The sequence below is a fragment of the Rhinolophus sinicus genome, chromosome 5, assembly GCF_057876585.1.
Source record: "Rhinolophus sinicus isolate RSI-liver-muscle chromosome 5, RSI-T2T, whole genome shotgun sequence".
NCBI classification, from domain to species: domain Eukaryota; kingdom Metazoa; phylum Chordata; class Mammalia; order Chiroptera; family Rhinolophidae; genus Rhinolophus; species Rhinolophus sinicus.
Genome location: NC_142505.1, coordinates 8,568,547 through 8,711,018, shown reverse-complemented (window position 1 = coordinate 8,711,018; position 142,472 = coordinate 8,568,547). Strand labels below are relative to the sequence as shown.

General features: G+C 45.7%; 5 protein-coding genes across 10 annotated transcripts; 3 read left to right on the top strand and 2 right to left on the bottom strand.

Moving 5' to 3' along the window:
* The first annotated feature begins 935 nt into the window (after nt 1-935).
* LOC109443400 (C-C chemokine receptor type 5) lies at nt 936-5,725 on the top strand. Of its 2 annotated transcripts, none has more exons than XM_074312499.2 (2): nt 936-1,073; nt 2,668-5,725. In XM_074312499.2, exon 2 carries the CDS (start codon nt 2,679-2,681, stop codon nt 3,735-3,737), a length of 1,059 nt encoding a protein of 352 aa, XP_074168600.1. In that variant the 5' UTR covers nt 936-1,073; nt 2,668-2,678; the 3' UTR covers nt 3,738-5,725. The 2 variants fall into 2 exon arrangements, with proteins under 2 accessions (XP_074168600.1, XP_074168599.1); XM_074312498.2 differs by having other exon boundaries at nt 1,008-2,102; nt 2,668-3,999.
* Nucleotides 5,726-27,873: 22,148 nt separating this feature from the next.
* CCRL2 (C-C motif chemokine receptor like 2) lies at nt 27,874-29,906 on the top strand. Of its 2 annotated transcripts, none has more exons than XM_019723712.3 (2): nt 27,874-28,219; nt 28,781-29,906. In XM_019723712.3, the coding sequence occupies exon 2, from the start codon at nt 28,793-28,795 to the stop codon at nt 29,849-29,851; it is 1,059 nt and encodes a 352-aa protein (XP_019579271.3). In that variant the 5' UTR covers nt 27,874-28,219; nt 28,781-28,792; the 3' UTR covers nt 29,852-29,906. The 2 variants fall into 2 exon arrangements, with proteins under 2 accessions (XP_019579271.3, XP_019579272.3); XM_019723713.3 differs by lacking the exon at nt 27,874-28,219 and adding an exon at nt 28,234-28,354.
* Nucleotides 29,907-44,170: 14,264 nt separating this feature from the next.
* On the bottom strand, nt 44,171-71,658 carry LTF (lactotransferrin). Its single transcript, XM_019724041.3, has 17 exons — nt 71,507-71,658; nt 68,334-68,497; nt 65,833-65,941; nt 65,333-65,515; nt 64,828-64,975; nt 63,795-63,850; nt 60,545-60,723; nt 59,916-60,090; nt 58,869-59,023; nt 57,536-57,626; nt 56,648-56,695; nt 55,531-55,686; nt 53,809-53,950; nt 49,078-49,145; nt 47,020-47,204; nt 45,788-45,977; nt 44,171-44,385 (listed from the first exon to the last, which is right to left on the bottom strand). The coding sequence occupies exons 1-17, from the start codon at nt 71,547-71,549 to the stop codon at nt 44,351-44,353; spliced, it is 2,127 nt and encodes a 708-aa protein (XP_019579600.3). The 5' UTR covers nt 71,550-71,658; the 3' UTR covers nt 44,171-44,350.
* A 32,238-nt stretch (nt 71,659-103,896) lies between these two features.
* RTP3 (receptor transporter protein 3) lies at nt 103,897-110,680 on the top strand. 3 transcript variants are annotated; one of them, XM_088798203.1, is made up of 3 exons: nt 103,897-104,784; nt 105,741-106,464; nt 108,982-110,680. In XM_088798203.1, exons 2-3 carry the CDS (start codon nt 106,310-106,312, stop codon nt 109,949-109,951), a joined length of 1,125 nt encoding a protein of 374 aa, XP_088654329.1. In that variant the 5' UTR covers nt 103,897-104,784; nt 105,741-106,309; the 3' UTR covers nt 109,952-110,680. The 3 variants fall into 3 exon arrangements, with proteins under 3 accessions (XP_088654329.1, XP_088654328.1, XP_074168597.2); XM_074312496.2 differs by lacking the exon at nt 103,897-104,784 and adding an exon at nt 108,194-108,276 and having other exon boundaries at nt 106,344-106,464; XM_088798202.1 differs by lacking the exon at nt 103,897-104,784 and having other exon boundaries at nt 105,363-106,464.
* Nucleotides 110,681-113,201: 2,521 nt separating this feature from the next.
* LRRC2 (leucine rich repeat containing 2) lies at nt 113,202-141,460 on the bottom strand. 2 transcript variants are annotated; one of them, XM_019724034.3, is made up of 9 exons: nt 141,305-141,460; nt 131,055-131,198; nt 128,655-128,862; nt 126,521-126,677; nt 124,862-124,998; nt 123,234-123,379; nt 121,678-121,833; nt 117,410-117,546; nt 113,202-115,086 (listed from the first exon to the last, which is right to left on the bottom strand). In XM_019724034.3, exons 2-9 carry the CDS (start codon nt 131,177-131,179, stop codon nt 115,037-115,039), a joined length of 1,116 nt encoding a protein of 371 aa, XP_019579593.3. In that variant the 5' UTR covers nt 131,180-131,198; nt 141,305-141,460; the 3' UTR covers nt 113,202-115,036. The 2 variants fall into 2 exon arrangements, with proteins under 2 accessions (XP_019579593.3, XP_019579594.3); XM_019724035.3 differs by having other exon boundaries at nt 141,301-141,414.
* Nucleotides 141,461-142,472: the final 1,012 nt, after the last annotated feature.

Below are 142,472 nucleotides of genomic sequence, written 5' to 3'. Positions count from 1 at the left end.
AGAGGGCACTCTTGTGGCTCAGGAGTGACTCCCTGCTCTGTTGTCAGCTCTGTTGTCAACACTTGAGGTTTTTAGATAAATAACCAACCACCAAGAAAGCTCGATTTGACTGTCTGTAGTATTGTCATATAATCCTGAACTTGACCCTATTTTTCTGGCATCTGTTGCTCATTCCATATTGAAAATTTCTCAAAGCTCCAAATAGGCTGTTTCCTTGGGGTGAGGAACTCTGCCCAGATATATATATATCTGGTACAATACAAGCACCCATCAATGGCTCCAGAATTGCATATACAGGATGAACTTGAACGTTTGCCTGCTGGTTTGGAGGGCTGCAAAATAGTGAATAAGTGAAAATTCGTAATGACATGCCCCATTAGGGACCCAATCCAGAGAAATTTAGGCAACGTGTTTAGCTCACAGGTGAACCTATAGTCGAAATGCTTTAGAGAACCACTTGTTTTAGTTTACAGAAAAAATCCATACTGGGTGGTGAATGAATGTGTGGAGTTGTGGTAAGCAAGGAGGGGTGGGCAGAAGGTGGGGGGAAGGCAGCACGGAGCTAACATGAAGTACCTGCCTGTCAGCTTCAAGTTGGTCTGAGTTGGCTTTCACTGAGGACAAACAGCAAGAGAACCAGACTCTCTCGCCCTTTTAGCCTCACCACTGATAAGCTCTGTACAAATCATGTTTCTTGGCCAGCAGTTTCTTTCAGTAAAATGAGGGCTTTGACTAGATGCATGTGGATGTTCTTCTCATTCTAATATCCTTCAATTCTTTCTGTTCCTAACAGACTCTGCGTAGTTGGATGAGCAGAGAACCCAAAGAAAACAGGGTAACCAGGGAAGCCCACACACTTTCAGGCCAGAGGTCTATTTTAAGCTTAATTTAAATATTAAAAAAAAAAGAAGAAAAAGAACTGTTCTCTAATTTTTTGTTCTTCATTAAAACTCCGCCCCCACTGTGCATTTCTGTGCGTTTCCTACTTTTATGCTGTCTCTATGCTTGATTTGCACAGCTCAGCTGACCAGAGGAGCTGAGACATCCGTCACCCTGCAAGCGACTCATCCCCGGTAAGTCACTTTTCAACCACTTTGGCTGTTAATTAGCTCAACTTCTGTAATGAGTACAAGCCTTTACAGGAAATCCATAGGAGACATTAGGCAAACACCAGGTTCTCATAAAACTATCTTAAAATACAATCTTTAAGATAAGGAAAAAGTTAGAATTTAGAATGAGTTTCTGACTGTGATAACATCAAAGATACAAAACATGATTGTGAATGAAAGATTTTAAAGGGGACAATATTATTTAAAAAAAAAAAAAAAAACCCTCACTTTTCAAAAGAAAGATTTTCAGAGAGATAGTTCTTGGCCAAAATCTTGGTAGATTACCTTCTGGTGAGGAGAGCTAAAACCTCCCAGCAACATGCCCTCTGGACTGGTGCCCAACCAGAAGTTGTGTCTACGTCTGGTTCTTTTGGATTTTTTCCCCAGCATAGAGGAATCCTAAAAATTGTCCAAGTGGATATCAAATTATAAATATTAAATGAAGTCTCCCTTTAATATATTAGTTCCTCAGCATATTTAGTATGATTCTTTTTCTGGATCAGAATTTAAAGGGGAAATTTTCTGGGTGTTTCTCCCAGCTGCCTAATCTTAGTTATGGGGAGCTTGAGACTCACAAGAGTTCATTAGAGAGACTGCTCAGTCCAGAGTAGGACTGAAACAGACCAGGCAAGCTGCTGGGTTGTGAAGGGACTGAGCTAACCCAGAAAGAATGGTGGTAGATGGCACGTTGTCCACTTGGCCATTTCTTGGGTATGTGGGGATCTCTTATTTAGAGCAACCCAGGAACTATAAACACAAACTTCAGAGGAAATGTGAGAATGGCAGTTTGGATTTTACAATTGGCTGTTGGCTCCTATGACTTTCTCGGGGGACCTGGACATCAGCCCACTTCATTCTGACTCCATCAAGAAACCAGGTTGATGGTCCTTCTTTAGTTCTGTCGCCAAGGAGTGAGAGACAAGGTGGCATGGTGGATGAGAGTGCAGGCTGCCTGTGTTCAAAACCAGTTACTTCCCAGCTGTGTGCCTTTGGGTAAGTTGGTCATCCTCTCTGGGCTTTGAGGTCCTTAGCTGCAAAATGGGGACAGCAGCATGACCTGCCTCATTGGGTCACTTGGAGGATTAGTTGAATAAACGGACATGAAGCTTAGAACAGCAGTCAGCATGCAGCGTGCCACTGGGAACTGTCGAGTATCATAGCACAGTCGTGGTGAGGCTCGTGTAAGCTCACTGCAGGAATGGACCGCTGCAGCCCAGATTGTAAGACAACGTTGGGTGGGCGGTGCCTGACTCAGTTTCTTGAAATCATTATCAAAGCTTCATTCACTCCTCATGCCTAGGAAACACCAGACTTTATTTGGTGAGATGGGGCTTTCGTGAATTTCCCCAACAGAGCAAGGGAGCAGGGAAGCTAGCAGCAAACCTTCCCTTTATTATAAAAGTTTATTGTTTAGCCAGAAAACTGGAGTTCAGTTAAATGTAGAAATCTATGTGTCGATTTTAAGAAGCTATTCACTTATAAGACAGTTTGCATTCATAGCGGATTAATAAGGACATTCTAAGACTTTATAAAAAGAGCACTGTTTCTTTATTCACAGGGTTGAACAAGATGGATTATTCAATGTCAACTCCGACCTATGACATCGATTACGATACATCAGAGCCCTGCCAAAAAACCAACGTGAAGCAAATCGCAGCCAGGCTCCTGCCCCCGCTCTACTCGCTGGTGTTCATCTTCGGTTTCGTGGGCAACCTGCTGGTCGTCCTCATCCTGATAAACTGCAAGAAGCTGAAGAGCATGACTGACATCTACCTGCTCAATCTGGCCATCTCCGACCTGCTTTTCCTCATCACCATCCCATTCTGGGCTTACTATGCGGCAAACGAGTGGCTCTTAGGAAATGCGATGTGTAAGTTATTCACAGGGATGTATCACATCGGTTATTTTGGCGGCATCTTCTTCATCATCCTCTTGACGATCGATAGGTACCTGGCTATCGTCCATGCCGTGTTTGCTTTAAAGGCCAGGACAGTCACCTTTGGGGGGGTGACAAGTGGGGTCACCTGGGTGGTGGCTGTGTTCGCCTCTCTTCCGGGAATCATCTTCACCAAATCCCAAAAAGAGGGTCTTCATTATACATGCAGCCCTCATTATCCATCTACTCAGTATCATTTCTGGAAGAATTTCCAGACCTTAAAGATGGTCATCTTGGGCCTGGTCCTGCCACTACTTGTCATGGTCATCTGCTACTCAGGAATCCTGAAGACCTTGCTTCGCTGTCGGAATGAGAAAAAGAGGCACAGGGCCGTGAGGCTCATCTTCACCATCATGATCATTTACTTTCTTTTCTGGGCTCCCTACAACATCGTCCTTCTCCTGAGTACCTTCCAGGAATTCTTTGGCCTGAATAACTGCAAAAGCTCTAACAGGATGGACCAAGCCATGCAGGTGACAGAGACCCTTGGGATGACGCACTGCTGTATCAACCCCATCATCTACGCCTTCGTTGGGGAGAAGTTCAGAGACTACCTGGCAGGGTTCTTCCGGAAGCATATCGCCAAACGCCTCTGCAAACACTGTGCGATCTTCCAGCGAGAGGCTCCTGAGCGCGTCAGCTCTGTTTATACTCGGTCCACTGGGGATCAGGAAATCTCTGTCGGCTTGTGACCTGGACTCTGTTTTTATATACAGACTGAGCAGGGGAGCAGTTCTTTTGAAAAGGAAGTTACTGTCATTGAGGGTCTAAGACCCATCCATCTATGTGGCATCTGCTCCAAGTATAGGAGATAGTTCAAGGCCATCAATTCTAGAACGCTAAATCGAAACATTGTGGGTGAAATACCAACCTTGTCATCTCCCCTCCACATACACCAACTTCTTGGCAAACTCTCCCTTCACTGCAAAATCTCATTATTAAAAAAAAAAAAAATCCCCAGAGAACTGCTGGTTCTTGAGTTTGGTTACCTGACCAGGAATAACAAAGTCAATTGAGAAACATTGTATAGTTGCTTACTACACAAGGCAACATACAGGTTGTAAATGTGTTTAAAACAGGTGATTGTCTTGCCACGGGGAAGAGATGTGAAGTGATCTGTTAAAGAAGGACATCTTCCTTGTGTGATGTTCCTCTAAGGTGGGTTAATAAGTTCCACAGATGTTTAGGACCAGGTGAGAGCCGTTGGCCGGGAGAGAGCGGGGAAAGCTTCTCTAGGGGGAAGGGATCCGAAGGAGTGGGCTGTGGGAGGAGAGGGAAGCTGAGCTTCAGGCTGCAGGTGCTGCGTGGGCAAAGACATGCAGCTGGGTGGGGGAGGCCCTGGGAGGGAGGATGAGGCTGGATTATGAGGCCCCTGGACAGCACAGCTCGCCCAAGTCTGACAGCAGAACAAGGGACCCCAGCCAGTGTTGCAGGAGGCTCATTCTGTACCCAAAGGATGACCTGGAAAGGTGAGCGTTTAGGGCAAGGAGACCAGCAACAGAAAGGTCAGGACAAGGAGGCCTCCGCATAGGTTGAGGCGCAGGGGATGGGAAGGAGGGGGTGCAGATTCACAGCATTTAGAATGGGAGGCAGCAGAACTGGGAGAGGTCTTAGACGGGAGGTGAGCAGTACAGAGGAGTCAGAAACCCTAGGCTTCAAGTGTGCAGATTGGCGATGCATGGAAGGAGGAAGAGGTTTAGGTGAGAAACAGGAGGGGTAGGTGGCAGAGGAGGGGTTGGTTTTGTGAGCTTACACACATCCTGGGCTGTTTCTCATTCGCGCACATCCTCCCCATCCCAGCTCAACCGTGAGGCATCAGGTTTGTGAATGCATGAGCCTGAGGTCCAGGGACTCTTCTAGGTTAGATATGAGATCGAGTGAACACTGATGACAGAGTTAATAAAAATCCAGAGCTTTATAAACACTGAGGCAAGATGTGAGGGAAGCCCAAGTGACTGAGTTTCTGTCTGTCTGGGGCACAACACTGTTTGAGTGTCGTCTTCCGGATTTAACTATCAGTAGTCAAAAGGGAGAAGGAACATATTCATTTGGAAACAGGCTGCCCCCAACTTTATAACCCATAAAAAGTACAATTTACCAACCTCCCTGTCTCAGGCCAAGTGTGAGAATGTGGGGGCCTTTAGATACTCCTTCCAGAAGCCTTTTCCAGACAAATGGAACCAAAACACTAAGGGACTTATTCATTCCAAAGGGAGGGCTATGATTCTTTTTTTTTTTTTTTTTTCTTTTTTTTTTTCTTTTTTTTTGCAGTTGCTACTTTTATTGTTTTGTACATGTCTGAGGATGTTTTGAATTTAGGGGTAGCTGAGACCATGGTGGCAAAGATTAGGTGGGGAAACACAAAGGAGTGAGAATCACGCAGGAGATTAAGGTGTCAGGATAACAAGAGGTGCTACTGATTTCTCTCAAACTCTGAAACCTGAAAGTTGAGGGTTGGGGCTGTCCCCAATGTGAAGTGACTGGAGTGCCTGTTCTTTCGCTCTTAAGGCTGTTGAAAATGTGTAAGTAGCATATGACCCTAGCCTCTGGATCAATTCAAAGACATTCTGATATCTTTGTGTGTATATGCATATATATGATGTTCTTATGATATAGAAAGTTGTAAATTGATTCAAAGAAAATATGCATCTAATAAAAGCCACTCTGAAATAATTGATCATATTTTTGTTCTTTCAGTCAAGTGCACATTTAGAGATTAGCACACACACACAATTGTGAGATTAGCACACACATTTTGTAAGTAGCTATTTGGGAAAATTTCACACACACACATATTGAGAATTATATTTCTTTTTAAATATTTTTAAAAGTTGACCCTCTATCTGGGTCAAATTGCCAGAATAATTTGTATTTCAAGATGCTACCTCCAAGGGTGGAGTTTCTGAGCAACTGACCCTGAAACATTTACATTTCAAATTTATCTCTACTACTCAAGCAAAAGAATTGAGACATTTATAAAACAGAAAAGAAAATCCATTAAGCATACACCAGCTGTGTATGTTTGCAAATGAAGACCACGTGTAGTGTCATGGCTTGGTCATTTATCTGCAGTCTTGAGTTGCAGGTGTATGATGCGGAAGGATGAGGTTGGTTGCTATAAAGGTTGCTTTTCTTTTCTTTACAATCCCTCCCTAAAACATGGCTATCATTGCAGTGATGACAAGAGTGCCCCTGTAGATTTCTGTGCACATGTCTCTTATCGTCAGAGGACAGGTGCTCCAGGTAGAGGTGACCTGTCTGGGCACATTCAGCCTGCTGGGCTCTCACCTTCCAGCAGGTCATCAGCAGGATGGCCAGCCACCGTTCTACTTGGATGTCTGTGAAATGAGCAGAAGACGAGGACAGCTGGAGCTGGCCCTTAGGACAACTTTTCCAAAACGAAACTTGAAAGACTGCCTTCCATCTCCTAGGCCAAAAGGACGCAGGAGCCAAGGAAGGGGGAGAGGGGACCTAACAGAAGAGGGGAAGTCTGTCCCATACCAAGAGAGATCTGTCCCATACCACATGGGCAGCTATACCATGGGGCAGTTGGAAGGTATCAATTTTTATGGCCAATATACATGCATTTCTTATCCTCTTTCCATCTTAATAAATGGCTCCAGTATTAACATGCACAAATGGCTACTTGAGGTACCTGCAGCCTTTCCAGGACACATCCCTGTCAGCTCCCACATGCCTCCTTCTTCACTCCTTGTTTTCCTGGACCCTCCACTACCCTTTCTTCTCTGGAGCTCTGACTCCATTCACCACCCCATGGGAGAAGGGATGCGGCTGCTCCACCCAGAAGCCCCATCAAGGAGGGCGTTATGTACGTGCCATGGTAAAGTCAAAGCAACGGTAAACATCCTTAGCAGGGAGCAATAATATACACATACGTAAGTTAGCACTCTGCTTACACTTGCATTCCAAGGGCTCTTAAGCTTAAACAGCTCTAAGTTAAAATACATTGGCATTTCCACTGTTATGATTACATTTACAAATTGTTTATTTTCTGACTGTGGGAAGGACAGACTCCCAAACATGCACATCAACTTTCAAGTGTTAACCCTTCTGATGAAGGCATCAGACTGTTACTCTACGCTAGAGGGTAGACGTGGAGATGGGAGTGGGAGCACAAGTCATGAACTTTCTAACTGCCCTCCCGCATCATTTGTTAACGCATCTGCTTGGTCATTGTGTGTGGGGAGCTTACCTAACACCCAGGACAGTGATGGACAGAAGAGGCAAAAACAGAGAAGCAGTTCCATAGCTCCTTTGCTTTTGAATAAAATTCATCCAAGAAGTCTTGCTTATATTTTTCCAAAACATAGTCAAACTTTAATATTTTGGATTATATAATGTCATACTTGTGTCAACTTTTCCTTTATAATTGTCTATAAGCATTTTTACTAGTTTTATTTATATTTGGCTCCATATTGTTACTGCTTTAATTTGATTATAAGTTCTGTGTCATTGTGATTCTGTCATGTTTTGAGAATTTATTTTTCTTTCTTTTTCTTAAGGTGGTAGCTCACTTTTTAAACTATACGTGTATTCTTTTTGTAAACGAGATTCATTGGGAAGGCCTTCAACGCCATTGAAAACCTTGGGTTATACTGCCCCCCTGTGGCCACATTTGCAAAACAACAAGGGTGTCCCTGAGCCGTCTTCACCACACACAACGTAGAGGGGCATTTTCACATTCAGCTCTTTATAGCTGAGTCTTGATTGCTATTGGCACATCAGTGAGTGGGATGGGCTGTGCGGTTTGGCCACATCCACAGCTTACAGGCTGCTCTCTGGGGGGTTTACCCCACTGAATGGGATCTGCCCCAGGAGGCTTTGGAGCCTGTTGAGACCATCCTTTGGGTCTGCCATTTGTGGGGCTAAGTGGGCGGTGTTCTGCTGTGGTCTGAAACCAACCTCCAAGTATGTTAGTTCTGTGGCCTCTTGGGTGGGGCTCTCGTGCAGGCCCAGGTTACCCACTGCCTGTGACCAGCCGGGGACTATCTGGTAGGAGCTATAAAGTGATTCATAGTTGCTCACTGACTGTGCTAAACCTGGAGGCACGTGGGGATGCCGTGCTGGGAACTGGGGACATAAGCCACCAGTACTGGGCCTGGGGTAGTTCTGCAAAAAGCCAGGACACCCTGAGGCCTGCTGCCACCTGCCGGCTCCTTTAAGGTTCAGCTACTGATAAAGCTTCATGCCGTGTGCAAGTTGGGTGAGGCAGGGTCTCAGGGAGTCACTAGAGTGGGAAGAGTTGTGGCAATGCAGGGACCCAGCTCCCACTCCCCGCACCAGAAGGCAGGACATGAGGAGGCCAAAAAGGAACACCAATGGAGCCATGGATAGGGGGTTCACACCACTACATTCTCAATGGCGGCTGGGCCGGAGACACGATCAGTCTGCTTCTCTGCCAACCAACCAACCCCCCAGCATAGCCATGGCAGCCACACAAGTGGGTAATGGCCAACTGGTTATAGCTGACGACCAACCAGTCACAGCTGATGGCCATCCACTACCGGAGCCAGCATCTTTCCACGTGAGGTTGAGAGCCTAGAAACTGCTCTCTGGGCTCTGTCCCCATAGTTGTGCTCACCAGGTTAATGTAGATTCTTTCTTGTTTGGTGCCAGTGCTGAGCCTGGAGCTACTCAGCAAAAGTCTCAGAGCACACTAAGGCCAGTCTCTACCCGCATGGGGCCCATGGACTCAGATGGTTTTCCAAGAAAGAGTGCAAAGCAGGTGGCGCTGGCTACTCGCTGAGAAATTTCCTCTAGGCGTTGGGGGAGTTGAGAGAGGCAGAGTCCCAGCAGAGCTCACCAGCCAATCAGATTCAGATTTGGCTGTGTCGAGGTGGGCTCGACACAGTAAAGATGGCACCTGTCTGTCTGCCAGCTGCATGGATGAAGGCCCCCTAGTCTGGAAGCCACATACTCTAGTCTGCCCCACCGTATGCCTTTGACGCCCTCTGAGTCACTGTCCCTCTTCTGGAGCCCAAGGTGAGTGCCTGCAAGTAAGTGAGTCTGTGTGTGGCCCCTTAAGAGGACACCTGGGTTTCCCCCAGCCTTCCATCCCACCCAGATGGTCAGAATCTCCACTGTTTTATACAGCCAGATGTTATGGGGGCTTCTCTTCCTAGCACCAGTACTCCAGGCTGGGAAACCTGGTGTGGGGTTGGGGTTCCTCATTTCTCTGGGGGGAAACCTCCACAGCCGAGATATCCCTCCTAATTCTCCACCGCCACACGGAAGTTTGGGGCCAGCTGGTTTCACATCTTCACCTCTCCTACCAGTCTTGACCTGGCTTCTTTTTATATCCTTAGTTCTAAAACTTCTGTTTAGCTAGACTTTAGATAATTCTCTAGGTTGATTGTTCTTTAATTTAGTTGTAATTTTAATGTGTTCGTGGAAGGCAGTAGGCAGCGTTTATCTACGCTGCCATCTTGGATCTTTTCTGTCACCACCTTGTTTTGATCACTCGTGTAGTATTCTATCATTTTAAACCAGAAAGGTTGTCAAGGATCAGTCAGTCCAACCGCCTGACTTTACAGAGCAAGAGCAGAGCCCACTCCCAACCCAGGAGATTCTGATGCAATAGATCTGGAGAGAGCCAGAGTGCCTGCCATATTTTCAATCACACATGGTGTTTCCCCATCACACATGGTCAGCCAGTGAGGAGCCACTAAGTAAGGCAGGTGGGAGCAGCAGAGGTGGGCCTGGCATTCATGGAGGCCATGCCTAATCTTGGCTGCACATTGCAGTCACCTGGGGAGTTTTACAAATAGTGACACCTTCATCCCACCCCCAGTAATTAGTCTGCAGTGTGACTGTAGTTTTGACTTTTGGAATCTCCTAATGATTCTAAGTGTAGCCAAGTTTGCAAACCACTGCTTCAAGCCTGTCCTACTGAGCATGCTGGAGCCAGAGTTGCTGTCTGGGGAAGATGCTGCATGGCTGGAAGTGGGTGGCACACAGGGAGTGTCTGGATTTGGCTCCTCCGTTTACATAACAGAACATTAGCACAGTCTCCCCCAAGCTATTTTTTAAAACACATGAATCTAGACTTAATTGGCGATGTAAAATATCTGTGTTTGACATTCTCAGTATTTATTTCACTTTCAATTCTGGTTTCAGATTATGCTTTGAGCTGTCCATTCCTAGTGAAAAGTAAATAAAAGTGGGCTGTCTGGCACCCATGCTGAGCTCGCGGCTTCAGATTCCAGAGACAGCATGTCTCTCATGTAGAAAGGGGCCTGTTTGAGACGTTTTATAAGTGAATACAGATTTCACTTATTTTGGCAGAATTCTCCCCCCACCACTTCCTCTTCCCTCCAGTGAACCACCCCTTTAACTCTGTCCAGTAAAGCATTATCCCTTAAGAACTAGAAAAGTCTGAAAGTCTGTGTCAACCCAGGATCAGGCAATGATAAGCCTGGAGCAAAAGCAACAAAGTTAGTTTTAAAATAGGAATAGTCCATATTTACTCTAAAATTCCTCTACTTAGGTATATTTCCACTAATATTCTTCAAAAACCCCTCTGAAGAAAATGACAATATTTTCCTAACATATAATCAGATCAGGACTCTCTGTTGATTGGTTAACTCACTCCTTCCTACAGCATTGGAAGGAGATCTTGGTAGAAGAAAGAATGGGAATTTCAAAATCAGACTGACTTGGGTTCCTGCCTTGAGGCGGTGGGAACTTTGGGATACTATTAATATCTACCTGGCGGAGTTATGTTGGGACTTACAGTGTCTAGACCAGCACTGTATGGTAGAATTTTCTGAAATGATGGAAATGCTCAGTACCTGCACTGTCCAATACAGTAGTCACAACACTTGTGCGAAATGGGGCTGACGTGACTGTAGAACTACATTTTTTATCTTATTTTTTAAATTAATTTAATTTGAATATGGCCAATGGTTACTGTATTGGATAGTGTGGGTCTGGTCTATGACAGATATTCAGTAAATATCACTATGACTTGGACTATGGGCATCATATTCCTAGGCTTAAATTTCTATGCAAGTTACTTAATGTTTCTAAGCCTCAGTCTCCTCATCTGTAATGTGGGGTGAATAAACCCCGCCTCATAGGTTTGTTCAGAGGATTAAATGAGAAATTGCATGTTAAGGACTTAGTGCAGTGCCCCGCACATAGAAGGCTTGTAACTGGTAGCCCCTTTCCTGATAACGGCTGCTTCCTCTTTAGATTAGGACTGCATCCCCCAAAGGATGCTCTTTGCATGGTGGGGAGTCCAGCTCACTCACTGCGGTGGAATCGAAGCCTGCAGACCTGAGAGGGCTCTTTGGGTGAGAACTCAAACACCACAGATTTAAATTGATGGAAAGGGCATCCCAGCTCCATGGTACTATGTTCAATCTGTTTGACCTTCTGTGACTCTTTTGGAAAGCCTTTGGTAGGGGCAAGGTACACAATGAACCTGATAATGTAATTATGGTCCGACGTAGACCTTACAGCTCAAAGCAAACTGGGAGATCGGGGGTGGTAGGCCAACTTCCCACCCAAACAGGAGTTTACACACAAGGAGAAACCAAGTTGAAATGAATTTATTTAGAATGAGGTAAGTACTGAGTATCCAATGAGAAGCTCTGGCCCATGGGCAGACATGCTCAAGTGCAGGAAGAAATGGGGTTTCTTACCACCCCCTCAGTCCAGATCTGGGACCTTGTGGAAAGGAGAGCAATCAATAGATCCCAAGCCCACCTTCCTTCCATGAGGCTGGGGTGCTCAGGGGTGGGAGAGAGATAGGAAGTGTCCCTGTCAGCCCTCCACGGACGGTCTGCCCTCCTTAGAGCTGAAGCAGAAACTTGGGGCTAGGGGAAACGAGGGGCCTCCCTAGTACAGTTCAGTTGTGCAATAACCATTTGCAGCTTAACATTCAACAATCGATCACTCAACAAACATTTATGGAGGACCTACTATGTGCAAGACACTAACCATGTCATGAAACGGTCCCTGTCCTGATCAGATTGACTATTTTAGATTTAAAGGCAGGCAAATAAAGTTACACCGGTGTTTAAAACGCACCATGAATGAGGGATAGAGAGGAGGCCCTGAGACTGGAGGAGAGTGAGCTGTCCCAACGCAAGCGTGGGGTGTGGAGCGGGGGTGAGGTAACGTAGCCTGGAGGAGGCACTGTGCAGTTGAGTAGGGGATGTTTAGCAGCTCCTTAGGTAGAACATAGGAGAAGGAACAACTGTGCAAGTTTGCAGAAGTGAAATTGAACGAGGCACAGTCCAAGTGTCTAAAGTGGCTCAGCAAAGATGAGTTAGATAGATGATAGGTGGGTAGATAGGTAGATAGGTAGCTAAGTAGATAGATAGATAGATAGATAGATAGATAGATAGATAGATAGATAGATAGATAGATAGAGACTGTGTGAGTGTGGATGAGTGAGGGCATTACTCACGAGGGAGGTTAGGATGGTGGCCAGTACGGAAGGAGGACAGGACTAGGAAGTGTCCCCTGGGTGAACACTCTGCCCTCCCTTTGAGCGGAAGCAAAGCACAGGGTGACAGGAGCAGGGAATCTCCTCAGCACTGTACTCAAATGCATTAACTACTTATGATTCCACACTCCTCATTTACTCACTGATTCAACATTTATTCACTGCCTACTGTGTGCAACGTCTATGTGCAGCTATCAAGTGCAGATTTTATCCTGCAGGCCACAAGAAACCCGACAGTTAGACACCATCAACTTTGCTTTTTCAAAAAGGTGTTCTATCAATGCAAATCAAAACCACAATGAGATATCACCTCACCCCAGTCAGAATGGCTATCATCAACAAGACAAATAGTAACAAGTGTTGGAGAGGCTGTGGAGAAAAAGGAGCCCTCATACACTGTTTGTGGGAATGCAGACTGGTGCAGCCGTTATGGAAGGCAGTGTGGAGGTTCCTCAAAAAATTACAAATAGATTTACCATATAACCCAGCAATCCCTCTCCTGGGTATCTACCAAAAAAATCTGAAAACATTTAGAGATAAAGACACATGTGCTCCAATGTTCATTGCAGCTTTGTTTACGGTGGCCAAGACATGGAAACAACCAAAATGTCCTTCGATAGATGAATGGATAAAGAAGTTGTGGTATATATACACAATGGAATACTATTTGGCTGTAAGAAGAGATGATATAGGAACATTTGTGACAACATGGATGGATCTTGAGAGTGTAATGCTAAGCGAAATAAGTCAGACAGAAAAAGCAGAGAACCATTTCACTGATTTCACTGATATGTGGTATATAAACCAAAAACAACAAAAGAACAAGACAAACAAATGAGAAACAGAAACTCATAGACACAGACAATAGTTTAGTGGTTACCAGAGGGTAAGGGGGGTGGGGGTTGGGGGGTGGGGGGTGGGAGATGAAAGTAAGGGGGATCAAATATATGGTGATGGAAGGAGAACTGACTCTGGGTGGTGAACACACAATGGGATTTATAGATGATGTAATACAGAATTGTACACCTGAAATCTATGTAACTTTACTAACAATTGTCACCCCGATAAATTTAAAAAAATAAATTGAAAAAGAAAAAAAGGTCTTCTATCCACAGGACAGAAGGAGAGGCTCAGAGGAGTGGGCGTCATAAGCTCCCTCCAGCCACTCAATCCCAGGCCTGTAGGGGTGGAGGCAGGGGGTGGAGAGAAGGCAGATCACATAAGCCCCACGGACTGGGGTTTCCAGACAAGCAGAGGTATTTGCAGACACCTGAAGTTCACGGCTTTTAGTGCCAGTGTTATATCATGACCATTTTGCAAAGAAAGCCTGTCCAAAACCCACTGGTAGGATCTATGCCTCATTAAATAGGTTACATTGAACAGAATGTATTTATTCCTTATTGTCCCAGTGTCACTGCCCTGAGCCAGGGTCACGGAGGGTGGGGAGAAGCTTGCAGACAAGGCACCAGGCTCTTTGAATTCTTGGGGCTGGTTTTGTAATTTCCCTGTGTCCCCTCTGGCTTCTGGTTTGCAGGTAACAAAGGAAGTAAGTGAAAAACTCTCCTTCCCACCCCTGTCTCCAGCGAGTATCCTGGAGGAAGTTAAGTTACCAGTTTCTTAACATTCAGGAGATATTTCCTGCATTTATAAGCAAATTCACATCTATACCCTATACTCTTATCCCCTATTTTTACACAAATGCCAGCTTAAATGTCACACCTTGATTCTTTTCACTTTATGATCTCAGGCAAATTACTTAAGCTGTCTGTGCCTCACTTTTTCCATCTGCGAAATGTGGATAGTAATACCAGCCTCATAGACTGTTCCAAGGAGTAAATGAATTCATACATTAACTAGCATATGGAAATATGTAACATGTATTAACTGTCACATGACAAGCACTCAGTGAATTTAGCTATTATTATTGCTGTTGTTTGCCACGCAGAGAGATTTTATTTTTATGCAAATGAACTTATCAACTTTTTCTTTGGTCTCTGCGTTTTCTGGTATATTTAAAAAACATGCTGAGATTGGAAAATCTCCCATTGTTTTTCCCAAAAGCTTTTATGATTTCATGTTCCTAATTAGTATTGCTCTTTCTGGAATTTATCTTGGAGTATGGAGTGAGATGGGAATCCAAGTTTTCCTTTCCCCAGTGGGCACACAATCGTCCCAAGAGCATTATTAAATAATTTTCCTACTAACTTAAAATGCCACCTTTATAATATTTTTATATTGTTTATTATTATTTTTATTAGTTTCAGGTGTACAAAACAACATAATGATTAGACATTTACACCCCTCACAAAGTGATAACCCCAACAAATCTACTATCCATCTGGCACCATATATAGTTATTACAATACCATTGACTATATTCCCTATGCTGTGCTTTACATCCCATGACTGTATTTTTTCATTATAGTAAACCTTCAACATTATTTTATATTAGCTTCAAGTGTACAGCTCAGAAGCTCAGTGGTTAGGCATTTACATAATTTATGAAGTGATCCCCCCATAAGTCTAGTACCCATCTGACACCATAGTTTTTACAATGTTATTGACTATATTCTCCATACTATATTTCACACTCCCGTGACTACTTTGTGACTACCAATATCTACATCCCACTCCCTTCACCTTTTTCACCCATCCCCCCAACCCACCTCCCATCTAGCAACCATCAGTTTGTTCTCTGTATCTATGAGTTTGTTTCTATTGTTTGTTCTTTAGATTCCACATGTAAGTGAGATCAGGTATTTGTGTTTCTCAGTCTGAGTTATTTTACTTAGCATAGTATCCTCTAGATCCATCCGTGTTGTTGCAAATGGTAAGATTTCATTCTTTTTTATGGCAGAGTAATACTTCATTGTATAAATGTACCACAATTTCTCTATCCAATCATCTATTGGTGGGCATTTCGGTGGTTTCCATATTTTGGCTATTGTGAATAGTACTGCAGTAAACATACGGATGCATATATTTCTTCGAATTAGTGTTTTGGATTTCTTTTGACAAATACCCAGGAGTGGAATTGCTGGGTCATAAGATAGTTCTATTTTTAATTTTCTGAGGACCCTCCATACTGTTTTCCATAGTGGCTGCACCAATTTACAATCCCCCCAACAGTGAACAAGGTTCTCTTTTTTCCACATCCTCACCAACGCTTGTTGTTTATTGGTTTATTGATGATGGCCATTCTGACAGTTGTGAGATGGTATCTCATTGTGGTCTTTATTTGCATTTCTCTAATGATTAGTAATGGTGAGCATCTTTCCATATTTATTTACCATCTGTATGTTCTCTTTGGAGAAATGTCTGTTCAGATCCTCTGCCCACTTTTTAATTGAATTGTTTGGGGGTTTCTTTTGTTTTTTGTTGTTGAGTTATATGAATTCTTTATAAATTTTGGATTTTAACCCCTTATCAAATGTGTCATTGGCAAATATATTCTCCCATTCAGTAGGATGTTTTTGTTTTGTTTTGTTGATGGTTTCCTTTGCTGTGCAAAAACTTTTTAGTTTGATGTAATTCCATTTGTTTATTTTTTTCTTTTGTTTCCCTTGTCTAAGGAGATATATCAGTAAAAAAATATTACTAAGAGTAATGTCTGAGAGTTTGCTTCCTATATTTTCTTCTAGAAGTTTATTGTTTTGGATCTTATATTTAAGTCTTTAATTCATTTTGAGTTTATTCTTGTATATGGAGTAAGAAGGGGGTCCAGTTTCATTTTTTTTGGCATGTATCTCCTGTTTTCCCAGCACCCTTTATTGAATAGACTGTCTTTATTCCAATGTAAATTCTTGCTCCTTTTTTCATAGATTAAAAGACCATATAGGCATGGATTTATGTCTGGGCTCTCTACTCTGTTCCATTGATCTGTGTCTATTTTTAAGCCAATACTATGCTGTTTTGATTGCTATGGCATCTTTATAATATTTGAAATCCCCCCAAAATGTCTGGATCTATTTCTGTACTTTTGGTTAAAGGACTGCACCCCCTGGATGTCATTTAACATAGTCCTCTGTGCCCTGTATTCTTTGGACTTATAATTAATCACTTGCAGTTGTGATTCCTGGGCGAGACCCCTCCATAGGTGGGGTGAGACCTTTCATTGCTCCCTGTGGGGGGACCCTGTCACCATTAGAGTGGTGGGAACCTTGGTCAGTGGGGGTTCAGGGGCTGTCAGATCAGTTATAGTGTCCCCCTTTGATGATCTTTCAAGGGTCATTGCAGTGGGCACAAATCAGGCCACTTGCCTACCGCAAAACTGAGGCGAGCCAGTTAGATTCTTACTCCCAGAAATGATGTCCGTGAGGAGACCCCATCGTGCCAGCAGAGAAGACTCATGCCCACCTCGGGGAGATGTCCCAACACAGAACTACCCAGGCTCATGTCTTTCCAAGTCCAGATGCTCCTGTGCTCAACCCCAGGAATCTTCCAGCACTCCCCTTCATTGCTGGGTGAGCCTAAGTCCATCTCCACTGCTTATACCTGGAGCACCTTTACTAGTGAAGGTGTAAAGTCCCCACTTCTCCCACCCACTCAGCAAAAAGTGTGTCTCCACACGACACTTTTTAACTGTCCCTTTCTTTTACCAGTTGAATGGATGGGTTTTCATACACAGATATGTAGATATCTGTTCACCAGCTGTTATGGACTGAATGTTTGTGACCCCTAAAATTCATATATTAAAATCCTAACCCCCAAGGTGATGGTATTAGGAGGTGGGGCCTTTGAGAGGTGATGAGGTTGTGAGGGTGGAGCCCTCTCGAATAGGATTAGTGCCCTTACAAGAGAGACACTAGAGTTTGTTCTCTCTCCGCTCTTCCCATGTGAAGTTACACCAAGAAGAAGGCCATCCTTAACCCAGGAAGTGGGCTCTCAGCAGACACCAGATCTGCTGGCACCTTGATCTTGGACTCCTAGGCTCCAGAACTGTAAGAAATAAATGTCTGTTGTTTAAGCCAGTCTATTCTATCGTAATTAGTTATAGCAGACCAAAATGATGAAGACACCAGGCGTTTCTACTACAAGGTGTTTGTCTATCCTTTTGGAAATTGCCTTATATTAATCACAAAAAAATTACTGCTTTTGCCTCTCACCCCCTCATCTTCCTCCTCTCTCATCCTTCCCCCAGAGTAAATAACAGATTACAGTGGAAAGTGTTATTAAGTCAGGGGATTTGCACTTTAAATTAATCATTTATTCACTCAGTACTTCTTGAGGAGCTAGTGTGCTAGTGCTAAATTCCTGTACTCAAGGAATGATATGAGTCTAGAGACAGAAGCCAAAGAGATAAACAGATAATCACGACGCAGAGTGAGGCATGCTCCTAGCACCAAGGAAGGCTTCCAGTGCTTGGCTGTCAGACTGGCTTCCTGGCAGTGGTGATGGCTCAGCTAAAGCCTGAGACCCAAGGGGGAGCCTTCTGCTATCTCACAGTTGTATCAGGTCCCAACTCAGATGCACGAATGAAACTATGTTATAACCGATCCTGTTTTTCCTCATCCTGAGCTGCCTTTGTTTTAAAACCCAGTTCCATTTCATTCTTCCCAGCATATTCAATCCACCCCTGTGATTTGTCAGTCAAGTTCAAGTGCATGGGATTCATTTTCTGTTTGGAGTGTCCTTGCGAAAGCATTTTCCCTTCCCTCCCACTCCCACGGTTGATTCTTCTGGTATAGTGCATCTCGACCAGAGGACGATTTTCCCCCAGGGGCTCTGTAGCCGTGTTGCAGACGTTTTGGTTTCCACGACTTGGGGGAGTGGCCAGGGATGCTGCTCAACATTCCACCACATACAGCACAATCCCTCACAACAGACACGTGGCTGGTCCCAAATGTCAGCAGTGCCGTGGTGGAGAAACCCTACTCCAGCCTCATCCAGGAGGACCCTGAGGCCAGTGGCGGGCTGGTTCAGGCCTGTCACCGACTCCTACAGCGTCCTCCAAACTCATGGAACATTCCGGATTCTTTGCATGACCACAGGAGCCTCTGGCTGTCCCCAGGCCCTCTCTCCTCATCCACCTCTTATACCAGTCGACCACTTCCATGGCCTCTCACACTTGTTGATGCACGACATGCTCATAGCGAGTCCCTCGGGAGCTAGAATGTTCTCAGACTCCCCCCACAGTGGGAGTGGACCTGGCAAGTGTGTGTCCCATGTCCCCCACCTTGCAAGCTGCCCTTAGAACATAGCGGTGCTAGGTATCTTTCTCAGTGATCCAGTTTGTGTGTATATGGGGGTGGGGGGGTCTCTTACACAAGGAGAATTACAAGGAAGAGTGTATATATGTGGGACAGACGGAAGAATTTCAGTGAAAATAGTGTAGGAGCAGCATGCAGGCCTGGGGAGGAGGCCACTTCAGGGAATGGTGAGTGGTTGGGTGAAAGTAGAAAGTGAGAAGGGACTGGAAAGAAATGGGACTGGAAGGTGGTGAGTAAAAGACAAATGAGGACGGGCCTTGAATGCCACTGAGGAGTGTGGGCCGGGGGTGGGGTTGGAGAGGGCTTTGCAGCCCAGGAGTGAATGCCTACTTTGGACGTGCCCTGGCATGGTAGGCAAGAGTGGAAGGGGCACAGGACCCGGGTGGAGGTTTGAGCAGTGCCCTCCTTGGGGCACCATGGAGGCCTCTGCCAAGGAAAACAGCTCGAGTGGCGAGAGGTTAATGAACTTGAAAGCTATGAAGGAGAATGACCCATGAGGACTTGGATTTATGGAAGGAGGGCTCAAGGCTTGGGCCCTGGCGCAGAGGGATGGGCAGCCTGGTTCAGGATATATGCGTATGATAATGGGCTTAGTTTTTAGGACAGGTTGAGTTGGAAATTGTGGGGGACATCCAGGGGGCAGTCTCAGGAGAAGCTGGATGTGCTGGCCTTGAACCCAGCAGAGCACATGGGTGGAGATCCACATCTGGGGTCCTGGGCAGTGGATGCCATAGGAGTGGACACGTGGCTCAAGACAGAACCCCGAGGAACACAGATAGCAAAGGTGCCCCCAAAGGAGAAGGAGAAAGGGTGCCAGGACAGGCAGAGCCCACTGCAGAGAAGAGAACTCTGGGAGGAAGAGGAAGTGTCAGCGATGTCAAACACAGGGCCACCGAGCCAGATAAGAGCGGAACAAACATCCACTGGCTCTGTGATGCAATTGAAAAAACAATATAATTTAAGAACTCCTGCCTGTTTCTTCCTGTGCCCACTCGTGGCAAAGGGGCACAGAATCGTATTTCCTCCTTCCCCCTTGAAAAGCACAACTTTGTCCTCAAGTTCTAGGCTCTCCGGAGGGGACAGGAGCAGCCTTCGTGGTTTAAAAGTCCTCGTTCTCTGGGAGAGTAAGGGGTCCTTGCCAATGACCCTTTCCGGAGGGTGTGGCTGAATCCTTTGAAATGAGAAAGAGACGGGTACAGTGGACTCTGGTGCAGAGACAGGAGCCGGCTCAGATCAAGTCCGTGGAGGCTATCAGGCCTGGAAGGCAATGGCTGAAGAGCCTCTAAGGAGCTTCAAGGACCCTCCCTGGGGCAGCGCTGGGCAGGGAGGAAGCAGTATTCAGTCACCTAAGGGGCTCAGAGCAACCACCCAGCCTGAGGAGCAGGGCCCAACTCTGTCTTCCACAATTAAAATCTGTTGTGGTTTAATTTTGTTAAAGGGAGTATTGTTTTTATTCCCCTTTAAATTGAAGTTAATTGGGGCGACAATTGTTCATAAAGTTACATAGATTTCAGGTGTACAATTCTATAATACATTACCTATATCTTACATTGTGTGTTCACCACCCAGAGTCAGTTCTCTTTCCATCACCATATATTAGACCCCGTTTACCCTCCCTCCTCCCCTTTACCCTCTGGTAACCCCTAAACTATTACCTATGAGTTTTTGTTCTTTCAGTTGTTTGTCTTGTTCGTTTGTTTGTTTTCGGTTTATATACCACATATCAGTAAAATCATATAGTTCTCTGCTTTTTCTGTCTGACTTATTTCGCTCAGCATTACACTCTCAAGATCCATCCATGTTGTCATAAATGATCCTATTTCATCTTTTCTTACCCCCGAATAGTATTCCATTGTGTATATATACCACAACTTCTTTATCCATTCATCTATCGAAGGACATTTTGGTTGTTTCCATGTCTTGGCCACCGTAAACAAAGCTGCAATGAACATTGGAGCACACTTGTCTTTATGGATAAATGTTTTCAGATTTTTTGGGGCAGATACCCAGGAGAGGGATTGCTGGGTCATATGGTAATTCTATTTGTAATTTTTTGAGGAACCTCCACACTGCCTTCCATAGAGGCTGCACCAGTCTGCATTCCCACAAACAGTGTATGAGGGCTCCTTTTTCTCCACAGCCTCTCCAACACTTGTTACTATTTGTCTTGTTGATGATAGCCATTCTGACTGGGGTGAGGTGATATCTCATTGTGGTTTTTATTTTCATTTCTCTGATGATTAGTAACATTGAGCATTTTTTCATATGTCTATTTGCCATTTGTATGTCCTCTTTGCAGAAATGTATCTTCAGGTCCCCTGCCCATTTTTCAATTGGGTTGTTTGTTTTTTTGGTGTTGAGTTGTATGAGTTCCTTGTATATTTGGGATATTAGCCCCTTATCGGAGGCGCTCTTTGCAAAAATCTTCTCCCATTCAGTTGGTGGCCTCTTTATCTTGTCGATGGTTTCTTTTGCTGTGCAGAAGCTTTTAAGTTTGATATAGTCCCATTCATTTATTTTAGCTTTTACTTCCCTTGCCTTTGGAATCAAATTCATAAAATGCTCTTTGGACCCAAGGACCATAAGTTTAGTACCTATGTTTTCTTCCATGCAGTTTATTGTTTCAGTCTTAAGTCTTTGATCCATTTTGAATTAATTTGGGTACATGGTGACAGATAGCAGTCCAGTTTCATTCTTTTACATGTGACTCTCCAATTCTGCCAGCACCATTTATTAAAGAGGCTGTCTTTTCTCCATTGTATGTTTTTTGCTTCTTTGTCAAAAAGAAATTGAAGAAGACACAAAGAAATGGAAAGATATTCCGTGCTCATGGATTGGAAAAATCAACATAGTTAAAATAGCCGTATTACCCAAAGCAATATACAGATTTAATGCAATCCCCATCAAAATCCCAATGGCATTTTTTAAAGAAATTGAACAAAAAAATCATCAGATTTGTATGGAACCACAAAAGACCCCGAATAGCCAAAGCAATCTTAAGAAAAAAGAACAATGCTGGAGGTATCACACTCCCTGACTTTAACTTGTACTACGGGCTACAATAATCAAAACGGCATGGTATTGGCAGGAAAACAGACCAGTGGAATAGAATTGAGAACCCGGAAATAAACCCACATAAATATGGAAAGGAAACATTCTGAAAGCGAGGATGCTACTTAGTGTACTACCGTTCACCTCTGTTCATAAGAAAAGAGTTGTTATCTATTTAACATAACTATGGTTAGTGTTGGACCAGTTACTGTCCAATCTGCCAACCCTACAAAAGCTGGAGTGTGGCCAATTAGATGGGGAAGGAGAAAGAGAAAGAGAAAATGGGAGGATGGAGCTGGAGGGAGCTTCTAACTTCCCTTGGACTTTTCTCTTCACACCCTGATGACCACGAGTGAGTAGCCAAGGGACCGGTCAAGTGGAGTGAGTGCCATGTGCACATGACTCATACAGTGTATACAACCTCACGCGTGGGTTTCATGGTGTTACAACATGGTGGTTTTTGAAATTTCAGTTTCCATTTCTGGTCATGAGGGCAAATGGAATTTTCAGGAAACCCAGACCTCTCAGCCTATTCAGTGGGTGTTGGGGGCTCTGCCCAAGTGTCCTCTTCAGGGTCAGTGACACCCACCCTCTCTACTGTTGCGGATGAGGCTGCTGGGAGCCACCCTGAGCCACCAGGACCTGCCTCCTAGGCTGTGCTCCGTCCCAGGGGATGGCAGGGCCTGGCCCCCTTCCCTCAGGGGGGACAGTGCTGAAGGACCAGGCCAGCTCCAGAGCTGTTCACAGGGGCAGCTGAAGCCTCAGCTGTAACCACATGTGATCGGCTTCTCCCTCTGCCCAGCCCTGCCTTGCTCACTCCCTTCCGAGTGTGTCTCCTGGGAACCTTTCCAACAAGACTTCTGCATTCCCAGGAATGCAATCTAAAATAATCTGGTTCTTGGTTTCAACTTTCCCGTCCACCAACACTCAGGGACAGATGCCAATAAGTAATAAAATGTCTCTACCTTCAGTTGTGTTACTTTCCCTTCCTTTGCCCCATCTCTGAGACACAAGTAGATGGTCCCTTGAGGACCTTGAAAAAAAAGAGACTAGGAGGAAAGGGGAGGGGAGGAGAAGAGGCCTCTGCACCCCTCACGTGGCTAACTCCCACTCAGGCTTTCAGCTTAGACGGCACCTACTCCGGGGAACCTGCCCTGGACCCTGGGGACTGGGCCAGGTGCCCTTGCTGACTGCCCTATAGCCCCCACATGCTCCCCCCAGTATAGCATATGACTCCCTGAATGATAAGTCATTATGTGCTTGACCATCTCCCTCTAGAATGTTAGTGCCATGAGAGTAGAAAACGGGTCACTTTAATCATCGTTTTGTCCCTGGGCCTCGCAAAGTTCCCAGCACTTGGGAGATGTGTCCTGCAGGGTCCTGTCAGAAAACATGTGCCACAGTCAAGTAGGACAGCTGAGGACATTTTGGCAAGAGGGTGCTTTACAAAGATTTAGACAGTGTCCAGGGAAAGCTCAGCACATTGTAAAGTGCTTAATGCTAGAGAGAGCAGGCCGCCAATGCCGCAGCTAAGGGCAAGGGGAGGGTGTGTCTGACAAGAGCTGCCCATAGGTCAAGGGACAAAGCAGCCCCACCAAGAAGGAGACCCCTGAGACCCCACCAGGAAGGAGCCAGGAAGCTAAATCCCTTGACCTCATTCTCCAATCTCCTGCCCCAGACTCCCCATTGGCCAACCCCAGCTAAAAATCAGAAGGGGGTTAGGGGGGTGGGGGACGTCTGTGATTAATAAGGTAAGCCTCCCTGGATCTAAAGTAGGGTAGAGGAGAGTGGAGAGTAGATACAGAAGGGCAAAAGAAAGATTTACAAGACAGCAGGCACTAAATACCTGTGAAATGAATAAAGGAATGACTTTCCAACAAATATTCATTGGAACACAACTCAGTGAGTATTTACCATCTTGATCACTGTCTGATGTAGACACATCAAAGGCCACACACTAAGTGTAACTCAAATGACAGCAAAGCCTTGGGCTATGAGAGATGGGGAGCTGGAACTGACAAGTGCTGACATAAAGATAGTACTTGGGAAAATGTGGATTAGAAGAAATTCACCCATAGGCAGGAGAAAGCTTATCAGTTTTTGCCCAGGTTCTAAGTGGTAGAGGAAATCATCTCTGAGAATTCAAAACCTGTGCCTCATGTAAAGATGAGGTTCAGTTTTATAATACCCTCAAAATGGGAGACCCCCAAAAACAGACCAGGAAAACTCATCTCAGGCCATTGATGCCCCCAGGGCCCCGGCTGAAATAAATACAAAACTTCTCCAGAAAATAGGGCTCCCCCTTTAGTCCACACAAAGCTGCTGCAGAAAAAAAAATAATCACCAATAAATATGAGCTCACATCGAGATTACAAAACACAAGGAAATGGATCACCATGAGTAACACCGGACAGGCTTTATAAACTAGAGGATTAAACCCCTGAACGATCTGATGAAACCATGATTTGATTAAAAGTATTTTATAAGGAATCAAAATACTAAAAGGGAGCAAAAGGTTATTACCAGAACCCCCTCAGTGTAGACATGGGTATATTCCACTCCCGTGGGATTTGTCTTCTTGCCCTGATTCAGCACATCATCTTACAATATGAAAAGTCCTACAAACACTTCTGGAATATGGGCGTTTTAACTCAGTAGGTGTTTTCCTTTGTTTTGCTAGGGAGACATACATTCTGAGTCCACTTGTCTCCTATTTGGAGAGCATTAGGATAATTCTCATCATTTATTGGTTGTCCTTCTTTCTTCAGTATTGTATCTGTCATAGGATTAGGTTTACACACAGTTCTAATGCACCACATTTCAAAGTTTTGAAATAAGAGTGTACCCTGTCTCTTATTCTGTTGCTACTAGCAAATTTTCAGATTTTTGTTGAAACTATTTTGGGGTCATTTTATAAGGTACTGGAAGGGGGAGAGTCTGTGATCCCGCTTCAGTTTGCCATCTTTACTAGAAAGTCCTAGACTCCTGTTTTTTTAATTCTGTAGGGGTTTCAAAACTATTAAGGACTTCTTCAGCTTGGGTAGCCCTGGAGGTAGTTGTGTTTGTGTACTGTTAACTTTGGGTTTTTGTTATTTTTTGTTGTATTGGGGACAGGGAGATATTGGACACTTCCTTCTCATGGCATGTGATGCGTTAGTTGCCCCAACTTTGCAGAACAATTGAATTCATTTCACCACAGGATGTGGCTGGTGACCCTTGGGAAACCAATCTCAGTGGAACGGTGAGGACAGCAGCCAGGTGGGGGTGGGGGAGAGTAGGGAATGAACAATGATGAACTAGGAACAGTGAGTTTACACAACTAATGAAGGCTACCTGAGAAGAGGGAGACTAAGTAGTGAGCAGAGTGTGGGGTTAAGGGTGGGTCTATAGTCATTATTTAAGGGAGAGACAGTTTAAAAATGAGCATTTTAAAATTCTGAAGAACCCAATAGAGAAAGAGAGGTTGGTGCTAAAACAAAACGTGGAAACAACTGATAGAAGTCAGGCAGAATGACATCCAGAGTGCAGGAGAAATCAGCCTTCGATACAAGAGGATCAACTCCACAAAAAGAGGAAAGAACGCAGGTGGCCACGATTATATTTGAAGCTGCGGACCAGGAAGTTGAGAGAGTTCTGAGAAAAGATGGAGATGAGGTCACCTCCTACTTGAGTCTTGAGTCTTTTGCTTACTGGAGAATATGTTTAGCAGCATCTCAATCCCTCTCTTATCTTTGAGGATCAATGGAACATAAAGAATATTTCTGCATCATCTATAAAATTATCGCTGAATCCATTACCCAGTGTGTTTTCCAAGCTCCCTGACACAAATAAGAACTTGGTACCAAGAAAGGAGGGGGACAGGAGCATTATGTGTTGGTCCTAATTGTCAGATGCTTCAGGGCTCCTCTTGTCAGCTCAGCACTCTCTGACCATCCTATGTACAGAACGTGAGCACCTGAGCCAACTGGCCTCCCTCTTCTCCTTCCTGCTTTGTTTTTCTCCACAGGACTTCTCTCCTACTACCCTACAATGTACTTACTTATTTTGTTTTTGTCTGTAGAATGTAAACTCTATGAAGGTCTGGATGTTTGCCTATATGTCTTGTACCTAGAACGATGCTAGGCACTCTATAAATACTTATTAAATAAATGCATAAATGAGATCTACGTGTACCAGGGAAGGAGAGTTATAATGTGATAGCTTCTTAAACTGAAATTGAAATTGAACTATGGTCATAAGGAGGAACTCAGACCCTAAAGGGTAAGGTTTGTGAGCCACGTGCCAAAGCCACAGAACGTGGTGAAGTTTCAGAGATGACCCTCGATGGTTCCAGATGTCGGAATGGTACATAAGACCTTCCGCTTGCCTTATCTTCAGACCTCCCAAACATTCCTTCCTACCGCTTGAGAAGTTTCAAGAGTCCCATGGCCTTGGAGATCGAATACACAGTACAGTGTTTATGGAGCACAAAACAGGATTATAAACATGAAACTTGCTAAGAGAATAGGTGTTAACTCTTCCCACCACTAGAACAAGTGATAATTATGTGAGGCAACAGAGGTGTTAGCTAATGCTACGATGGCAATCATATTACTACATAGATGTATCAAATCAGTACATTGCACACCTTAAACTTACACCATGTTCTACATCAATTATATCTCAATTTTTTTTAAACGGAGTCCCAGTGGCCTACATACGGATAAACAGAATGCTGGGAATGAAGCCAAAATGAAATAATACTGAAAGCGAAGGCCATGTTAATATGGGAAGTTAGAGTGATCTTAAATTTACAAAACGGTGTTTTTTTCCCTGTGGGAAACTTCAAATTTCACATGATTCTGTGACACATAGGAGGCGCCTGCCTGCTGCTATTTCACTCCACTTAACCACATCACATGCATATATTCATGTGACTTCTCATGTCTCAAAGTTGGATTTGACTCTCATCCTCTTGCCTGAGACTGACCAGTGAGCATCAGGCAATAAAGCGTGAAAAGACACCATCACCTACTCACTCCAGGTCCTCGGGAGGCCTGGTGTCGCTCCAAACAGTCCTGCTGCAGGAGGGAGGGCCCCAGGAAGGACAACCGCTGGTCCCCAAACCTCGGCCACGACCAATGGGCAGAGCTTCCCAGGGCACGGTGACCCTCAGTCACTGGCAGGAGCCCATACTGTGGGGGGAGGAGAGGAGGAATCTGTCACAGCCCCTGTTCCCACCAGCACCAACCCCTCCATAAGAAGGAATGTGTGCATTTCCCTTTGAGTTGTATTTAATGTTCCATCACATATCCGTCTGGGCCCTTCTTACCTTCATTTTTCCTTTCTCTTAACAGTTGCCTCATTTCTAGTTCTCTTTTAACAGGCCCATGTTCTATATGGAATGCTTCCTCAGATACCTCTTTGGCATTAACAGGATGTCATTTAACTGGCGACAGGAGCACTAAAACAATCTGTAGAACTGGTCCCCACCTGAGGTCACTCACAGGTACAGTTGATCTGGCAGAAGTTCCTACAGACTCTTCAGCTGTTTCCAGTCCCTCTTCCCAGTCTGTCCTTCTTCCAATCCACCCGCGTCCTCCTCCCTCCTCCCCACTACCTCCTTCCCCCACTTCACATCTCGGCTCTTCTGTTTCCTCTCTCCAGCCTCCAAGCTCACCCCACCCCCAGCCTTGTCTTGGGTTGAACTTATTCCCCGATTTAATGATGCCTCCATGTCCTTATCATGGAATTCTCCTGTGCTGGGTTCTCCTACTCGGAGTAGGGTCAGCTCCTCACAGCTTGCCTACCTCCTCCATTTCCCCGTCAGTGCTCACAGCAGCTCACGCTCACTGGCACTCTCAAAGATGGCAATAAACACGTAAGCACACGTGGCTCACTGGGGATCTCACTCTAAGTTCTCAAAGCCTGTGTTGATTCAGGGAGTGGGCTTCTGCTAATGCTGACGGCAGGCCCACCTGCAAGTATTAGCATTACCGGGTGACACTTTTCTCCTCCGCTGTTCCCTGTTCAGTGTGTTGCATGTCAGAAGCGCCTTCCTGCCCCTCCTACTCTCCCTCCCTATCACCAAGGAGCAGCTGTAACTGAGTTCCTTTATCTGGGGAAGCCAGGAGGACGGCTGTCTACAGCCATGGGGAAATCAAAGGCGGGGTACAGGGGGAGGCAGAGGAGAAAACAACTTCCCCATTTCTCTCAGAGGCTTAAGAAACACTCTGGGGGTCTGGGGGAGCTTTCCAGTGGCTTTATTTCCATCGATCCCCAAGACCTGTGACTGGTGGGCAGAGCTACCAGAAACAAACAGTGGTTTCTCTTGCCCCTGAAGGTCAGGACCTTCTGTTCAAAAGGAAGCCGGTCTTTCCACTGTCCCAGGCCATTCCCACAGCAACTCAGATGGTAGGTCGGGAGGCCCCAGCCTTCCCCCCAGGAACTCAGTCAAGTGGTAAGTCATCTATGTTTTTAACCAGCTATGTCCATGTTGATGCTTAGGATGGTTTCGCTTTTACAAACATTTGTTCATATCCTTCGAGAGAAGAACTCAGACCTCTCTGCCTGTCACAGGAAGCTGTTTCAAGGGGTGAGAAAACTTTTTAAACCTGTAGAAATTATGACTGACAGCAATTTTGTGAAACTAAACCACAGTTCTTGGTTCTCTTTAATTGTGTGTTTTCTTATACATTGTTTTCAAGTGGGCAGGTCTTGCTTCTACCCAGAGAATGAAGTTCTTTGAAGAAGCGTCCTGCTGGTTTGTATTTGCCCGTAGCATTAGCACGCTACTCAGCGCCTAAGTGCTTCGTGAATAGACGGGGCTTAGCAGCTGCCCTGGGGAAGTAGGGACATGTTACAGAAATGTTTCTTTTCAATCTTCTGAGATGGAGACCTCCTCTGGCTAAAATTACTCCCCAGAGGAGGGAAAACATAGCTGCGTGGACAGTAGTACTGCTTGTCTCCTCCAGGACTATACAGCTGTGTGAAGGGAAAACCATTTCTCATTTCTCTGCAGGGCAGCCCGAAGATGGCTAATGACACATCAGCAGCAGACGGTGATTATTACGACGTCCTCATAGTGGGCGAGCTGAATCACAGTGAAACAGAGCAGTGCCCCCAGTATGACGCCAAGACCCTGTCCGCCCAGCTGCTGCCTCCACTCTACGCTACGGTCTTCCTGCTTGGTCTCCTGGACAATTGCTTGGTTGTGCTTATCCTGGTCAAATATAAAAGACTCAGACACGTGGAAAATGTCTATTTCCTCAACTTGGCCATTTCTAATTTGTGTTTCCTGCTTACCCTGCCGTTCTGGGCTCACAGCGCCTCCCATGGGGGGCTTCTGGACGATTCCATGTGTAAAATTCTCGCCGCGCTCTCCTCCATGGGCCTGCACAGTGAGGCATTTTTCAATGTCCTTCTGACAGGGAAGAACTACCTGGTGTTTTTCCACGTGAGAAACTTCTCAGCCACCAGCAAGATGGCCTGTGGCATCATCACAAGTGTCCTGGCATGGATAATAGCCATCCTGGTCACTTTGCCTGAATTCCTGCCTTACAAATCCCAGATGGGATTACAAAGCCAGGAATACAAGTGCTTCTTTAGCAGACCGCATTTCCTACCAGGTGATGAGACATTCTGGAAGCATTTTCTCACCTTAAAGGTGAATATCGTGGGACTTCTCGTGCCATCGCTAGTTTTCATATTTTGCTACATGCAAATGAGAATAACACTGAGGTCCAGGGACAGGAAGTATGACCTTTTCAAGCTTGTTTTCGCCATCATGGTTGTTTTCCTGCTGATGTGGGGACCCTACGGTATGGCGCTTCTCCTGTCTACTTTCAAGGAACGCTTCTCTCTGCAGGACTGCAGGAGCAGCTACAACCTGGACAGAAGCGTTCACATAACGAGAATCATTGCAGCCACCCACTGCTGCGTCAACCCGCTCCTCTACGGACTCCTCGACAAGGCATTTAGGAAATACCTCTGCCACCTTTTCTATCCGTGTGATAACACTCCCCCACCACCCACCGAGGACTCTGCACAAGATACGTCATGGGGAGAACACGACCACTCCACTGAGGTGTAAACTAGTTTGCATCAAAATCCGGATAAATAAACATTGGTTTTTGTTTTTTGTTTCATTACATTGTTTTGTATAATTTTTTTTTTTTTACTCATCTGTATATGAAATAGATACAGGAAGAAAAGGGGGAGGTGAACAAATATTTACTGAGCTTCGAATGTATCTCAGCACTGTGCTAGGCTCTTTGTAAAAAGTGAGCTCTTTTCTTGTCCATGGTGCATTCAGGGGGAATTAGTCTCATTTCTCTGAGGAGGAAACTGAGGCTCTGAAATTTGTCTAAGATCACACAGCTAGAGAGTGGCAGGGCTGAGACATAAACCCCAGTGCCATCCAGTCCAGAGCCTATGCTGTGTCCAGCATGCCAGACCTCCAAAAACTGGACAAGAAAACACATGAAATAAATACATAATTTTAAAACCAATTGGACCACATTCCAAATTAAAAGTGACCTGTTCATATAGAAGTAATATTTTAGGCATATTTTCTTAGAGGTGATTGAAAGAACTGGCCAGCTGCAGGTTCTGATTAAAGAGAGGTAAAGTGACAAGCTCTGTGGGAGTTCTCTAAGCTTTCTTTGCTACTCTTTATACCCTTGAGACCCCCAAACTGGGAGCCTCCCAAAGTTTCTAGTACTTCCTCCTACTATTTAGCAAAAATAAGTGTAAGGTTAGGTTTAGAAATGTTTAACACAATATATATTTGGTCCCTTTCAGTATAACATATACCTCCAGCCTCAGCAGCCTGTGACTACAAAACATCACAATAAGTATTTGCCTGGGGAGATCTAGTGCCCGTGTTTCTGTCCCATGTCCCATGTAGAGTTGACAGAGGAAATATAGAATGCCCATGGACCACAGCCTCCTACCTCCATCGCTGAGTAGGGAGGAGGAGGTGGTGGTACCTGGGGAGACTCCAGAGGAGCACAGTCTGTAGCAAGTACTGTCTCTTCCATGTCCTCAGTGGGGGCTATGGATGAACTGTACGCCCTCCAAATTCATAAGTTGAAGCCCTCACCCCCAATGTGATGGTATTTGGAGATGGGGACTTTGGGAGGCCACTAGGTTTAGATGAGGTCATGAGGGTGGGGCCGTCGTGATGGGATTAGTGCCCTTATAAGAAGAGATACCAGAGAGCTTTCTCAATCTCTCCCCACCATGTGAGGACATAGACAGAAGGCGGCCATCTGCAAGCCAGGAAGAGTGCCTGACCAGAACCCGGCCATGCTGGTACCCTGTTCTCAGACTTCCAGCCTCCAGAACCAGGAGAAAATAAATTTCTATTCTCAAAGCCACCCAGTCTATGGTATCATGTTATGGCAGCCCAAGGTGACTAAGACAAAACTCATCCAGAATGATATTAAATAGCAAATAAAGGCACCATGACATGTCAAGAGTGAGACCTTGGAAGAAAGCATCCTAGCAGATATGAAAAGAGGGTTAAGAAGTTCAAGAAGAGGAGAAGGAAAAGGGACAGAGACATTCTCCTCACAAATTATACCAGTTGATCTGGACTCTCCATCCACTTCTCCTACCACATGTGGGACATAAATCTCAGAAAATGACATCATTTTCAGATGTTTACAGATGCAGTGGTGAACTCAAAGGACAAATCCTGTCAGAATTTTCAGAATGAAAGCATAGACTGACTAGAGAAAAAGGATCTGCAAACTCTTACAGTGACTGAGAGTGAAATGGTTATCGAAAATCAAAAGTTCGCGATGGATAATCTAGTTACAACAGCCCACACACATGAGCAGTATATTTGGAACGTTAATAATCCAGCAAGGTCTCCTCCAGAGTTAGAACAAGAAGACTATTATCCCAAAGGTAAAAATAACACATGCTTCTCCACTTTTCCACAAACCACTGCATTAGGAAACTAACAACCAGTGAAAACCCAAAAAGAAGGTGGCTAGTGTATTCAAGAAAAACTGACAGTGTGTCTGTTTTAACTAAATTATTTTCTAATGTAAAAAAAAAAAAAAAAAAAAAAAATTCTATCAGGTCAGAGTAACTCTGATTTGGGAAATTTGAAAGAAAGATTGAAATCTCATGAGCAATCTTCTGTTCATCTCAATTCTATTTATTTGTGGGCACAAATTGAACAAATTTGAAAATGGGAAACACGATTGGTATAGTAAATAAAAAAGCAATAACATTTAAAGTTGAAAAAAATGCAGGCTACCCAGTTAAATTTGAATTTCAGTTAAGCAACAAGTAACCTTGTCTTTTCCTGTTTTCAAATGTGCCGCGGCCACCTGAGCCGGCGTTGTCCTCCCTCCTAAGCTGCTCACACTTTCCTGGTCTAGGGCTCCTGTGCCACGTCTGAATTTCAACGGGACTTTACGCTCTGCCATGTGCCTTCCCAGATATCTTACCTGTGCCACATACCAGTCTTTCAAAGAAAATTGAGTCTCACCTGCCTCATTTTATAAAAGTGGGGACTGAGGCTGAATTCACATGGCTGTCGTGACAGAATCGCGGGCTTGTCATTTTCTGATATCAGTGTCCTTTCCTGTCCTGCCCGTTGCCTCCACCCAGTGCTCAGTGCTTCCCAAATATCTGTAGGGCTTCGTGCGCAGAGTGAGTGCCTGTGTATGATTACACTGGATTTTTGACAACAGTCCAGAGGATTGGGGGAAGACCGGTCCGATGATTGCTGCTCCTCTCAGCTGCCCATTTCTAGACACTGAAAAAAACTTCTCCAAAGAACCATCTCTGGCACTTCTAACAGAAGAAAATCTTTGATCCAAATTTCAGACTCTAAACCCCTTGATGTCTTTTCCCCTGAGGTTTGGCCTTTAGCCACAGCTGGGGTTTGAGTCACTTCCCTGGAGGCCCCCTCTTGGGAGGGCCTTGAAAGGGGTGTCTGTCCCTTCCTGTGTGACCTAACCCCGCCATTGACCTCCCTGAGCCTCAGACAACTGGGGATAAGGCCTTCCCCTTGCAGGGCTGCTGGCAGCTATGAGGGCTGGGAAAGCACCACAGGGATGGGCTCAGGGAACGCTGTGTGCAGCGTGCTTTCCCTGGATGTTGCCTGAACCCTGATGGTGCTTGAATTTCAGCTCTCACAGGCCTCCTCCTTCCTACCTCGGCCTCCTGCAGCTGTTCCAGGTAAATGCCTAATACGTTTGCCCAAAGGCACAGGGAACATGTGGCTCAGCTCCTGCCTCTTTGAGGGCCTGGTGGGCAGGATGACACCATCACCTACAGTGAGCATGTTTTCCTCTGCCCTCTGACCAGCTCTGCGGGTTTAGTTTACTCTGTGAATCTGTGAGCAGCCCTCCCCACCAGAGACCCTGCCCACTCGCTGTTTCAGGCATCTGCCTTTGCAGTGCACCTGCTTCACACTTCATTGGGCTGCACACAGCTTGCTCACCGAGGCTCAGGACCTTCCCAGCTAACCCGTGCACACAGGCCCTCCGTCATCTGCAGAATACACAACCTATGTCCCTAAGCTTGCAACAACTCCATCCGATGACGATTCACGTATATACTCATTGTGTCTCCACCTCATGTCTGAAGAACGCCAGGGCAGAGTTTGTCTGATCACCTCTGAATGGACTAGAGGAGATGGGATGTGATGATGGATGAGAAGGTGGCCAAGAGAAAGACTCAGCCAACTCAGCAGGAGTTATCTTTCCCCCAGAGACAGGTGATACTCAAGCCTGTGAGGGAAGTCAGGAGGAAGGGGTTGACCGACAGGTAACAGGAGCACTTCCTGAAAAGGGTTACAGTTTTCATCAGGGTATCATAGAGAAAATAAATTGAACATTTGTATATTAGAAGGAAAATTCTAGATGATTTTAACATTGTTAGTGTTAAATTGAAAGAATCCATATCTCATGGCTTCAGAAAGACATAACTCTCCCTCCACCTCTCACTCAAGGTCCCAGAGATGCCAGCTGCTTTAATAGTGAGGATGGAATTGTGGGGCTGGAGGGTAGTAAAACACCAAAACAATAATTATCTCCCATATGGCAACATCGGAGTATTAAAATCACAGTTAACGTGTCACCCTAACATGCCACCATCCTATCCCAGCTGTTTTCATTTTTGCACACGACCTTCCATTTGCAGGCATGTTTTTTCATAACTGCACTTCAATACAATAGGATTTTGCACTCTGCTTTAGTCACCTGTAATCCATAAATATCTCTTCTGTCTCTAGATAGTGTCTAAAATGTCTATTTTTATAGATTATGTAAGAAGTAATCATGTTCACATACTTAAACTCATTAATTTCTATACTCTAACATTGGATATTTTTATGATTTCAACTTTTTCTGTGATGGGTAACATCATTCTTAAGAACTGTTTACTCACGATAAATTGTTTTCTTCAGATAAGCTCCTGGTAGAGTGTGGTGGCTTTGTAATGTGTCAGCTTGGCTAGGCTGAACTACATTTCCCAGAGTTCTCTGACCTGCATGTTTCCAGGGATGAGACCCAGGAGAGATTTTTGAGAGAGGTTTGGAGGGTGGAAGTGAAGCAGCAGCCATTTTGTAGCTCACACACTTTGACACTTATCTCCCCTCACTGTTGTGTGTCAGGCCTGCTCCAAGATCCTCCTTCAGCCTCTCCAACTCCAAGTCCAAGTGCAAGGGTTTAACTTTGTGATAAATAGCCATGACTTTTGCAGGTCACCCTGTCATGCGGGGCAGCCTGCGGGGTCTCTGCTCCCACTCCCCACATAAGAACGCAGGATATGGTGAGGCCAAAAAGGAACACCCACGGAGCCATAAGTAGGGGAGTCATATCACTATATTCTCTCTGGCGGCATCTGCCTCTCTGCAATCCGCTCTTGTTAGCTCAGTCACCATCTTCTTGCTAGCCCCCATTTTTCTGCTAGTGTAGCCACTGCAGTTATATTAGTGGCCAATGGCTCACTGGTTACAGCTGACGGTCAACTAGCCACAGCTGATGGCCATCCAATCACAATTGATGTTCATTTACTACCTGAGCCAGCAGCTTTCTATGTGAGGCCGAGAGTCTGGAAACTGCTTTTTGGGGTTCTGTCCCCACACTCCACCCCTACAGGCTCTCGCCTCACAATCTACGAGACAAGCATCTTCCGCGAGGGGCCCTGTACGAGGAGCCTGGAGATGAATGCAATATCCTGGACACAGCTAGGCTCTCTGGGCACAGCCAGGGTTTCTCAGGGCACCACCAGTACTTCTGAGCACAGCCAGACTTCCTGGGCTTCTTAGGGTACCACCAGTCTCCCCAGACACAGGCAGGGTTTCTCAGGGCACCACCAGTACTTCTGGGCACAGCCAGACTTCCTGGGCTTCTTAGGGTACCACCAATCTCTCCAGGCACAGCCAGGGTTTCTCAGGGCACCACCAGTACTTCTGGGCACAGCCAGACTTACTAGGCTTCTTAGGGTACCACCACTCTCCCCGGGCACAGCCAGGGCCTCTCAGGGCACTGCCACTCTTTCTGGGCTCAGCCAGACTTCCCGGACTCAGCCAGGGCTGTCAGGGCACTGCCACTCTCTCTGAGCTCAGCCAGACTTCCCGAACTCAGCCAGGGCTGTCAGGGCACCGCCACTCTCTCTGAGCTCAGCCAGACTTCCTGGACTCAGCCAGGGCTGTCAGGGCACTGCCACTCTCTCTGGGCACAGCCAGACTTCCCGAACTCAGCCAGGGCTCTCAGGGCACTGCCACTCTCTCTGGGCACAGTCAGACTTCCTGGGCTCAGCCAGGGCTCTCAGGGCACTGCCACTCTCTCTGGGCCGCTCAGGGTACCGTGCTGGAACAACAGCGACTCACAGTCAAGGTACTTACATATTCTCGATGGCGGCCAGTCAAGGCGCAAAAGCAAACATCAGCCAGTTCCACTACATGGTGGTATGTTCCCAAATAGTCAAGCGGTCCATTAAATTAGGGATGGAAGGCAATTCCCCATAGTCCATAGTCATTCGCCATGGCTCTCCTGGGGGTGAGGGACGACCTTGACCTCACCGGCATCTCCCATGGAGGACTCAGCAAGCGTTTCCTCCTGGGACTACAGGTCCTGCATCCAGGCTGCCTCAGCAAGCACTTCCCAGACCACAGGGCCGCAATGTCCTTTGCTTTCTCCGGCCTATGCTGGTTGGGGAACCGTCCACGTCTTCCCACCCCTCCACGGGGGTCCAGCTCTCCGGCATCTGCTCCTCCTGGTTTTCCTGAGACTAAGTGTTCATATGCACAAACTGCTCCACCGCCTTTCGGGGAGGTTTGGCCGGCACAGCACCGTACCCTGCTCGCTGCGCCATTTATCACGCAGGGAGGCCTGCGGGGTCTCTGCTCCCACTCCCCACATAAGAACGCAGGACACGGTGAGGCCAAAAAGGAACACCCACGGAGCCATAAGTATGGGAGTCATATCACTATATTCTCTCTGGCGGCATCTGCCTCTCTGCAATCCGCGCTTGCCAGCTCAGCCACCATCTTCTTGCTAGCTCCCATTTTTCTGCTAGCGTAGCCACAGCAGTTATATTAGTGGCCAATGGCTCACTGGTTACAGCTGACGGCCAACTAGCCACAGCTGATGGCCATCCAATCATAGTTGATGGCCATTTACTACCTGAGCCAGCAGCTGTCTATGTGAGGCCGAGAGCCTGGAAACTGCTTTTTGGGGTTCTGTCCCCACACACCCTTATCAGCAAGGTCAGGGCAACAAGAGCTGACATGGTTTCAGTCTGTCCTCATGGGCTCCCGCTCATGCTTGTGAGTCCCTACGCATCCTTGCTCTCTTCCTGTTTATATCCATCCATCTCCCCTTCCCAGCTGTACCTCATGAACTTCCTGTCCCAGCACTGGGCGTGATGACAACAGCCTTATAGAGAGACACCTTGGTCAGGTAGGTCCCACAATTATGTCAGATCAAAGCCTGGTGACAAATCCTTAATGGAAGTATGTCTCCTAGCAGTCCTGCTTCTCTGACTGATGGAACATTTGCTATTGAGTGTCATCCAGAGGAACAGAATCTTAAGGATAAGTTTTCTGAACTGGTTCTGGGTTCTCTGGAATTGGTTCCCTCGTCTGATTAGATTTAAAAACACCAATGACCTGTTTCCAACAGTAAAAGAGGCCCTGGTAGTCCGTGGCATACAATTGCAAATTAGTTACTCCAATGATCACCTTTAGATACCTGTAATCAAAGCCTACGGGAAGCAAGGATCTGGGTGACCTAGTGTTTGTTGCCATAGGTCAAGAAGGTCAAAATAAGGATTATAATAAGGTAGGTTGGTTGCTTTCAACTGTGCCGGAGATCTTGGAGGGGAAAAATGATAAGCTCAGAGCTTTAAATTCCCAGCTTGAAGTTTGCATGAGGAAACTGAAAGCTTCCATGACTGCCTTAAAAGAAACTCATCTCTTGTAGCATGGCTGTGATTTCTGAAAACCAAACCCAAAGTCTAATCCTGAAAGTGACTGAATTACAACACAAACTGAATTCTCGACCTTACAAGATTTCTTTTGCTAAAGTTATGATATTGATTAGGAAAGAATGGGATCCTGAATATTGGGATGGAGACATATAGTCAGGTTCTGATGAAGATGGACACCCTCAAACCCCTGAATTTCACTGAAATTTCTTCACCAGTAGAAGTGAGGAGGTTAACACCTTTGCCTAAAGAACCTGTGACGGGCTCCCCTGAGGTAAGTACTTTGTCCTTCTCAGCACCTATTCCCACATCCCCTTGCTTCTAGACCTACAACTTGACTTGCGTCCCAGCCGGCCCCAAAGGATGAGATAAGAAGCATGACCAGAGAGAAGGGCACGATTTTTTTCATTTTTTAATTAGCAAGAACATGTGGAACATGTGTAGGAATAGACCTTAAGTTTGTGGGATAATGGTAGAAGGAACATAAACAGATTTACTAAACTAATCAGGAGATCTCTGCAAAAAAAAAAAAAATCAAAATAGAATAAGCATTATTTTTTAATTGCTTGAATAGGAAAAGGAGGGCCATTTCATCAGAAGGTGCTGGGTTAATTAAATATCCATATGGGGGAAAAATGAAACTTGACCCCCACTTCATGTCATCAACATAGGAGCATCTTTCCCAATATGATATGGACAGAGAAGAAAGCCAGACAAAAAGAATCTGTAATATATGATTCTACTTCTGAAAGTTCAAAAGAAGGCAAACTAGTCAAAAGTCAAGATAATGCTTAATTGTGGGGAGGAGAAGGTGTTAGTTTTTGGAAGGAACATGATTTGGGATGGCTGGTAATTTAAGTTTCTTGATTTAGTTCTGGGAAAAAAAAGCTTAAGACATCTTAGAGACAATTGGGAAAGTGTGAATATGAACAAGGTGTCGGATGGTATAGATTTATCATTTTCAAGAGTAACAATGAAATTATGATTCTACAGGAGAATGAATGTCCTTTCTCTTAGGGGAGGCATGAGAAAGAATTTGGGAGCAAAATGTAATGGTGGCTACACCTTACATTCAAATACTTTAGACACACAACACACACACACACACACACGCACACACACACCGTGTGCCTATCTAGGAAGTGAGGAAGAAGATATGTCAAAATGTTAACAATTGTCAAATCTACGTGAAAAATATATGGATGTTCATTGAATCCTGTTTGACCTGCACTGAATAAATTGAAATTTTCATAAGACAAAGTTGAAGGGGAAAACTGACTTTGATATTGTCTGGATAAAAACAAAGAAAAAAGATTGACGGCAAGTACAAATTTTAAAAGTCTCCTCCTTTCCAATCCCTCACAATTGGGGTGAGACTCCATCTGTAGGAGAGCTGTAGAGAGAACAAGCCCAAATTCCTCAGCTTCACCAAAAACAAAACTGAGTCCACAGAAGGTCAGAAACTTATCCAAAGTCACACAGCCACACAGCAGCAGAGCTGAAACGAGGCTCTAAGTGTCCTGCTGCACAGGCCACTTATTCCCACTCAGGACTGGCCTGTAATTATTTCTGAAAACAATGGCCAGCTAAATGATTCTGAATGTCCTTTATGAGTAAAAGCTAACTGAGAAAACAGTATTCAGGCTGCCAGTCAATTTCCTAACGCATTTAGCAGTGCATGCCCATCATGTCAAAAGAAGAAAAGAATAGAAAAGGGAGCTTTGAACGTCACACTATTAAGATGCTGTGGAGGGTGGATTATTTTACTATTAAACTAGGTGGCAAAGCATGGCGACCTCAAAGCATGTGATGTTCCTCCTGATGTGATGTGGCAGGAAGCTCGCAGCACCGCAGAGTGGTGGGTTCTCCCGCAGGTGCACCTTCTAGCCCCAGCTCCGGTGACACTACACAGACACAGGTAGATGCTTGCAGTCGGCCGCTGACGCAGTGCTCCCAGCACCGGCCCCAGCGCTGAGGCCCCCTGGGGGGACTGGAAGATGCTTCTAGAGCACCTTCAGGAACTCGTCCTGCACACCAGGCAGAGCCAGACGCCCCCGTCCAAGAGTGGATGGAAGGAAACTGAGATGCTCCTACCACAGGACAGATAGCGACATACTGGAAAAAGGGTCATCAAACTACAGCCCTTGGGCCACATCCAACCTGCCACCTGTTTTTGTATTGCCCATGAGCAATGAATGACTTCTATATTTTTAAATAGTTGGGGGGCAAAAAATCAAAAGAACAATGTTTTATGACACATAAAATTACACAAAAATCTAATTTCAGTATCCATCAATTAAGTTTTGTTGGAACACGGCCGCATTCCTTTATATGTGTGTTGCAGATGGCTGCTTTTGCACCCCAGTGGCTGAGTTGAGTAGTTGTGACAGAGATGGTGGGTGGCACTGGCATCACATCCTCCTGCTGTCTGGTGCATTCAAATCACAGGGAGGCAAATATCATTCAACAGCATTTCAAGAGCCATGCTGTGATGTCATGATAGAATAAGAAATATGTATATGGTCTTCCTCCTGAGTGACAGGAAAGAGAGCAGTGTCTTGTGATTGGCACCTGAAGGAGGAGGGCAGTCTTGAGGGACGGAGCCCTTAGCCTATGGGCTGTGTTATAATAGCCTGTGGGCTGTGTTATGTCTGGGTGGTTAGTGTCATAATTGAATTGACCTGTAGGACACCTAATTGGTTTCCACACAACACATCTGCTAAGATGTGTTACAATTGATGGTGGTGAAAATATGTGCTGAACAAAACAAAGGGGGGCTTAATTGGACAATTTACAACAATTGTCAACATGGACAGTGTTTATTGATTGGTTGTACTTTGTGGAAAATGTTTATATTTATGCTGTGTGTTACACCAGTAGTGTCAGCAATGAGCTTCAGTGTTCTGTAGACTCCACCATCATCAGTTCTGTGGATTTTTCTCAGAAATGAAAATTTAATATCCCAATTCGCCCGGCCACACAGCAGTTTGCTGGCTTAGCAGTGGTAACGTTTCATTGTGATATTTTGAGTTCAGGACCAAGACTGAAATTTTTCTGAACAAGGACTGTCTTTATCTTCCTGACAGAACATTGAATGGCTCTGGAAATTATATTTTTCTGGAGAATTGATTCTGTTTCTTAATAAACTCAACCTAGAATTACAAGACCAAATAGCACTTACATATGAAACATATATCATAGCCAAGTCACTCGACAACTATGCTTTGAATCACAAGAAAGGTCAAGCCACTTTATACACTTCCCATACTATTAAAAGGTAAGACATGAGATCTCCAGTCTCCTACAAATTTGTATCAGATATATTTTCTGAGCTTAAACTACTCATCCAAAGGAGTTTTTCAGACCTCAATGCAAGGAAAAAAGAGGTTTCCATATTTCAAAATCAAATGATGCAACTGAAGAGCTTCCATCTAATCTTCAATTGGAAGTGGTGTACAATTTAACGACACGCCATGCTAAAAGGTAAACATCAAGAGAAGAATCTAATACAAGTTAATAAATGTCTTCCAAGTGATAAGTATGCACAGTTAGTAGCACTATATCACACTCACAAAGAAAATTGTACCCAAATTATGAGTCTGCACTAACACTTCCCATTCCAGCTCAACCCACAGATTCTGCCTTGCTTTCCCCATTACATATTTCTATCTTTCTTCTTTCACAGTAACTCTCGGTCCCAAAAACATCAACACATTTTCTCATTTTCTCAATCTACACACACATAAAAGATTTCAGAATTGCTACACCCATACCACTTAGAGTCCCCAGTAGATATAAAAATGATAAGGACATGTACCCAAACCAGTCCTAAAAATGTGACCTGGAATAGGAGGAATGAAGTCATTACTGGGCCAGGGAGCGTGATTGATGTTACAAAAAGATAAAGCAGTAACCTGAAGGGAGGGTATCTGAGATCAAATGTGAATGATTCCCCCACAGGGAACCCCATCTTGGAAGCTGCTGTGTAGTTCTCTGAATGGGGACATATTATCAATGCAAGAAAAATTGTGAAATATCCCAGAAGGCATTGGGAGAGGGGAGGAAGGGGTCGGGGCTCTCTTGTCCCTGGTCAGTCTTCTGTTTCTGTGGTGGCCTGTGCAGCTGTGCAGGTACAGCCTGCCTATGGCATCCTGAAAGGGGGGCTGAAATGCAGCCCACACTGCTCACCAGGCCGCCATCCCCAGGAGGGGGCTATACATACACCGGGAAAGGGGCACCTCCCTCGCACTTTGCATAGAAGCCCTATATGGGCTGGCAAGGCCACTCTCTGATTGATCTCTGACCAGGCACCATGAAATGCTCGCTTCTTCTAACATAGTATTTCCCCTGCACCATCGCACTTCCCCCTTACCCGCACCCCGAACTGTGTGTGGCCACCCTGTGCTCAGGTCTTTTCTTGTAAAGCTGCCCTTAGGATTCCCAGTGGTTCGATTTGTCTGAAGACTCTTGACGTATGTAGAAGGTTAATTCCACTTGGGGGAAGATGAGGGAAGTGTGACTTCCTCTAACAAGGTCGGGCTCAGAAAAGGGGAGATGCCCGCTATACCATTTTTGTCTTTCTTCTTACATCTCTGTAAAGCAGTGGCAAACCACCATTCTGGAGGCTGAAGAGGAGGAGAAGGGCAGTGTCGGGAAAGGCTCGGGCTGCCCTGCGTCTGTCTGGCCCAGGGCTGTGGAATGTGCTGGCTTCTCCTTGTTCACATCCGCTTGGAGCAAGTCTGGAGAGGAAAGGCAGCTGGGACGAGAGCACTGTCACCCTGAAGCTCATATTCTCTTTGCCTTCCTCTCCCCCTTTCTCTCGTATCCTAAGTTTAATGATTCGAAACACTGGGCTATGACCAGGAAATGACACCCTCAGGCTCTCTCCCAACTCTAGGAGGAAGAGAAAGTTAAGGAGGTTGGGGTAGGGGGTGTTGTTTGCTTTTGTACGTTGCAGTGAAATAGCACAACCGAGCTCCAGAAAATTCGACAATTTTAGACCAGGGGCCTAGAGCAGAACAGTAGGCCGAGAAAACATTTCATTTCGGGTTCCTGAGGGCAAAGGTCTGGCACCAAGAAGGTCAGATTACATTCCTGAATCTGTTGGATGTCATTCTCCACCAGGACAAAGGGAACAAGGTGGCCTCTTCCCCAGGGACCACGCTCAGGGGCAGAGGGAATTTCAGGGAGGAAGGCAACTGAACACAGGCCTGAAGGCCCTGCCAGGGGCTCGAGAAGTAGAGAAAAGCTGTTCAGAATGCAAGGTCGTGAGCTGTCCTTGAAGACTGTAGGGAACTTGGAGTCTGAGGAAGTGAAAACAGAGACACCAAGGGGAGCCCACACTCAATTCAGTGTGAGGGGGGAAACGGGGTGGGACCATTGGTCTGGTGGTGGTTCAGAGGTTTGACCAGCATGGCCTGGACACCGAGAGGGCAGAGAAAGAAGCATCTGTGCAGCTATGTAATGTGACACACACGTTTCCAACTTCGGGAGGAATCCATGAGCATGGTTGTCTGGGGGAGTTCACTGTGGACACAGCTTTTGGTTTTGTTTCCCTCCAAGACTATCAGACACACAGGGCTTGGCAGCCTTTCACAGGGACGCTTCTCTTGCTAAGACAAGTCCACACTCTGGGTCTTTCCAATGACCGAAAAGCTTTGACTGTTGTCCCAGCGAAGCTGAAGCTGAGGAAATGTTGTGCTTTTTCTTCTTTTTCTCTATCTATTCTTGCCTCACCCAAGTGTCTCCATAGCCTTTAATTTTCTGGGGTGAAACGCTCATTTAAATTCCAAATAATATACCTCTGGTGTCTACCTCCCACACTAGAGGCTCAGGGTCTTTCTCAGAATTCCCACAGATTCAGGGGCCTCGCTTTCTTCTGGACACCTTTTGCCCCGATATGCCAGCTGCGCCTCACTTACTGGTCTTCACTGCCCTTTCCTTCCTGGGGGCTGCTAGCCTCTCTCCGTACGCCTCCCCTGAACACAGACGCTGCCTGGGCATTCATCTGAGGGTTACTGACCTGGTTATGAACCTGAGGGAGCAGGTACCTGGGCCCCGTTTGCTCACTCCCCCAATGAGGGGAGTCTGTGCGTTTGTAACTGAAACCATTTGGTTCTCCCTTAATTCCCTTTCCTGGCACCAAGACAGTGGGTCAGAAACAAAACTTTGGCGCAGAAAACCATGGGAGACTCCCTTAAAGGACAAAGCTTGGACCCTCAAGAAAGCAGAGAAAGACCAGAACGGAGGAGGAGTGACGTGGACAGTGAGGAAACAGTGTGGTCAGCAGGATCAGAAACAGCGAAAGGCTCCTAAGCTTGGCGGTTTGGGAGGGCAGGGGTGTCCTTTTCCAGAATCACGTCAGGAGAGCGAACAGGTTAGAATCAAAGTACAGTGGGGTGAAGAGAGAACAAGTGACCTCACCCCACTTGCTGAAGAAAGTGAAGGCAACCTGCCTAGACCATGTTCGAAGACCTTGGCTGAGAAACGTGGGGGGAAAACTAGTGACTAGAGGTTGACGAGAGGATGAGGGCCAATAAGGCCAAGGGACAGACATCTATCCCGTTTTCCTATCATGCTTGTATTTGTACATTTTCTATACCTGCTGCTATTGACTTAAAGTACCAAATACTCACCAATCTTCTTGATTCGCAGTTTCTCTCATTGATCCCTTGATTCCTAGTCTCTATTCCCTCCCCTGCCCTAGAAACACGCACACGCACACGCACACGCACACACACTGAGACAACTATATGAATGACTAGTCACATGCCCTTGGAGAGAATAGTTGCGTGGCCTGTCCTTAGATTCCAGACCATCCTACAGCAAACTGTAGGAAAGAGGAGTTGGACCTGGAAAACTTGGAAGGACAGGTCCAACTATGTGGGTATTTGGTCAGACCCATGATTTCAGTACACAGTTCTAGGCAAGATGAATGACGCCTCACCAGCAATGAAAATCAACAGCATTTCTGATTTTATTTCTTGCTAAGATAACAGCAGGGAATCGTGAAAGCATATGTGACTAGAAAAGTGCACCTCAGGAAGGGAGAAGAAGGCCCCAGTGGGCTTGGGGCCGGGAGCAGTAAAGGGCTGGGGCTCCCTGAGGGGAGCATGGGCCATCTTCTTGGGTTTTATCTCCTCAGGAAGGCGCAGGCTTCCAGAAGTGCTGTGGGACACAACAAAGCAGGAGATTCAGAAACTGGCTTCTTTTGTTGTTGTTGTTGTTGTTGTTTAAATCAGCAAAGCAATCAAAGAGTCTACTAAAACAGACTTTCTTCTGCTCTTCTCCCACCACCTTAAGTGAATGCTGCCCTACTCACATTCCCCCACAGCCTCTCCTCCTAACAGCTGCAGAGCCCAAGGGAGTACTCGCAGCTCTGGCTCTCACCAACCTGGGTGACACCTGCTCTGGCCCAAGTGATACACCCCATCCACCCAACTTGTCTTGAATTGAATCAGCTGCCACACTCTCAGGTGCACGAGACATGGATGGTCCTCTAACTTCTGGAACATGAGCAATTAACAAGGTCACCTTCATGAAAATCTGTTTGCAGCAGTGTTCACCTGCTCATTCACAAATGAGTCACTGTGCTAAGTGCCGAGGGTTCAGCTTGGACAGACACAGGTGTGCAGTCTACACCATCGTGAGTTGGCTGCTTTCAAGAATAGCCCTACAGCTGTGTTTCTCTGACTATAGTCCTAGAACCACCTTCAGCACAATTCCCCAGGAGCAGGGCTTCTCCACCTTGGCACTACTGGCATTTGGGGTTGGGGGATTCTTTGCTGTGAGGACTGTTCTGTGTTTTCTTTAGTAGCATCCCTGGCTTTTTCCCACAGATACCAGCAGCGTCCCCTGAGTTATGAGGATCAAAAATATCTCCAGCCATTGCCAAGTGTCCCCTCTGGGGCAAAATCACCCCTGGTTGAGAAGCACTGAGATTCTTGGCCCTACCCCCATCCCTGGACCAACCCCCCCACACACCAACACCACCAATTCCAATGCCTCCAACTGGGTGAGGGGCCAGGTAGGACTCTGGATGACTAGTGGGGCACAGGGGAGGCCACGCCCACTGGAAACTGTGAATCACCTGACGCCTCATAACACTCTGTGACATCTTCTAAATGTGCTTTAAAAATTGAATTATTGTCAGTACTTCCCAGCTAAAATGTTTCTTGAGCATTTGTATTCTCTATAGTTGGTATTTATGGTAACTGTCTAGAAACCAGAATTTGTCATTTCTCAATACAATATGTGTATATATATATGTACATGTGTATATGTGTACACACATATACACATACATTTCATTTAGTGAATAAAATAAATTATCAGTTTCTAAAAACTCCGTGACAGTCACTATCAGCGTTATAAAAAGTTAGTATATTATCTACTGCTTTATGTTCTAATTCTTACACCTCATCAATGAGATTGTAATTTCCCGAGGCATAGAGATATTACATTGCCTTAACATTGTTATAGCCGTCTTCCTTCTTAGAATGATGTTTGACCACCCATCCTGACTTTCACCCATGGCGGCTTCTCATGCAGCTGCCTACGGTCCACTTACGGGAGGTGGAGCATTGTCTCAGATTACCAACCGCCGTGACATACTCTTGTCCCAAATATGTTTCATATGTCGTTTTGCCATGGAGTTTGGCCAGGCATTCAGTGTTGTCGTTGAACAGAAGGTTTTTGGTTTCAGACTGGAACAAACAAAACTTGCTCGGGCAGTCTTGTCCATTTCTTCCAAACTTCACCTGTGTCAAAAGGGCACACAGCAAGTGAGTAGCAGAGGAAAACAGGAGAGTTTGTGGATTCAGGAGGCCAAGAACACTTCTTGCATCCGGGAATCAGCCCTGGGAAAACTGTGGGGTGAAGGGAGCTGAGTTCTGGTGTCATTTCACTGCCTTGGCAGAGTCTCCTCTGTCCTATGTCCTCTTGCTTCCCATGCCCCAGGTGGCAGACCCACCCTGAACAGCACCCAGGCCCCTCATCACTTGTGATCTCCCCTCCCACCATCTTTCCTTTCTTAATCGGTGGTCTCTATCCTTAGAACTTCTATGGGTGACTAGGTGACAGCTGAAGATTTTTTGAGAACTGCCCCCAAAATTGATCACCAGCCAAATTCTAATAGGCCAGCTCCCCCAGAGAGGCGGTCTGCATTGGAAATCATCTCTGCCACGGACCGAGTGACTGCCACTTGTTGTGCCTGTCATTACCATTCCAGGGCCCCTGTCTTTAAAGCACACCTAGAAAGACGATGTTTCCATACGAAACTAGAAGCTCTAATAGAGAATCACAGACATAAAGGCAATCACAGGATTTCCTTCACACCACTTCTCATAGATAGACTGAAATCTACAGAAGTTCTGGGTTTGTTGTTTGTAGAGATGACAAATGCAAGGGCCGTGTCTAGAACATTGCTCGCTCAGCCAGATTCAGTAAGCATCACCAGAGTAGGCCACTTTCTACCTAGTTGTGGGAGGAAGCTTCGGTCACCACTCTCTTTGCTCAAAGAACAAAAGGAGGGACAAGGACGGTCACTGTCTCTGAACCAGGCTGTGAACATGAGTCCAGGGACATGAGACTTAGGGCAGAACTTAAGTCAGTCCCAGAATGCCCGGGCTCATTGAGACTGGGCAGACCCACAAGACGAAGCAAATACTGTCACCCCCAGCATCAAGCAGAGGGACTAGAAAGAAAGGCTTGAGATGGGCTGACTCACCCAGCTCCGTGATGACCCCACCAAACACAAGCCCAGGTCGTTCAGGAAGGGCAGCAGGCTCTGGTGGTCCATACCTGTTGGTCGAGCAGCACCTGTTCCAGGTGTTCTACCTTCTCTTTCTGAGCTACCACTCCATGATTTGGGGCCTTGGCCAGGTGGCAGCTGTCAGCCTGAGTCACAGGCTTCCGTGTGCCATCAAGGCACAGCAGCTCAAAGTCCTCCAGCTTCAAGTCCTTAGCCCACGCTTCAGTGCTACGTCCTGAAGAGAGAAAGAAGGTGGCATCAGCCACAGCTGCCCAGCTTCGTGAAACGGTTCTTCTAGGTGGGTGTGCCCATCCGCTGGCCTCTTGAAACGCACACACTGGGGATGCAGTGATGTGAAGGGGAGGGAAAGGAGCTTTGACCTACACAAGCTATACAAACTTCAACCATAGCAAATATTAATGCTGGATCCATACAATGAGACAGAATTCATCCATAAAAAGGAGTAAAGGACTGATACATGCTGCATACGGATGAACCTTGAAAACACGATGCAAAGTGAAAGAAGCCAGACACAAAAGGCCACACATTGTAGGATTTTTGTGAAATGTCCAGAATAGGCAAGTCCAGGGAGACAGAAAGTGGATTGATGGCTGTCAGCTCTGGTAGAGTGGAGAAGCGACTGTTACGTACAAGGTTTCTTTACGGGATTATGTGGGCATTCTAGAACGGGACTGTGTTGGTGGTTGCACAGCTCTGAGGTTGGTGGTGCACAACTCTGACCACTGAGTTGTACACTCTGGAGGGGTGAATTTTATAGTATATGAATTGTATCTCAATGACGCTGTTAATTATTTTTTAATTTTTAAAAAGGAAACCCTCTACCTGTGCCATATTGTCCAGTGAGTTCCAGAAAAAGAATAGCTGGTTTATGTTCAAGAAGAAATTGTTTCTCTCCTTCCTTTCCTATTCAAATGCTCTGAGTTTGACCAGAGAAAGAGAAGAACTTCTATGGGTTTATCAAATATATTTAGTCAATTCCAATACAATACAATTGTAAAATCCCACAGAAGCTTAAAATGAAATTAGACATCAACCTGATCCCTGGAGACCAGTTAGATTAATGGTTCATAAATGTGAGATGGAATTGTATGTGGGTCATGTGTGTCCAAGTGTGTGTACATGCAAGGTCATTGTTCAGACCCCTGCCTCTATCCTTCTGCCCTCTCCCCTCAAGAAAGCACTCCAACCATTCTTTTTGCTTTGCCTATTTGTATTGAGGTCATTCCAAATTTATACGTCTGACCTCAGTGCCTCTCCCAAGAGACGTGAAGAGGCAGGAGTGGCTGTGGCTGTTGATGTCTTTAAAGGAGGGAGGCAGAAAGTTGGGGCAGTTCTTTCTTAGGGGGCAAAATGGCAAGTCATCTGCTGAGGAGGATGGGTAAGGAGGCTGTGTGGTGATGGCTGAGGAGAGGCGTGCCGTTTGGAAGGTAGCAGATGGCTAGGAGCCTTGAATTTCGTCATTATGATTTTCATCTAGAAGTCAGAAGAGAGTGATGATGATTCAACACCGGCTGGTAGATTATCATCCGCCATCTACATCTGCCTGTGGTGCTGTTCCCTTCACTCCCAAGGAGATTCAGGATGGGGGGCTCACGTGGGGCTGAATGAAGGCCTCTACTTTCTTTTTTGAAAAGGGAAATTTTATTTGCATATGTTCAGTTTTTTGGTTTGTTTGTTTGTTTATTTTTGTTGGGGTTTTTTTTAGTATCATCCACATACAGTTTCCCATAGGCTGGGTCAGGCAGATGGTGTGCTTCTGTGGTTGTCTAGACAATGCCAGGAAACATTTACTACTGAGTATTGCTGGTGTGTGTGTGTGTGTGTGTGTGTGAGAGAGAGAGAGAGAGAGAGAGAGAGAGAGAGAGAGAGAGAGAGAGAGAGAGAGAGAGAGAGCTGTTTCAAAATCAATATGACATCTATAGACGCTACCATGTTGCATATTGAGGTAAAAAATTTCAGAACTAACTTAATCAAAAGTCTGCGAAAGCGTATACTATACGATCTTCCCAGTTGCAAATCTCAGTACTGGATGTGTTGTGATGCCCAGAACTCTGCTGTGAAGGGGAAGGGGAAACATCTTCACTTACCATCAGTGTTCTCCAAGACAGTGGCATCTTTCACAAAAGCAACATCTCCAGCATTCTCAGCCAGGCACCTAAAATGTTCCAGAAAAATCAACACATTGTCAGAGAAGAGAAACTATTAGATTTTTCATAAATATTTGCTATATACATTCCAACATCTGCAACATGGAAGTAAACATGGAAAAGATAAAGACAAATATTTCCAGGAACTTACAGTTTAAAACAGAAGATTGAACACATATGTATATTTTCCCTCCTTCTAAATTCCCAATAAAATGACATTTATGAGATTTTTTAAAGCTATAGACCCATGAGAAAGAGGAGAGCAAGGAGGGAAAAAGAGAAGATAATAATGACAACTTTTGGAAATTAGAGAGCAAATGGATGAGGAGTAATGGACCCAGCAGAGCAAAGGAAGCTGTAACATAAGTTAGAAGTGGGGAAGCCCAGAAAAAAGCTGAAGTGCACTGCAGAACTCCAGAAAGTCTCAACAATTAGAAGTTCTAGACACGACTCCAAGTGGCTGAGACAGGAGGACTGCATAGAGCCTACAGACGCAGTTTAGGTATCCTCCTATGCTGTGCAGCTGGAGCTGGTTCCCCCTCACTGAAGGGGTTCACAGGGAAAGTGAACTTGGACCAGAGAACCAAACAGAATTGAGGACAGAGGCCCAACACAGAAATCAAAGAATAGTGCAGTGAAAAATCTATATCCTGGAAGGTTAAGTCATAGCTCTTTACCCCTCTGAGACTCCCAAGAAGCAGACAGGAGGATTCCATGTCTGGAAAATCTGATCCACTCAAGGAAAATATTTATTTACAGGTTCTGATATTTGGATGCTCCACAGTGAAACGACACAAATCAAAATTGCCCTAGAGTGAGGCTGATACTCATCAAGACAAGGCAACTGATGCAGAGCTAACAGTCAGTTCTGGTACTTCACTCTTACATATGAACAAACAGCCAGAGACCACTGGATATTTGAAGAAATGTCAGAAAAGATGGAAACTAGAGCAATTATATTCAGAGGATACAGAGACAATGTAGGAAAGAGAATAAAACTTTTAAATTTTAATTTAAGCTATCATTAAAGAGATGAAAGCAGTGCAGCATTCATGAAACAAGAACAGGAAGATCTAAAACAGGAACAGTCAGACTACAGAAAGAGTTTTTAGGAAGTAAAAAGGAATAATCATAAAAATTCTTTAAAATGATATAATGATTACAAGATTAAACTGAGTAAATATCACAGAAACTAAAAGGTAAAGAAGAGCAAATAGTAATAAAAATAGTTAGAAAATGATATGATAATCCAGGAGAGTCTATAATTTAAGAATTAAAGTTTAAAGAGAAGTCAGAAAAAACAGGATAAAAATTATCAAAGAAATAATGAAGTAAAATTTTCCAGAACCAAACAACTTGAGTTTCTAGACAAAAGGGTCCACCAAGTGTCCAATCCAATGAATTAAACAGAAGACTCACATACAGAAAAATCATTGTTAGTTTCAGAACACTGGAGAATTTTTTAAAATAGTTTTTACACTATTTCTAAACCTCATTTTTCCTAAAGAATATTTTTCATTCATTGTTAAATATCTGAAAATTTAGAGAGAAATATAAATTATATGTGTCTGATTTAATTACTCTTCACAAAATATTCTTTGTACAGACCTATTTGTCTAAAACACCTCATAAGTCTTCAAAAGCTTATTCTCTCAGAATTAGGAAGCCAAAAATAAATTGTTGAAAACTCAAAAAAAAAAAGTTTTCAGGAAGAAAGAAAGTCATGTACAAAGAACTGAGAATCAAAAATAGTGTCAGATTTCTCAACAGAAACTCTAGAAATCACAAGACAGTGGATTAATGCTTAAAATTTGCTATATGTTCTGTCTTTCTATGTTATATTCTGGATAATTTTTTTCACCTATCTCCCACTTTACTCTTTTTAGTTATGTCTAACCAGTTGATCTGGTCAATTACATAGCTAATTTCAATTGCTGTATTTTTTTCCTTTATAGAAGTTCTATTCCTTTTAAAAATGCTAACTTGCTTTTACTGCTGGATTTTGCTCCTGGTGACTTTTTCTCCTGTGTGTTTGGTTAATATTTACTGTATACAGCTCATTATTATTGAAAGAGTATTTTTGAGCAGTCTTTGCGGCCTAATCTGAATATGCTGTCTTTCAGACAGGTTGCTAGAGAAACTAGTAGTCTGGGACCACTTTTAAAAAAACTGTATGAGTTGAGAATTTCTGGATCATCCTAGGAGACACAGGTTTGAGCTACAAATCCTTGCAAGAACTAGCTCATGGTTTCAATTTCTCAGGGATATTGTGTATTCTCCTCCCTGTTAGCAGGAGTAAGCATGAAAGTTACTTCTGGTTCACTCTTACTTTAAAGTAAGTTTGTCAGAAAAGGTAAATGTCCTCAGGGCAAAGTGGGCCCACTTAGCTCTCTGAATTCCTATTCTCCCTCAGACTTTAATTTAATAATTCCTTATTACTCTGTCAGCTATTCATTGCTTTTAAGAGAGAAAGAGAGAGAGATCACTTAATCCAGCATTTTTGCTTGTTTTCAGTGGGAGAGTTGGGCAAAATAGCCTAGTGCTGCCGTACCCCAGATATGGAAATCCTGTCAAAATTCCTAGGAAAAATGTTTTTCAACCTACACTTAGTTATTCAGCCAAACTATATATCATTTTAGGTAAAATGAAGATGTTTTCAGACATGTGAATACTCAAAAATTAGCAAGTCCTATTCACCCTTTCTCAAAAAGATGTGTTCTGTTACAACAAAACCGAAAGAGCTAATGATGTGGGAGCCAGGAAATAGGCACTTTAACATGAAGAAAGACAAAGGGAAGTCCCAGAACAATGGTCAAGGGGAATCCCAGGACCACAAGGAGCCTAGAGGGCACCAGTACAGACTGGGCAGGAGGATGGAGGTCTTCAGGAGTAACATTCCCAAGTAAATGATAAACCTGGGACAGCACCCACTCTGTGTACGTCTTGTTAGGAGAGTTAGACTACTGGTAGAGGGCTCGGAGATGAATTAGTGATTTTTTTTTTAAAGCACAGAAAACAAAATAAGTGAATAAATCAGACATCTGTTAACATTGTACAGAGCGTACAAAAACTTGGTATAATAAAGGAAATGCAATCTTATGATCCCACATATTTAACATGAAGATAATATTTCTATACCCTGTTTCCCCAAAAATAAGACCTAGCCGGACCATCACCTCGAATGCATCTTTTGGAGCAAAAATTAATATAAGACCTGGTCTTATAAGACCAGGTCTTTAATATAACATAATATAATATAATATAATATAATATAATATAATATAATATAATACAATATAGTATAATACCGGGTCTACTATAATATAATATAAGACCGGGTCTTATATTAATTTTTGCTCCAAAAGACGCATTCAAGCTGATGGTCCAGCCAGGTCTTATTTTCGGGGAAACATGGTATTCACAATAACATAAGCACTGAATACGACGCATGCAATCTTGCTGGGAGCTAAAGGGAAGTTTGTGAAGTTTGTGGTTGTGGGCGGATGAGACACAAGAGCAGTACAAGAGGCTAGATCTTCTTTTTCCATAATAGAAAGTCATCAGAAAACAGCTGACAGTTAAAAATTAAGAACCAGCAATACAGGGATATTAGTTAGAAATAGAGAGGAAACTAGGACTTCCCGTTCCAGCTTTCAACTTGAACAAAAGACCAAGCATTTTGTTGTAGTATCAATACTGCAGCGTAGGTGTTTCCGGTGAAATAATACCTTACCATGAGTTTGGGGGGGAAAAAATTAACTGCATGATTTCCTTAGGGTTTTATCAGATAGGTGTGTCTATTCAATATTTCCGAATGGAATCATCACAAGTTTTCCATTTGCAGATCCTTAATCCCTTAAAGATATCTGTGTATTTTCACACGATATCGTCTTAGGAGTCAGTCAGAGTAGAGTAAAAGCTACTTTATATCATCTCATCACTGGAGAGAAAGAAGGCTACTGAATTTATATTAAGAAATTCAAAGATCAGTTTGATCCCTGTCATTCTCAGATATGTGATGCCATCTGGTGGTAAAATATATTCTTGGAGAATGGAGAAAAGCGGGTGGGGAAGGACTCTGCCCTTCACACCCCTAATATAGTAAGTGCCCTTGAGAAACATCCAAATGAATGATGGGGTTCTAAAATGTGGGCTGTGGATAGTTACTGCAAATCACTAAGTGCTTATAATTCTGAAGCCCTATTTGTTCTTTTTTCACTTCACTAGTGGAGAATAACACCGCAATACTGCTTTGTCTCTTTGCCATTTCTAAGGCCAAAATCAAAGAGGAAAGTGAAATGTAAAACATGATGACCTAGATTGGAGGGTGAGGGTAGTGGCCATAAAAAAGAAAACTCTTCTCCATAAACGTGAATTGCAGCAAGGACTTAAGATACCACATACTCTACCCATTTGATTTTGAGGATGAAGACATGGAGGCCCACTGAGGTGGACTTTGGCTCCAGGCCACAGGGGGGAGCCCAACAAAGCTGAGGTCAGATAGCCAGGTGCCAGCCCCCACTTTCTGGGGTGGTGAGGATGGTGGGAGGAGCCCTCACTGGTGCGGCCCATTAGCAGGCCCCCAAGGTGGTCCCTTAGAAATGCAGTGCCAGGCTGTTGGAGGATGAGGCATAAGGCCCTATCCTGGTGGAGCTCGATCACAGCACTCACCTGAAAGCCCCGACGTAGCTGTAGTATCTCTCATTGCTGTTGGGCGCGCATTTGTTCTCGCCTGCCTCGTTGCCAATACACAGTGCACAGAGACTCGAGCTCGGGTCTGCCCCAGGGGCACAGCTTTGGCTAAAGAATTCATCTGTAGGGAAGGAACATAGGAAGTCAGTGTTTCCTACCTGAGTTCACATAAGTGGCCTTTACCCAGCAGGGGACGCAGCTTGGTTTAGATTCATGATATTGCACAGGACAGATAGAACAGTCACTGTCACAAGCAGTGATGTTACCACCGATCCACAGCCCACTAGAAATCAGAAAAGGCTTCATTGACAGGAAACCTGACTGGGGCAGGGGACGAGAGTTTGTGACTACACAGGGGGTCCTATCATCACAGCCTTGAGCTGGGGACTCAACTGATGAGCGTGGCCACCTGTAGCCCAACCTGCTGGTTGCCTACTCCAGGATCTGATTTCCCCTTTTCCTCCATAAGAGAAACCCTGCTTCTTACTTGGACACCTGGTCCCCTAGAATAAAGGCTTGATCTCATGCCCTGTGGCCGATACAGCGATGTGGCAGGTACTGGCCAGTGAAATATGAGTGGGAGTGCTGAGTGCCAGCGTCTTGAAAGCATCATGGCACGTGCTTTCAGCCCCTTCTCTTCTTTCATTCGGCATATGGAATGCAGAAGCAGGGACTGGATCGCCCATGGTGACAGGGGCCATTGAGGTGTCTTTGAGCATGAAAGCCACACATGTCAGAGCAGCCAGATGTTTGAAACCCAGGTCCCTGACACCATGCTGTCATCATACTAGCTCTGGACGATCAACCTCTGGACTTCACTCACATGAGACAGAAACAAACCTGTGTCTTGCGTAAGCCACTACTATTTGGTGTTCTCTGTCCTTTTAGCTGAATGTAATCTGAACTAACGCATCCAGTGACTTAACCCAGGTTAGGGAGTTAACATGGATTAATATGGGTTGAGGAGAGAGGAAATCGAGGTGAGACGAAAGTCCTGCCTTGAGGAGCAAGTAGCAGCCGTTATCGGACTGCAGTCCCTGGAAGAGCCACACCACGTGCCAGCCTCAGACAGGGGCCGGGGAGCAGCCAGCTCGGAGGCAGCTAGGGAGTTGTGGAGAGACAATGGCATGCAGTGCTGTTGAGGAGTACAGCCCGCTGAAAGCCTGCCCGAGGAGACGCCTGCTCAGGAAGTGAAACGCAGCAAGAACATGTCGGACACCCCCACATCACCGGGCCTGCAGCAGGTAAGGGCATGGCTTATGCATGCAGTGTGAACATGAAATATGGCAGGAAGAGAAGGCCCCAGAAGCAGGTGGAGTTTTGCAATGTGGAGCAAGAAGTCAGTTCTGTTTTAGTAACAGAAGTTACCTGCCATGAGGCAGGCAGGTGCCTTTTCCCAAATTAGGGAGCCAGCACCTGGAAGGAATTTAGATCTGGAGCTCCAAGAAATCAAAACTAACTTGTGTACTTCTCAGAGCCTGCATCCATTCTTAGGGTGCAGAGGAACAGAGTGATATTCCAGTGTTTGACCTTGGACTGGGGCGGATGAGGCATGGGACACCACTCAGTGTCCTTGAGCTTGCTTACACCAAAAGGGGCTGTGGGCCCGCAAATCCCCTTGCCCCCTCCCGTCCCTGAGGTTCCACAGCTCCATGTGCCCACTGCCCAGGTGGCTCACCCACCTCCCTCAGGACTCCTTACCAAAATTGCAGGAGCCTGTCTGGTTGAAGAGCAGGCCCATGGGGATATTCCAGCCTGCGGTCCTGTCCACAGCGGTGTGGCAGGACTTCTTGCCTCTCAGAGAATTCCAGGTGAGATCAGCATCTGATTTCCTGACAACCGCCACAGCACGATACCCTTGGAGGACAGAAGAGCCAGCCTTACCTTCCTGGGGACTGGGATGTGGGCCCTAGTGCAGCTGTCTGCAACCCAGGCCAAAGTAGGTCAGGAAGCATCACCAGCAATGACTCCCCCAGGTAACGGGCATTGTTAGGTACCCCAAAAGGGCTCACACTGCTGTCCCATGTTACAGTGAGATCAATCTGGGCTATGAAATGAGATCATAAGAAAAGCTGATCCTTTAAGTGGTTGCTAGGGACTGTCTTTGACCAGCCACACACTGTCCCTGAGTTGTAAACCAGCAATTCACCTTTAGATGTGAGCTACTAAAGCAACAACCACTGAACAATAAGCGTGACCCCAGTAGTGCATAAATCACCAACTGCAATATTCATCGGGCCAGAGGAATGACAGCCACCAGGCTAAGTGCCATCTGGATGCAGGGGTGTGTGTGTCTCCAAGGACCGTCCTGTGCTGAGTCCGAATGAGCCCTGCACTGTGAAAGGGTCAGTGTGGTGGCAATCCTCCTGCTGACCAGATGCACCTGACAGACTCTCCCTGCGGAGCCCTTCTGAAGATGAGCAAGCACCAGCTCTGACAGGAAGGTGTGGCTGGTGCACACAGCACGGGACTAGCCCAAGAGGCCAGCAGCTGCCACAGTGTTGCCTACGACTGCGAGATCCGGGGCACTTCGGGAGGCTATCTGGACCACTGCGTCTCATCCTTATGAGATGCGGGTGTGACACGGCTCCTTCCACATGGCCAGGGCACACTGAGGGACTCTGAAAGCTCTCTACCAAGTGTGAAAGTCACTTTAAACATTAACTATAATTATTCATCTATGAATGGTTTGCATCTTCAAAAGTACGTATGACTTCGAAGGCTGTGTCTGTTGTGTGCATTTTGTAAATTCCTGCCACCTCTTTCTCTAGCAACAAGAACTTATCCTTGACTCTGAAAGCAACCGATTCCCACTCACCTTCCACGGGTCTATTCACACAGTCTGTGTCACTGCTTTTTTCGGATTCTGAAAAAATGAAAACAAACAAAATGTCATGAAACTCTCGGGTTTGTTGAAAAGTCACAAACTTTTGCATCTCAACCATGCAGAATCAAATTCAAAGAGACTGTCCCCGTTGCTCCAGGCAGCAGAAATGCATATATTTGCTCACCAAAAGACACGGACACAGATGTTCATAGCAGCATTATTTACAACAGCTGCCAACTGGGAGTTACCCAGAGGCCTGTCTACAGTAGAATGGGTAAACGATAGCAGTAGAGTCACACAGTAGAATCCTAAACAATGAGACTGAATATTCTGTAACTGCACACGTCTATGGATGAATAGCACACATACAACAATGAGCAAGATACTTTAAAAAGCACATGATGTACAACTCCTTTTACATAAAGTTCAAAAATAGGCAGAACTGATCTGTGCCCTTGGAAGCCAGGAGTCATTACCCTTGCTGCAGTAAGGGGGCTGGTGACAGGAGGACACAAAGGGACTTGTGAAACTTGCTGTGTCTTGATCTGGGCACTAGTGCCTGGGCATGCACCAGTTTGTGAAATGTCATTCAGCTGTACACTTATGTGCACTTTTCTGTATGTACATTATACATTACCAAAAAATATTTTCAAAAATGAAAATGAGGAAACCAATGTGTGCTTTGTCAGTTCTCAATAGAAGAGACACTGTAGGTAACACAGCCCCTTTTGTTTCTTCTTTCCCGATTCTCCTGTTTGAATGTGTCCATCCATCTTAATGTCTCCATCTGGACCCACCGAGTAGGGGTACTAATGCCGAACTCCACCCCATAACCCAGGGGGAATAAACCAGAGAGGACACCCCCACACACATACTTACTTTGGCTCTCTGCCAGGACAGGCACCAAACCGCATTTGCCTGCAATGTAGATAAATCCTCCATCCAAACTTAAAGCATCAGCTTCTCCTTTCTGCAAAGACAAAACAAATCATCTGCACCACGGTCAGGCTGTTTCCTGTCCCACCTGCCTATATAGCTCTCTGCGAGAATGGTTTTATGGCAGGTGTCCCAACAGAGTAGCAGAAAGAGGCAGGGGTGTTTGAACTGAGCACCCAAAGGACACCACATGCATCTTAATTCCCTGCCAGCCCCACATGCCTTTCACGCTGTCATTTCCATTGGAAAAACCAGGCACAGGCTGCACTAACCCTCTGTCCTCTGGACAAAACCCTACCTGTACTCCAAGCCCTCTTGGGACGCCCTCCTGGACCAGCCTCGCTCCCTGAGACAGATGGGACCAGCTGGCCTTGTCTCATCTCCACTCATTAGCCCCACACTCAGTGCTACACAGAAGTGGGTCAACAAACGAGCAGAAAGAATTAAATGGGCTCGTCATCAGAACGACTGAGTCCACACTCCAACATGGGAACACAGATTTATCAAGAGCCCCAAACTCCCTCTTTGGCCCCATCCTAATTTTGTTTTTACAACAATATTAAAAATAACAGGAGATGTGGATAAAGACTTCTATTCAAGGAAGCTCATCATAGGGTTATTGATAAGAACAAAGTAAGGGGACAAAGAGGAATAGCATCATGACTAAACTGAGCCACATGTTACTCATCTATGAATGGCTTGCATCTTCAAAAGAACTTATGACTTCGAGGTGTTTTCAAAGAATATTCATGTGGGGAAATGGTGGCGATATACTAGTAAGTGTAAAAGGCTCAAAAACTACCTAACTGGTATGATCCAGCATTGTTGTCAGCCTGAGTCGCTGTACCCAGAAATCCTGGAGTGGGAAATTACCGACACTTTCACAGTGGTGTCCCTCTGTGTGAGGTCCCACGTGGTATGTACATATGTACGTATGTATTATTCATTTATTTATTTATTTTACATCGTTCCTTTCTGTATTTTCCAAAGTACCTGCCATAATCCTGCGTTGTTCTTATTATATAATGCGAGGAGAGGCAAGCCCACAGTAAACAGCTTTTGAACTGAAAGCTGTGCCTGTTTGCACACTGTGTGCTGTCCCCAAGCAGACCCTACCCAGGCCATCCTTCCTAACCGTCCCCCACCCCTGGCAGTGCCTCTTGACGCCCCATCAATTCTAAGCAGATGCCCATGACCTGGGGTCTTCTAAGGAGCCCACTGCCCCTACCCACCCACCCGAACGCAACACAGGCTCCCACGGAGGGAGGCCCCCTACCAGGACGAGGGCGATGCAATCCTCGGTGTTGGTGGCTGTGGCACAGGTCACTCTCCCCGAGCTTTGGTTGCTCCACTGCTGGCACTTGCGCAGCTCCTCGGGGCCCACCGCGCACCACACGACTTGCTCACGCCGCTTCTCCACCTCCGCAGATGCTGCCCAGAGGGACACAGTGGTCAACAGGAGCCCTGAGTCTTGCGAGGGACACTCCCACGCTGCAGACCTCGATGGGGCCACAGCTCTGCTGGCTCAGAGCGCCTTTTCTGCTTGACCCTCCGGCAGACGCGGACCGGACCTACTTCTTGGGCAGAAGAGTCTTCGGCAGGCACCTGCCCTTCTCCCCCTCCTGTCTCAGCTCCCAGCCCCTCCTTCAGGGGTGCTTGCCCACCTTGTTTTTCATTCCTGTTCTTCCCCTGCCTTCTAATCCACCCTTCAATCCTTAGTATAATGACTCGCCTGATATCTCCATCCCACAGGATCAAAGCTCCACGATGCAGAGACAGTGGCAGCCCCACAAGACGCCCTAGGGGAGCTTGAGCCTGTCCCTGACTTCCCCTAGGGCCGGCAGTCACCACCAGTAAGGACAATGCAACCTCTGGGTTCACCCAGACTCCACCCCAAGCCCCCCAGTAGAGGAAGAGCCGTGGCTGAGCAGACCCCCTGTTGTATCCCCAGCCAAGCCCAGGGCCCAGGCACAGGGCAAGGTGCCACCAGGCCTCTGGGTTCACCCAGAAGAGGCCTGGCTCTCTTGGTTCGTGTTATATTTCTCACTTCATAGGAATCAAATTGATTTTTCTGTCAGGGCTGGTGAGCCTGTACAAAGGGACGCAGGTGGCCGACACCTTTTAGAGACACTCCCACATGCCCTGACTTGGTCAACAGAAGACATGCACACATGCATCAACCCTAGCACCGCGAAGACCTCCAGTGGCCAGGAGATGGACGAGTGACCACTGAGCAGAGCCCTACACACGAGGCGGTGCGAGGTGCTGTCCCCAGAGGGGCGCAGCCATGGCTCACCTCCCGCACCAGCCTGTCCTCACTCACTTTCCTTCAGGTTCCTGATGGCCGTGAGGTACTTGGAACCAAGGTACAGCCCCGCATCTATCTTCGAGGGGATCCTCACAAACCCCAGGGAGTTGTCTTTGAACAGCAGATCCTTCTCCCCAGGAGGGGAGCTGAAGAGCTGGAAGGCCGACGACTTGCCTTTTCCAAACTTGATCTGATGAAGGAAAAGCAGGATTTATGATGTCAGCGCTCACTAAGGAAGACACAAAGCATAGTGTTGGAAAAGAGTATCTGGAACTTAGGGACGATTCTGAGAGCGGGAACCTCGTTTGATTCCTCCTGCAAGGGACTCGTGCAGACCCTCTGACATAGCTCAGTTACGGCTTATTCTTTAGAGCACTGCTGGGGTCCAAGCACCTGAGAGTCCTGAGAATATTGCATTGTCCTCCCCGCTTCTGCTCCAGCCCATGAGACACTGTCAGTGGGTAATGCTGGAGGTGCTGCAGTTTCTGCTGTCCAGAGTACAGCCTAGGCAAGCAGTCCACTGAATTCATAAACTCCTGTGCAGTGAGGCTGCAGAAGGACTTCGAGAGTGGCGGGAAGCTAGGGGAGGAAGGAACCTCCCACCACCTAATCCACGCAGGTGGAGGGACCGTGGGGGCAGATACCTGTGCCTGGTTGAGAAGCTCCCAGATCGAGTCCTCCTTGCCATTCACACTTCGGGCCACAATAGCATGAGAAGGGACCCGGGCCAGGTGGCACTCCTTGTATTCATCCACTGGCTTGCGAGTGTTGTCTGGGCAGAGCAGCTCATACTGGTCCCTGTCCGCCTTCTCTGGCAGGTTCTCTGGGGAAAGAGGAAAGGAGGGGTTGGGGGGCCAGGTGAGCCTACTCCAGGCAGTAACCAGGAGTTGTTGTTCCTGACCCCCATGAAGTTGAGCTGGAAGAGACATCTTATACAGTTGACAAAACTGGGCAGTCAGAAAGGCAGTGGATTGCTCCAGAATACTCAGAAAGGTCAAGACAATGCCCAGAAAGCCTTGGGGGCCAGCCCAGTGTTGCTCTGACTGCATCATATGGACTGTCCTGGTATTGTAACTGCTGCCTGCTGAGCCCAGGAGACTGAGCCAGACCCCATCTGTTTCCATTGCAACCCCACCTAGAAAAGGGTCACATGATAGAGACAAGTCTAGGCACCAGCCAAGAAGTGCTGCCTTACCCACAGCTCTAGAAAAAATAAAAATGACAAAAATTTTAAGGGAGGAAATACAGTTGAGTCACCTCCCAACACTGGGTGCATCAAAAGAAGGGACAAAATTGTTTAAATGAGTGAGTTCAGCCCAATTTGGAAATGTTCATCTATATCATGTATAAATGGCTTCGGAATATAAAGACGACAGAAACCTGATCAAGTCATTTTATGAGATTAGTATACACTTGATCTCAAAATCAGAGAAAGAAGTACAGGAGGAAAGAATCGCAAGCCTCTTTTACTTATAAACATAAATGTAAAAATCTCAAATAATATATTTGCTAAATCAGTCTAACAAGAGTATTTTAAAAATGAATCAATCAGGATTAAGGTTTATCAGTTTATTCCATTAATAAAAGAATGGTTGAACATCAAAAAAGCTGAAGTAATCCACGACATAATGGATTAAAGGAGGAAAACCATGAAATCATCTTAGTAGGTGCCAACAAAGCATTTATATGGTCAATGTCTACTATGATTTTTTTTTTTTTAGTTTCAGAAAACTAGTAATATAGAGATCTGGAAAAAGTTATTGAACTTGAGAAATGCCATTTATCCAAATATTATCTACAGCAAAATCATACTAAAATAATAAAAATTAAACATTCATTTAAAAATTAGGAACAAGGCAAGGATGGTAGCTACCACACTGACAACACAATTCCAGAAGGTCTAGATTACACAATTTACAAAAGCAATAGGAGATGTAAACACTAAAAGGAAAAAGAAAAACTCTATTTAAAAATATTGAAATCATCTACATATAAAAGCCAACAAAACCAAGAAAAAAACAAATAAAATTAAGAAGCGAGTTCAGCAGGGGAACTCTACAAAAACCAAACAGGACCTAATACAGACTATACGGTCCTATAATAGCAACTGAAATCATTAAATAGTAATTAGCCTCATCCCACACCCCCAAAAAATGCATGAGACCAACAAAGAGAAAATTTTTAAGTTCTATTAAAGATATAAAAAGAGGTATTATCAAACAGAGGAGATTTATCATAATCAGGGATTGGGCAATTTAACATTGCAAATATTCAATTTTTCATGGAACAATTTAAATTCAAAATAATTATAATTAAAATTAAACTGTGATAAAAAATTAAACTGTAAAGTTTTTACAAATTCAACAAAATAATTCTAACATTTTAGCTTAAAATTTTTGAAAACGAACAGCAAAGTGTAGGGTGAGAAAGTCCCCCCCACCATGTCTCTCTTCCAGATATTAAGATGCTGTACCCAGTACAACAAGCCAGGGTAATAAAAGCAGAAAATACAAATACACCAGTGAAGCAAAATAGCTCAGAAATTGATCTGTGAATATATACAAATTTGATGTAGAAGTGGCTCCCCATATCAGTAGGGGGAAAGTGGAATTTTTTATAGTTGTTATTATAACCATGATCTCACTATAAAGGGGGGAAATGCTGAAGCCCAATACACACCTAGGGCAAGTACATATAGACAAACAATGTTGCAAGAGGCTGTCTTTAAATCTTATTGAAGGAAATCTTTATGATTTGGGGTGAAGAGGGCATCTCTCAAAGACCCCCAAAGCACAAACCAACAGGACAAAAGCAATCAATTGGATCTTATCAATGTCCAGGACTGTTCCACACAGGATGCTAGCAACAGATTCTTTGACTGAGAAAAGATCTTCCTAAAGTCTAAAACCAACAATGGCTTGGTATTTAGAGAGAAGGAACTCCTATCCTTGGATCAAAATCATGAAGAAACAGTCATGAAACTTAATAGAAGAGTTGTCCAAGGTTATGAAATAAGAAAGGGAAGCCCAAATTCCTAGCAAATATATTGAGGTGATCAAACTCACTAGATATCAGAGAAATGCAAATTAAATCAACAATGAGATATCTATTGCTCTCTAGTCAAAAAAAAATATGAAAGTCAAAAATACCCTAAGTTGAAGTTGTGGGGAAATGAGAACAGTTGCAGAATTCTGGTGAGGGTGTAATTCCTGAGAGTAACCTGATAGCCCCAGGTAGAAGGTGGGGGCCTTCTCCAGTGTTCCTGGATGGAATTAGGGGGGGGTCTGTCCCAGTGGTCCAGTGTAGAATGCGTTCACCCATGCGTACCCAGCTACTGTGCTTCAGTGTGTAGTCCCTCAGAGACATCCTCCAGAAGGACAGTAAGAGGACACTCATGAGTCATGCTGTCTGTGGTAAAGGGAAGGACAAGGGGACCTCGTCCACCGCTATGGTGATAGATCAATAAAATCTGGTGGTCGCCTTCCGTGGAGCATTCCTCAGCTGTTAGAACCACTGAATTAGACCCACGTACAACTCTCTAACACAAAGTGCTGGGTGGAAAACCTGGGCTGCCTCATGCTTTCTGACACTCAGGAAAAATTCTGTGAGCTTAGAACCCAGAAACCCAAACCAGCACTGGATTGTGCAAGAGCACATACATGTCAGAAGATACTGGGGCATGGTGTCTGTGAGGGGAAAGAGAAGGGCAGAGGAAGATTTCAAGAAAACTGGTCATTTAAACTATGAAATCACATAAAACAAGAGCTGTGCCTTGTAGGGAACCTTGGTAATAGGTGTGCCAAGAACCGAGGAATCGAATTAGCTCAGCATTCAGAATGATGATAAAATAAAATGAAAGGAGGCAGCCCGCACAGCTCTTCTCCCTGCTCTTACCAAACACGGTACTGTCCTTGACAAAAGCCACGTCTCCAGCTCCGTCTTTCAGACACCTGTGAAATGAGAAGGCACCAGAAGAATCAGCACAGAGCAGGCCGCCCCAAATTCTTCCTGGTGGCTCCCTGTGGAACAGGGCCCTGGGGCTTGTCGCCAGTGGCTGTCTGCTCCTCGGAGGGCGGGACCCTCAGGCTGTGTGATACACCGGCTGGGAACATGGCAGGGGCCACCTCCAGATAGACCCTGAGGAGGAAGGCGGGGGTGCTGGCCAGACGCCCCATCCTTTAGCTCTAAGGGCTGAGAGAGCAAAACTATGTCTTTCTATGGAAAAGAGAGCTTTGAAGATTCTATAGCAGAGGACAAAGACTCCATATTCTTGGCCGTGTGGTTCTTTCTCCCAGGACTGAGTGGGCAAATGTACCCTGGCCGGCAGAGAAGTGGGCCTTCCTCTGGAAAAATGCCTGAGCCCAGGGGGCAGAGGGGGGGATGAGGAGCAGCGTCAGCCTGACGGGGGCAGAGAGGGTACAGAGGCAAATCAGGCAGGGCTCACCGTCTTCCAGCTTGGGGCAGGGGTGGGGGGAGGTTCGGTTAGGGCAGACCTAGTCAGCCAGGACACCCCGCCATCCTGCCCAGCAGGGAGCCTGGCACTGGCTGTCTCTTGACAAGACTCCTTCAGTCCCTCTATGGTTAGAAGTCAGCAGTCAGAACGCTAGTCAGACAACAAGGGGGCAAAGCAGATTCAGGGTTCTCTGGGAAGAATGAGGGAGCCACTGCTAGGTGACTGCTTATCAGGCTGGTGTAGAGGTGAGTGGGCACGTGTGGGGCCCTGGGGGGCTGGAGGGGAACATGCACTGGGCACAGTCATGACCCTCATTGGACTCAGTTTCTCTAGCTTCACAGCAATAGGAATCCTGGACTGCTTCTCTGGTCTCTACAAGCTGGTTGAAGTCTATTTGGGGCCAGAGAAAAGGCCTCCTGACCTGGGGTCATGTAGCACTCAGGCCAATGGGGAGAAGGAAACAGTCTCACTTACCTGAAGGCACCAGAGTAGCCGAAGTATGGCTCCTCGGAAGAGCAGGCACATTTATTTTCCCCTGTCCCCGCACACAGGCTACACAGGCTGGGGTACTGTGTTCCATCCACGCAGGGAACACAGCTGGCGGAGAAGAATTTGGACGCAGCTGTTGAATACAGAGAAATAGATCACAGAGTGTGAGCCAGCCTGGCCACAGCCAGTTACACCTCCCAGTGTGCGATCCCCTCTGGGCAGCCCCTTCTTCGTCCAGTGCCAGACGTGTCATCTCTGTCATGAGGTTGGGAGCTCAGAGATGCACCTTGGCCGAGAGCAGACTCAGCTCCCAGCTCCCAAAGGCAGCTGGTGCAGAGGTCCCCACCAGGACACATCGAGCTGGTTCACCTCACCTCCTCCTCAGAGCCATCCCACCTGTTCACCTGTATGGTCCCAACATGGCTGTGTATGAACTGGAGTAGAGACAGACCCCTGCCTGAGGTCAGGCACAAACCCCCAACCATCTTACCTTCCTGAATGGGCTCTGGGGGCCCTGCCCAGTTCAGGTATGGACGCAGGGTGCCCATAGGGATGTTCCACCCAGCAGAGCGGTTGAAGCCGGTGTGGCAGGACTTCACACCTTGTGCTTCATTCAGCTGAAAGTTGCTGCCTTTCTTCACTACAGCCACGGCATAGTAATGGGTCTGTGGCTCTGCAAAGGGGCAGACAGAATTGAAAGCTCTTGGCCTGGACCCAAAGGAGAAAAACAGCCCACCCTGACCTAGGCCCTGATGGAAAAGGGACCCGGGTGCTTCAGTGTCACCTGGTGCAGAGCAGCCCAGAGCCGGCCCCGATTCCCCACGGAGCACACAGGATCCTCCCCAAATCGGTCAGCCTCTGGCACAAAGAGCACAGAGATTCCGTCCCCCACAAGTGTGATGCTATCTGAGACCCTACCTCTGCCATTCAGCCACTCTGACTGCACGAGCCCAGGGCCACCCCAGCTCCGGGTCCCCAGGGAAGACTCACGTTCCTCGGTGCCGTAGACCTCTGCTGCTACAGGTCGCAGGTTGTAGGGGTCCAGGCCTGCCTCATACACCAAACCGGCATCCAGCGTCACAGCATCTGCCTTGTTTGTCTGAAAGCAAAGAGGCCAGATTGGCTGCAGGAAAAAACCTGCCCTCACCCAGGATTTCAGGATGACAGAAGGCTCTGTGGCTGGGAAGATCGTCAAAAGGGTAAGCTTTTGATTATGTCCATTCACATCCTGTGAGAGGTGGCATGAGCCAAGGGTCCCTTTTTTGGGACAATGAGCACCAAACCAACTGCTTTAACTCCCGAGGTTGGCACGCGGTCCCTTTTTCTTGTGCCTGCCCACCTATATCGCTCTTCTGATCACACCCTCCACCATCGTTTATATTTAAAGTTGTCTGTTCTAGAGGCTTTCTCCCCTGTTTTAGCTCTATATTTATTTCTTTTAAGTTCTTTTTCATTGGATAGAAATATTAACTCTTAAGATATCTTAAAATTATCATAATAAACCATGTTCATCCTCTTTTGCATGTTACTTCTCATATGCTTCCATATTTCTTGTATTTGCAATCTGGTAAAGATAATATTTTGTGCACTGCTTTATTCATCTAAAACTGTATACATTTTTTTTTACTTTTATAGAGCCTTTATTGATTTTACAGACTTCATAATATTTTATTATAGTGTGGTTGTTCCAAAATTTATTAAGTAATTCTCCCAAATGTTCAGCACTTGGGTTATTTCTGACCTTTTTTTCTGTGAAAACTATGCTTTCATGGATAGCTTTATCCTCATAGCTTTTTTTCCTTTGAAGACCCTTGTGGTGAGATAGGCATCTGAGGGTGGAATCACCCAGAGAATTAGCATGTGTATTTTCATGGCCTTGACTGCTGTCGCCATTCTGCTTTCCAGAAAATCCATAATGCCAATTTAGACTGCCACAGACCCTGAGGACCAGTTTCACCATAGAATCACCAACAGGACAGGCTTTCATTTTATTAAGTGTTATCACTTTAGAAAATGCAGGTGTTAACAAATTGCTTAGATCTGTATTTCTCTGATTATTAAGGTGAACATTTCCTAAGTATTTTTATTAATAATGAATTCCCTCTTACGAATGCTCTGTTCCTATCATTTTTCTTATGTGATCTTACATTTCTTACCTATTTGAATTGCTTCTTTATAGAATTTAAAAGGAATCCCCTGTCAGAGCTGGTGAATATTCACTCTGGGGCTTTCTACATTTATTATTGTAATGTTTTTACTGGCGATGGATTAAATTTTCTGTATTTCAAAATCTGTCAGTTTACTTCACGATTTAGTTCATTGCTTAAAAGCTAAAGATTTCCCTTCTTGATTGTCCAAAGGCCACAGTTGTAAAATAATATTCTAAATCATTGCTCAAACTAGATTATTTTTATCCTAATTACTGTCCTGATACCCCGAAATCTTACTGGAAACTTTTACACAAATTACCCACTCTGTGCTAGAGTCCAGTACACATTGCCATGGCACAGAGAACATATGTGTTGAGTGAATCAGTAAAGATTATTTCAGTAGATCTTATATCTTAGAAAACAAAAGGAGGGCCAGCCTGGTGGCTCAGGCGGTTAGAGCTTCATGCTCCTAACTCCGAAGGCTGCCGGTTCGATTCCCACATGGGCCAGTGGGCTCTCAACCACAAGGTTGCCAGTTTGATTCCTCGACTCCCGCAGGGGATGGTGGGCTGCGACCCCTGCAACTAGTAATGGCGACTGGACCTGGAGCTGAGCTGCGCCCTCCACAACTAAGATTGAAAGGACAACAACTTGACTTGGAAAAAAGTCCTGGAAGTACACACTGTTCCCCAATAAAGTCCTGTTCCCCTTCCCCAATAAAATCTTAAAAAAAAAAAAAAAAGAAAAGAAAAGGAATCTGAAATCTTCCACAAGCTATGATTCCCTTTTCTCTCTTCCTTGACAATGTCTTGGACAAATGTCTTTCCCGGGCCTGGTGCCCTGGGAGGCCCTGCCGCACAATGTGATGTGGGGATGACAATCAGCTGAGATGGTTTCTCTCAGGGTTTAGGGGTAATGATCTTCTGCACGCTTTGTGAGGCTGGTGCAAAAGTAATTGCAGTTTAAAAGAGTTCAAAATAATTGCAAAAACCACAATTACTTTTGCACCAACCTAATACCTTTCAGAGTAACCTTGACTTTTGCCAGTCTTACATATTCATCCAATATGACTATTGCTCTGTCATTTTTGTGCAGTTGTTATAACAAAATTATGTTGAGATCTGTTTCCTTACCCATTTTCTCTCTACTTTAGAATGTTAATTTCTGCTTTCAAAATAGTATTGTGTCCTACAAGAGAAGATTGCTCCCGACTGACAGGTGCCCAGGAAGGAAAGAAGATGGAGGAGTGGAAAGCAGGTTTTCTATTTTACCCGTTCCTTTCCCTTCCCTTCCCTTCCATTCCATTTGGCCCCACCCAACATACGGCACTTGCTGACTTACTGCGATGGCCTTGATACATTCGGTGGGGGAGGCTTTCCTTATGCAGGAGATAGCGGGGCCGCCCTCTTTTCTCAGATTCCGTTGCAATTTGGAGCATTTCCTTGCCTCTTGTTTTGATGTGGTGCACCATCGAACGCTATTCCTACGGGCGGCCAGACACAGTCCTGGGAGAAAAAGGCCAAGGAGTAAGGGCTCAGCCATTGCCCACGGAAGAGACTGCCTCCCCCTCCGACGGAGTTTTCCAGACTCCTCCATTCTCTCTGCTCCTCCTCTTCCCTCTCCATTCGGTGGCTAAGTCAGGCTACTCTCTTCAGGTGGAGGTGTCTTGCTGGCCTAATAAGCACTCTGTCCTGGCCAGAGAGCTGTGATTCTCAGTAAATCGCAGGAGACAGTCAGAGCCTCTGGGTCCTTTTCTTTCCTATGATTGACACATTTCCCACCCCTGGAAAAATGATGGTGATCCCATGCATGAGTTTACAGAGCTCTTCACCTGCCTTGTCCCACTTGAACCCGGGAAGTAGGCAGAAAAGGGATAATTGTTCCTGATGTGGAACCTGGCTCTTGAGGAGGCTGAGTGACTGGCTGCTCAGCAGGGGCAAAGTCCAGCCGAGAATCCTGGTCCTTCTAAAGTGTTGTATCTACAAGCATCTACCCAGGGGATGTCAAGGAAATGGAAGAAAATACACCCGACTCCTTGCCAGTGGCTGCAGCAAGTCATGTCCCAAATGGGTCAGTGCGCCTGAGTTACCCCCATTCACCTCTGTATGGGAAAGATTGGTTCTCCTGCCAAGCCTGCTTTTGTTGCTAGAATCTATGCAATTGGGGAAGAGGCTGGACCAGATGTGCTCACAGCTCTTAAAAACCACATGGATGCCTGAAAAAGGACATCTATGAAAAACCTACAGCGAACATCATACTAAAGTGGTGAAAGACTGAATGCTGTCCCCCTAAGGTCAGGAACAGAAAGGGCATCCGCTCTCACTTCTTCTAGTCAATATAGTACTGAGGTCCTAGCAACAACAATAAGGCGGGGGGGGGGGGGGGAGAGAGACACCCAGACTGGGAAGGAAGAAGTAAACAGGACTTATTTGCAGATGACATGATCCTCTATCTAGAAAATCCTACAGAATCCACGAGATGCTATTAGAACAAATAAGCAAGTAAAACAAGGTCACAGGATACAAGATCAATATACAAAATCAATGATATGTTTGCCTACAAGCATTGCATAATCCGAAAATGAAATTAAAAATATAATTCTATTCACAAAAACATCAAAAAAATAATACTAAGGAAGATATTTAAGAAAAGGAATGCAGGATGTATCTACTGAAAATTCCAATACTTTGCAGAAGGAAATTAAAGAAAATCTAAATAAATGGAGAAACATTCATGTTTTACAAGCCTCGGTGTCATTAAGATAGTAGTCCTCCCTAAATTGATATAGAGAATCAACACAATCCCTATCAAAATTCCAGCAGGTTTTTTGTTGTTGTTGTTGTTGCAGAAAGTGATAAGCAGATTCTGAAATTTATAAAAAATAAATAAATAAATTTATATAAAATAGCTAAGACAATTTTATATAATTTATATTTATACAATTTATTTTATGTAATTTAGATAGAAAAGCCAAAACAATTTTGAAAAACAACCAAATTGGAAGAATTTTACTTCTTAATTTTGAAACATACTATAAAGCTACAGTGATCAAAACAATTTGGTATTAGCATAAATGTAGACATATAGATCAATGAAACAGAATTAAGAGTCCAGAACTATATTCTTATATTTACAGTCAATTGATTTTTGACAAAGGTGCTAAGACAATTGACAGAAAGGGTAGTCTGTTAACAAATGGTGCTAGCACAATTAAATATCCACATGCAAAAAGATAAACTTAGAGCCCCACCTCACACAGAAAAATTAACTCAAAGTGGATCACAGAACTTACTGTAAGAGATAAAGCAATTAAGCTTTTAGAAGTAAACACAAAAGAAAACCTTTGCAACCTCAGTTAGGCAACGATTAATTAGCTAAGACACCAAAAGCAGTCCATAAATTTAAAAAAATTAATTAATTGGACCTATCAAAATTCAAAACTTTTGTGTCTCAAAAGACAGTTAAGAAAATAAAAACATGAGCAACAGACTGGGAAGGAATGTGGAAAAGGGGACCAGGAGGCACGCACAGGTATTGCATCGCACTCCCTAGGTTTGGGGGCATAAGCTCACGGCTGCTCTCTAACCGCCCGCCCCCCCTCCATCCAGGAAGCTTCCAGTCCTGCCTAGATGTCTTCAGACAGAGGGAGGCTGCACTAGACTGGGTGGGTGGGGGGAGTGCTTTCACTCCGACCCCCACACACGGCCCAGGTGCCTGGGGGCTGCTGCCCACCACAGCCTTTCTGCTGCTGCTGCCTCGGACTCTCCTTCCCACTGAGGAAGCGCTTCCGCCACACACTCACGTCACTGATGTCCATCACCGGTGAGCACCCTCAGAGTACCCCAGAAATTACTTCACATACTTAGGTACAGAATTAACAGTTGTTTAGTCCTTTCTATTCAGTCCCTTCTAGCCCGGGCACATCTCAAACCAGAAATCTACAATTTCTCTCCACCCTCTGACAGAGGGGTCTCATGAGGAAGGTCTGCGCCTCCACCAGGGGCCCCTCTGCAGCGGGAGGCGTGTGTAGACCTTTGCCTACCCCTGCCGCCTCACAGCTGTGTGGGAAGATGTTTGGACAGTTCTTTTAAATGAAGAGAGGCTCTGTCTTGCCCAAGTTACACGACCCTTGCAGGAGCTCAGATCTGAGCTCCAGCTCTGCTGTGAGTCTGGGCAAGTGACACACCGTCCGTCTGTGTGTCTCATTTTCCTCCCATGTAAACCTCGTGTCTCGGTACTCTGGGTAGGACAAAACGGGACAGGGTCTGGGAATGCCGTTTGGGAAGCTCTGCGCAGTTCTGGCATGCCGCGACTGGCTCCTGCCCAGGCAGGTGGGCGGGACCGGCCCCACTCCGGGGTGCCTCCCGGCTGCAGGCGCTCTGTGCCAACGCGCCGAGGCGTGGCGACCAGGGCGCCCACCCGGCAGGGTGCAGTGATGGAGGCGCCCACCCCGCGGGGCGCAGTGATGGGGACGCTCGCCTGCCAGGGTCGCGTCCCCAAGTACCTGCACTCACCAAGGGCCCCGAAGGACAACAGGGCGAGGAAGATGAGCTTCATGTCTGGGGTCCTGACTCCAGCGAATGAAGGCTCTGCTACTTGCGCGTGCTCTGCACCCTTTTATCCAGGGCTTGGTGACCTCACAGGGTTTGCTCCGCCCTGTGGCCTAATAGGTGCCCCTGCGCCCCCCTCCCTCCACACACACCTAGTTCCTGGAGCCAAAGAACTCTGGTGGGGGAGGGGGACGGTGGAGGGCAGACTGGGCAGGGGAGAAGGAAAGGTGCCTGGGCAGGTCTTGGCAATGGGAAAGAGGACACCCAGCCCACAGCCACCTCCCGAGTCTACCTGGTGCTGCTTCCCGCTGGGATGTTCCTTCTCTCCCATTCGTCTGCAAGCCCCTGGAGAGTTGCCCTCCTTCTGGTCTCGTGCCTCCTACAGCGTGGGACACAGAGCAGGGGTCCTAAGGTGAATATTTGTGCATCATCTTGACGGTGACACTCACCTTTCCTTTAGCACATAGTGTCTAAAGTATCTGGGAGCCAGTTAGGGCAAGCAAACCCCCCTCCATCTTGGCACAGCAGCCAGCCTGGAGGTCTAAAGAGGAACTACTGCCTCGCCCGAGGTGAGCAGCAGCCTGGGACAGCTGGAGAGGTAGCAGAGGCTGCCCGTGGGGTCCCTCCCGGCCCTGCTGAGACCACAGGACAGCTCTCAGACAACAGAGCAAGGACAGGCCACCTGTACATGCTGATGTGAACTTAGCGCCAAGAGATACTGAGTGAAGAAGTAAGGTACTAAAAGTAAGGGAAATCACGGGCCACCTGAACACCCCCTCTTGACAGGTCAGTCTGGCCAATATGTGACTCTGAAATCTGCTTATCCTAAAAAGCTGGTTTTAACTGCATTTCCTAGAGCAATACCTAGGGCAGCAGCACTGTGGAGGGTGGGCACGCAGGTAGAATCACCAGCTGGGTTTTGGGTGACAGATCCAGGAGCTCTCATTGTTTGGAAACACAGTATTACAACATTAAAAGTTTCTTTCATCAATAATTGCAATAAACTATTTCAAAAAGAGTGAAGAAATACAAAATTGACTAATTTTCAGGAGCACTGAAGCATCTTGGTAGTTAAATTACCAGCTCGGTTCCGCCCTTCCATTATTATAAAATAATTAAGAAATGTCACAAGCCATGTCTCTATCTCTAAGTGCAAATTAGGAAAACAATGGGTTGGAAGGTCAAGGGCTTCTCGACCCTCTTGTGTCTGACAGGGCTTTGGCAGGAACCCAGAGAACCTAGAAGCACTACCAAGAGGCTGAGCTTGAGGGGTGCCCTGGAGGCAAGAATGGGGGTGGCAAGAGGGCAGACTGTTTCCTGCTGTGTCTGCAGGGGATGACCCGGCCCCAGGCCAAGGCCGTGCTGAGCTGGACACGTGCAGAGCAGCCCTCCAAGGCCATCTGCTAAGGAAGCAGATGTAAGGATAGGTCTGCCCAGAAGACAAGTGAACTTCAGCTGATCTATTATTAACATTCATTCATTCATTCCAGAACTGGTGGGTGCCACAGAGAAGAGGGGTCCCTCCTTACCCTCAGGAGCTCATAGCACAATGGGACTTGTGCCAGGGGCAGGGGGCAGGCACAGGCTGGCACTTCTATCCCCCAGACGCCCTAGAAAAGGCAACGCAGCACAAACAGAGTAAGGGTGGGAGCCAGAAGAGGAAAGACCAGCCAGCTCCCATCATGAGGGTTCCAGAAGAGTTTGAAGAAGAGTGTTTGACCTGAAGGAAGGAGTAGGGTTTCTACAGGGTGAGTATTCAGGTAGAGGAAACAGCCCAGCAAAGGCTTGGGAGCATGAACTCGGTGACCAGTGACCAAGTACCTGAGCATGAGGGACAACTAAAGGTCACTCTGAGTTTTCTGGCCTGGAACTCTTGGAAGGATTAACAAAGTCACCTCCTCTGTCCTCAGCTCCACACCAGGTGTCTCTCTGCCCCTTGTGCAGCTCCTCCTGTAGGCACCTAAGTTCAATGCATCTAACATGGAACTCGGGCACTCTCTCCAGTCCTGCACCTTCTCTCATAGTTCTACTACTGTGCACCAACCCACCAAGTAAAGAGCCTCAGAGCCATCCTCAAGTTCTCTGGCCAGCTAGCCCTACGTGTGATGGGCACTTGATGATCAATGTTGGCTGGATGAATGAATAAATGAATGAATGAGGAAGAGAGGGGACAGGAGATGGGTGGACGATCCTGCTTGCAACATGTCAAGTCTGAAAAACAGTGGGGCCAGGGCTGGCTCTGCCAGGCTACCCAGAGCCTGTGTGTCTGGACCCATTAATTCAACTTCGATCAATGGGGCATCTCTGATGTGCGAGGAGTTGGGCCAGATCTTGAAGAGTCTGCAGAGAGGTGGGGTACAGGTTTCCAAATGCTGAGCCGGTGGATGGCTTGAGTATAAGGAGGACAGAGAAGGTGGCCATGGTACAAATCTCCATAAAATGACAGGAGCTGCTGCTTAACAGGCAGGTGAGGGAGGCTACCTGTCTTCCCACACGCCCTCTCCACACCTGAAATTCACACCGTGACCCTTTTTCAGCTCAAGCATTGGCCCAAGCTAAGCCCTCCCCACCAAAGGGCAGTAAACCCCACACACTGCCCTCTATGGAGTCTTCTAGCTTCCAAACCCAAGAGGACTGTTGGGAAGGAAGTGAACGATTTGCTCAGAACTGGCTCCAGATGAAATAGAGGAAAAAAGGAGTTCCCAAGACGTCCACTCACGCTGGGGCCTTGTTTCCTGCCCTTGCCGGTGATGTGAGATTACTGGCTGGGTAGAGGGCCACTTGTTAAATATTTAGGATTTCGTGGTGGGTTGTTAAACAATTGGTAGCTCAAAATCAGTCACAGTGGGAGTGTTTACACCATGGAAGTTAGCAAATGCTATCTATATAAGTCAGGGCATTTTCCCGCTCTGGAGAGCCAGTTTACAGCACACCACTGCCTGTGTTTGTCATTGTGTGGAGGCATCTAGTGCCCATATTGGTGTGGGGTGGGTGGGGAGTGCCATCCCAGGAGAGAGACAAGGTAATAATCCACAGCATATGGGTGGCACTTTTAACTCCAAACAGAGCTGTTGGCGACCTTGTCTCATGCAACTGTAACTACAGCTCTGTGAGTTAAGAAAGTCCCTGTTTCCGCTCTAGAACAGGTAAACTGAGGATGAGTGAGATGCAGAAACGAAACGGCTAGCCCTGAGTCTCCCATGGGGCCACAGCCTGGGCTTTCTTCCACAGGATCCAGAACTCTCCAAGAGCTCAGGATGCAGACGGAGGCCCAGACATATCCTCCGCTCCTGATCACGGCAAGCACCCCTCCTGTGGACCAGGCACCATCCAGCCCCTTCCACAACTCAGCCGTGGCTTTGGTCCTCACAGAAGCACACGAGGTGACTCGTTAGACCTGCTTTCCAGATGAGGGGACTCAGACAAAGTAACTTGTCCACGGTCAGACAGCTGGGTAGTGGCCAATCTGCCAGGGACCCCTACCCAGTGATCCCTCATTAGTGTTGGTCACTCCTTTGCTGAGCACCCTGAAGAGAGAGCAGAGAGTGAGCAAGAATGAGGGAGAGGTGGGCAGAGGACTCCCTGCTTCTCGGCCCACGTGATGGTCATGATTTCTGGAGCAAGGCCATCATGTTGGCGCCGCGGCGGCCCCCATGCATAGAGCCAAAGGTCCTGGCGAGCCTTCCGGTGAGTCTGTGGGTAGGTGGGGATGGTGCCATCAGGAGGGAGCTCAGCTGAAGGGTGACAGGCAGGAAAACAGTGGCTTTATTAACTAACATGTCTTGTTGCCAAATGTTGCCCAATTAAATAACGCCAAGAGACAAAGGGCTTTAATCTCCTTGGACAGCTCTCTTCCTTCTCTTCTTCCTCACCTACCCCTCCTCACAATCCAGACCCTGTCACAGTGCCAGACGCACCCCACAGACCTGCTGAGGGGCACTGCATCACTACCCACAGCGGTCCAAAGGACAGTGGAAATATCCCAGGTTTCCCCAGGGGAAGATTTCAATTCCCCTGGCCAGGGTAGCATCCGTGTCCCTGACAGAACTCTGCCTTTCACGGGCATCCAATCACAACATCCAGTGAGATGAGAGTGTGCAGCAGGCCAAGCCAGAGACACTTCTGGGAAGGTGCCAGCCAAGGGCAGCCTGCAGGGTGGCAGTGGCTGGCACAGGGCCAGCCATGCAAATTTCTTCCCAGAAGAAAGACGTCCTTGTCCAGGGAAACCCCCTCTCCCCGCGAAAGCACCTGACCCTGGAACCCCTTTTGTTGCCCCTTCCTTGGGGCTGCATTCTAGCAGGGAGGGGGCCTGTTCTGCAGCCTTCAGCATCTGCAGCTCAGCTGGCTGCACCCTACGTGGGAAGCTCAGGTGGGCCTTCACTGCAAAGCAGCTTAAGCTGGATGCTCAGCGGTGCAAGGAGCCACCGTCTTCCTGTTTCTCTGGAAGAGGCTTCTCCCCAGCTCCAGGCCTGGAGTGCCCAGCCCCTTGAGCCATGGTCCAGGCGGACTCCCCTTCCCAATCCCTCCCTTCATTTCTTCTCTGGACAGCTTGGCAGGCTGCAGGACACAGGAGAGAGACGATTAGAAGCACAGGAGATGGGGTTGGGTACCTGGGTCTGAACCTGCTCCACCCTAAACAGCCACCTGGACTTGGGCCAGCCTCTCAACTTGTCTAAGCCTCAGTTTCCCCCACGTGTAAAAAGAGAGACACAGATAATACCCATCTCATGAAGGGGGTAGAGTTAAAACCTGGTGTGTGAGCTGCTGACACAGCGCTCAGTGCAGGCAAGCTCTTGTCCATATTTGCCGACACTCGTGAGGCCCACTCAGTGAGCACAGGCATATAAGGGGAAGGAGGAACTGGCCTCTGGGAGCGCTTGGTCCAGCAGGCTGAGTCCCCATCCAGTGACAGAGGTGTTGCAGGGAGCTTTGACACAGAAGGGCACAGCCCACCCTGGAGCGGAGACCATGGCGGTTATTTTCCCCACAAGCCCGTCCTTCTAACAGAGTACGTGGCTGCCCCCAGCCACCCACATTTTCTAGAGTGTTCCTCTAATCCTGTCCTGCTCTCCGGCCTCTTCCCCGTGTCTCTGTCTCTAATCCCTGCCTCCTCCTCTCTCCTTCTCTCATTCCACCTCTCTCTCTGTAGCATCTTTCTCCATCTCCTCTGCCTCTCCCTATGGCCCTCTTAAATGCATGCGTCTACAATTTTTACGGGTCCCCCTCCACTGGAGGCTGCTCTGACCCTGGCTGCGTGTCTTTCCGTCACAGTCATTGTCATCACTGACCCGTCTCCCCCACACTTACCCCCTTGACACTGAGCTCCAGGAGGGAAGGGACTGGGGCTGACCCATCATCGGATCCTCAGGCCCAGCTCAAGGCCCGGCCCAGGGGAGACTCTCACTGAGGGCTTGTTGATGGGGAGAGGGTGGAGAGAGGTGGGGTGAGAGGTCAAAACCCCCCAAAAAGTCCTTTGGTTACCACTCTAATTGATGGCACCCTTCTCTTCCTCCCCAAGGTGGGAAGACCTTGCCCCTTAGAGTGACGGGAGCACTGAGCTCCAGCACAGTGTGTTGGGGGGAAGGGGGCTGCGCCCACCTTTCCTTGTCCCCAGTAAGTCCCCTGCAGAGACCTCCCAGCAATTTAGACATTCTCCTCCTGCCCCTGACTTTCGGGGGGAGCAGCTTCATCAGACCTGAGCAGAACCCAAGGCCTGATCTAATGGAACAGAGGAGGGTGAGCCCTCATAAGAGCACAGGGAGAGTTGAGAGGTGGCCCCTCCCCTGTCCTGTGCAGTACCTGTCTGCCTGGTGACCTGAGGAGGGTCGGTGTGAGGGCAGCGGAAGGACGCTGACGGGAAAGGCTGGGGAAGCCATTCCTGCATCCCCCCAGCACTCTCCTACACGGATGCTGGGACCTATGTCTCCTGAAAGGCCTCTTTCCTCCCCTACAGCCCACATCAGCTTCCATAGACAAGGACAGTGCACACCAGGGAAACACTAGTGATGAGCTGACAACACTGTGGAGGCAGAGGCACAGGCCCCCTAAACCTTAATGCACCCCTCTTTCAAGGCAAGAGATGCTCTCATCTTAGTGGCTTAGTGTTCGGCCAAAGGCTGGTTGGAGTCTCCAGAGGGGTCCTTGGCAGCCTAGGACCTCTCTCCAGGGACACACCCCCTCCCTTCTATTCCTCCCCTTCCTTCTCCCTCCCAGCTCCAGTTTCTAGCCTCCTCTTTCCTCCTTCCAGTCTTGTTCAGCTAAAACCAGAAGTAACACCAGCACAAGCTCTGGTCCCATTAGGAGGTGCTCGCACATGAGCTGCGGCATTTATTCCTAGCGTGTGTATTATTACTGGAATTACACTGTCCCAAGGTCGCACAGCACTGGCTGAGGGTTCTCTCTAGGGCCTCCTGTCCACTCATCCTTAACCTCCTGTGTGTTCATGTTGAAAATGAGAGGGGGGCAGAGATGGGGAGCAAGATGCCCCCTTTTCTTGACCCACCAAGCAGATCTTGACCCTGAGCAAAATCTTTCTCCAGAGAGTGTTAATTTCCAGGAAAATCCATTTGGGAAAAGACTCTAAAGCTTCGTGCACCTGGTTGACCCTCTTGAAAAGACACTTGAAGTCCCTGGAGACTGTGGTGCTTGTGGGGATGGTGGCTGGGCAGACAGGAGAGCAATGGCTCTGAACCAATTGCTTGTTGCCCAATGTTGCCCCATTTGCAAAGGAAACTCAGCAATCAGAGAGCTTCTCTCTGCTTCTCCTTCCTGCCCCTTCTCCATGTCTTCCTCTTCCCTCTCTGAACCCTGCCCCTCCTTATGCTCCTCTCCTCACCCCTGTCTGGCAGGGGTGAGCCCAGGCTCTCAGTGGCTCTGGGTCTACACCCATATGTCCTTTTCGATTCCCTCTTCTCCTTCACTGAGGATGTGTGATCTGGTGCCCAATGCTCTCAATCTTCCTTCATCCTGTTTCCTGTGCCCTCACATTCCTTTCCATTCCATGGTCATGAGATGGCCCTTGGGTCCTGCCTCACTCCTGACCAGTTCCCTGCCTCTTGTCTTCCCTGCAGTCTGTCCCTGAGGCCATCTTTCAAAACCACAGAGCTAACAGTAGCTCCAAGGCATCATTCCTTGCCCCTCCTCTGTTCCCCACACTCGGTCCTTAAGGAATCTCCTCCTCCTTCCCCCCTTGAAATAAACTACTCTGTGCTGGAAACTAAGGCTTTCCTAATAAGTCAGATCCACACATCAACCGCTATACACTCTAGTTTGGTTTCTGTTTTATCTTATTATACAGTGTGTTTATTTAGTGGAATTACTATTCAATTAAAATATTGTCTATTAAAAAAACAAAAGAGGGGAAGGGAAGGGAAGGGAAGGGAAGGGAAGGGAAGGGAAGGGAAGGGAAGGGAAGGGAAGGGAAGGGAAGGGAAGGGAAGGGAAGGGAAGGGAAGGGAAGGGAAGGAGAAAAGAAAGAGGGAGCTTAAGTTCCTCCCAAGACTCTGAAACCATGACTTTGAATAAGCAACAAGGTAGGCCAAGCAACATAGTTGAGAAATGCAGGTATGGTGCTTGTGTGTGTGTGTGTGTGTGTGTGTGTGTGTGTGTGTGTGTGAGAGAGAGAGAGAGAGAGAGAGAGAGAGAGAGACAGAGAGAGAGAGACAGAGACAGAGACAGAGACAGAGAGACAGAGAGACAGAGAGACAGAGAGACAGAGAGACAGAGACAGAGAGACAGAGAGACAGAGAGACAGAGACAGAGAGACAGAGAGACAGAGAGACAGAGACAGAGAGACAGAGAGACAGAGAGACAGAGAGAGAGAACCCCTATTCTTTGGGAAAACTCCTCGTGAGATGAGATCACTTTCTTCTTGCTCTCCCCTCCCACAACTCTCTCCTCTCTTTCCCAACACCCACTGTCCTGCAAGGGGCTACCCTTGAACCACATGGCCCTTTTGATCTGGCTACAGACAACTGCCCATTATGGGTCACCTAACTCAAGCTGGCCAAATAATCCTTTTTAAAAAAATTTTTTAATGACTCTCATACAGAAAAGTTTAAAACCATAAATGTACAATTAAACAAATTATCCCAAAGAGAACACTCATGTAACCATCTCCCAGGTCCCAAAAGAGAACATTGCCAAGAAACCCCCTTATACCTCCACTCAAACCAACAACCTCTCCCCAGCCCCAAAGTTAACTACTATCCTAATTTCTAATGCTATAGTTTATTTTGGCCTATATTTGAACTTTATATGAATGGATTATACAATATGTATTCTTTATGTGATTTCTGTCGTTCAACATATGTGTGTGAGATCATCCATTTTTTCCGTTTTCTGACTTGTATTTCATGTTCTAGCAATTGCTAATATTAGAAATGCAGTCTATTTTTGTATGGTATCCTTATATCTGGCAGCCTTGTTAAATTCACTTAGTAATTCTAACTCTTTGGGAAGTCCCACAAATGCAGTAATGAGAGCTTCGTTACTTTCTTTCCTACCATTTCACACTATAAGGGACTCTAGGTACAATGTTGAACAGATATGGAGATAACAGTATCCAGGTGTTGAGACTGCCCTCAAAAGGAAAGCTTTCAACATTTCCACCGTGAAATATGATATCTGCATGCTGTAGTTTTTTTCTATAAATTTGCATATTTTTTTAATTAAGGGAATTCCCTTTGATTCTGGTTTATAACATTAATGGATGTTGAATTTCAGCATCTATTGAGTTAATCATTTGATCTTTTGTGATGAATTGCACTGATTTATTTTCAAATGTCAAACCAACCATATATTTATATGTATTCTTGTCTGATAACCTGGTAATATTCAGCTTTTAAAAGTAAACTTTTTACTGAAATGAAACACATAATATAACAAATGCACAAATCAGAAGTGTACAGTTCGTTGGATTCAAAAAATCTGAACACCTCTCTAGAAAACAGCTCCCAATTCAAAGAATAGAATATAACCAGCCCCCAGAATCCCCACACATGCCTCTTTCCAATCACTACCCCAAAAGGTAAACACTATCCTGACATCTCACATAATGTATTTGTTTTTGTTGTTTATACAACCTTTGGATAAAGGTTGTATAAATGGAATAATATAGAATGTGTCTGATTTCTTCCACTTGAAACTTTGTTTCAGAGACTCTCCCATGTTTTTCCATAAAGAAACACTTCTTAAATTTTCATTGTTGTATGATCTTTCATTGCTATATGTGACTATACCAAATATTATCTACCTTTTTCTATTAGTAATAGACATTTAGGAAATTTCCAATTTGGGGCGATTACAATAATGCTGTAGTGAACATATGTACTCATTTCTGTTGGGCATATGCACAGAACATATGTTCTGCTTATAGAAACTTCTGCCAAACAGTTTTCCAGGGTTAGTTGTAAAAATCCTCATGCCCACGCAACGCATGTGAGAGTTCCAGTGGCTTTACGTCCTTGCCAGGATTTGGAATTCTGTCTTTTTTGTTTTAGCCATTATGTTGAGAATATAGTGATATAGCATTATGGTTTTCACTTGAGTTCCCTGATGACTAATGACACCGAGCACCGTTTCATTGGGGTGGGGGTGGGGGGCTTTGGATATCCTCTTTTTTCATGTAACTGCTCATGTCATTTGTCTCTAATTGGTTGGTCAGTCTTTTTCTGATTGGCTTAAAGGAGTGCTTTCTATAGTCTTCAGTGTCACCATCTCCCTCCACCTAACCTGTGCTCCTCTCCTTAGCTCTTCTAAGCTCAGGTGTAGCCCAGTTCTTCTGAGCACACCCCAAGGCCACACCTCCATTCCAGGTGATTCCCTCATCCTTTCTTTTATTCACTAGATAGTCTGGTGCCCCAAAAGGCAGTGGCAGTGAGTGGATAAAATCACAGAGATGGGAGTGTGAAGCCAGCTCTGTCTCTTACCCGTGTCCCAGATCTGGGTACGTCATTTAATCTGTCTGAGCTTTGGTTTCCCCATGTGACAAGAGAAATATTAAAAGTACTTCCCTCATAAAATTGTTAGGATTTAATGAAATAACTGATAAATATGCTTAGAACTGTGCCCAGCACATGGGCACTGCTTGATTGATGTTTTTTGAATGAAGCAATGAGTGACTGTAAGATGCTCAGTACAGGGCCAAGCCACGGTTTGAGAACTGAGGAAATATTCACTATTATTACTGGTGTAATAATATTATTACTGGTAATAATATTATTACACCACTATTATTACTGGTGTAACTCAGGCATTTCTGAGCCCCACTGTGAGCCAAACCTTGTGTTCTGAGGATCTCCTGAGGATCCCAGGAGATTCCTTTCCACAGGGAAGACATACAGGCCCCAGAGGAGCCATGAGCCAATTTGTGGATGGTGCTGACAGAGCTGTGAGAGCCGAGAGGGAGGAGGGAGGTAGGACGGGGACAGAGTGGGAGCCACTTTCCCCACAGTTTCCCTCTTGAAGCTGAACCTTGCAGTGTACCCCTGTCCTGGACCCACGACATCTGTCTTTCTGATCCTCGAGCACACGTGCCACCCCAGTTCCCTGTGCCTTCATTCTGTCCTGTCATCTGTCTATAACTCTTTGTTGCTCTCTAGTTCTCTCTTTTACTACTTTCACCTCTTTCTCTGTCTCCAGGTCTCTCTCTCTGCCTCTCTCCACATCCCTCTGTCTCTCTCACCAGCCCTGCCCTCTTCCCTTAGCCGCACATTCCCGCAGACTTCCCCTCCCAGCAGCCTCAGCGGCTCCTCTTGGTACTTGCTAATCTGTCTCCATCCTGCTGCGTCCTGACGCTCAGCTCCTTCCTCTGCTCCACAGCATCTCCCTCCCTCCTCCGAGGTTCTCTGGGCTGCAAGGGAGGCCTTCCCAGAACCCGTGTGGCCACTTCCCCAGGAGCTGAAGGTCACTATGTTGGTGACTAAGGACAGGTGATGGACTTTGCCTCTCAGCAGGCAGTGGCAGCAGCCGTGGGGAGCGCCGGGCACCCAGGGGTGAGTCCAGGCCCGGCTGGTTCTTAAGCATCATCCCCTGGTCATCGGGGAAGGTGCAGCTCGATGAGGTAGCAGCAGCAGGAGGCAAGGTGGACGCCAGAAGGCCAAGAGAGGAGGTAAAAGCAGAAGATGACTCACAAAATGAGGAACTGTTGGGCAAAGCCTGAGAACGTGGTAGATGAAGCAGAACACAATGGCTATTTGGAAATGAAGGAAAGAGTCCGGGAAGTGAGCAATTTCCAGGATATTTGGAAATATTCTGGCTTGAGGTTGCTCCTATGAGATAATTTGACCAAAAAAAAAAATCGGACAGTCCCAGAGCTGAATGTTTCCTTTGATGCCATTTTACAAATGGGATCTCTAAGCCCAGAGGGACATGTGACCTGCCCAGACCTGCCCTGGTAGGGTTAGAGAGACTCCTGCTTCCGACTCCTTGCCCTGGGGCAATGGGGTTGGGGGGAGAAAAGGTTCACTTCAGTCAAAAACATCCTCATGGAGCATTTACTCTAGGCCAGGTCCTTGTCAAGAGCTGAGGTCACCAACATGAATCAGACAGTCTTTCCCCCAAGGACAACAGACAAAGGAACAGGCAGTGAATCACCATAGGGAAGAAGCGAATGTCCAGGAAAAGGCATGGAAGATCATACCTGTGCCCAGGGCCATTTATGTGGAGGAGGAGGATGTCTGCCTCCCACCTGTGGCAGCTCCGGGAGAGGCAGAGAAAGCCCTCTCCCACTCCCCCACCCTGGCATCTTCCAGCAACCTCCACGAGGTGGGCTTGGCTAGAATCAAGTGAATGAGGGGGAGAATATGGGGACCAGGAATTGTGGGTCTTGTGGGCAATGGGAATAACTTCCGCCTTTACTCTGGGGAAGGAGGGAGCCATTGGAAGTGGCTGAGAGTAAATTGAGAGAGGGGGGCAAGGGAGGAGCAGAGAGACAACTGTGGGGGGGTCAGCAATAATCCAGGAGAGAGATAAGTCAGCTTATTCTGGGGTTCAGGAGTGGGGAAGTGGGAGATGGGTTGGATTCTAGGCACGTTTTAAAGATGGACACAACGGGATTTTCTTACTTTACCAGGGGAGGCCAGGAGTGAGGAGTGGAGGGTAACACCAAGGTGCTCGGCCTGAGAGGCTAGAAGGATGGACGTGCATTAGCTGAAATGGGCAAGACTGTGGATAAAACAGAGTGGGAAGGGGTAGACCAGAAGTTCCGTTCTGGACACCATCAGATTGGACCTCCAGGTGGATTGTGAAAGAGGAAGCTCCCTAACTTGCTGCCATCCAGAGTGGCACTGCATTACAGAAGTCAAAGGTAGAGGTCTGGAACTTTACTTAAAATTATTTTTTGGACCATCAGTCCATTTTTTTCCCCAGGACAATGTTGATGCCTAGTTACAGAAAACACTGTGTCCCACTCCAGGGGTTCATGAAACATGCTATATCATGTCCGTGGATTGTTCTCACATTTGGGGAGTCTGGGACTCCACAGCTTGCCTAACCACCTCTTCAAGCCCCATTCTGATCTTTCCGCCCCCTCCCCTACTCCCGCACGTGCCTGCAGCAGTAGAGGGCAGACCTCGATACATCTGCACTGTTTCGTGTGTGTTGGTTCCTTCTTTGCATGTACTCAGAAGGAGGCTAAAGCTTTTCTTTGTCCAGTCCACATCTAGTGCAGAACCTGCCTCTGTGCGTTTCACAACTCAGACTTATTTGTGGTTGATTGTTGCCTACAACATGGCCTCTCCATGAGAGAAAGAACAGGAAATGTCTACCCTCACGGCAAGAACAATGGACACATTCACAAGCTTCAGAAAGGTTTGTGTGCATTTTTGGACAATGTTTATTATTTTATGGATCACTCCATTGCCCACAGATGTCAGCGCACCAAAGAATTTATTGAGATTCGATCGAGCAGTGATATGTAAGATGTGAGACTGAAACCTATGAAAGAAGCCTTGAGAAGGGCACAGAGCTTCCTCAAACCAGATTTCTGCTCCAGAAACAGCCTGGTTCAGGCTTCCTTTCAAGTGGGCTATGGTGCTAATGCATAAAAGATGGGAGACCTGTATAGTAAGGACACATCGGCCAGTGGAAATGCCCCCAGGTCTCTGCCCTCTGCCACTCGTTTTGGGAGTATGCCCCAGCTATACTCCTTGCCGCACAGCACTCACAGGCTGTCCCTGCCCTGGCACCTCATGCCTCCCTTCCTTACTCAAACTCTCGGGGCCATCAGAATGCAGCCTCCTCCAGGAAGCCAATGGCTGCACCTGCATGACCCTTTTTTCCTGTAGCTCAGAGCTGGTGTGCCCAGCCCACACCACCCTTCATCAAGTGACCCTATGGTAGCACTTGCTTATGGAATCTTTTGCCAATAATTATCAACCAGCCTGTGTCAGGTATAGCCTTAGTTTCTAGGAAACTGCTGGTCCTGAAATAGGAGTACAAAGTACTACTGAATTTTGTTTCAAAACCCACCAACAGATGTGTAAATTGGTACAACCACTTTGGAGAACCATTTGATAGCATCAGCTAAAGCCGAATATGCCCTATGTCCAGTGCTGGGTGGTAAGTGCTTCATCACTGGCTCCAGCATGAATATTGGTTGATATTTTTGTTTATGTTAAAGAGTAAAATGAAGGAGAAATGGCTAGACATATGTTGCAACTTCACTGATACATCAGTGACGTGAGCAACTTCTTTCCTGAATCAGATAATAGTTTTCTGTTTTCTTTTTAAAGTTTTTAAATTTTTTCTTTTTCAGTTGCAAATAACATTCAATAGGATATTAGTTTCAGGTGTATAGCACAGCATAGTTTTCCAATACTGAATAACTATTTTCTCAATTTTTTGTACTAGTAACAATATTACAGCTATAGAGATGACACACTTCTGCATCATTAACAATCTGCATCGTTAACAATTTCTCTATTACTTTCATAAATTTAACTCTAGGCAATCAACAAAGCGATAACTCTATGAAGCCCTGATTTGTAGCATTTGTCCATTTCCATGGTATAAAAGCTCCACCATGGCCAGTTCCATGCTACCAGCATGGATGCACATCACTGAATTTGGATTTAGGAAGAGCTGAGTCATAACAATTATGTAGTATTCCCACCATACACATCCAATAGGCATAAGTCACCTCAAGCACCACAGGAATGCAAGGGAAGAAGGTCAGAGAGGGGCAACGTTTTGCTAATTCCTGACAATCCACAGCCCCAGTTCTAGCTCCAGTACAGCTCTGCCGAGGACCCGGCAACCCCTCTCCTAGGCACATGCCAACAGAAATATGTACGTGTGTACAGCAAAAACACAAACAGGAACATTCACAGGAGCATTACCCATAAACACCCAAGTGTCTCTTAGTGGTAGATGAGACAGATAAATTACCGTACACTAAGCAATGAGAAAGAACCAAGTGCTGCTACCTGCTATGTATGACATGGCTGAATCCCCCAAAGACAATCCTGAGCAAAAGAGCTGGGACACACTAGGAGCACCGCCCACCTGGCTGCACTTACATAAAGCTCAAGATCAGGTCAAATGAGCCTACGGTGTCACAAGATAGGAAAGTCGTCACTTTGGGGAGGAAGGGCAGCGACTGATGGGGGCAAGAGTGGCGCTTCAGGGTGCTGGCACTGTGGGTTCTTTTTCTTGACTTGGCTGCTGATTACACGAGGGTGTTCTTTTTGTGATAAGTCATCTAGCCTTACAAATGTTAACCCACTTTTCCGTGTGTACGCTATGTGTCAGTAACAAGTTTATTTTTAAAAGGCACCAGCATGAAGGCACACATGACTGCAGCCTTACGACTAGTCTCCTCGGCGACCCCAAGGTGCCGTCCTGGCTTGGGATGTATCAGAAATGCTCCTTTGGGAGGCCCTCTGGAACCTGCAGAGCAAAGCTTTCCCAGAAAAATGGCCTCCTGCCTCAAATGCCAACACTCGTCCATGGCTGCAGAGAGAAGGGAGGAGAGAGCCGGAGACAGAAGGGATGGATATTTGTAAACAGACAACAGTTTGGTTATCCAAGTCACAGTGGGATGGGTGTTTGAGCTGGGGCATGGGCTCAGAGAAGGAAGAAAGGAAGGAGGGAGAGAAGAAGGAACAAAGGTGTTTGGCAGACATTGGCCAACACCTGAGCACAATGCAAAGCACTGTTCTGGACTCCGTGTGTGCACAACTCATTGGACCCACAGCCACGCCTATGACAAAGGTCTTGTGGTCATGCCGCCATCTCACAGACGAGGAGGTGAAGCACCGGAGAGCCCTCCAGAATGCCGCAGGCCCCAGGGACTATGCTCTCCTCCCCACCCCCCACCACTGCTCCCCTAGAAAAGGAGGGGAGTAGTGTATTCCTGCTGAGAAGGCAGTGCCCAGAAGGGGTCAGAATGTTCTGCCCCAGAATGTTCTGCCAATGCCCTTGCTCCTCCCACACTGGCACTGAGCCCTATGACCCAGGGGCCCTAGCATACTATTGCCAATTAAAATTCGCTGTGTTTAATGAAGCAGGGACATCAAAGGAACCCACAGAAGGAACAAGGAAACAGACTCAAGTCAAATGTTCCAGTAGGTGCTGATACCCTAAGCTGTGCTGTCTCATAGAATGCTCCCGCCCCTCCCGCCTCTACTCCCCCAGGGCAAGAACCCGCCACCTTGGGACAGACAGGCCAACTCTTCCACACCCTGGGACCGTGGCGTGAGCTCCAGATGGGAAAGGGTCACCATGCCATATGGGTCTGGCCGCTGAGGCCATGCAATCTCCCGGGCCAGCCTCTTGCTCTCCCAAACCCCTACCAGCTCCTGGAGGAGTACGGAGCGAGCTTTCATCTTTTCCTTTTGTTGATTAAATTCTGCATCAGGCCAGACCTCAGTCCAGGGCCCAGCTGGAGTTTCAGGAATCAGGAAAGCTGGTATCAGAAAGCTCAGGGAGCAGCCTGGCTGAGACAGAGGCAGGTGGCCTGGAAGGTGGTGACAGGTCTGCTGCCTGGGCTCCAGGCTTTGTTCTCCTGGGTCCTGGCTGTGCTCTGGGCGGAGACCAGCCACGAGGGCTACGAGACACTGCCCACTGGGAAGGGAAGCAGAGTGCCCTGCTGGGGAACAAGAGTGAGCAGGAATGGGGGCTCTGGGACAAGGAAGCAAACTGGTGGGAAAGAGGGAGTTCTGTGGTACAGGATGTCCACCCACAGTTCCCGTCACAGCTGCTGGTGGCAGTGGAGGGCCATCTGCTTGCTTAATGTCACTCACAGGGATGCTGAGGTCACAGGCCGAGGCTGGTGGAGCTTGAGGGTTCTGAGGACCCCACACAGCTGTGAGAGAGAGTATGGGATCTGCTCAGAGGAAAAAGTTTTCAGGAAGTGCCTGCTGCCTAGAAGGACCTCCAGCCTTCCCTGCGCCCAGCCTTCCCTCTTTTCAGAACCCACTCAGGCTGACTAGCTCCTTTGCTCCCCACAGAGGTTGGCACGTAAACTGTCGCTACAATTTGCTAGGTGTAGAAACCAAGGCCGAGTCAGGTCAGCGACCTACATCCCCTGATGGGGTTGGCGGTGGGGTGTGCGCTGTGGCCACTGGGTGAGGAGCCTCCCCTCTGTGGAAATGTGTGAAGTGGGCTCCCTTCTCAGAGGAGGAGGCGGGACCTGAGGCAGCAGACTGCTCTGACGCTGGAGGATTTGGCTAAGACTAAGAAAGACGGCAGAACTTCCAGCCTCTGTGCAAAGGGTGCAGGAAGGAGCCTAGAAGAGAAAATGCCCTGGAGAACCTTCCGGGGAAACGTTTAAGGCCTGTCGCAGCTCTAGAAAGGGAAAGACAGAAAGGCGAGAGAAGGAGGTTGGCCTGTCCTCTAGAAGTGACAGGAGCAGGCACAGGCGTTTGGGTTCTGGAAGAGTGTGTCTGTGCCAGGAAACCGCTCTCCTGTAGGCTGCACTACTGCACCCCCTGCCCTGCCCGCCCCAGGCAGGAACAAGGGAGCCGCTCTAAGTACCTTGTGGGATGGGTGGGAGAAAGGCCCACAGTTGGGGAGGGGTGATCTCAGACGGAGGCAGTCACCTGGCTCTTGAGGATGACATAAACCAGCCACGAGATGAATGGCAGCATCCAGCTTCCAACAGTGTGCCTGAACCGTAGGCGTGACATTGCTAATTCACCAACTTGAATCTCAGTTTTCTCATCTCTAACATGGGAGTAATAATCTCCCAAAGCTGTGGTGAGGATTAGATAATTCGTGTAAAAACCAAACAAACAAACAGGGCCAGCCCGGTGGCTCAGGTGGTTAGAGCTCCGTGCTCCTAACTCCGAAGGCTGCCGGTTCGATTCCCACATGGGCCAGTGGGCTCTCAACCACAAGGTTGCCGGTTCAATTCCTCGAGTCCCGCAAGGGATGGTGGGCTCGGCCCCCTGCAACTAAAGTTGAACACGGCACCTTGAGCTGAGCTGCCTCCCGGATGGCTCAGTTGGTTGAAGCACGGGCTCTCAACCACAAGGTTGCCGGTTCGACTCCTGCAAGGGATGGTGGGCTGTGCCCCCTGCAACTAGAAACGGCAACTGGACCTGGAGCTGAGCTGTGTCCTCCACAACTAAGACTGAAAGAACAACAACTTGAAGCTGAACAGCACCCTCCACAACTGAGATTGAAAGGACAACTTGACTTGGAAAAAAGGCCTGGAAGTACACACTGTTCCCCAATAAAATCCTGTTCCCCTTCCCCAATAAAATCTTAAAACAAACAAACAAACAAACAACAGCAAAAAAAACTTAGCATAGTATCTGGCCCACTAAAGAATTGTTGGTTCCAGTCTTCCTTTCTGCTCTGCCTGCCACCCCCCAAAGCTACATACTGCTGGCTTGTTATCATCACTCGACACATGATAAGTGATTGAATGAAAGAATGGGAGAAAGGAGGCAGGAAGGAGGTGGGGAAGACAGGAGGTGGGGTAGAGGGAAGGTGAGAAGAAGGAATGCTAGTGTTGTGCGGGAGACCCTGCTCTCTGAGCCATTTGTCCTATGGGGCGGCCTGCGGGGTCTCTGGTCCCGCTCCCCACACAAGAACGCAGGATATGGTGAGGCCAAAAAGGAACACCCACGGAGCCATAGGTAGGGGAGTCATACCACTATGGTCTCACTGGAGGCTGGGCCCACCAGACGTGCGACCTGCTGTCCGCCTTTCCGCCAACCGACCGACGACTCTCCTCCACTCTCTTCCGCTCTCCTCGGCTCTCCTCCGTAGCCACAGCAGTTATATTAGCGGCCAATCGGCCAACCGGCCACAGCCGACAGCCAATCAGCCACAGCTGACGGCCATCCACTACCCGAGCCAGCACCTTTCCACGTGAGGCCAAGAGCCTGTAAACTACTTTCTGGGGCTCTGTCCCCACAGCTAGTCAATACAGATACCACTCCCAAATTCCTCAGAGCCTCTCTTGGGGTTAGGGTGACCTAGGAATTGAGGTCCAGGGCTCTTATCCATGTCCCCAACCTCCTTCCACCCCACCCCACTGCTCCCTATCCCAGAGCCCTCTGTCAAAGGCTGGCAAACTTCGCTGAGCTTGCCAAGGACTTGTGAGGGTTCTTAGTGAGAGCCAGGGCTGCCTCACCCATGAAGCAGGAAAGTTCTTGAAGTTCGCAGACATCTCTGAGCCTGCAGGGGTACACGTGTCTTCTCCTCTGTAGTGTCCCTCTCATGCGCCAGAGGGACTAGGGCTTGCGTGAATATGTGTTGGAAAGTTTGGGGTCTGTTTTGTGGAAGTGTTCAATAACTCTGTTGTTCTCTCTCTCTCTCTCTCAAATAAATCAGAAGCCCTTCCTAAAAGGCAGAGGGCTGTAGGCCCCAGGAAGCTGGGTTCCCCCTGGGAAGAGCAGTTGCGAGTTGTCTCTAGGCAAGCAGCATGCAGAGGTCCTGTTCCAGGGCGCTCGGCTGAGGGGCTGGAGGCTCAGACAACCAGGGTTCAGCGCTGATAGAAGTGTTCAGAAAGGCTTTAACTCCTAAAAATAAAAATCTGAGGGGCCTCTGCAGCTCACTAGGCCCCTGAAGGTAGAGGAGGGACCATAGCCACAGGACTCCCTGCTCTCCTTCCCTGGGGCTCAGACACAGCCTGAGGGCTCCTGCCATCCATTCACTCAACCAAACTTTGAGCACTGGGCTGGGGCAGGATATACCAGTGAATATAACGAAAGTCCCTTAATTCCTGGAACTGACATTCAGGGGGCAGTGAGGTATGAATAGACAGGTAACATAAACATCCTAGGCCACTCAGAAACATGATGGGAACTGTTAAAAGATAAGCTGAGGCATTTAACATTTGTAAGAATTTATTTGAGCAAAAACGGATTTGAATTGGGCAATGCCAAGCGAGAAGTGGTTAGGAGTGCTCCAATAGGAGCCAGGGGAAAGACTGACAAGAGAAAGTGCGGGAGCAAAGAAGGAAGTCATTGACGGGCTGTACATAAAACCTAGTCAGCTGTTCGTGACTGGCTGTCCTTAACATTTTGAATTCTTGACCTTGAGGCATTTACAGGCTTCGAGTTGGGTTTGCTTACATAGGCCACAGCAGGCTAGTGGCCTTTTGTTTCATTAATTTAACCCAGCTGCCACCAGGCTTCCCTCAGCCAGATTCACAACCGTCTTCCACGCTCAGGACATCCTGGATGGTGGAGTGAGTCCTTGGGCTCACAGCTGTCGGTGTGGCAGAAGGGTGGAACCCCTCACCCTCTCTTCTCACTCACTCTGTGCTTGTGTCATTAGAGCAGGCTGAGGACTCACCCTGCCCTGAATTCAGAGTCCCAGTGTATTTGAGCTGCAAGGCTGAGGGGAATATGTGGTGTGTGGGTTTACTGACCTGACAGCCACAATTCCTGCAAGGCCCATCTGGGGGGTTAGGAAAGCTGTGGGGCTGAGGAAAGTCCAGCTCAGCCCCATGGGTGGGACCAAGGTGCCCTCTAGAGGTGCAGAGCTGGGACTCCACTCCAGCCCTCACTCCAAACCCCTGCACCCCAACATGCTCGGGTCAGCCTCTGCTAATGACAAAAACACTGCCTTCATCATGGCCTGGAAGGAGCTCAAAGAGTATTCCCCTTGTTTTACGGGAAACTGGGGTTCCGGAAAGAGAATCTACTTGCCCCAAAGTGGGTAAAAAAAAAAAAAGGGTATATTGTTTTAAATCAACTTTTCATTCTGGCTTAGTTTTAGATTTAGAGTAGAGTTACAAAGATAGTTCAGAGATTTCCTGTACACCCCTCTTCCAGCCTCCACCATGGTTCCTATCCTACATTACCATGGCACACACGTCAAAACTGAAGAGCTGACAGTGGTGTGTTACTAGTAACTGAACTCCAGACTCTGTCTGGATGCCACCAATTTGTCCACTGATGTCCTCTTTCTCTTCCATGATCTCATCCAGGACACCATGTTGCATTTAGTTGTTACGTCTCCCCAGTCTCCTCGGATCTGTAACAGTTTTTGAGTCTTTCTGGGTTTGTCATGAACTTAGCAGCCTTGAAGTCCTGGTCAGGTTCTATAGAATGTCCTCCAGGCTGAGTGGGTCTGACGTGTGTCTCATGATTAGACTACGGATGTGGGTTTTGGGTAAGAACACCACAGAGGTGGGACGTTCTTCTCATCGCATCTTATCAGGGGAGGGTGACCTCCACACAACATCGCTGGTGGTGTTCACCTTCTCATCACTTGGTTAAGTGGTATCTCTAGGCTACTCCACCAAAAAGTTACTATTTTTCCCTTTCTCTACTGTATTCCTTGGAAGTGAGTCTAGCTCACCCAGAAGGAGGGTGATGGGGACTAAACTAAGTCTCACCTCCTACAGGAGGGAATATCCACATATGTTATTTGGAATTATTATGTAAAAAGGATTTGTAAATAGGATTTGTCTTTCTCTCCTATTTAATCTATTTATTTAGTTAATCCTTTGTTTATATCAGTATGAATTCATGTATGTTTATTTTATACTTAGGGTTATAATCCAATATAGGTTATTTACTTTGTGGCTCAAATTATTCCAGCTTTGGCCACCGGGAGCTCTTTTTATTCTTTTCTTTTTTATGATTTTATTGGGAACAGGACTTTATTGGGGAACAGTGTGTACTTCCAGGACTTTTTCCAAATCAAGTTGTTGTCCTTTCAATCTTAGTTGTGGAGGATGCCGTTCAGCTTCAAGTTGTTGTCCTTTCAGTCTTAGTTGTGGAGGGTGCAGCTCAGCTCCAGGTCCAGTTGCCGTTGCTAGTTGCAGGGGGCACAACCTACCATCCCTTGTGGGAGTCAAACCAACAACCTTGTGGTTGAGAGCCTGCGCTCCAACCAACTGAGCCATCCGGGAGCTCAGCAGCAGCTCAGCTCAAGGTGCCGTTTTCAATCTTAGTTGCAGGGGGCGGAGTCCACCATCCCTTGCGGGAGTCCAGGAATCGAACCAGCAACCTTGTGGTTGAGAGCCCACTGGCCCATCTGGGAATCGAACACACAGCCTTCGGCGTTAGGAGCACGGAGCTCCAACCACCTGAGCCACTGGGCCGGCCCCACCCAGAGCTTTCAGGTTGGTTCCTACAGCTCTTTGACATGCACCCATCCTTTTGGGGTTTTTTAAGCACTTCCTGTCTTTCTGACACTACAAGATGCTCCAGGCTCATCTTGTATTTTATCTGCCTGGGTCTAGAACCAGCTTTTTCACCAGGGAGCCTTCATTCCTTTTATTGGAGAATGGTATTTAGAAACCAAAATCTGAGCACTGGGTGTGTATGTTGGTACTAGGCCTTCTGGGCAGACAGAGCGAGGTAAGAAATGGACAGGTAATATAAGTAAATTACATACTGTCGTGCGGGGCGGCCTGCAGGATCTCTACTCCCGCTCCCCACAGAACGCAGGATGTGGCTAGGCCAAAAAGGAACACCCACGGAGCCATAGGTAGGGGAGTCATACCACTATAGTCTCACTGGAGGTTGGATTCACCCGACGTGCGACCTGTGGTCTGCTTTTCTGCCAACCGACCGACTCCCACTCCCCAGAGCAGCCACGGCAGTTATATCAGTGGCCAATTGGCTAACCTGCTACAGCTGACAGCCAACTAGCCACAGCCAATGGCCATACAATCACAGTTGATGGCCATTTATTACCTGAGCCAGCACTTTTCCACGTGAGGCCGAGAGCCTGGAAACTGCACTCCTGGCTCTGTCCCCACACTCTACCCCTACAGGCTCTCGCCTCACAATCTACGTGACAAGCGTCTTCCACGAGGGGCCCTGTGCGAGGAGCGTGGAGGTGAATGCAATATCCTGGACACAGCCAGCGTTTTCACATATTCTCGACAGCGGCTGGTCGAGACACAAAAGCAAACATCCGCCAGTTCCACTACATGGTGGTAGGTTCCCAAGCAAACAGTCAAGTGGTCCATTAAATTAGGGATGGAGCCCATTCCCCATAGTCCATAGTCATTCGCCAGGGCTGTCCTGGGGGTGAGGGACGACCTTGACCTCACCCTCAGCTCCCATGGAGGACTCAGCAAGTGTTTCCTCCTGTTACTACAAGTCCTGCATCCAGGCTGCCTCAGCAAGCACTTCCCAACCCACAGGGCCACAACAACCTTCGCTTTCTCTGGCCTATGCTGGTTGGGGAACCGTCCATGTCTTCCCACCCCTCCACGGGGGTCCAGCTTTCCGGCAGCTGCTCCTCCTGATCTTCCTAAGACTGAGTGTTCATACGTACAAACTGCTCCACCGCCTTTCAGAGAGTTTTAGCCGGCTCTGTACCCTGCTCGCTGCGCCATGTGTCATGTGGGGCAGCCTGCGGGGTTTCTGGTCCCGCTCCCCACATAAGAACACAGGACATGGTGAGGCCAAAAAGGAACACCCACGGAGCCATAGATAGGGGAGTCATACCACTATAGTCTCGCTGGCGGCTGAGTTGGAGACACAGGAAGCAGGAGCCACAGAATCTGCAATCCACACTCCGTCACACATACACAGACATATTTACATTGTTCCTGTCTCTCTCCATCTGTGTATATATTGAGTTTCATGCTGATGTCTCCAGCTCCTCCGGACTGGTTCTAGCCTTCTTTTCTTGAGTATCTGTAGCTTCCCTGTCCTACGGTGTGAACAACCTGGCTCACCTCCTGTCATCTATTTACTTATTTGTTCAACCCCAGCACACCTGTGAAGCAATATCAAAATCAGTCACCTGTACCCCTCTAGGGGAACAAACTTACCAATTCTGGTTATGATGTTTACAGCTTCCTTCATATTTAGCCTTACAATTTCCAGGCGGAACCCTGCTTTCCAGAGTTATTTAGATCGGCCCCTTCTTCCCCAGGGCCTTCAGTGTAGTTATGTCATGCATTTGTATAAAGTTTGTGCGAATTACCAGCGCATTGCCTCCCAGCTCTGAATGTACGCTTCCATACATGCTCTGAGATGGAATTCAAGTGTTTGTCCTCTAGAGGGCGCACGATGGTAAACTTACCAGTAGAGGGTGCTGGAGGAACATTGCAGGAGGAAGGGGCCCTCCTGCCATTTCCAGTGTGGGTCAGGGAAGGGCAGGGTGGGTGTCAGGATAAGCCGTCTGGGCTGCAATTTTGCTGCCTGGATCTGGTGATAACCTTTTCAGCAGCCCTCTCAATACACGATCCGGAGTCCCGCGCAGGCTCTGTGCCCTGGCTGGTCTGCTGTGTGCTGGCACTCAGATTCCCTGCCCAAGACACTGAACGGCCTGCACACAGGGCCTGTGGCCCCGAGGGTCACATACTCCCCTGTGCCAGCCTCCACGTGGCTCCGCTCAAGTACTCAGAAGGCCTGGCACCCAGTGAAAGTCTCTGCTATCTGCTTGGCTGACTACGCCTTTCTCAAAGAGACCTGACCCCCCTTCCAAGTCTGTCCTTCCTTAAGCACTCTCCCTCAGCCCTGCTGTATCACACAGAGTTTCCTTATATAGTTACTCTTGTTCATAGTCCTTTATTGGTTCCTCTGCTGCCCTAGGAGCACTCCCGCTGGGCGAGGTTAGCCTCAGCCCCAGAAGAATGTGTCCTAATTTAATAAAACAGCCCAATTATGGCACTTTGGGACCAAGGACAATGGTCCCAACTCAGGGGGTGGTCTGTGCCCCTGGGCCGATGGCAGCTGGTTAGCTTTCCACTCCCAAATCCCAGCCTTGAGTGTTCACTTGGAACTTGGCTCTGGGAGCACTGACCAGGGATCACTCCTGGTGGCTCTCCCTGGCTTTCCTGAGTGGCAGTGAGAGTATGTCTGATGTCACTGGACCAGGTGAGCTTCTCCTGCAGGCTGGTCTCAGGACAGGCCGACCACAGCCTCAGCCATAAGGGGATAAGGACCCATAAAGAAACCAGGGTCAAGGGCAACTCAGAGTTACAAATAAGTTTTCTCTCACTTGGGTCCAGCGTGTTTTCTGCTTCCTGTCCTAGCCATGGCACCCTTTGCTCAGAGATGCTCATCGTAGCAGGTGGAAAGCTAGGTAACATGCACGCTCCCAAGCCCGAGAGTCAAACACCCTGTAGTGCCACAGCCAGGACAGCTCATGGCCACAGTGCAGCCATGGCGGTCTTAGGACCCTGAGGAAAGGCGTGAGTCAGGGGACCAGGACCGGCCAACAGCACAGTCTGGAGTCCTTGAAGAGACTCTGTAATCCTTCCCTCATCTTCTGTCTTTGTGTTTTCAATTTATTATAAGATACTTAAAATATCCACAAATACAGAAAGATTGAACAATCAGACTCTACTTCCAGCTTAAGCAGTGGAATACGGTCAATATAGACAATGCCCCCATGTGCCCCCTCCATGATCACGTCTGTCCTCCTTTTGTTTATGAATTTCCTTATGTTTTAGTACAAGTGAGGGATTCCCAAAGCGACACACAGTATGGTGTTGGAGTTCTGTCCATCATATAAGTGGGGTCATACTGTGTATATTCTCCAGCAACCTGAATTCTTTGCTCAATACTGGGATTATGAGATGTGTCCATGTTGATGTATGTAGCTCTAGATCAGAGGTCAGCAAGCCTCTTTCAGTAAAGGACCGGATGATAAATATATTAGGCTTTATGGACCAAGAGGCAAAATTCAGGATATTATGTTAGTATTTAAATAAGAAGAGGGAAGGCCAATTTCCACAAAACTTTTATTGATGAAATTCAGAGTATAATAGTAATAATTGAATGCAGTTGTGTTTTTTTTGTTGTTTTTTTGGTTTTTCATCTTTGTTTTTGGAATACAAGTCTAATAACAAGAAGAATGGAATGCTTTTGGGGGAATAACATCAAAGTTAGTGTTCCCTTTCTATTGCAAATGTTCATGTTTATAAACCATTCATTGATTTATAAAATTTCCCTGTACATCGATTAACCTCCTTTTAGTTAAAATGTGTTGAAAATAACTTCCATTTTGTGCCTTCTTTTTTCCATTTTTGAATGTCTTATGAGGCAAAAATTTAAGTCAAATGTATAGCTCTTCTTCTTTTTGTGTCTTGTTTGAGTATGTACTTCAAAAAGTTTTAAAAGTTTGCTTTTTATAGTGGTTTCTTCATCCACAGGAAATTAAGGTAGGGATCTAATTGAATTTATTGGATAACCTATTGTCCTGCAAAATTTTGTTGATAACTCCACCTTTTCCTAATAACCTTCAGTACTATCTCTTTCATATATCATATTTCTAGGTATGGGAGGGTTCATTTCGGGGCTTTCTATTCTACTTCATTAGACAATTTGTGTACACTGCTTTGATTACTATAGTGAGTATTTTTTTTAAGGTGTTGATATATAGTAGGGAGAATTCCTGCCCCAACTTGTTTAAAATTATCTTGATTATTTTGGCCCTTTCTTCTGTACAAATTTTAGAATCGAACTTGTCAAGTTCTATGAAAACTCCTGTCAGAGTTTTGATTGAAATTGCATTGACCTTTTAGATTAATTTGGGAAAAATTGTCATTTTTATATTGAATCATCTGGCCCATGTGCATTGTATAGTTCTCCTTTGGGGAGAGATTTGGGTCTTTTTTAAATGTTTTTTTATAAAATTATATAATTTTTCCACAAAATCCTTCAACATCTTTCATTAGATTTATTCCTCGGTCCCTTAATTTTTCATCATTATTATTGCCGTGTTAAGTGTCACTTGAAAAATTTTTTGTTTTCTAATTATTTGTTGGTGCTGTATAGAAATGCACCTAATTTTAGTCTATGCACCTTCTGTCCAGAAAAGTTGGTGAACTCTTAATAATTCTCATTGTTTATCTCTAGATTCTTTGGGGATGTTTTTCCTATGTGAACAATTATACTGTCCATGAATAATGTTGGTTTTTCTTTCTCCCTTTCCAATCCCTATAACCATTTCTTTTAATAACTTATTGAGCTGCCTAGGACCTCCATTACAACATTGAATAGAGGTTCACATGTTAAATGATGAAAAGCACACTTGTCTCATTTCTGATTTTTAAGGGTAAGCTTCTATTGTTTCACCTGGTGGAATAATTGTGCTGCAGGTTTTTATTAGATACTATATCAGGCAAAGTCTTCTATTCCTACTTTGTTAAGAATTTTTTTTTTTTTTGTCTTTCATGGATAGTGGGTTTTTCTGAATACTGTTTTTTGGGTTTTTTTTCCCTTCTGTTTTGAAGATTATGTGTTAATGTGGTGAATTGCAATAGTATTTTTTCTGTTGAAACATTCTAGCATAAATGCAACTTGGTCCAATAATAAAATGTTTTATGCACCATACAGACAGAAGAGTGTGTAAAACACATATACTCAACATGATGAATAATTATAAAGCCCCCAGGTGTCCCTTCCTATCAAAACTCTCTCCTCTTCTCCAGAAGTAACCATTCTCCTAACTCTGGTGTAATAATTACCACTGCGCATACAACTCTAAACTACATTTTAATTTTGTCTTTAAAAAAATGTTACATAAATAGAATAAGCCTGTATTTATTTTTCGAGTCTTGCTTCTGGTAAAGCAATTAAAAAGGAGTCCATCAGACTGAGGTGGCTCGCATGCCCTGGAAGCCTACCTAAGTGAACTGAAAACTAAGCCAGAGTCCACGCTCTGGACTCCGAGAAAATGAAACTTAAGAACAACCAATCACAAACAGCCAACCGGGCTTTCCCAGACATGGCAACTGTTGAAGCTATGGCCAGTTAAATCATTCCCTTGCTTAGATTCCGTGTCTTCTCTGTGAAATCCTGTGCCCCAGCTCCTGTCCATGGGGCACACCAGGCCACTTTTGCTTTGGTACCGCCTGATTCAAATGGATGTATGCTCAAATAAACTTAAATTCTTAGGTGATGTTGGCCTATCATTTGTTCTTGGTTGTTTTTGAATCAAGGTAATACTGTACCAATAAAACGAATTATCCGTGTAACTTACTTTTCTAAGACATGTACAAAAATTGTGTAAGATTGGAATTATTTTTTCCTTGAATGTTTTCCAGAACTCACCTAGAACAAACTAGATCACATAACCTAGACCCAGTTTTTGTGGTTTTCTTTAATAACTATAGGAATATTCAGATATTAAATCAATTTTAATGTTCTATAATTTTTAGGAAACGAAAATTCTTCTAGGTTTTGTTTTATTTATTTTACATAATAAGTATTTATTTTATTTAAATTTATTGTTATAAAGATCTCCAAAGTAGAAAGCAAGACATATATTTGTCACACATGTAACTGAAAAAGAACCAATATGGAAATTTTATTTTCAAAATTCCAACAAACGAATAAAGGAAAGCTAAACAACCCAGTTTTTTAAATGAAGGAGAGATGTGACCAAGTAATTACACAAATGAGAATATCCAAATCATTCAACATTATGAAATGGTGCTCCACTTCAACAGTCATCAGGGAAACATAAATTTAAATCACAATAAGATACCTCTACATGCCCACTAGAAAGGCTAAATTTTGAGAGTAATAATACCAAGTGTTGGTGAGGATTGGAGCAGTTGAAACGCTCATACACTGCTAGAGGTATTATCACTTTCAAAAACTGGTGTATCTAACATGTGCATACCCTATGGCCAAGCACTTCCACTCTTAGTTCTGTTTCCAACAAAGGCATATAAAGGTGCACAAAGACATGTCTATGTATATGCGTAACCCCGTTATTCATAATAAGCCCAAACTGGAAACAACCCACATGGGCCACAACAGCAGTATGGATCAATACATTGCAGTTTCCATTCAGTGCAATTTTCAGGATTGGGAATGAATAAATTACTGCAACATGGAAGAGCATGGATGAATCTCATATACATACTATTGAGTAAAATAAGTGCTGAAAGATTAACTGCGGCACGTTAACATTTTTCAAGAGTTTATTTGAGCATACATCCATTTGAATCAGGCAGCACCAAAGCAAAAGTGGCCTGGTGTGCCCCATGGACAGGAGCTGGGGCACAGGATTTCACAGAGAAGACACGGAATCTAAGCAAGGGAATGATTTAACTGGCCATAGCTTCAACAGTTGCCATGTTTGGGAAAGCCCGGTTGGCTGTTTGTGATTGGTTGTTCTTAAGTTTCATTTTCTCGGAGTCCAGAGCGTGGACTCTGGCTTAGTTTTCAGTTCACTTAGGTAGGCTTCCAGGGCATGCGAGCCACCCCAGTCTGATGGACTCCTTTTTAATTGCTTTACCAGAAGCAAGACTCAAAAAATAAATACAGGCTTATTCTATTTATGTAACATTTTTTAAAGACAAAATTAAAATGTAGTTTAGAGTTGCATGCGCAGTGGTAATTATTACACCAGAGTTAGGAGAATGGTTACTTCTGGAGAAGAGGAGAGAGTTTTGATAGGAAGGGACACCTGGGGGCTTTATAATTATTCATCATGTTGAGTATATGTGTTTTACACACTCTTCTGTCTGTATGGTGCATAAAACATTTTTGAAAACAAAGTGCACATCTTAGAAGTCAGAATAGACAGATATGAAAGGGATAAAAATATGTACTGTTAAAAACACAACCGGAACAAATTGGAATCTCTCCATAGCACAAAAGCAAGACAACTTAATTACAGTGTTGGCTCTCCCAGAAATGGAATCTTAAACTAGTCAGTCAGGAATTGCCTGGTCAGCACTAGTCAGGTCATCTGCCTGATAAACCTCTGCCGCTCCTGAAGGGAAAGTAACCTGCCAATGGCCAACCCATTTTTGCTTTTGTTTTTGTTCTTGTTTTCCTAACGTAAAATCCTCACTCTTGCTCCCTCCTGCCTATAAAACCTTTGCATTTTCACAGCTCCTGGGAGCTCCTTTCTATCTGCTGGATTGGATGCTGCCCAATTCATAAATTGCTGAATAAAGCCAATGAGATCTTTAAAACATGCTTAGTTGAATTTTGTTTTTTAATGGTACCCATACCTATTTTCTTAAAATGTGGTCTATAACGGAGATATTTTAGCTGTATTTAGGACCATAAGTGTGACTGCAGATTTAAAAGATTTAAAGGAGGATGAATGACTATATCAGGAATTAAACTGGAATGACTTTCCAGGAGCCAATAACAGGGGAAGTGGGGGATGTCCGTGGTGAAACCCTGGGCCATTCCCACTTCTCCATAATTTTCACTCCCTCTGCAGTGTTTTATTCTTTCTTCGATCAGCCAAGAATATGGTTAAATCCTCTTTCTTTAACCCTGTTTAATTGTTCTCATTTTCATTTTAAAAATGTACTGTGAAAAAAATGTTTCTTTTCATTGTTTTGTGGAATAGTCATATATTCAGCTTGTTTGTTCTACTTGAAGACAACGTCAAGAAATTTACAGGAGCTGGAGATGCTCAATTTCGGGCAAGAGTGGGATTCACCTCGAGGAGATGTTTTAATCTTTGGCTTCGCTCACTTAAATCTGTAACCAGTGAGACCGTGGGTGATGCTGTGAAGGGCTCAGTCAGCCCAGGGCCACTTCACTGCAGGTCAGCTCATCCCTGCTTTCTCCTTTTCCCTTTGCCAGGGTGCCTGGAGTATATTTTGTGGGGTAAAAGCACAAAAACCCTAAAACTTGGGAATAATTTGAAATATTATTTGTTGCTGTTATGCAGCTTTTGGATCTAAGTGCATCAACACACACTTCAAATGGAGGGAACTTGACCCTTCTCACATGTCTGACTTGGTCTCCGAATACGGGACCTTCGCTCTGAAGGCAGAGCAAAGACCTGGGGCTGCAGCAGAGGAGGGAGTGCACTGCACACCTTTCTGCACGCCCCCCCTGCCCACCGGCTCACCCTCACTGCAAGTCCTCTGCCCAGCTGACCCCCACTGCGCCATGCATTCTCAGACTTGTAGTGTCCTGCCCACCTGGTCTGCCTATAGCCCTGAGTGGTCTGACAGCCAGGGGCATGAAGTCCCCCAACTAAAATAATCAGATTTGGCAGAAGAAAACAAACACCAAGACACCCAGGTAAATTTGAATGTCAGATGAGCAGCCAATCAATTTCTTGTGTAAGATAGTAATTTTTCATGTAAAATACAATACTAAAAATATTATTTGTTATCTGAAATTCAAATTAAACTAAAGTTCAAGTTCAAACAAAACCCTTAACCACTTCCTTTATTGGATTCTCACACTTGGAACTATATTGCACCTATCCTAATCACCCCTGGGCCACTAGGCAAGCCCACTCCAGCCATAGCTCAGTGGGAAGACAACAGAGAGCCTGGGCAGACAGGCCGGAAAGCAGCGATCATAGTGTGAAATCCGACTTCATCACTCCCCTACCCAGAGCTCTTCAGTGGTTCCCATCACACTTGAAATAAAATCCTACAAGGCCCTGCAGCCCTCGGCTGCTTCTCCAACCTCATCTACTCCGTCCCCCTCTTTTGATTCTAGCCGTATTGGTTTCCCTGCTCCTCCTCAAACACGCCAGGCCTGCTTCTATCTCAGAGCATTTGCACTGGCTGTTCCCTCTGATCTGAATGTGCACCACCCTCCACCCCTTCATATATTATACTTGACCCATTCCTTCACTTCAGGCCGTTCTTGGTTCAAATGTCATCTCACCTGGCAGCCTTCTCTAATGCTGCTGACACAAGAAGGAAAGTGTTGTCTTGTTCAGTCTCAGCTGGGGAACGTGTGCATCAGGGGATTCACATTTTTCACCACGCTGTGCATGTCCCAAACTTTCAGCGATGGCCTCTTCCCAGCAGCAGGCCTGGGATCCAGCCCGGTGTTCAGAGTGACGGTGAGTGTCCAGCAGAGCCCTGACCCTGTCCAAGGAGAATGGACTCTGGGTTGGAAAATGAGTGTGGAGGGACGTGCCACAACCATTCCCCAGGAGAAAGGGAGTGACAGAACCCTGCGGTGCCATTGCCACGTAAGAGACAGTGAAGCAATCTCGTGTTTATGCTTATAAATATCCATTTCCAGAGTGGATGGGTCTCTGTAAGAGTTCAAGGTATTCCAAACAAGATCCTGGAAATTGTTTTTGTCAAGCTTGAGAGACTAGCACTGGCTTACGAGCCTTTCTCTGCACTAGGCATGCAGAGCATCCCTCCACAGAAGAGGGACCATTTCATCCTCAAAAAGCCTGATGTGACTTGTGCACTGTCCCACAGCTTGTCAGAGCCCCAGACCAAAGAGCCCCTGACTTCCAGCCCCGATTCTCTCCCCTTCACCCTCATTCCCTTTAGAAATCTCTTAATCTGCCCTGAAGTTGACAGTGGGTGGGAGGAGCTGAGAGAAAGAGGTAGAAAGAAATAGACTAAGAGGGCTCCCCAGGGGAGAACAAGTGGCTCAGTTGGTTACAGCGCAGGCTCTGGGCAACAGGGCTGCTGGTTCGATTCCCACATGGGCCAGCGAGCTGCGCCCTCCACAACTAGAATGAAGTCAATGAGCTGCCGCTGAACTCCCAGTGGCCAGATGGCTCAGTTGGTTGGAGCGCGTCCTCTCAACCACAAGGTTGCCATTCGACTCCCACAAGGGATGGTGGGCTGTGCCCCCTGCAACTAGCAATGGCGACTGGACCTGGAGCTGAGCTGCGCCCTCCACAACTAAGACTGAAAGGACAACAACTTGACTTGGATGTTGCTGATGAGAGTCTTAGGGAAAACACACCACTGTTCTCCAATAAAAGGCTCCCCAAATCTAGTTAATTCATGATCTGAGCAAAGTAAAGTTGAGAAACAAAATTGGAGGAGGGAGGGCAGACTTCCAGTTAGGGTCCCCCTCCCCCATGCAGGAGCTAAACTTGGAAGCAACAACAAGGGCAGGAAGGAGGTGACTTGGTGAGGTTGCGCGATGCTGCTCCTGCCAAGCCCTCCCTTCCTCTGACTCCTTTTCTTTCCCTCCCTCTCTGTCTTTCCTCTCTCCTATTCACTCTGCCCCCTCCCACTTCCTCCCAGAGCCCTCTGCCCCTCCCTGTGGCCCACTGCTCAGCTGCCAGCATCTGACCCAGCTGGTGGACGTGACCAGGCAAATCTAGGACTGACCCTCCCCAAGAACAGCTTCTGCCACAGCCTTGCGGGGGGAGCGGACACCTCTGGCTCTGGTTCTGTCCCCGTCCTGTGTGATTGCTGACCAGGATCTCCTGGGTTTCCCTTCCCCTTAACCTTCCCGGGTAGCCTCCACGATAACCACTTGGGGGAGTTTTGTGGAAATGCTGACACATCGGGACCAATTCAATGAGACCTTCTGGGGCTGGGACAAGTAGTGTCCCTGTGATCCCTGAGGACAGCTGCTGGGACGGATATGAGCACTGGGCTCGCTTCAGTCCTGCCCAGCTATGTGCATTTCCCTAGGCCTTGGCATGCCCTGTCACCACCCCAGAAAGCCAGAATTCTCTGGAGAATCAGGTAAATGATGTTACTCATGATAGTTAGAGGGAAGACAGTTTGCCTACATTAATTTAAATGTGACAAACTTTCCCGCATTCTTAAACATTTGTGTTCAAATAGTTATATCCTTTAGGAACACAGAGTTTTTCAATTAGAATATTCTTATCAGAGGAAGAGGCCAAAGGTTCCCTTTACATTATGCAGCAAGGCCCAACTGTTTGGGTATTTTTCAGAATCTCCTTGCCCAATTACTTCCAAGGGTGGTTTTAATTCAACAGAACAGGCTATGACATTTTCCCACAAGATTTCTTTCACAGCAGACCAGAAAATAAGACAGATCCTTTGTTTCAAATTCTCTGGTCACCACTTCCTCTGAACTGGCTCTAATATTGATGCAGGAACTGGAGGGGGAGGTTTCTTTCTCCAGCAGGAGTTAGGAGGCGGTGCAGGGCAGTGGAGTGGACAACGGAGCAACTCGCAGGTGAGCGGCAACCACGTGAGGGAGGGAGGGAGCAGAGGTGCTCTGAGTGAGGCGGACGTGAGGACAGGCACAGGGCTGGAAGGGCAGGGATGTTAAGAAGATGGTAGGGAGCGAGGGCTGTGGTTTAGGGTGTAGTTATGAATATGGGCTTGGAGGAGGATGAGCTGGGCAGGGCTGAGGCTGATGGAAAGGGTGTCCTGTGAGGGGTCCCAAAGCCATGCTAAACAACACTGGGGGACAGAGGTGGCTACAGCCACACTGGAGGGACCAGGAGGCCAGGACAGAGGCTACTGGGTGGCCTGAATAAAGATAAGGCTGTCTATACTATTCGGCGGTAAGAAAAGATGATATAGGAACATTTGTGACAGCATGGATGAATCTTGAGAGTATAATGCTAAGCAAAATAAGTCAGACAGAAAAAGCAGAGAACCATGTGATTTCACTGATATGTGGTATATAAACCAAAAACAACAAAAGAACAAGACAAACAAATGAGAAACAAAAACTCATAGACACAGACAATAGTTTAGTGGTTACTAGAGGGTAAGGGGGGTGGGGGGTGGGAGATGAGGGTAAGGGGGTCAAATATATGGTGATGGAAGGAGAACTGACTCTGGGTGGTGAACACACAATGGGATTTATAGATGATGTAATACAGAATTGTACACCTGAAATCTATGCAATTTTACAAACAATTGTCACCCAATAAATTAAAAAAATAAAATAAAAGATAAGGCTGTCTGGCTGGAGGCCTCGCTGAGGTGGGGCTTTCCTCCTGGGAGGGAGTCATCAATACAGGTCAGTGTCTGGCTGTCCGTGGATTTGGGGCCCTGGGGCACAGACACCCAGAGTCTTGCCCAATCCTGTCTCCTTCCTCCTTCTTGAGCCTCTCCTTGAGGAAGTGGGGGACGGTGAAGCACCTTGGGACATAGCCAGTGGTCTCTCACCCACACAAGGACCTTGTAGCCTCACCTCCTGGGCGCAGGGACTGCACCAGCTTCCGTCACCTTGGACAGCTCAGTGTGAATACCGCCCTACAGAGACTGGGTGCGAGAGGGAAGGAAAGAGCGTCTCTCCTCCCTGAGCGTGAACACAGCAGCTCAATGGATAAGGATTTTCAAATGTTAGAACTAGAAAGAGCAACCATAGCCCCTCTCCACCGTTTACAGGAGCATCTGAGATAAAAAGGTGTGTCCAGGCTAAGGGGAGGGGACAGCAGAGCCAGACTGAGATCCACTCCTCCTGAAGGGGTCTGAGGCTCTCCTCGAGTAATATTTTGATAAATAACACTATACATTCCATATCTTTTGAAATTCCCTGTGGAGCCTGGTGCTGTCCTCTGACCGTGGAGCCAGACTCAACTGACCTTTGTCCTTGGGCAAACATCTGGTCCACATGCCCAGTCCAGGTATAGAGGTGAGCAGGTGTGAGCCTGAGTTCTCTAAAGTGGGAGACCTCATGACCTGCTGGAGACCAGTCAGAGCCCAGGAGACCCCGAAGCAGCAAGCCCACCACAGCAGTAACAATGCGTCACGACATGAAGATGTGGCAGCAAGTGTTTCAGGAATTAATTCAGGAGGTGAAACCATGGCACACATGGACCCTGAAACTAGACGAAAGCCTCATTCCCAACACCCTGCAGCCAGGATGGACACAATACCAGCAGTGGGTCTTTGCCAGGTGAGTGGGGAATGAAACGGGGTGTATTCCAGAAAATTCCTCATTACTGTGTATACTTGTCACTTTTCTTGTTCCATTCCATGTTTGTAAACTGAAGATTAGAGGAAGTAAGGTGCCCATCACCCAAGAACTTTTAGCTTCGTTAAAGATTGTTTTCCTTAATACAATGAAGCCCCAAACAATAGCAGGACTGGGCACCGGTGTGGGCTAACACTTAGATACAGAGAAATCAGGGTGTGGGGGGTAAAGGTGAAGAGCAGTGAGGCAAAGAGAAGGGGGGGAATGACAGCACAGGCGACCTGCCTTGGGGTCCAGGAGGGAAGGGCCTTGTGACTTGAGGAGACCCCCTCAGGGATGGGGCAGTGGACAAGGGGAGCTGAGCCACACACAGCCATCTTAGCCTTCTCCACTCTGAGCTAATGGAATCTTTTAAAAATAGAACCCTTAGAAGCCATCCAAAGTCTCACCTTCTCTTTTCCAGGTGGGAAAGCAGAGCACCAGGGGTGGGGTGTTGCCCACCTGCACAGAGGTTTGGGGGCCTGGAACTCTATCCCGGGATGGGGGCAGGGGCTTGTTGTCTGCCCACGGCCCCCTCTCTGGGAGAGGGTCTGGGAAGAAGAAACAGAGCTCTCCTCGCCTTGCAACCTCTGCTTTTCCCAGGACAGGAGTTGGCACCAGGGGTGTCTGAGCAAAGTCTCAGCTCCTTTTTTTTTTTTCTTTTTTTTTTTTTTGAGAACTTTGAACTCTGAGCTGGCACATGAACAGAGCGGCACGATCCAGTGTGGGGGCAGAGGACTGCAGCTCAGAAGAACAGGCCCCTTTACACCTCTGACTCTCTGAATGACCCCCAGCAAGGTCATCTCACTCACGGTGGTCAGAGCTCCTTGGCATCTTCCCTTTATTTCATCCTCACGTTCACCCTGTGAGGTGGAGGGCTAGGATCAAGATACGGGAGGGAAACCTTGACTGACTCTTTCCTTGCTCCCTCTGACTCAAAATCCCAGACTCCCGGTGCCTCTGCATCAAGCAAAGCCAGGCTAGGCTTGGATGCTGCAACAAATAAACCATGAAATACCAGTGACTTAACCTCATACACGGCCCCAAGGTTACCCAGGCACAGGAGGAGAGAGCTGGAGGATCTTCCAAAGGCTTCTGGGCCAGGTCTGGAATTGGCGTATATCACTTGGACCCACATCCCATCAGCCAACTGGTCACATCACCCCGACCTAACTGCACAGGGGCTGGGAAATGGGAGGGCGGGCATGGATAATTTGGTGAGCACTAACTGTCCCCGCCATACTGCAGCCCTCTGCATTCCCATAATTCCTACCCTGGGTGCTGCCAGGTGCCTCTCTGCCTTCTTCTCTCTCTCCATCTGTCCTGACATGCATTTGTCCAATTCTCTTAGCTCAAAAAATTGCCCTCCTCCCTGCTGAGATGAAGTGTCACTCTCCTGTATTCTGTCTGAGGCAAGGGCATGAGGAATAAGGAGTTATTCGGGCTACTCTGAGCAATAAATTGGGTTGGATGGGGGGGCAAAAATGGAGATCTGGGCACTGATCTCCCTGTAATACTGGCGGATTGGGGTCGGGTCCTGGGCAACTGAGCGCAAAGCAATGCTTTTCCCTAGGACACTGGAGCTTTTAGAGTCCCTCCCTGACCTGGGGGCCTATGACTTACTGTCTTAGTCTTTTGGGGCTATTATAAAAAAGTTTTTTTAAACTCACAGACTGGACAGCACATAAGCAACAGAAATTTATCGCTCACAGTTCTGGAGGCTGGAAGTCCAAGATCAGGGTGCCAGCTAGTCAGGTGAGGGCCCTCTTCTGGGTCACAGACATCTCATTGTGTCCTCACGCGGCAGAAGGAGCTAGGGAGCTCTGTGGGATCTCTTTTATAAGGACACTTATCCTCTTCATGAGGGCTCGACCGTCATGACCGAATCACCTCCCAAAGGCCCCACTTTCTAACACCGTCACCTTGGGTGTTAGGATTTCAACACATTAATTTTAGGGGGACACAAGCATTCAGACTGTAGCACCAACACCCACCTGTATCCATTTGTGGATTTCGGTTCACGGTTCTTGGGGGCTGATTTAATGGCTAGCACTGCACTTGTAGCCTTTGACCCCCTTCACTCTGCATTTGAGGAAGCCTTGGTTTGGAGTCAGGAAACCGGAGCGCTCATACTGCCTCTTACGCCACTGAGTCTCTGGGCATGACAAGTTCCCAGTATGTGCTCGTCTCCAAAATGGTCACGCTGGACTTAACGGTGCCCAAGACCCCTTTCAGCTCTGACAGCTTGTGACCTGCTGTCTTCCTGACAGACACCTGTGAGTCACAGAGCCTGTGGGTGTCACAATGGAGGCAGGAACGAGGGCTTGGTCATTTCTTCCCCCACTAATCCGTGACCTCAGTCATGTCCCTATGCTGTCGGTAGCTCCTTCTTCCCTCCATTACAGCCCACACTTTGGCCATATTGAGCCAAGCGGAGGGGCTTGCTTTTTGTCTCCACAGGTTCCAGTGCTCCTGGTGCTCGCGCAGTTGGGCCTCTGCCCAAGTTCAGGTCCTTTTCCACATGCACTGGAGTAAGAAGGAATCCAAGGGCCAGGTAAAGATGAGAATCTTTGCCCAGAGATGTCAGAAGTGCTCCAATCCTCCATTTGAGATTCCTGAGTTCACGGAAGAGAATATCTCAAGGATCCTGAACAACCTGGTGTTCCGAATTCTGAAGAAATGCTATAAAGAAGGATTTCAATCAATGAAGGAGATTCGTACAGTCAAGGACAACTATGTCGAAGGGCCACATGACATTCACAACTGTGAGGCATGTCTGCAGGGCTTTTGTGCTCAGAGTGGGTTAGGTCTGACCACACAGCCCCCAGTGTCCTTAACGCTTCCCGTAATAAGCTTACCTACTACCGTCAGGACCCCCATCCATAAGCCTTCTCCCACAAAGAGTAGCACCACAGCAGGGGCAGTGACAGGGGGCACCAGCATGAAGGACAGAGAGGTATCACCCAACCCCTGGTTTTCTAAGCCCACACAGGCTGCGAGTCTGAGAGCAAACACCAATTACCACGTGGAAACTAGAATCCAGGTCCCCCGCTCAAGTGAGAATTTCTATTCTCACACAGCCCAGAATCCCACGCGCAGCTTACCTACTACCGTCAGGACCCCCATGCATAAGCCTTCTCCCACAAAGAGTAGCACCACAGCAGGTGCAGTGACAGGGGGAGCCAGCGTGAAGAAAAGAGAGGTATCACCCAACCCCTGGTTTCCTAAGCCCACACAGGCTGCGAGTCTGAGAGCAAACACCAATTACCACGTGGAAACTAGAATCCAGGTCCCCCCCTCAAGTGAGAATTTCTATTCTCACACAGCCGGGAATCCCAAGCGAAGAAATGTAGGTATTTGCTGCTGTTTAATCATTCTAATCTTAATCATTGTCATGGTGGTGGTGATTGTTGTAAAAACCAATGTATGAATCTCAAAAACATGATGCTAAATTGAAAGAGTCACACACACAAAGTCATATATTGTATGATCCCGTTGATGTGAAATATTCACATCATAAGTAAATCCAGAGACAGGAAGTAGATTGGTGGCTACCGGGGACTGGGGAAAAGAGAAAATGGGAGGAACTACTTAACCTGCACAGGGTTTTGGGGGGCTTGTGGGGGTAACAAAAATGTTTTGGAACAAGGTAGAGGTGGTAGTTGCAGAACACTGGGAATGTACTAGATGCTATTGAATTGTTCATTTTTAAATGGTTAATCTAACGTGCATTTTAATGGTTAATGTGAATTTTTTTCAATTAAAAAAAAAAGACTGCTGTAATTTTGTTAATTCTCTAGAGAACTGATACCGAAGCATTTATGGCTCACAGAACCGTATCAGGAAATCTCATGAAACCTGGGGGCTCTCTCACCAGAAAATTTTGCACAGACCTTCTAATGTCAGTTTGTGGAGGCATTTGCAGTCAAAAGTACTAGGCTGAAAAACTGGGTTCTAAAGCACTGGCCTCCACATTGTGGGGATACACACAGCTGAGGGGTGAGGCAGGACCATCCACTAAGGTCGGCGAGATATCCTTAAAGCTCCATTTAATTTTTCTTTATACTTTAGTATTTCTTGTTGCCTGTTTTATAATGCATGCGAATGTTAGTAGAATAGTGATATGCTGTATAAAGAAATAAACATATACCCATTTGGAGTGTCTGCTCTGTTTTTCATTGACTTAGTTGCACAGTTAAAAACACTGGGGTGTGGGGTGGGGGGCTGCTCTGAGGACCAAGTGTGGAAGCCTGTGCATGGATTCTTACCAGAATTCTGAAACCCAGTAGCTTTTTTAAAAGGTGTTTGTTCTGATTCATGAGAATAATTTTAAGACTCATTCCCACATCTTTTTTATTTTAGCCTCAGTTTATGTGGCTAAAATTAAAACAATAGTCGCTTACTGCAAATACTTCTTTTCCCCGCCCTCTCCCCAAGGATTCCAACTGTTTCCACTGTCACAGGGTTGGCCCAGCCCCTGCCTGAACCCCAGCCACTCCCTCTGGAGCACTCTCTAGAACTTTCCATTCTTCAGAACTGAAACTCTATACCCACTAAACAACTTCCCTTTTCTCCCTACCCCCAGGCCCTGCTAACCACCATTCTTCTTTCTGTTTCTACAAATTTGACTACTTTAGACACCTCATGTACTTGAAGTATACAGTATTTGCCTTCTTGTAACTGGCATACTTCCCTTAGCAATAATATCCTCAAGGTTCATCAAGGTTGCAGCATGTGACAGAATTTTCTTCCTTTCTAAGGCTAAATAACAGTCCATTGTGTGTGTGTATATAGACCATACTCTGCTTACCCACTCATCCATCGACATACACTCGGGTTGCTTCCAACTCTTGGCTTGTGAGTAGGGCTGCTATGAACATGGTGTGCAAATATCTCTTTGAGACTCTGCTTTCTTTCTTTCTCTTTCTTTCTTTTTCTTTCTTTCTTTCTTCCTTCCTTCCTTCCTTCCTTCCTTCCTTCCTTCCTTCCTTCCTTCCTTCCTTCCTTCCTTTCTTTCTTTCTTTCTTTCTTTCTTTTTATTGGGGAAGAGAAACAGGAGTTTATTGGGGAACAGTGTGTACTTCCAGGCCTTTTTTTCCAAGTCAAGTTGTTGTCCTTTCAATCTTAGTTGTGGAGGGTGCCATTCCAGCTTCAAGTTGTTGTCCTTTCAGTCTTAGTTGTGGAGGGCGCAGCTCAGCTCCAGGTCCAGTTGCCGTTGCTAGTTGCAGGGGGCGGAGCCCACCATCCCTTGCGGGAGTCGAGGAATCGAACTGGCAACCTTGTGGTTGAGAGGACACACTCCAACCAACTGAGCCATCTGGGAGCTCAGCAGCAGCTCAGCGGCAGCTCAGCTCAAGGTGCCGTGTTCAATCTTAGTTGCAGGGGGCGCTGCCCACCATCCCTTGCGGGACTTGAGGAGTTGAACCGGCAACCTTGTGGTTGAGAGCCCACTGGCCCATGTGGGAATCAAACCAGCAGCCTTCAGAGTTAGGAGCACGGAGCTCCAACCACCTGAGCCACCGGGCCAGCCTGAGTCTCTGCTTTCTCTTGAATATATACTCAGAAGTGGAATTGAGGAAGCATACAGCATTTGTATCTTTCATTTTTTGAGAACGCACCACAGTTTTCCACAGAAGTTGCACCATTTTACAATCCCACCAACAGTGCACAAGGGTTCCAATTCTCCACATACTTGCCAACACTTATTTCCTGCTTTATTTTAATATATGTAATAGCCATACCAATGGCTATGAGGTGATATCTGATTGTGTCTTTGATTTGCATTTCTAGAAAAAATTTTATGGTGCAAATTTACACTTTCAAGGCAATATCAGAAATAATAACTGTACATCTCAGCACAGAGATAACCACTGGGAACAAAACAGAAATGCATGGGTAAATTCTTCACAGTCTTGCTATTCATTTTCAAACATCTGAGCACAGTCTGCATGTCTGTATTAGGCAAACTCCAGGAACTTCAAATGTGATAGTGGGACAAGACAGATACAAGCACACGCTTAAGAAGCATGCAAGTCAAATAAGCATATTCCAGGAGCCCATAAATACCTGGACGCTGAGTGACCAGAGAGGTGGGGAAGACATGTTGGGTCGTTAATATAAAAGTTCTTAATGAAAGGCACATTGTAAAATTTTAAAGATGGGATCAGCCTTAGAAATTGTCTTCTCCAACTCTATTTTTTATAGGTGAGGAAATGAGGCTCATCCAAGGTGAAGTGGTTTTTTTCAAATCTCTATTTCCACTAAGATGCATATTCTACTTTAGAATCTTTCTGTATTTTTATTTATATAAATAAGTTAAATAGTATATCTACAAGCATCATATTCAATAATATATTTGGGGTATTATGTAACATTAAATAGTTATATATCAATGCAGTGCTTTTTTATTTATTTATACTGGGGGTGGCAAAAAAATGTATACAAGTGGACACTTTGTTCAACATTGCTCAAGCAGCAGTTCGCCGTAATCAGAAGTGTCTGGACGCTGATGATAACACTTTGAGCACCTCTTGTAATTGCAGAAGTCAAACGTGACTTGTATTCAATTCATCTTTTGATATCAGTATATGTACTGAGTATTTCAATTTTAATAGTTTTTTTCCTTTCTTAAAATGTGTATACATTTTTTGGCACCCTCTGTATGTGACACCGAGACAAGGTTTTTGCACAAAGTCTTGTTTTATTGAAACAAAATTTGCATAAGTTATGGACAGTCACTATGTATGAGAGTCCCCATTTCCCCCCTTTTCAGATACATTTTCCATTTGACTATAGTCAAATATAGCACAACCTTGGCATGAAATAAAATTCCAAAATCATTCAAGTAGTACAACTAATAGATATGAATCATATTTTTAAAGAGTGAAAAGAAAAATACAATTGTTTGAAGTTCAATTAAAGTGATTTCTCCCTTTCCTACTCTTTTCATCTCTTCACCTACCTCACAGAGTTTGTCTTTAAGTTGAACCAATCCTCTACTGTGGTTTTTGAATGCTCTGCCTGTTTTACATATGCATATATTGAGGATAAAACATTTGGAATTATGATTAGGCCCATGAAGATAAAATATTAGAGTCAGTAGTAGTTCCTCTGGGGACAGACGGGTTCTTCAGATAAGAGTAAATAAAAGTCACCCTTCGTTTTTAGCCCAGATTAATTTCCAAAAAACCCAACTAGCTGGACCCATGCTGTCCAATATGGTAGCCATCTGTGGCTATTTAAATTTAAATTTAATTTAAAATTTTGTTTTTCAGTCACACCAGTCATTGTTCAAGTGCTCAACACGCTCACGTGTCTGGTGGTCACTACATTGGACACACGGATGTAAAACGTTGCCATCACTGTAGAAAGTTCTTAGACATCACTGGGCTAGACCATATAAGAGTCGATTCATACATAAATATATGTGAATATACGTGTTTTTTTTCCGTTTTAGTCACAAAAGCTACTTGTTTAAGCTTATCTTCAATACACGCACCATTCTGTTTATTTTAGCCCAAGACAGTGGTATAAAAGTCATTATTTGTGCAACTTCTCCAAATCATGTGATGTAAGAGTGCAAAGCCCGCCAGTGAAGCCAATCTTTGCCAATGTAAACACAGTCTCATAGCTCCCTCTGGACCACAGCATCTTGGCCATGGGCAGAGTTCTCCTGTGGTACGTGTGAGGCAGCCTTGCTAGAGACTCGTCACCAATGTGGACTAGTCATCCCTGCTCCACTCTATGGCCCCCTTTGAGGGGGGTCCCTAAGGGCATCGCCTTGGCTCCCCGCTCTCAAGTGGGTCCCAGGACCCCCAAGGTGCCCACTCAGGGTAAGATGACCATCCATGCAGGCCACGCAAAGCTTCCCATGACCAGCCAGACCCACACCTCCTCCACTAGGGCTGCCAGCACACCATCCGGGTGTTCCGTGTCCAATGCACAGGCAGCCATCCCAGCCCGTCTTTCTACCTTCAAGGCCAGCTTATGCCTAAAGTCTCTCCTGAGACTTTAAATTAAATTACAAAATTTAATTTAAGACATATGGAAATAGAAGTTTGTATAAACCCAAGGAAAATTATTCCGAGTCCAAGAAATATTGCATTATAACGCCTTCAAAACTACAAAATAAAATAAACTCTCACCTGAGTAGTCCAATATTAATGCCTTTTTCACAACCCTTTTATCCTTTGATTCCTGAAAATCATGCAATCAACTTCAGAATTTGGTCTAAGTTATAATTTAAAGAAATAATGTGCATTATTTGGAAACAAGTATATGCAAATGAACTTTTCAATATCAATAGAGAAACCCATTTATCAATTCTCCAGTCCACAGAGAGAGGTAGTCATATATTTGAAATTTAAAAATCATTTTTCCTAACAATTATGACCATGGTGTCTAGACTTTGTCCTTAACCACAAGCTACTATGCCTCGATGACGTGACCTACAACGCGAACGAAGATTGATAGCTCCACATGATAGGGAGATTCTGTAGTCTTCTGGTGGATGGTATCAAAGCTGAAGGCTAAAAGAGACTTTCGTGGTATAGCTGGGAACAGATTCTGTAAAAAAAAAAAGGAAAAATATACTCAACCATTCTCCATTTCATTATGAAATGTAACTACTTGCTTATATCAGTTCACAAATTATTGCTGCTTCATATTTTGTATGGAGATAAGTGTATTTATCACCATTAAGTCAACCATCACAAATGTAGTCATACTTAAGAAATATGTAGATATAAAAAAGAATGAGATAGAATTATTAACGCTCGTTCTTTTGCAACCTTTCCAACCAACGCACACACTTGCATCAGGATCCTGGAAACTGTATGACCCTAAAATAATAAACATGGTATCCCTAGACAGGGTATATGTTGGCCAAGGGTATAGATGGCCAAGAACTTGAGACTGTGGGTACAAGGTGAAAGGGAATATGGTTTATAAGAGAAGTTTGCGCTATTCCTAAACCAAGCATGACCCTAGTGAGTAGACCTGTTCTCAATCTTGCTTTTCCCACTGCTTACTTCTCTCTCTCTCTCTCTCTCTCTCTCTCTCTCTCTCTCTCCAGCCAAATTTTGTCAGAGGGTGGTCTATACCAATGGTTTTCAGGCCCAAGGCATCCATATCATCTGGGAACTTGTTAGAAATGCACATTCTCAGGACTTCTCCCAGACCTGATGAGTCAATCAAAAACTCTGAGGGCGGGGCCTAAAGGTGTCCTATGTTCACTAACATTTGAGCACCAGTGAGGGGTTTCACTTCCTCCTCATTCTTGAGTCACACAAGGTTGGAGGTCCATGTGGACTCTCTAAATCTTTTTTTTTCCTTATAGCCATGGGCTCTGCAACTGACTCGGACATGAGTCGGATAGGGAAGGAGAGAAAAGAGGGAAGACACCATGATGAAGAAAAGAAAACGAACTTAAAAAAATTCAAAGCGCATGCCCAACCATATATAGGTTGAACTATTTTTAAAAATTGCCATTTTTGTGGGTCAACGTCAGCTGTATATTGGCAACGTGTCATATGGTTCAACCTCATATGAATATATCAAGGACAGAATTACTATAATTATTTAGAAATAAGTAAATGAATTCAAAATCTATCATCACTAAAGTTAAATTTTAAAAGCAAATTATTTTATTACTAGCCACAATAGAGCCAAAGTTTAATACCTATTTTCTCTAATTCTTTCCTATATTTTTTATAACAGCACTAACATATAATTATGAATAAATTAATAAAATACAACAATGTTTTTCACATGAGGAAAATTATACAACCCAAAGACAGATTGTGACAAATAAATGGTTCTGTTATTTCCGTTTTATGTTTAACATAAATTTCTAAATTATTTCATAATATTTCAGCATTTAAGATTAGGGATTATTAGATTAGTGGTAACTGTGTAGAAATTTTCTTATTTTAGTTGAAAACAAATGTAATTTGACTAACAAATGGTATTTTTCATTAATGTCATGAAACCTCTTAATATCTCAATGTGATGAATTGTCTTCTGACATCTACTAACGGGGAGGATGAATGCACATCTTCTGAGGGTGATTGAGGGAACCTGCTCTCAGATGGTTTTCAAAGTCATGGGGACCAGGGCAACCTTCTCCCTAAATCCTCATACATGACATCTTTCTGTCAGGTACACACCTTGTTTACCAAAAGAGAGAACTGAAAACATTAAGGGATAACTCTCAGGCATCTACACCCAGAAAGGGGGTGGTGATTAGAAGAACAAAAACTGATTTATGGCTTTTTCCTGCTTATGCATTCTTGTGACAGGAGGAAGGGGCTCTAACCGATCTGGAACACTCCGGAAATAGCCACTGGGAAAAACACTTCCTGCTTCCCCTGAGGTCCTGTGACTGCCCAATTTCGATATTATCACCATCTTGTGGAAAATCAAAACCTAATGGATCTCTTTACTAATCTGCCATCATCTTGTGTTTTTCCTTTTGTGATTTTGATATAGATGCACCCTGATTAATATAAGAGATGACGTTTTTAAAGTTTAATTTAAATGTATTTTGAAATGGAATCTTATTTTCCTATTAACGTGGATACTCTTTTCTCAATATCATTTAGTTAAAAACTCATGTACAATTAATAATGCAACCCTCACATCTTACGTGCATGTTTCTCTGTCAAATACTTGTTGGTGTATCAAGCATTCAAGTGCTTGGAAATTGGATATTTTAAGGAAAAACGTTTGGGTTTTTTTTTCCTTTGTTTGTTTTTTTGGTACATGAAAAAATAATTTACAAAGTAACCTGCCCTTAACCCATTATCTTTTTGTCAATTTGACATATTAATAAATGTGTTGCATGAGTTAATGGAATTCTGTATATTCATTTTAAATATAAGTAACTTACCTCTTTCTTTAAGATCTTCAATATAGGCTTTCATAAATTCTTTATCAAAGTGTTGACGATCTTGTTCACTTTCCGTCATTTCTTCACCATCTTGACACTGGGTATTATCAATAGGATTATCCATAAGATTTACAAATCTATTCAAGAAAATATGGACAATATCACATTTTCAACTGTGCATTTTTAACTGCAAAATTCCCCTCATGGGAAGTCAACCTCTGTGGTTCTAAATCCCAAATTCTTACTTGAAAGTCACAGTTGACCACATAAAATTAGGGTCACCGGTGGAATAATCCATCAGGATTATGGGATCGGTCTTAAAACAGACTGTTCAGAGGGAAATGAGAGCTACCTTGTCACAGACAGAGGGCAGTGGACAGAAAGCCAAAGGGTGGACCACAATGCTTTCTCTCAGTCAGATCTTTAAAACTGTGTGATGTCTTACTATGTTTGATATTATTCCCGATTAGTGACATCAAACTCTAAAATGAGATGGCTTAATTAAAAAGGACTCAACATAAAATCCCCACAAAAGAAGTAGGTATTTAGAAGACCGACTACTGCTACCAAAAAAAGAAGCTAAAGGAGAGAAACTACAATGGCAGTTGGTCTTCTGTCTTCACAATTTTGAAAGATGTTATGATATGAAAGATGACACAATTATTTCCATTTAGAATAGGAAATCCCTCAATTAGTCTTTGGTTGCAATTGTAGGCCCTACCGTCTTCAGTGTCAGCGTCATTCTAATTGGTTTGTAGAAGAGTTAACATATATATACATATATCACACATCCACACATATTTGTCATATTTTAGCATATATATTTCCCAGTTCATTTTCCTTTTAAAGTCTAAATATGGAGAAAGCAGAAAAGTTTTAATTCTTATGTAGACAGATCCATTCAACTTTTCCTTTGCGATCTCTTTCTTTGGATTGACATTGCCCCTCCCTAACCAAAAAAATTTTTTTTTTAAATAGGCCTATATTTTATCATTCTCCAGTTTTTTTTAATCAAAGTAATCATTATACATATTTTAAAATTTGAATAGAGCAATGATACTTTTTGTTTAAATCACTAATCTCTCACCCTATTCTTTGTTACTCTTATATCCCAGAGGCAATCTCCTTCATTGGTCAACCACTATATTAACTTGATCTGTTTGAAATATCTTTTACTATAGGACAAATACTTTGATGCTGTTTAACCAAGTTGGGCTCGTCTTTCCCTTCTCTTCATTTCCCCAACCCTCCCACCTCCCAATTTTTTGTGATCTATACATTTACTTTTTCAACATTTTATTATGGAAATTTTCAAATATTCAGAGAAGTTGAAAAAATTTTTACAGTGAATTCCCCTGTACCCACCACCTGGGTTCCACATTTAACATGGTACTGCACCTGCTTCATCATATACCCACCCGTCTCTCCACCCCTCTATCCACCCATCAAGCCATCTTATTTTCTGATGTATTTCAAAGCACATCACAGACATCGTGTATTTTTATGTTGTTAATGTCAGCATCATCTGCATTCTGATCCATAACCATATTGAACTTTCCTACCTTGCCTGAAGTTTGATTCTAACATTGAAAATCAATACACAACGTTTACATATTTGTGATAATTATCTGGCAAGGCTTGGTGAGGCCTTCATATTTGAGAAGGGGCAACAAAACGTTGGCTGGCCACCTGTACATGCAGCCAGTGTTTGCCCTGGGGCCAGCCTCACTGTGAGTGACCACTCGGCAGGCAGCTAGCCAGTTCCCCAGGGCCACCCTGAAGGAAACCTGAGGGTTTGGGTCAGAAGGCTGGACTGCTGGTGCTCAGTGTTCTGCCCAGTGTAATCAAGGAAGAGATTGGAAGGTGGGGGATCACCTGTTTGTATGAAAATTTCCTTTTTTCCTTCTGTTTTCAGCACCGTGGCTCAGGCTACATCTCCCTGTGCCTGGAACTTCTGACCACCAAGTTTCTCCAGAGTTCTCCAAGACTCACCGGCTTAGTTTGGTTTTTTTTCCTCTCAGCATCAGCCTATTTCGTCCTAATTTCATTGGTCATCACTGTTCCATCTGTTATAGTAGGTTGCTGCAAAGGTAATTACGATTTTTGCAATTTTTTAACCTTTTAAACCACAATTACTTTTGCACCAACCTAATATATCTCCCATAAATCTGTTGAGGTTTCTCATTCTGTGAAGGCCTTCCTCTGCTTTCTCCATCTTTGTGGGTTTAGATTGTTTTTTATTTTTTTTCCTCATTTTAATGGGGACTCAAGAAGTACGGGTGTTAAATACGTGGTCAATCCATCACCATTAACACGGCATTTCTTATTCTTTTTATAGTTTCCTTTTCATATTTAATCTGTATCTTTACTTAGCTACCTCTCTATATGCTAGATATACCATATATATAGTTATATGCTAGAAAGCTTTCTTATGCTATAAAGTGAAGAACAGGCTTTATCTTTCTAGCCAATTTTCTTAGTGCTATATTACGTCATTGACACCTTCCCCCACTGGTTTATGAAAATACCTATATCACGTGTTAGTGTCAATTTCAGGGCTACCTAATAATTTAGCTACAAACCATCGCCTGGTACCACATCATTTTGATTATTGCACCTTCCAACCACACTGTAACTCTTGGTAAGGCAAATTCTGTCACATAACTCTTGTTTTTCACACTTATCATTGCTGTTCTTAGCTTTTGGCCTTTCAGATATACTTTCAAATCAGTTTTTCAAGTTCCAAAAAAGAAATTCCACTGGAGTCATAACTGGAATCATATTATACTTAAGTATAATTTTTAGAAGAAACCATATCTTGACAGTCTTTACATCCAGGAAAGACACAGTACGTCTTTCCAAATATTCAAGACCTTTGATATTCTTTTGGAACACTTCTTAGTTCCCTTCGTATAACAGAACTATTTTTTCTAGGGTTTTTTCGAGATAGTCTGCATTTTGGGTTATTACTATTACTGCCATCATTTCTTCCATTATTTTTCTATAGGTTATTTTTAAGAAATCAGTAACCTATTGAATTTTTAATGCAAACTTATATCTAGTTTTTTTTACTGAACAGTTATTAACTCAAAAACTGTCTATCTGACTCTCTTAGATCTCCACGTCCTATAGTTACATTGTTTGAAATGAATTTCGTTCCCTGCACACAGGTCAGTTTTACCGTGACCAGAGGTCCCCCTCCTGCCCTTGGATGTGAGACTGCTATGCCTGCTCCAGTTGCCCAAATGTGTAAGGGATTCTAGGGGTGGATCCTGCTACCCCTTTCTTATCCAGACAGCATTTCTAAGCCAGCTAAGGACAGTGAAGGCCTATTCCAGTGGAAGGAGTGGGGTGGGGCAGGGGGCAGATGTTATACCCTTGTTAATCTGGTGCTGATACAGGAATGAATTTAGTCTGTCTTTGCAAGTTAACTCTTTATTTCTGCTTGCTATACATCTTACTGTGAGGACCAGAGGTAGGAAAGATATATGCTGGTAGTGAGCATTTGCCTCTGAGAGAACTGGGAGTCCCAGGGAAATATTCCCTTGAGTGGTGGTTTAAACAAGTAAATGGTGTTCAAGGCAGATGGGTCTGTGGACACAGTGAGGATGTGGTTCTCACTGGAGGGGCCTCATGTGAAGGTTCTCGGGGAGGCTTCAAACTCCTGGGGATGGGCCAAAATGGTCTCAGGATAGAGGTGATAGGAGAACCCCAAAGACCCAAATTCTGGCAGGACTCACTAACCGAGGGCTAAGGGGATGCACCCTGGAGTCAGCTTCAGGGGAAGGTGGAGCTGGGGCTTCTCAAGTCCATTTCCAAGGTAAGAAAGAGGGTTCAATATCTCACCCCAGATTGGAATCTGTTTGTATCACATTTGCATGGATGGTTTTCCTTGTTTGGGGTGGTCTGCAGGTTCCTTTAAGGAAACCAAAGAAGAATGAGGCAACTGTGGAGGATTCAATAGCCACTGACCCATCCAGGCCAGCGGCAATGTGAGTGCTGAGTGACAGACCCAAAGCCCTGGGCATGTGCCCCGCTGAACCTTCAACCAGCACGTAGCATTTGTCCAGAAATCCTATAAGCTCTACCTCCCATGTCATTGGCCAAAAACTTCAAAATCCTGCAAAAAGACATCAGAATTCCTGTGAGCTGGGAACAGGTGCCCAGAGTATGAGAACCACCTGATCTGGTTCCTGAGACGGGCGCCCAGACTCTAGACGCTCCTCACTCCTTACCTGTGTCTCTACCAGGACCTCTGGTCTACTCACTTTAAAGGGGTAGATGAGTCACAAAGGGCAGTCGGGAGCTCCACCAAATGGTCCCCGCTAACCACCAACAAGGTGAGCTTCTTGAGATTAAGCAACTCATAAGGGAGATAGGTCAGCTTGTTCTTATACAAGAGAAAGGTCTGCAGTTCTTCTAGCCTAAGAAGATGGAAAAAGGATCAGAACACAAGGAATTAGTAGTTAGCTTCAGAGCCAAGAAAACCAGAGTGAATTACAAATAAATTCTAGGAAATTCCTACTTAGTTTATTTTTTATATGTGTCCCTTATGAGAATAAACTAACTTTAAAATTTAAATAAAGACACGCCAGGTGACACAATTCCTTTCTAAGTTTTTACTGACATTATTGCCAATTGAAGACACAGATATAGCAGCAGCATAAGCAACTTGCACAATATACAATAGGCCGTGACCGTGCTGGGCCATAAAAAAAAAAACACAATATATCCCTCCAAACATCTGCCTCATTCCAAGGGTGAACAGGACATGGGAAAGAAATACTAGAGGTGGAGTGAAAATAAACAAAGTTCGGCAACATATTGCCTTTTGCATGTCTTGAAAGCACAGTTATTATTCTCTCATCATAGTTTCTAACTTTCAAATAGGAAAGAAATTGCAGAGGGAAAAGGAAATGAGCAACCTATGCTCCAAATACGTTTTATTTTATTTTCTATTTTATTCTAACCCAGTGACTCCTCCCTCTAGTTTTTTCTTTCATTCATTTGCAAAATCTTGACTGATCCCACAAGTATCTCACAAAGCTCCCCTTGTGTTTCAGACTGAAACAATTCCATTTAGCCTCACAAACCTAAAAAGCATCAATACATATCACATGTAGCAGGAGTAGAAAAAGGTCACAGGAGGTGGCCTTCGGGACTAAGCCAATTTGGGCTTCTGTATCATGACAGCTTACTTATGCTACTTTATAAAGAAGATTATGGATTCCAGGAGGCCAGAGATTTTGTTTTATTCACCACTTCAAACCCAGCGCACTCTCCAGACCTGCCATACAGGAGCCTAATAAGGGTGGAAATGAATGAATGGACCTTACATGATTCAGTGTAATAATTATTTTTTAAACATGAAACAGCTACATGGATATAATTTGAAAGCTTACTAAGCCTATCGATTTCGTTTGAAAGATTATGTATACTGAATCAATGAAACTAGTAAAAATTATCCTTACTGATATTCTAAACATAGAGTGATCTGTTTCTAGTCCACATATAATAATTTTACTTTTCTACTTCTGTGGAGTAAAGGAAAGTTAATGATGCCATTCATTGGGGATTGAAGTAAAGTTTGCCAAGTCAATGAAGAGGGGCTCAAATGCACACATACATCCATGTATATGTATGATGTAGACTGGAAACTGTCTTATTATACAACGAACCAAATTCATTTCCTGGAAACAATGAGCTCTGGAACATTCATTGATTTCAATGAACATCCGTGTATTGTGCATATTTAAAATGCCAGCAGTGTTTAAGACATTAGTAACTAATCCATATACCTCACCTTCAGAATGCAAGTAGCTACCTGTCTATATCTTGTGGCAGGTCATTCAGGCTATTGTTGCTGATATCCAACCACTGCAAATTAGACATCCTCAGGACGCAGATCGGGACACTGGAAAATTTGTTGGCTGAGATATCTACAAATATAACTTGCTTCAAATTACTTAACTAGAAAGGAACAACAAAATATTCTAATTATTTTTGTAAGGGTGGGAATTAAGTTCGACTAATAATTTTTAGATTGATGTTTCTTCCCAAAGGCATTTTTCTATGAATATTTGCAACACAGATGGAAGGGTATGTATTTTGGACCCTGTGCAACATGCTGGGGGTGCTGTGATAAAGAGCATACGGTGTCTGCCCTTGAAGAGTTGGTGCTTTCATAGGTAAGCAATACAATTTTATGTAGTAAATGGGCAAGACAACATTCTTAGGGGGTGATGGAAATATCCTAAAATGGAATTGGTGAAATGTACATTTATAATGGGTGAATTTCATGGTATGTAAATTATATCTCAGTGAAGGGGGTGTGGGAGTACAAGAAAAGGCAGAGAGACCAGCCCAGAAGGCTGTTGTCCCTGTCCAGATGACAGACAACATGGGCTCGGACGAGGGAGTTGGTGGAAAGGCGTTGGGCAGTGGTCAGATAACTGAACATGTCCTGGAGGGGCCCGCCCAGCAGGAGTGACTTACAGCGTGGATATGGCTTGTGGGAGCAAGAGAGGTCAAGGACGACTTGGCTTGCTTCCAGCCTGAACATCTGAGAGAAGATCGAACCATTTTCTAAACTGGGGAGGACTGGGGATTGACACTTGTGCAGGGAGTCACGACCCCTAGAGATGCCACTTCACCAGGACCACTGTCTGGCATTTCTTGGGGTGAGATGGATGCTGACAGTAGAAGTAGCCACTCCCTCCCACCCAGAAGTTTTAAGGAAAGGCAATTAACACCCCTTCTAGGATTATCGTCAGTGGCCAGGGCCTTGTCAGTACCTCCCTCCCCAGCAATATTATTTTTAGCCCGTTCATTACCAGCAGGATTGTGAGATTCTTATCTCTCTTCAGTACAAGATGCGTGTTGAGTTTTATTTGGCAATAAAAACTGTTCATTTTCATCTGCTCCATTTTATCAGAAAATGATTTCAAATCATTTCTCCAGTGAATACAGACCAAAAGAAATTATGAGTATTTTTTTAATTAATGGATTTCTTAATTCCTTTCTGTAGGACTACTTTAGTAATCTACAAGTTTTGTTGAATATAGAAAACCTTTTAAAATTTTACCCCCTTTATTTATTCCTAACTGTTTCCAATTTATTCTATCTTGTGGATAAATAAATCAGGACCTGCATTACAGCCAACAGGCATCATACATTAAATAGGAATTAAATTAAAAGATCTTATGTGAAAACAGGATATTTTGCCTAGTTTTCCTTCAATGGAATCTCTGAACTTAAATTCAGGTCCTGGTCTAGTGTAAGAACATTTTAAAGACTTTATAATAGCTGATATTGCGTGATTGAAATGTCAGGAGAATGTGAAATAACAAAGATGGATTTCATCTTTTAAAATTTCTTCCCTATATTATAGACCGTTCCATGTCACAAGCCAAATAAAAGTAAATCATAGTGCAAAAATGTTTACTCTCTTACTTCAAAGGGGAGTTCAGTTAATTCTAGATTTCCAGAACAATCCAGTTTCTCTAGATTTTCACAGTCTCCCAGTTCTGGAGGAATGCTCTTCAGATGGTTGAAACTCACATTGAGTTCTTTCAGGTTCGTCAAACGGCCTGTCATCAGAAAACAAAGAAAGAAATTAACATCCACAGTGTAGGTCCTATAAGGTCTTTTAAGAACAAAAAAAATAAAACGAAGATGTAGAACATTTGTATAAATGATGACGGGGAAGGCACCAAACACAATTGTGTATTTGTTTTTAAGCACTTTTTATGAAATGTCTGCTCATCATTTATTCTAAGTATTTTGGTCCTGGATCAGAGCATTTTTTGCTTACTCTTTACCTATTTAACCCTTCTTGAAACTATAGGTGAGGTACGTGCAGTGGATTTGTTCTCCACAAAGCTTGTGTCAGGCCCCAGCACAACCGAGTACAAACCCCTTTGCAATTAGATGATGAACGAAATAACAGGCAATGGCTTTGAAGAGCAAATATAACTAATATTCCAAAAATCATGTCATGAATGTTCTAAGGCATTGAACATGTTAGCGTTCTTAGCCAAATTTTTTAAATTAGGAAACCAAAATTACTGGTTACTTCTGCAGAGTAGGCAGTCAAAATATCTTGCCATTTTATAAATGAGAAAGGGAAACATACGAAGACAGTGTATTGGAGGCAGGGCCATTTCTGAGTTCATTTTGTTGGCCTCGCTGATTGTTAGAAGATAATGCTAATGCTGTTGAAGTCAGTGGCCCTCTAACATACCCACCTGGTACACACTGCGAGCCTTACAGTCACGTACTGCAGTCAAAGCAGCAGGATGGATAAAGGGACTAATATAAAATAAAGACTGTTTCTCTTTGGGGGAAGCCTGGAGAGCACATGACCACACCAATGACGTCCACAGCCACGTGGAAATGCCTGGAGAAGGCTGTAACCCAGAAAAGGGTCCTCACCCAACCCACTGGCATCCTGATCTTGAACTTCTAGCCTCCAGTACAGTGAGCAATAAATTTCTTTCATTTTATAGCAAGCAGTAAGCAAGTCTGCTCTTCGTCAGGGGTGACGTCACCTCACCCCAGCCTGGGAATAAAGGTTGTCAGGGCCTTGCAGACTTGGCACATCCAGCAAGATATGTTAGAGTGTCAGACGCCCAACAAGCCACCTTCTGCCTCACACTGTCCTGGCTTTTGGTGAATTTTCACATGAGTGTGGCATACCACTAGTTCTGGGCATGCGCTGTAAGAATGGGGTTCTGTGCAGCCCCCAGACCTTCACCCCTCACACCCCAAAAGAAAGAGAAGCAGTAATGATCACTGCGGTCTTCAACAATGAAATGATTGAGAATTATAAAGTGTTGATCAAAACGACATAATAAGCTAAACTTATCAAGGGACTAATGTATGGGAACAATATGTTGTATTTTATGTTTACAATAAACATGTCATTGCAGAGTTTGTAATCCTACAGCTCGGGGACACTGTGGACAAGCAGCTCTAGGAACACAGGAAACAGCCCTGTCCGGCAACTTCCTGGGACAGGAGGAAGAAGGAAGCAGTTCTCACAGCATCCCCTGCCCACCCGCTGCCTGCGTACCAGGACAGAGGCCTGAAGGCTCCTGCTAAGCAACATACCAATTTCAGCTGGAAGATGGGAGATTTGGTTTTTTGGCACATCCAGAATTCTCATCGCTTGGAACAGCTCAATGTACGTAGGAATGATTTGAATCAGGGTATTGCTTATGTGCCATTCTTTCAGGTGCGTCTGCTTCTTCAACGAATCTGGGAGCTCCTAAAACGGGTGAATTACAGCAGTCAGCACTAGGTCCTCAAAACGATGGAGATGAGTGGCAGTGTGCACCGAGCCAAGGAAAACCGTGCATTTATTTTAAAAACCAGAAGTGAGAGAGCACGCGTGAGGGCGTCAGACGTAACTGCCAGCTCTCCAGCCATTTCAAAGAGACAGTAGTTGTCATTAATCTCACAATCGCAGATAAGCCCAATTTCAAAACTGCTGCAAAGTCATAACATCCCTGAAATCAAACGCCTGGTGAACACAGACAACCAGGCTCATCCCCACAGCCATGACGTAACTTGTTTACTTACAACGTACCAATTTAACATCTTCTAAAAATAAAATCTGTCCATGCATTAGAGTTTTAAATGTGTGCTGCATTTCCCTTCCTCTCTAGCTGCATTTAAAAATATTTGATAAATGGATGTTTGCTGGGCCAAATTTCTAAATGTTTTTCTGAGTCTAGAAGAGGGAAAGAGCACCAGAAAGACAGCGAGCATTCCAGGCCAGGTGCACCATCTCCCTGGGCCTTCGCGTCTGAAGTGACAGAGAGGAACTCGGTCTCCAAGGCCTCCCCTCGTTCAGGTGTTCTGGATAAAATTGTAACAGTGTTGACCTGAGAGGGGCTATCTGTCCGGTGGAAGAAATTCGGTTCACCAAGTGTTTACCCAGCCCCTGCGCAAGCGAGCTGTGCTCAGCACTGAAGGGATGGAACAAGGATGAACATGGCACATCTGTTTCCTGACCTCATGCCGCTGACCACAGTGCACCATCAGCAAAGTGTGGCAGGTGCGCAGAGGGGAGGTGGCCATCAGCAAGTCCACAGTGGCCCTTTTTCTTCACTCTCGGCACTTGTAATGTGCTTTGTTACGGGATACGTGGGTTAAGCTTTTTACTTACAAAAGTATTTTCACCCACAATGTGCGATGTGATTCCACGTTAGTCCCATAAGACAGGCAGAATGGACATTCTTCACACCCATTGGAAAGAGGAAACCAAAACCCAAAGACATTTAAATGAGTCACTTAGGGTAAGGACCGGCCACGTAGTTTCAGGAACTAATACAAAATGAAAATGCAGGCCTGTTGCTAAAAATTATTAAGAATTTCAAGACAGTGGCAGCAGAGCATTCAACCAAGCCCAGAGCCCTGTGCAACCCGCCCCCAGCCCTGGTAAAACCATCTTGGCACCTCCTGATCTGAATGCAATCCACACCAGACCAGATGGGGTCCTATGGCTGAGAGAAAATGAAGAGCTAGGCCATCAGGGAGCTCACCCCAGGCTCGTAAGAGATGGAGGGCAGGTCCCAGAGTACCCTGTCCCATTGAAATGGACAACAGCCAGAGCTTACTGGCCCATGACACCCCCACCCCGGTACAGCTCCAACCAGGAAACAGTAGGTGGTAGGCAACCCTGGACATGCCTCACCAAGCAAAGCAGCAGGATGGGGGAGGGAGAGCAGGAAGCACCTGTAAACCGGTGGAAAGAAAGAGATGACATCATTGTTCTGGCCTCAGAATCCCAGAGGAAAATCAGCTAATGGCTCTGCGGAAATTCCTCTCCTACTCTCTTGTGGCAAGTCAGCAAAGTCTCCACCCACTGAGGAGTGTGAGATAAGTGAAAGTCTCCATTTGTTTTAAAAAAAAATAAAAGGCAAAGAGTTATTTTAAACGTCTGGGGGAAAGGCAGCAACTTGAAGTATTTTAAAGACTGTGCCATCCTGGTGAGGCCCACTGGAGTCCCAGCCACTCCTCTGGCCCGGGAGGGATCCAAATGGACCCCGCTGCTCTTTCCAGGGCTACCCTGCCTTTCACAGAGGAGGAGACTGGAGAATCTGGTTCAGGACCCATCCTGTCAAGCAAGGGCACTCACGCAGCCCAGGCCAAGGCCCTAAGCTCAGCTTAGCAATGGACATCAGCCACAGTGCCGCACTGAGTGTCCACTGGCTGCAGATACAGGAACACATCGACTCACCTTCCACTGCTCCCCTGAAAGTTCAAACACAAATGCGCTGCTCTGTTTGTCTCTCTCCTTGGAAGGTGAACTCTGCCTTATGAGAGAGTTCTTTTCGATCTTTTCCAGAATCCTCACGCTGGTGTCTATGAAGCCATTCTTGCAGTACAGAGTCTGGGGGATGCCTTTCCTCCTGCATTCCGCCACGAAGTTCCACTCCTCCTTTATCCTAAAAAGCCCAGCAGAGACCGCAGTTACTCTCCGCGGTATTGCCACCACCTGTCTGGAGAAGGCCACCTGTGCGCAGGCGCAATCCTTCCCGTTGCTGGCAACCTCACCGCCCCTCACTTTCTCCCTGCCCCTCCTTTTTTCTTTCTCCTGCCAACGAGAATTAGAACGTAAAGGGAACCTTAAACCCTCGGAGCTGTGAATTGTTAGCAACTTGACTAAAAAAAGTAGAGGAGGTGACTTAGAGGGGATTTCTGGCCAAAATTTCTCCTAAAATTACCTATGTTTTTGATTAATCACAATTTCCTTTGATAGTATATGCTGCCAACCCAAATTTTGTACAAATGCAAGCCTACAAGAATTTGCTGATCTTTCAAGAGCATTTGGATAGAAATATATAGGCAGCCCCAGTTTATAAAATACCTAACTTTAGAATATCATCCATCAGCCATCTTGAGAAATTTCACTTTTGTAGGTGAACCTGTTATTCATAAACTCCAAGTCCAGTCAGACACTCGAGCTGGCTCAGGACTCTTCCCAGCCCCCACCAGCACCACCAGCACCACCACCACCACCACCATCACCACCACCACCACCACCACCACCACCACCACCAGCACCACCACCACCACCACTCCTCAGTACCTTCTTGTTGCTAATTTTCTGACCTATCATTTTATAACGTTCCACATTTATGCCTTATCCCACCAACTAGATTATTAGCTCAATGAAGACGATGGACCAGGTCTTGCTGCCCTCTGATGCCAGTGCAGTTGTTAGAACAGTGTTTTCACTTTTGCACGTGGTGGGCCTTTTTCCATTTGGGGATTTGATGTCTGCTTGGGGCCTTTAATAGGCTAACATTCTGTGCAGTACAAAAATAGGATTCGTTGTCATTTTCATTCCAAGCTATCAGATGCAGACTTTGTCTTTGTCTCGGACTAGGTAGCCAGCCCTTGATAGGAACTTGGTGCATTCCACACTCAGGAAGGCATCCAGGCTCTACTCAGGGACGTGCTGGCAGGCAGGATGCAGGGCTGCTAGAAGGGGGCTATTTTAGACACAGGCTGCAGTTGCAGCCCTGATCTCTACAGGGCCTGGGGCAGTACAGATGCTAAACGACAAGTGAAAAGAAGTCCCAGCTACCTGTGATTCCAGCATTATGTTGGAGAAAGGGCTTGGCCAAATCCTCCACTTGCCAACTGTCTCCACTTGGGCAAGTTACTTAGGTCCCAACTCCCTGGTCTTCAAACGGGATAATGATAACCACCACCTGGAACAGCCGTGATGCTTACCGTAGCAGCTTAATGATCAAGCATGATCAGAAGAGGTATTTGTCCTATCCAAATAGTTCATAAAAGTGAAGAGCCAAAAACAAAGAGGCATTCACACCTTACGCATTTTGTTTTGAACTTAAACCATAGGAATACATCACCACTTGCCAACTTGGTATAGGGTTATGGGCTTCCTTCAAGAATAGGTCTACCCATCAGAATCCCATTCTGCCTTTCCGATAAACCACACCCATAATGCATCATCCAACAGTTCCAGTTTTGGTTTCTTCACAGGGGATAAAAATTACAGACGTACAAAGCCACCTGGGTGTGCAACCTTCCCGGCTTGTCATACTTTCATCAGCCTTGGATGGTGTTAATTCAATCATACGGTTTATATTTATCACAGATGTTGTTTTTCCAAAGCACTCAACTTAGTTTTCATCTACACGATCTCTCTCTTTTACTCATACTTCATGAGTTTACATAAGAGCTGTCAAATTACAATCCAAGTAAAAATGGCATCAACACAGTGAGTCTTATCTAGCATTCAGCTCGGTGAAGGCTGAAGTGCATGACAGAGGGCAGCTGGGGTGTGGAGAGCCTCAGTCAGCCTAGGGAGCCATCTCAGCAGTCTTCTACAGAATTGCCTGTAGAGGAATTTACCATGTCATCGCTGACTTCCCTGTGCTTAGCACGGTGTGGGTCCTTACAGCTATGGGTGTTCCTTTATAGGAATAGATGTTTGTTCTGGGCAACAGTGTGAAGACTGTGAAGTCCGGTAAGCAGGTGTAACTGACAGTGAGAAACCGCAGAAGAAAGGTACCACCCCCACCCACCCCCCTCCACAACACAACTGTTGCCTGCCTGGGTCCCTATTCACTAAAGAAGCTACGAGCGAGTACAGGAAAAAACATACCTTTCCAATGCGCTTTGCTCGATCCTTTCTGTCTCCTTCTTTTGCCAAGCTTTGTGCTTCTTGACACGGGTTTCCCACAGAGCTCTGACGACAGAAATGTCGAATACGACCACTTTATGTCCCATTTTGGGAGCGTGAAATTACCTAGTTAAAAAACACATATGCGTCAACTTCATACACAAGCAAAAGAAAACAGTTTTACCATGAACTTTCAAATGAAACGTGAATGAATCAATTGTCACAAATAATGATGAAATGCCTTGTTACCTCCAGGATGGCAGTTTGCTAATATTCTCGAGGTCTAATAGCGCTGTGGAAGTGCAAGGGCAACACACACCCTGGGGTCATCTCTTCTAGAAATCACACTTGTCTCCCTACCCGTCAGCTGAATTGTGGGTTCCCAAAGCCCCCTGGGCATTCCTCAAGCTTCATTTTCTGTTTGATGCTATTGAGTTTACTAGCATCAATCTTCCCAGTAGCTTGTAACATACTCAAGGGTAAGCTTGAGGAGTTAATCACGCACACACCTGGTTATCTGAGACTACACACTAGCCACCATTAAGTAACAAAAGCAAACATTGCACCAAGCCCCGCTGAGTACTTTCCCACCTGGGACTGACCACACAGCCTGCAGACACGTTCTGTGAGGTTCCCCTTCAACATGAACCCTTACAAGCTGCTGGCCTCTGTTCATGTGGTTTTCCAAGTACAAAAAAAGTCAGACTCAGGTACATCTCGGCCATCACATCTTAGTGAGAACTGGCACAGTGACTGGCACATAGTAGGCCCTCCATAAAAGTTTGTTGAATGGAAGGAATGAATGAATGAATGGTAAATAAAAGCTTTGCATCCAGATTGCTTCTCTTTCAGACCACTCAATGAGCCTTCTCTCTTCTTTTTATTTTCACAACTCATCTTTATTGTGCGTTTTAGGTGATTATTTACTCTCTGAGAAAATTATCAGAACATAAAAATACATTCCAATGTTTTTCCACTAAGCTATACTTATTTCCCTTACATACGTAAAATAACTTTCTAGAGATTGTTTTAAACTCCCCCTACCTACAGCATCGAAATCTGGCTAAATCCATTTCCGGATCTGCACAAACACACACAGAGTGTTGGTTGGCAAATAGTAGGGCTGTTGAATATTCTGTTCCACTTCCAAATAGCAGTCAATGGGGATGCAAAACCAAATATTTAATCTTCTGACTCAAGTGTGTACTCTCCATTAATGGCTTGCCAATATAGCGGAAAACTGGCTTATGTTTGTGCAGCTGAACATTTGTGGTCCATAATTTTAGGGTAGAGACCTTAAATGTTGACCCCAATTCATTCCTCTCTTTTCTTTAATTTCTGGCATCTGAGACTGTCGTTTGTCTCTCCTGAAACCCCTTCACCTGAAGATTTCTAACAAAGGAGCAAATGGTGAAAGTTTTTCTGTAGACATCTGTTTTCGTTTCTCTGGGGTAAATACATGGGAGTGAAATTTGAGGATCATATGATAACTCTATGTCTAACCTTTTCAGAAATTGCCAGAGTGTTTTCCAAAGCAGCTACATCATTTTACATCCCCACCAGCAGTGTATGAAGTTTCTGGTTTCTCCATATCCTCTCAACACTTTTTTTTATAGACACCCCAGTAGGGGGTGTGATATCTCATTGTGGTTTTGATTTGCATTTCCCTGATGACTAATGATGTTGAACATCTTTTCAAGTGCTTGTTGACCATCTGTTTATCTTCTTGGGAGAAATGTCTATTCAGAGGCTTTGCCCATTTTTTAATTAGGCTATTTGTCTTTTTATTGTTGACTTGTAATAGTTCTTTATATATTCTAGATACAGGTCCTTTACCAGATATATGATTTGCAAAAATTTTCTCCCATTTTGTAAGTTGTCTTTTCACTTTCTTGAGTCCACCCTTTTACTTTTACCATAACTATATGGTTATGTTTGATTGAGATTTTGTAGACAGCATATTGTTGGATCATTTAACCCATTCTAACGGCATCTTTTAATTAGTATGTTAGGCAATTTATATTTAATGTAATTACCGACAGGTTTGCACTTAGGTCGAAATTCATTTATTATTCATTTTCTGTTTGATCCCTCTTTTGTTTTTCTCTTTTATACTTTCCTGCCTTCTTTTGTATTATCTGAACATTTTTTAGTATTCCATTTTATTTTCTCTATTGTGTTTTTTACCATGTTTCTTTGTGTGGCCTTTTCCTTATCATGGTTGCCCTAAGGAATATAAGCTACATGCTTAACTTTTCATAGTCTACTTAGAAACAGTATTTTACCACTTTAAGTGAGATGTAGAAACCTTACTACCATGTAGGTCCCCTGATGCTCTCACCTTTATGTTGTAGTTGTCCTCTGTGTTATATCAGTCAATGTTATATCTTTGGCTTCCAACCATCAAACTTATTTTAAAGAACTCAGGAGGAGAAAGCCCATGATATCTGTCCTGATACGTACCACATCTGTTGTTCATCCTTCATTCCTGTTGTCCCAAGTTTACCCCTGTTATCATTTCTCTTTGGTCTAAAAAGCTTCCTTCCTTTAACAACTCTTTTAGAGGAAGTTGCTGACAAATTCTCTGTTTTCTTTCATCTGAGGCTATCTTTTTTTCAACCTTCATTCCTGAAGATTATTTTTGCTGGATATAGAATCCTGAGTGGACAAAATTCTTTTCTTTAAGCATTTTTAAATGATTGTACCTCCATGGTTCCTGGTGAGAAATCTGCAGTCATTTGAGTCATAATTTTCCCACAGGTGATGCATCATTTTTCTCTCAATACTTTCAAGATTTTTTTCTTTGTCTTTGGTTTTCCTCAGTTTAATTATGATGAATCTGGGCATGGATTTCTTTGGGTGTATTCTGTTTGGGATTTGCCTAGCTCCTCTAATCAGTATGTTTTTATCTTTTGCCAAATTTGGGGATTTTCATCAATTATTTCTTCAACTATTTTTTTCTGCACTGCACTCTTTCTCTCCTTTTGAGATAACAATAACACAAATATCAGGCCTGTTGATATTGTTCCATAGATTCTTGAGCCCCTGTTCATTTCTTATGAGTCTCTTTTTTTTCAATCAGTAATACCCAGCAATCTATCTTCAAATTTCCTAACTTTCTCTATGTCATCTCTATTTCACTTATGAGCCTATCCAGGAAGTATTTTATTTCAATCATTGTCTATTTCATGTTCTTTATATCTTCTATTACTTTGCTGATACTTTCTATCTTTCCACTCATACCCCAGAGCAAAGGGAGAGCATCCAAGAAAGAGGTCCAGACCTCATTTTAGGACTTGTGGCTCAGCCCGCCAGATAGCAGAGAAGTCCTCTAGTTCAGTCAGGCTACCACTAGACCACTCCCCCGAGTGCAGGTGGAAGGCCAGCTGACCAGCAAGGGATGGCGTGGGCAGGCAGTGGGAGTTAGGTGTCGGCAGGGGAAAGAGGCCTTCAGAGCATGGACTACACAGGAACTTGCCAAAGGCGTGGCAGCTTGGTATGTGGCCCTTCAGACCACAGGAGGCTGTGTGCAGGCCACGTGGAAGCTTGCAGAGAAAGTCCAGGTACGAGCATGGGCAGGAGGCCTTCAGAGTACATGGGCTACACAAGAGCTCTATTTGGGGATCAAGAGAGCTGCAGAAAGGCTATTGCTAGCCAAGGTTGCCAGGTTGCAAAGAGACCATGTTGTGGGCCTGTGGCTGGCACAGGCTCCAATACCTATGTCACACTGCTGATCCCTTGCCCACAGTGGGAAAGGCAGGAAGCCTCTTCCTACTGAGAAATTTTAACATGGTGTTCATTTTAAAAGACAAATACTTAAAGGAATTCCATTGTATGTCACAGAATACATACACCGAAAGGTGCATTCAGAGCTGAAAGGCGATACATTGATAACTGACACAGTCGGTGATCAATTAGGTCAGGTTCAAACCTCACACTCCAACCTGCCTTCTGTGGGCTGTGATTCCTAGCGTCAGATCAGTTTTGACTTTGCAGTGCTGTTCCGCTGTTCCATGTGCGCCACCCAGTGGCCATCTGGGACGGGGTGACAGTCTTTCCTAGCGTTCCGTTCAACAGACCATGGGCATGCTGGTTAGGGTCAGATCCACGTGTGCAGCTCAGTAAAGAGACCAGAAGTTCATGAACAACCTTGCAGGGTTGCTCTCCGGAGCCTCTCCCTCTCTGTAATCTCCCTGGTCCTTCCAGAAGCCTGAGGCTGTAGTTGTCCTGCTTTTCTGTGCACTTCCTTCACTGAACTCAGGGTCAAGCAATAGGAAGACTGTGAGAGGAAAAAAGCAACGAGTTTCCTCCATCCCCTGAGAACCACAGCTCCTCTGATCAGAAAGGAAGGATCTCCTCCCTCAAAGTTTAGGGTGACTGAGTTTCTCTACTCCCAACCTTCTCCAACCCCCTCACTGCTCCTACTTCAAAATCCTATGGGTCTGAGGCAGGAGAGGATGGAGAAAATAAAAAGAAACTAAGAACAGCAAAGATTTGTCCCTCTCTCAGCATGAGGAGTCCCCTTTCCCACCTCCTGGAGCAAAATTAGGTGCCTTCGGGCCCAGTTCTGGTTTCAGGCTGCCTTGAGTTCAGGGCAAACACAGGAAGCACACCACAGATCCTGCAGTGCTTTGAATTCTAAAGTCCTTCCCTCATTCTCTTGCAAGCATTTGCTTTCCAGAATCTTCCTCTTGCTGCCCCATGTGTTCTGCCCAGGATTGATAGCGGCATTTTGTGGGGGAGACTGGGTGAAATGTGCCAACTCCTCTTGCCCAGAACCAGACAGCCCTGAGTTTAATTTGCCTGTTACCACTTTCCTGACTCTGTTTTCTTCAGCTAAGGAGCACCTAAGCTGCGAAGGTCTTAAGGCTTTGACATAAAAGCCTCCATACAAGAATGCCAAGCATCAGCCTGAAAACAAGAGATGGAAGTCCATAGCCAGTAATGGAGAAAAAATTTTAAAAGAGAAAGGATCAGGTAGCCTAGCTTCTTGAAGAAATCTCTGCACACAATCCAAGACGGCACATAAAAACCAACCAAGTACAGTGAACTGAGTTTCAAAGGCATAAACAGCCCAGGCAGCCAAGAGCTGTTCAAGCTGGAAGAATGGCTCGCCGTCCAGGGAGTGCGGGCTCCAGAGCAACATGACTCAGATTCTGTTGAGTTGCTTTCATTTTCTTAGGCCAGTAAACCCTTGAGAAGCAACCAGATCGGTACATTAACTGCCCCTGCATTAAAAAATCATTGCTAATTACTTTAGAGGAATGTAATTCAAGTTCTCATCTCAGAGGAACGCTCTCTCCTTGATGTCTTCCTGTTCTATTTTTAAACAGTTGGAAATCAATATTAGTCTCAGTATTTTAGTGGGAAAGAGTATATCCTGCCTGTCATCTAACCATGTTCACCATTTGCCCTGTGTTGTGCAAAGCAGGTAAGGAGTTTCTATTTTTCAGGTAAGAGGGTTTTAAATGTGCCAGGATTTAAATCAGGGTCTTTGTCTGTAAGATGTTCTGTTTGCAAATGTGTGTAATAAAAACTGGAGCATCTAAGCACAGTAAGTGATGACCACATTTGCTAGGGATCTACGTGTAACATCCAGAGATCCTAGGAAGCTAAGTTACCAGGTCCTATATGCCAGGTCCTGCCCAGCTGCTGGTGTCTTGTGCAGGGCAGGGCTGAGGCCAGGCCTCCCTAAGACAACCGACAGGTTCCACCTTAAGCCAGGACCCAGTAGCCCCATGGGTGGGTGCTGAGATCAGGAAAGTGGTTTTACAACAAGAACCCATGAGTCACTCCAGGACAGGTAGGAGGCCCCCCGCCCCCATCCAGAAACAAAGCTGCCTTAGGAAATAGAGAGGGGGCAGATGTCAGGGTCAGATGCCGGTGCCAGTCACTTAGCAACTTGGAGGACAGAAGATCTCTGGCACATTTACAAAGCCAGTGTCTTCTTTGTAGGATAAACTCCAGTCAACACAATCTCTCAGCAAATGCATAAATGTGATTTCCTGAGCATGAACTTTCTCCAGCACTATGGAAACAGCACCAGGATATACTCCACCAAAGCAGAACAGAGAAGAGTTAACCTACAGGATCCAGTCTGGAGGCCTCCACACAAAGAAAGCTATCGCCTCTTCAAGGGAACTACAACCAAGTAGACTCTGCTGAACCATAAGACTGCAGAGCTTTCACCTGGGCCCTCACTGAATGTGACAGCAAACATCCAAGAAGACATCTGAGTGTAGTTCCCTGCTGCAGACCTGGCACTGACTGACGATGGCGAATCACGAGGACAAACCTCCCTCGGTCTGGCTGCGTGGTCCACAACCACACAGCGTCTTCTCGAGAAGAAAACAGCGGGGCTGTGAGAGGGGAGGAGAGCAATGACCCTGTTCACTGCCACAGAAAGGCCCTTGGGGCACAGCGCGCCCTCAGGCTCGCTCCTCTCCAGGTCCTGGGTGAAAACGTCAAGTATCAGAGACTCTCAAAGACTAGATGGGCAGCGGAAAAGTAAATTGTAAATTCCTCCTGGAAAAACCTTTTGCTTTACTGCAGGGGTCAGCAAACTTCAGTAAAGAGCAAGATAGTAAATATTTTAGGCCTTGTAGGCCAACCAGCAAAATCAAAGATATTATGTAGGTACCGACTTAACAGAAAACTCGTGGCCTGCCCCTCCCTGCTTACCTGGGGTGGGCCTGCCCGAGCAATGAGCACGCTTCCAAGCTTCTGCCCAGTTGCCACTGCTGGAGACATTCTCAGGACAAGAGCGACTGGCCCAAGGTAAGCAGAGAAGCAGAAGAGGGGGGCCCTACTGCAGTCAGTTTTACTCTCTGCCCCAGTGACACCCAAATAGATGCCTGTGTGTCCTCTCCATCCAGGCATCTCCAGTTGGGCAGCTGGCTGGAGGCGAGGTGACTTGCTAAGTAACCATCTCCTGAGCAGAGATTCTACTACTTGCATCGCCACAGCAGCAGCTCCAACACGTAGATGGCAGCCAGCGTGGGCCTTGGGCAGCCCAGGTAGACAGGCACTGAGAGCAGAGGGGCAATAGGACAGAGGGGGATACTCTGGCTTGGTCTCCACGGCTCACAGTGCTAGCCTGTTCCAGCGGCGCCCACGGGCCATACAAAAACACATGTAGGCCTGTGGGTTGTAGTTGACTGATCCTAGCTTTAGTGAACCACAAAATACAAAATATTTTGCTTTGGTGGATGTGATGGCTTTAAATTATACCCACTAATTCCTTGGTATTGTTTCCATTATAAAGGTAGAGCTTAATTCCTTTCCCCTTGAGCGAGGGTTAGACTTAGTGACTGTCTTCTAATGAATAGAATATGACAGAGTGTGACTTCTTAAACTAGGTTGTACAACCAATCCATCTGCCACACAATAGTGACAGTCATTTTCCAAGGAGAACTAGATTACGCTGCCACCTAGCTCAAGTCTTCCAGAGACTTCCCTTTGGAATGAGAGGGAGATGCCAGCTCCTCACAGGGTCCAGTAAGACCCTGCAATGATTTGCCTTGGGCCAGCCCCTCTCACTCATCCCGACCTTCCTCCTCCTCAGGGCTTGTCCACCTGCGAGTCTTCCCACCTCAGACTCTGCACACACCACTCCCTCTGCCTGAGTGCTCTTCCCCCATTCATGTGGCTTCCCCCTCACACATGCACCCTGACCTCAGCTCCAGCGTTCTCTCCTCAGTGTTCTCCCCTCAGCATAGCCTTCCCAGCCTCTTTATCTGAGGTAGATCGCCTGCTATTCTTTCTCTGAGACTCTTGCTTATTTACTTCACAGAACGTAATAAAAGTTGAATTATTTGATCGTTTGTTTAATTATACTTCATCTGTCCATCAACCGAGTTGAGAAGAGCCATGGTTTACTGACAGGAGCAGCGACCTGGTAGGCCCCAGACTTGGACCCTGAGCCTGGTCCCCTCAATCAGCCCTCTCCATCCTCCACACTGAGCAGTCACCCAGTAACAGACGGGAGGAACAGGAGAGCTGTGAGATGCCAGGCTCCTGCTTCTGAACCTCAACAAAGAAACCATGTGCCTTGTGCCGGTTTACTTGGTGTATATTTTTGTTCTTTGATTCCTGGGAACCCTACGTACCTGATATTTAAGGGCACTCATTCAGTGCGGACAGATAAATGACCTTGCCTCCTAGTTCTCAATCTAGAGGGGAGAGCAGATGCTGAAAGGGAGACATTTCAATGCGTGTGGATTCAACAACAGAGGCTCAATGAGTTGCTGTGGGAACCAAAAGAGAAGACATGCCCTTAAGTGTGTGGGGGGATGGAGGGAGGGCAGGAATATTCCCGTAGGGACCATCAAGAAGGGCAAATAATTTTCCATGCTCCCTCCAGAACCCAGGCATATCAGAAGTACTTTACAGAACCATCCACTCTCCTGAGCCAGAGGGCATGACTGGAAAAACATGTCCCCTGGCACCAGAACACTAGTCTCCACTCAGAAGTCAGATGCCAGGGTTCCAGCCAGGAGGGGGGACTTTCTGGTCACCTTGCCCTCTCCCTGCTTGTCAAATGACAAAGTGGGCTAGGGGCAGTGGGTTGGGGACAGGGCTAACATCTGAGAGAACCTAAGATGGGAAGGGTCTGAGGGGAGGCCTAACCAAGTCCACAGTGTAGGTCCCAAACCCTTCTTAACGACACTCCCTCCCTCTTTAAGGCTGGAAGAGGGTCAGCAGCCAGGGAGGAGGTGGGAGGAGGGGAACAGAGCTGGTGTCAGGAGTCACCTGAACCAGTTACGGGGAGAGGGGCCTGGCTCCCCTCTTCCCTGCCTGCCCCTCAGAGCCCCCAGGACCCCTCTTCCCCTTAGGCAGACCAGCTCCAGACCTTCCACAGCCTTCTTCCAGGTGTATCTGCCATGTGAAGAAGACACTTATCATCAGCCTTGCTGGATCCAAGGGCATCACAGTAACCAATAGGAACTTTTGGTGACACCAAGGCACAGTGGGGGTCACATGGCACACAAAGGGCTTTAGTGACACACAAATTCCATTCTATCCTCATATAAGGCCCCTGCCTGAACCCCAGGGTTGGAAGGCAGAGTGAGTTTTCTGATAGAAACAGTGGGGTAAATAGGGGCTAACTGAGGTCACTTAGTATAGGGGCTATACTTAGTCACAATATTTTAGCCAAATTCTGAATTAAATTACACATTATGCCACATGATCAGGGTTTCCTTGGGCACAGCCATTATTTTTATGGTAATTTGTTAAAATAGAAAATCCAGCCAGGGGAGGCAGAGGCTGCAGATGGGATTAAGAGGGCCACGTCTGAGTCAGCCTGGGCTGGGGTCCTGCCACCCCCGCTTTACTGCTGCATGTCCCTGAAATGGTTACCTAACCTTTCTGAACCTCAGGGCTCAGCACCAGTGTATCAGCACCCCGGAACTCATAGGATTGGTGAGAGGATCACGCATGAAAATTGTGTCAAATGCTTAAGATAGTACCTGGCACCTAGTAGTTTTTAAAAATGTGTTATTTAAAAAAAAAAAAAAAAAGAAAAGAAAAGAAAGAAATCAAGACAGACACTGTCACCAATTAAATGTAAGATAAAAACAAGAGGTGCATGAGCATCCGAGGACGTCTCTCTCTCTACCAGGCATAGATAGCGCCCGTCTTTTGGACAGCACCCCAGTTATGTTAGAGGGTGAGGTCCAGCAGGAGAGCTGCCAGCACAGCTGAGCTGCTTACAGAGGCGGACAATTCCCCCCTGGGCGTCCAATCATTTTTCCACCAGCCAGGGGGCCGGACAGTCTCCGGCAGGAAAGACTTCCCGAACAGCTGTCAATCATCCCTCCCCGGCCCTGGAGACAACAAAAACAAACTTGATTTATCTCCCTTGGACAGCACTTCGGATCAGAAACTTTTGAGCTTGGCCTTGGGCACCAGGGCAGTGTGCTGGGAATAACGCACTACCCAGGAGCAGGAGTCCTGGGGACCCTGCCACAGCAACAGGCTGGTCTCTTTCCCCATTCAATTTCCGTCCTTGTCCTGTAACGCAGATTACTGCGTAATCCTCAGCCCCGTGTCCTTCGGGGATGTTCACCCCCATCCCGCCATGGCACAGTAGGAAAGACGTAAACAAGGAGCGCACTGCCCCATCCCCCCAGCCGCACGTCGCCACCCTCCAAATCCTTGCAATCTGCTGGGTTTCAGGAGCAGCCGCTCACTCGCGCTCCAGGCCCCATCCACCACGGCCACCTACCTACCCGTGACTGCGCCGCAGCCAGAGCCCCTGCCCGCCGCCGCCGCCACACTCTGGAGCCGGAGGCGCTCCAACTGCGGAGCTCCCTCTGCCTGTGCGCTAACAGGCTATATTTGTAAGCTGAAAACATGATCTGTGGGACATGTGCTGATAAACTATCTATCTATTCTATGTGACTCAGACCGGCATGAGACAAAAAGGACTTCGTAGGGGAGGGCTTGGCACGGTACAAACGACAAGCCGGCCAATGTGAGTCTATAACCCAGGATTACCTGCCTCTCCCGGGCAGATGGCCGGGCCTTTTGACATTGGAAATCCTGAAGTGTGTTCCATAAAACAGGCCAGAGAAAGGAAGGGTCCCTGTCTCGGCACTCTAATCTAGGAACCGCACAAAAAGCAGGATAAGAAAGCCCTGTGACCCAGGGAGGTATGAAGCAACAGATGTGAAAGGGCTTGATTTTCTCCTTAACTTTTTTTTCTTTTCAATTTCCTAAAACATATGTGAATTTAGTTTCTCTTCAGACATTTTGCTAACTGGGCAAATATGATTTGCCGACATCCAACATGGTGACAACTTGACAATTACTTAATCATGAGGAATGGAGCCTCCCCCACAGTCCAAACAACCCCTTTCCTTCATGGCAACACTCCTCACACACCTTTGCCCTAAACAGAAAAAACACCTTTGTCTAATACATGCACCATAACTCTAACTACAAAATGGTTTGCTTTTGAAAAGACAATTTGCTATGTGAAACTTTTTCTATTTGTTGACATTTATAATTGCTGATCTTTGTAATGAAATGATCATTTAAAATGATATACTAAGTTGGTGGGGCTCAAATAAATCTTTGTGACTATATTAAATCAGACCTCTCAAGTGTTGGCTGTGTTTTTTGTTACTTAGGATAGAATTTTTATATTATTTTTCTCTTTTGATAAATAATATAAATTACCTATTTAGTTATTAACGTTTAGTTTGGTTTTTGTTTTATTTTGTTTTTTTTATGGTATTCTGAACCAAAGAATATAAATGGAAAAGGCAGTTAGAGTTCAGATACTCCTTCAGTACTATTTCAATTTATGAGAGTGGACTATTCAAAAGCTTAATCATATTTAAGTAGAAAAAATATCTTTTTCCCCCTAAATGCATTCAAAATTCAAAATGCAAT

Coding starts and splice junctions, on each gene's coding strand:
- CCRL2 (XM_019723713.3), top strand. CDS start 28,247: ATGTCCATGTTGATGCTTAGGATGGTTTCGCTTTTACAAACATTTGTT. Junction 28,355..28,780: donor ACAGGAAGCTGTTTCAAGGG/GTGAGAAAACTT, acceptor ATTTCTCTGCAG/GGCAGCCCGAAGATGGCTAA.
- RTP3 (XM_074312496.2), top strand. CDS start 106,372: ATGGCACACATGGACCCTGAAACTAGACGAAAGCCTCATTCCCAACAC. Junction 106,465..108,193: donor CAGCAGTGGGTCTTTGCCAG/GTGAGTGGGGAA, acceptor TTAAACTCACAG/ACTGGACAGCACATAAGCAA. Junction 108,277..108,981: donor TCAGGGTGCCAGCTAGTCAG/GTGAGGGCCCTC, acceptor TTGTCTCCACAG/GTTCCAGTGCTCCTGGTGCT.
- LOC109443400 (XM_074312498.2), top strand. CDS start 2,045: ATGAGAGTGCAGGCTGCCTGTGTTCAAAACCAGTTACTTCCCAGCTGT. Junction 2,103..2,667: donor TCCCAGCTGTGTGCCTTTGG/GTAAGTTGGTCA, acceptor CTTTATTCACAG/GGTTGAACAAGATGGATTAT.
- LRRC2 (XM_019724034.3), bottom strand. CDS start 131,179: ATGGGACATAAAGTGGTCGTATTCGACATTTCTGTCGTCAGAGCTCTG. Junction 126,678..128,654: donor TTTCAGGGGAGCAGTGGAAG/GTGAGTCGATGT, acceptor CACCCGTTTTAG/GAGCTCCCAGATTCGTTGAA. Junction 124,999..126,520: donor CCATCTTCCAGCTGAAATTG/GTATGTTGCTTA, acceptor TTCTGATGACAG/GCCGTTTGACGAACCTGAAA.
- LTF (XM_019724041.3), bottom strand. CDS start 71,549: ATGAAGCTCATCTTCCTCGCCCTGTTGTCCTTCGGGGCCCTTG. Junction 64,976..65,332: donor CCCAGAGCCCATTCAGGAAG/GTAAGATGGTTG, acceptor TGTATTCAACAG/CTGCGTCCAAATTCTTCTCC. Junction 53,951..55,530: donor GACAGGCTCCTGCAATTTTG/GTAAGGAGTCCT, acceptor CCTTCCCTACAG/ATGAATTCTTTAGCCAAAGC.